Source organism: Nannobrachium achirus (assembly GCF_963921795.1).
Source record: "Nannobrachium achirus genome assembly, chromosome: 20".
NCBI classification, from domain to species: domain Eukaryota; kingdom Metazoa; phylum Chordata; class Actinopteri; order Myctophiformes; family Myctophidae; genus Nannobrachium; species Nannobrachium achirus.
The window spans coordinates 30,181,594-30,324,177 of record NC_137827.1 but is presented as its reverse complement, the minus strand read 5'-3'; the positions used below and the strand labels follow the sequence as shown (position 1 = coordinate 30,324,177).

The window sequence follows — 142,584 nt, the reverse complement described above, 5'->3', positions numbered from 1 at the left end:
ATGAAGGATTCTCACTTTTCTACTTCCTTAGTTCACATGAAGTCACACATTTAAGCACTTCGACAGTATAGAGATGGTCCCTTTTTATGAATAAGCTGTAGTGAAATCAGTTTTGCCTTTCTTGTTTTCTAAGGTCTTTGAATGATGCCCTGTGTGTTGAATAACCCTCTAGTAATCCCAATGGTGCGCTTCGAGAGTTTGAACAGAATCTTGTTCCATTTTAAATTAATAATGATAGTTATCATGTCTGCGTAAACACCACATTTCATTGTACTGGGGATGAATGTCCTGCATTCTTTACGATGGTGTTGCTTGCCAAAAACAACAGCCTTTCAAGAATATCTTTTTTTTTTTTCTTCTTTTTTTGGGAGCGACACCGTCATACGACTAAGCATGAATTAGGCATCATCCCAAAGGCAGACATTGGTTGTGTTCTGTTCAACAGATGAGAAACGTGTTTATCCTCTGGCACTAAATGTTCCAGAATAAAGTATTTAACTGAGATTTAAAATTAAGATTGCTAACAAGAAACGTGCCAAAATGGAGTAGAATGCTGTCAGTCATGTCTGTCTATGGCTGTACCCACCCACAGAGGACTGGATTTGGAACCTCTCTGCTAAGTACGCTACACATATAGGAGGGATACTATAATCTAAAAGTACCTTCTTTTCTTTTTATTACACCATATAGTATTATAATTCTTATCATTACGCACCAGCAATAGGTCACCAAGAAAAATGAATATGCAAAGACTTATTTTCTTTTCTTTTCTTTGTCCTCAGTATGAAGGATCAGTAAATGAAGTATTAGTTTTTGTAACTAATGTAAAAAAATAAATACACAGGTTTTATAGAATTGTACAGTTGTTGTTTTTTTTTGTTTTTTCCTTTTCTTTTTTTTTTTGGCTGCTTTTTTCCGGGTGGAGGCTGGGGGCTGAAGATTGAACTTTTTTCTTTCTTTTTTTTTTCTTTTTTATAGAGGGGGGAAAAGCCATGTCAACATTACGTAGTATGAAAATTTGTGCCTGCCAATGTATATGATCTTATTGAGTTTTTAGATGAAGATATATAAATATATATATGAAGATAACACTAGTCTCAAACTCCAGGTTCATAGGATTTTATGAAGATTTCTGTCCTTACTTACACTACATATAAATAATTTCTCTGAAATATGAATAGTATGCCTTTTCACTGTGCTTTATTTTCTTGTTGTTTCTCTATTTCCAAGTGTATTTCATATTCTGTTTTCTATCCAACTGTGGCACTGAGTTGCTTTCTGGCTCACTCTTTGAACAAACAATGAAACGTAATTGATTTGTTCAATGCCTTTTTAAAAATATGAAGTTGCCTATGTCCAGGTTTTATCATGATGGAGGCATGTCATTGAATAATGGTTGGTATGAAGGAGACCCACATAGCTTAGGCCCTGGAGTTTGAGACAAACCAGCAAAAATGAACTGAAGGAAGAGGAAAAACAAGCTTAGCCTATACAGTATATCGTTTTTCCTCTGAATTTGGTCTTTTTTTGTTTGCCTCCAGTGTCCAGAACAGCAGTGCATGGCCTGCTGTTTTCAGACTGTAAAAATGCATTTATTTTAAACAAATAATAAAAAATAATTTTTATTTAAGCAAGGTTGTCTTCCTGTGTCTCAAGTTGTATTCATTTTGGTTTGCAATTTACAATTTAGAAATGTAATAGGCACTCATATCCAGGTAAATGAACTCTAAGCCCCCTTTCCACTGCAGCTTTAGCACTACACTACACCACAGATCAGCCAACACAGGGATGCTGACAGAACCCTCTCTAAAAACCCCAGGACAAAAAGCCACCCGTCCTAGACAATTTGCCCTCCTGGCCCCCAACTGTGGAATAAACTCCCTGTCGCACTTAGAACTACAGACTCACTCCCTAGCTTCCGCCGTGGACTGGAGACTCACCTCTTTAGACTCCTCCTAAACCCATAGCACTACTGTAACACTCCCCTTCCCTCAATGACCATACATGAAGATAGCATTTTTAGGTTTTAGAAAAGTTTTTTACTGATTAGGTCGGTGGTCTACCTATGTTATTGTTTTTCTAGATTGATATTCCTATGCATTGTTATATTGTTGTTGATGTACTGACATATTATCTTGCTTATTATATTGACTAGAAGCTCTGCCGCCCTTCGAGCGTCTAGTCGGCAACCTGGCCAACTCGGGAACGTTTTGACCATCTGTTTGACTGTGTCCATGTATGCCCATATATGGAGAATATCTGTCTGACTGCGTCCATGTTATGCCCATATATGGAGATCTCTGTATCTGCCTGACAGTCGGGTGAGCGTCTAGTCGAGGTCCGGCCTACTCGGGAACGATGTAAATGGGGAATGAATGCCCCACCCTTTAATGCAAACTCCATTATACCTGTTGTCCATCTGTTTGGAAAACACTAATGTCAGACATTAGCTCCGCATACGGAGATTCCGGACCTTTCGCGCTGGTTCCGGATAACCGCATATCGGGTCAGGTCGAGGCCGGGGGGTGGTGATGTGCGGACTGATTTATCAGGCTAGGGCACTGCACTCCCTGCTGCGGTGGGGAACGCGTGTGCCGAATTCTGTGTAATGCAAACCCCATTATACCTGTTGTCATAGGACCCATTTTGACCATCTGTTTGCCTGAGTCATTTATGCCCATACAGTATATGGAGATATCTGTATCTGTCTGTCTGCATCCATTTTATGCCCATATATGGAGATCTCTGCAGACACAGTGCCGTTTCTCAAAGACCCTGATAGCTCTGCATACGGAGAATCCAAACCTTTTGCGCTGGGTTCCGAAAAATCGGACCAATTCGGATTCGCGTCCATTGGCTTCAATTAGTAGTCAGGACTCCGCGTATGGAGATTCCGAACCTTTCGCGTTGGTTCCAGAAAACCGCGTATCGGGTTGGGTCGAGGCCTAGCTAAGAACGTAGGCAAAGGTCTGAGCTATTTGCGTGTGAAATTTGGAGTCTGTAGAACCAACCATGTGCTGTCAGGGCTCTTTCGTGCAATTCGGCCTCGGCTTCAATTAGTAGTCACAATGTATTACCTGCTTATTGTAAGTCGCTTTGGATTAAAAGCGTCTGCTAAATGCCTAATTGTAAATTACTACCACACCGCACCAAATAAACTTCACAACTTCATATTCCATTACACAAAAGTACCCCTATTGGTAAGAAACAAATTGACCCTTTTAACTGTGATTATAATACAATATAAATTTGTATTACAGCTATCCTAATTAAATACACTATAATGGATTATAACTGATACACTATAAATTATTATAATGTATTACTATGATAATTATAATACACTATAATAGATTATAACAACTATTATAACACAATAGAATCTATTATGTATTACACCTACTATATCCTGGTGATCTAAATGAACAGTTCGTCAGTGATCAGTCATTATGAAGTGTTTGGCCCTGTTTGGCCTAGCTCGGACTACTCTGGAGTGGATACATTTTAGTACCACATTTAGTACCACTTTCACACCACTACCCAGGTCCTTGTAGTGGAAAACCTGCCACAAGTGGGCGGTGTGGAGTTGTGTGGTGTTGGGCCATGTCAGTGGAAAAGGGGCTTTATCAACCAACAACATGGTGGTAAGCAGTCCTGTAAATAGTGCCAAGAAAACAAATGCTACAAAGTACCGGTACGCTTGGTTGTTGTCTTAACTTGAATTATATTGGGATGCTACGCTACACATTATTATATATGATTATGTAAAGTTTCATACACTTTAGTCACTTTGAATTTTTATATGAGCATAGACGGGTTTCTTGTTTACAAACATTGAGACTAAATGCACAGGTGACTGTATCATGTAATCAGTCCGTCCAATCCCCAAACCTGTTGTTTTGGGGAGCGCTGGTTAAGCCTGGTTTCATTGGCTAATTTTGGTACCGAATCAAACGTGACGTGGACCAGAAACCCGTCTATTGAGCTCCAGGTGCAGTTTCACCATCTACACCAGAGGGCAGTGCACAACCATTATATCCATCCCCAGTCCCACGCCAGCTCCACTGCAGTCTCCAACCAGGCAACCTTCCAAACTTCATTGGGTCCCTGTTCCTAAACCTGACACATTTACCTGGCATCCTCGGGGAGAAACAAAGTGCCAGATTGACGAGGTGATAAACTCCGAGAACGCCCGTGGCGTGTTCCCAGGCTCTAGTCTAGTCTAGTCCATTCTCATGTGGTGACGGCGTTAATCCATCCGCTCTGTCCGTCTGTCACCTGCTGATGTGTTAGCATAGAGGAGCATCTCCAACCACCTGGTGCACACGGTGGCACCGTGCAGGGTGACGGCAGGGTTAAAGGAAGAGATGCATGGCATCCTTTGTGTGTTTTGTTGGCTGCAACAAGTTGGTCACTAGAACTGTGTGTTCAATGGGCCATCACAGCTAAAATCCAGAGATGTCATTATTATTCATGTCACATTCCTAGTCACACTTTTCTATAATGACAACTCCTCTGCTCTCCTCTTCACTTTTAAAATATTCTTTTGAATTTGACCGTGAGGTATGTCAAGTACTAGGCTATAATGACACATTTTAACAGCCTGTGCACTGCTCTCTCCCCTCGGCCTGCTCAGTGTTTGAACTATAATGAGGTGAGTGGGTGGCATGCATCGCTGTGGGAATAATGAATTCTGCATGCGTGTGCAGTTTGATGTTTAAAAATATTTGAGCTAAAACCCTTCAATGCACATAACTAATAAAGTCATTATCATACAGTCAGGGCCGGATCTAGCCTTCAGCACTAGGTGGGGCAGGAAAGAAATTGGGGGCCAAACCTCCTAAAACACTCGAAATGCATTGAAAACTAAGCATTTTGGCACACTTATCTATCTATAAATGCGAGAAGTCTCTGCGTGTCTGTAATCCGCGTATCTCGAGAACCGTTCGTCCCACCGGCTTCAGATTCGGCAAGCGCGTTCCCCGCCGCGGCACGGAGTGCAGTGCCGGGTCTCGACCCGACCCGACGCGCGGTTTTCCCGAACCGGCGCGAAACGTTCAGAATCTCCTTATGCGGGGTTGATTGTTGACATCAGGCTGTTCCGGAGGAAATCGGCGAAAGCTCTGACTCATTGTGACATCACTTCATAAAAGGCTCTGACATCACGTACGCCACATGAGTCAACAAAAAATCTCTGTGAGTGTGTATGTATGTATGTAATCCGCGTATCTCGAGAACCGTTCGTCCCACGGGCACGAGCGTTCTCCATATATGGGCATAAAATGAATGCCCCCATATATGGGCATAAAATGGATTGCAGACAGACAGATACAGATATCTCCATATATGGACATAAATGGACAGAGGCAAACAGATGGTCAAAGATCTCCATATATGGGCATAAAATGGACGCAGACAGACAGATGTTCAAAACGGGTCCTATGACAACAGGTATAATGAGGTTTGCATTAAAGGGGGAACCGGCACTGTGTCTGCAACACAGTTGGAGGCACAGACAGATACTCCATATATGGGCATAAAATGGACGCAGATAGACAGATATCTCCATAAATGGGCATAAAATGGACCCAGAACTATAACTGCAGTGATCTCCATATATGGACATAAAATGGACGCCGACAGACAGACAGACAGACAGATACAGATATCTCCATATATGGGCATAAATGGACACAGGCAGACAGATGGTCAAAACGGGTCCTATGAAAACAGGTATAATGGGGTTTGCATTTAAGGGCGGGGCATTCATTCCCTATTTACATTGTTCAGAGTTGGCCAGGTCGCCGACTAGACGCTGGAGGCACAGACAGATACTCCATATATGGGCATAAAATGGACGCAGATAGACAGATATCTCCATATATGGGCATAAAATGGACCCAGAACTATAACTGCAGTGATCTCCATATATGGACATAAAATGGACGCCGACAGACAGACAGACAGATACAGATATCTCCATATATGGGCATAAATGGACACAGGCAGACAGATGGTCAAAACGGGTCCTATGAAAACAGGTATAATGGGGTTTGCATTAAAGGGCGGGGCATTCATTCCCTATTTACATTGTTCCTTCGGGCGGCCCAGCTTCTAGTACCTATAACACACAATTCAAACAACATGTCTAATGCCTCATTCCCATACAGAAAAGCCAAGCTAATGGTCTTTCTCTTCGCAGATGAGTAAGCCTGGCTACAATGGTTGGCTTGGTAATTCAATGTAATCTCTATGCAAACCAGCTTTAAAATTTCCAAGCTGGAAAAAAAGCTTGGACATTTTGTTTGCATAGAGATTACATTGAATTACCAGGCCAGCCATTAGCTTGTCTTCTCTCAGTGTGAATGCAGCATTACACCTGCATCAGGTTACAGCATCAACCCCCATCCTGTTTTCTTCTCTTTTTTGGGGGACCCAATGGCCCACTAGTGTAGTCAATATGCCAGATGCATAGCTATCTATCTCTCTCTCTCTAATATCTTATCAGTTTATCTATTCATCTACCTAGTCGTAGCATAACATTTCAAATAGTTTAATATTTTTGATTTTTGCATGCCATCATGTTTGGTGGGGCAGACAGGGCCTTTAGGGGGTCATACAGGTAGCTGTGTTCTGTGCATGTGTATGTGTAGTGTACATATGAGCTTAATTGTGCATGCATGTTCTTCATCCACTCTGTGGTGTTATCACACAAGCCACCTTCTCCTACACAGTAAAATCATCTTTGCACCGTCTCTGGGTTAGATTAACACTGAGGATTTTACTGCGCATGATGGCTGTAACCCATGATATTCCCATAACCTGCTCCGGTGGGAATAGACCTATTGTGTCCTACAGTACAGTGTGTATGGGAAGTTCCATCCTGGAAAAGAGTGTTTACTCCACCTAGTGACGTGGGATTCCACCGACCTCTTGGGAGGAGGCGGTGGATAATGATGACCTTTATAGGAAAGATGGAGGAAGAGGGGAGACAAGTAGAATGACATCTGCTAGACTTGATGGATTATGAATGTGGCATCCAGGAAAGTCAAGGAAAACGGGTTTAAGTCATCCTCCAACAGACACAATAGACAATGTGACACCTGCTGGCATTTAAGACAAAACATCCTTATGTTTTAAATATGAACCTATACAGGGTTCACTTGCACGGAAATGTCACACAGTTAGCTTCCTCGTGCCGGGACAGTTTCACACTTTTTTTAAAGGTCATGGAGATGACTCTCTAAGGTTTTGTTGATATAATCTGGGGACTCTTGCTGCTTCTAGTGATGCATTTTCTTAAGAGAGGCCTTAACTTTGCAGGCAAGCCGTGACTGCAGATAAAGTTTATTTTTTCCTTCCTTTTTCCTTATTCCTCTTATCTCTCAGAGCGAAGGAGAACTCACTTTGACTAGTTAATTCAGTCAGTTGGTACCATTATTTTTCAATAACTACTGTTAGCAAGTGACATACTTAAGACATTTAGTTTTTGTATGACGCAGTGGTCCATTTAATGGTGATGTCAGAAAGCGATAGGAATCTTGCATATTTCCATAATGTTCTCTGTCATTGCTCTTGTTCATTTTGGACACCTGGGTGAAACAAAGAACAGACCCGCAAAGGTTTATACATTTGTAAAATAACTTTTCCAATAGATGCTGCAGTGATTCCCTAATGGGGGGATTTTTAAGAGCAAACAACATTTGGCAGGCTGATCATGCACAGCTTACAATTTTCCATGCCAGTGGAACATTTGATTTTTACGCTCAATTTTCACTATAACTGTCAACAAGAGTGCACAGTCAAGAACAGCTTGAGCTTGTTTTCCATTTAATATGGGATAGAGTAATAACTCTGTGAATCATCATTCCACCCAAATTGCTTTCCATCCCTTTCCAAATGTTAACAGGAAATCTTCAATAAAGTTTCTTGACCAAAATTGGTTCCTTGGCATGTGTTATTGTGATCATTTTAAATGTATTTACATTACATTACCATGGAAGTATCTCCAAAGAGCCAAGACTCGATTTCATTGATTGATTGAATACTTTATTAACAGTTTGCAAAAAGTGCAGTGGTACAGTTATACAATAATGCTAAAAGGATAACACAAAAGGCTTAGAGAAGCTAGAAGACTTGTCCACGACCAGTTGCAAATTACAAGACAGACAGACAGGTGCTCACTTATGGAGGTCAAGCTTTGACCTCTGATCAGGGATGTAGTGGGGGGGGGGGGGATGCGGGGGTACGGAGTGCCCACACTTCTCTCAAGTCAAGTCAGTTGATATTATATTTTCAGGTCGTTCTGACCCAGCAATTGGTTGAAATAGGCTCGCCAGCCGTGCTGAAATGAGCATGACTAACAGCAGATGGTAATATAAGATTTGAAAATGGATGAATTAATTGGAAATATCAGTTGTGGAGCTATTTTGCATGGGAAGTTTGGCTGATGATCCGGTCATCAAATTATTGGTTGAGAACCACCGAAGCCAGCGAAAACGTTATGTGCACGCGCACGGACGCACGTGCGTGCACGCGCATTGACGCGCGTGCACGTGCGTGCGTGGGGAGTGCCCACACTTCCAAATTTAGCACTACAACACTGCCTCTGATGCCTTGATTATCTGTTGCTGTACTCTATCCTCTACCCCGAGCCCTCCACCCTAGCATAAGGAGCAGGGGTTTGGCGAGTCATAGGTGTGAGGTCTAGTAGTAGTGTGATTCATTTGTTTTGGGGTCTATAGTTTAGATCTTTTGCGCCTTTGAGGTACAGTGGTTCCCAAAAGAGAAACATTCGCCCTGGATCCAAACTAGTGAATATTAGCAGATCTACAACCTCACAAGCTTGTAGATTGTCTATTTTCACTACATATTAATTATTATTTCTTAGATTTGTTTGTTTCTTTGTTTGAAAATGCATACAATTCTCTCTTTTTTTTTCTTTTCTAAAAATACAATTACTTTTTGGGGAGGAGAAATCTTTTTAAATATATTGTATTTTTTGTAGCAAAAGAAAATGGGATTTTTATTTGTGAACCATAAAAATTGGTCCGTGACCCACAAATGGGTCGCGAGTCGTGACCCAGTCTTTTGGAAACAGTGTGCTAGAGTACCACGAGGAGCTCACTGGGAGGGGGAGGACAGGGTTCTGTTCAAATCCACCACATGTTCTCTTCCCTCCAGGTAGGATTTCATCAAAACCAGTTGGTTTACAGTGTCAAATACCTTCTGGAGGTACATCATGACCATGCCGCATTATTTGCCTAAGTCCACCTCACGTTTGATGTAGTCGGTTGATATTGTTGTGGCTAGTGTGGCCTTGTTTGGTTGAAGGGCACTCAGCTTTTTATTTTCATAGGCCTACATTCCATAGGGCCACACATGGACAAATGACATCATCAACTTGTGAGGGGAGTTGTCCTTATTGATTGAAAGATGAATTATTTATAAAATAAATACAATATTATGGTGTTTTTAATTGTAGTTATAGAGGGCAATTATACTGTATTAAGGCATATAGCCTAAGGCTTATTAGCCAGGGATCCTTCTGGCGATCATAGCCATATCCAGCTTTTCAGTAATGAGCCATACAAATTAATGTAGTTCTTTGTAGATCTGGTTTTAGGTTTCTTACTGTAGCCCAACTGTTTAAATACCTTCCAACCCTCTCATGATTTATTTGTCCACTTTCATCTACTGTTCCGATTGGGCTTTAACCCTGGCAGTTTTCATGTGTGCTAAATTATCTACCATAGTTTTATTGGAAAAAGGATTTCAAGAGACAAACATACAAACATTAAAAAGAAAACAAAAAAGACAAGACAATGCAAAAAGGCTGCATTCTACAATTGTTACAGTTATTACTTTTTTAATTATTATTATTATTTAATTCGTTTAAGTCGGTTATAAAGCGGTACCATGCCTCCTCGACCAATGTACAATTGAGTACATTGGACAGGTCCAGCATCTCTGTCTGTATCTATAGGATTCCCTTGCTATTTCATGCCTTGAAATATCTATTTGGCAGATCATTTGAGACAGCGCCTTGGTGCCAAAATATGCTTACAGAAATGTATGCTCAATAAAAATATTAATATCAATCCAAGCATTGTCTGACTGAAATAATAATGTGTATATTAACACCATAATAATTTTCTAATTTTCTACATTTTGGAAGAAACCTATTCAAATATTGTAGTATACCTGTTTAAAACTGCATTAGTCTTCTACATTATTACATATTTACTTTTATTCCTAGTATCTCGCTGTTCTTGACTATCTGTCTGTCTGCTGTCTGTTTATCACCTGAGAATATGAAATATGGAAACAATCTCTCCACTAAGGAGAGAGAACAAATTAGAGATATTGGAGACCTTGTGTCAAACCACTACCTGCTCGTTGCTCAAAAGTTCAGGACAAAAACGTGCAGAAATTATAATCATGTCATTAAACTCTCAGGGCTGGCCCTCCGGGTGTTCTCTCTGCTGATGAGGTCATGTCACATGCTCTTTATAGAGTTGAGATAGGGTTGTTGTGAGCCAAGACACTTGCATCATCAGTACACGTATGCAATGGCACTTGCATACAGGGGCATCACAAGGGGGGAAAAGTGGGACTGGAGTTACTAGGGCCCAAGGTGGTGCTATTGAAAAATAGCAGATATACAAGCTCACAGAGTGCCGCACTGCAAGCTTGTGGATCTATTTTTGAAAAGTCGTGAAAATGTGTGCAAATCTTTGATTATATGTATTTTTTTAAGCGAAAAGTTTGCCCCGGAACTAAATATTTTGAGATGGGGGTCCATGGCCAAATACATATAATTTTGGGGGTCCTTCATGAAAAGGTTTGAGCACCACTGACATAGAACACCGGTTTTTCAAAAAAAGTGCACAAATTTTCAAGATTTTTCAAAAATAGCAGATCTACAAGCTCAGATCTACGAGCTTGTAGATCTGCTATTTTTCAATAGTTAAAGCACATAATTCCCAGTCTAAATGGGTTAAACACCCCCCCCCCCCCCCCCACCCAGAATTTGGTGCGACACCCTTGCTTGCATAGACAGATCATGTGTATTGTCCAGAATGTTGCACACATCTGGTGTTCAAACTGACCCAGGTGAATATGTGCATATGTATGTGTTGTATTGAGCACATGCGTACACACAGTTTACGTATATGCCATGCTGTACAGTATTTTGTGCACACCCCACTCAATGTTCAAGGCCAAGTACCGTATACATGTACTGTATACGGTATACAGTTGTGTATATTGTGCAATAGGCTATTGTCTTCTAGACTCTAAAGCCTAATTTATACTTCCATCATGCAAGCCGACAAAGTTAGGCCGTGATGCAACACGTGAGATTGTAGACTGGTTATTTTTGGCACCTGACTCCGTCGTACGACAGAGAATAAATTATAACAAAGTCTTACAGCTTATACAGTATATAAAATCCTCAAGCTGCTCAAGCTACATTCTGACAAACACTTAGCATCCCGCTAGTTCTGTTTGCTGTGGGATCCTTTTCTTGGGTAATCCACTTTTCCTTGGGCACCTTGCTTTCTACCTCAGGCATTGTTGCACAAAATGGGCTAATATGCCTCACTTCAACCACAAAAGCCGATTTGCTTCAGCTAAATCTTGTTTCCCAGCGAAGCTAACACAATTTAAAAGCCTGCCATTATTGGGTAATACAGAGGTGACATGTCTTGGCTGAACAGGTCTGTCCCTGAGGCATTGTGGGAACATGTCTGTCGCTTATTTGACTCATCTGGCAAACAGGTCACTTTTGGAGGGGTGCTAACCACTCCTACGTCTGGCTTTGTGTGTATGTCCCTATGTATGTTTCCCTTTGTATGCAGTACCAATGTTTCCGAGCATAATGTACATTTTCTACTGTACATAATATACTTTGTGCGTGTTTTCAGTGAGCCCACGTACTTTCTGCAGGAACTGCTTTTCTAGTTTATTGCGACCGTAAGGTCGCAGTTTAGTATGAAAACCTCCACCGTCCGTCCGTCCGTCCGTCCGTCCGTCCGTCCGTCCGTCCGTCCGTCCGTCCGTCCGTCACACACGTCACACCTTTGCCCTGCTCAATGTATACGTGTAACGCCTGATACTGAGGTGATGTGTCACTGTGACATCACAGATACTGAGGTGATGTGTCACTGTGACATCACAGGTGAGATCGCAGTGATGTCAGATACTCAGAGCAGGGATCTCCATATTTAGGCATAAACAGGTGACATCACAGTGATGTCAGATACTCAGAGCAGGTATCTCCATTTATGGGCATAAAATGGATTCTGTTAGGGATCTCCATACTGTATATGGGCATAAAAGGGATTAGTGATGTCAGATACTCAGAGCAGGGATCTCCATATATGGGCATAAAAGGGATTAGTGATGTCAGCTACTCAGAGCAGGGATCTCCATATATGGGCATAAAAGGGATTCAGATGGAGATTCAACTTCAATGAGTAACAATGGCAAACTGTCAACTGCCCGTATGTCTTGATAATTGGTAAAACAAACTTTTGGCCTATTTGTGGCTTATCATCACATCCAACCATCTTAAGATACTCAGCTAGTGGGGAATGCTCTCTTCCCTGGTGAGAATTGCCCCTTTATATAGGGCTTGTTTGTGTATTGTATGACATCACGCCACATCATCAGCTGTGGACTCTGTGATGTCATCGTATCTCCATATATGGCCATCTCCGTATATGGAGATATAAGTCGTCCATGCCCAGGTATGGGCTGGTGAGGTCAGACTTTGTGTGATGGGTAGGTTATCTCCATATATGGAGATTCAACATTCCAGGTGTAACTATGGCTGCCCGTATGACGTGAGAGGTGGAGGCTGTGATATTTGTGGAGATAAGCGACCAACGGTCGCTTATCTCCCGATTAGGGAGCAGTTTACTATGAAAACCTCCACCGGCCGTCCGTCCGTCCGTCCGTCCGTCCGTCACACGTCACACCTTTGTTTGTGTACGGTGTGATGTCATATATCTTCAGTATGACATCACACCACATGTGTACACAAACCTTTGTGTACGTTGCTGTGGCAACAGTCTGTTGTTGCTGGTCTGTTAGTGTACGTTAGCAACCACCTTAGCAACCATGGTTTTACCCTAGCAACCAACTGTTTACCCTAGCAACCAACTGTTTACCATAGCAACCATGTTTTTTTTACCCTAGCAACCAACTGTTTACCATAGCAACCAGATACGCAGAGCAGGGATCTCCATATATGGGCATAAACAGGTAACATCACACTGATGTCAGATACTCAGAGCAGGGAGTTCTCCATAATATATGGGCATAAAAGGGATTCTGTTAGGGATCTCCATATATGGGCATAAAAGGGATTCTGTTAGGGATCTCCATATATGGGCATACAAGGGATTCTGTTAGGGATCTCCATATATGGGCATAAAAGGGATTCTGTTAGGGATCTCCATATATGGGCATAAAAGGGATTCTGTTAGGGATCTCCATATATGGGCATAAAAGGGATTCTGTTAGGGATCTCCATATATGGGCATAAAGGGATTCTGTTAGGGATCTCCATATATGGGCATAAAAGGGATTCTGTTAGCTGTTAGCGATCTCCATATATGGGCATAAAAGGGATGCTGTTAGGGATCTCCATATATGGGCATAAAAGGGATTCTGTTAAGGATCTCCATATATGGGCATGAAAGGGATTCTGTTAGGGATCTCCATATATGGGCATAAAAGGGATTGTATCCCAGATGATGCCCTGTTAGGAGATCCACACTAACAGAATCCATATATGGTCCTACCGACAGCTGCTATAAGCCAACCCTGGTGATAAGGTCTGAGTCGAAGAAATGCTTCTTTCCTGGCAAGAATTGCCCCTTTATACTGTAGGGCTCGTTTGTGTATTGTATGACATCACGCCACATCATCGGCTGAAGACTGTGTGTTGTCATCATATCTCCATATATGGAGACATAAGTTGCTCATGCCCAAATATGGGCTGGTGAGGTCAGACTTAGTGTGATGCGTAGGTTATCTCCATATATGGAGATTCAACTTCAATGAGTAACCATGGCAAACTGTCAACTGCCCGTATGTCTTGATAATTGGTAAAACAAACTTTTGGCCTATTTGTGGAGATAAGCGACCAACGGTCGCTTATCTCCCGATTAGGGAGTCTTACTGGTGTATTATTGCTATTCTGTCTGTCACATTGTATCTATCTCTGACCTCTAAGTTCTTTTCCAGAGAGGGTTGCTTGTGGCGTCTTGCTGTGGCACCCTTTCTTGCTTTTTTATTCTTGATTTATTTGCACTGACTATGGACACTTATGCATTGTTAAGTTGCTTTGACTATTGCTATTTGTGTGTGACGTGACACTTATGAGCGTTGAATGTTTCTTGGACAGTTTATGTATCCACGAGTTTCCAACGCCCCATAGTGCATTGCGCAGACGTCTGCACCGAGCTTCCGGCGCCGATTTACAAGCTCACAACGGGTTGCATCTGCGACGTGAGCTTGTATGTCTGCTGTTAAACCCGTAAGTTTGGTCCCGATAGTCTCCAGGAAACTCCCGCGGAAACTTGTGGATATATTCTTCTTTTTTGTGACAGCTTTTTGACACTTTATGTTTATAATATTCTTCTTTTTATGATTGTACTCAACAGTTTTTTTTTTTTTTTCTTTTTCTTGCTTCTTTTAACTTGTAACCTTAAACTGCTGTGCTGCCTCTGGGCAACTGATTTTCCCCTGTGGGTTAATAATGATATCTATCTATCTATCTATCTATGCAGACCAGCTATGTCATTTGTCGTGTCACCTTTTTCTAACTTCTTTGTAACTTGTAACCTTAAACTGCTGTGCTGCCTCTGGGCAACTGATTTTCCCCCGTGGGATAATAAAGGTATCTATCTATCTATCTATCTATGCAGATCAGCCATGTCATTGCGTTAGTTAAACTGAGATAAATGTGTGCTCATTAATGACTTTTGTCGGGTCAATGGCATTAACCAAAGATCTACTACCACCTCTGGCCCCCTGCATCCTTTCTAAGGGCCTTGTTCACACTGTTTCCTGTTTTATGGTCTGTGTATTGCCTGTTTGACCTTCACAATCACATTGCAGATGTTACTTCCCATACACAAGGCTATAATAAGACATCTGATATTTAATTCCAGCATCCAAGTGACCACCTCCGTACGTACGTACGTACGTATGCATCCTTAAATCATCTGCCTTGTGGTGTTATGGCTGCACAGTAAAATCCTCAGTGGTAATTTATCCATTTGTTTAATGAACAGACAGGATTTTACAGTGAATGAAAATGTCCCCGTGTGTGTCACGGCGGCTCACCCTGCTTGCAATAAAGACCAAATTGGACTTTGGAAAATAGAGTTAGATCTTGGCTCCCTGCGACTCGCCGATGGCTCTGTTCATCGATCGGCTAAATTAGCCGCCTCTGACGGTTATCTGGCAGCAAAGTAATAAAGGGACCGGATGGAAGAGGCTGCTGGCAGACAGGAACATGATGGGACACTAGAGGAGAGGACACTCAGAGACATGGAGACTGATGGTTAGGGACGATGGTGTCCTGAGTTGCCCAGCTTAATCTCTTGAATCTCACCATCCATAGTCTGGGGGGAACAATATCCGATCTACAAGCTCACAACACCCGGATATCTTTGGCAAAGACGTGTAGATGGGAAGCAGTGGTCCAAGTACAGTGCTAACTCTAACTAGTCTACACTATATACACACTCATACAATGAAATCTTAGCTAGATTGATGGTTTGTGGATATTGATCCTCACTTCAGTTTTACTTCTGTTTCATCACTTTGTCTTATGTGATATGACTTTTGTGATATTATATTTTGTTGTCAGCTTGATGTCAGCAAGTTGTGACATCACTTCCTGTACAGGGCGGCTACACGAAATGTGGATAACACTATATATGGAGATAGTCCAGTCCATCATGTCATATGGGACTACCGTCATAGAAAGTAGCCATTGTTAGGCCGGAGTCAATGGCTGTCTGTCTGACTGTCTGTACAGGAAGTGATGTCACATGACATACTTTTTATATATATATGTAAACTAGCCCTTACCCGTTCAAAGATATGAGCTCCGAAATGATGTGCAGTGTGTAGGTTATGGGATGTGCACTGTGCACGAAGTATATGAGGGATGAAAAGTAACTTTAACTGGTGCTTGCATGATGTAGGAGCATCAATGTAAGAAACCTGTTTCGTTTAATGGCTACAGAGATACTGTTCCCCCCCCCCCCCAGCCCGCCCGCCCACCCGCCTGCACACACACCCGCCTGCCTGCACACACACACACACACACACACACACACACACACACACACACGCACACACACACACACACACACACACACACACACACAGAGCTGGTTAAACATTTTGCCTCAAGCTAGATGCAGAATAGATGTGCCGCATGCTAGATGCAGAATAGATAGTAGATACAGCATAAAAATGCTAATATACAGCATACGATTTGTGAAAGTGACAAACGGGCTTCACAGTTATGTCAGGTGTGTTCATATGCTTATGGTGATGCGATTTCAGATCAATAAACCCTTTTGCAAATCCCGCCCCATTCTGCCCTGTTACTATGATGGGACATTAACCCTGGGCAGATTGTTTTTATAGTGGAAGTGGATGGGATTTTTTTCCCCCTTCATAGCCTCATTACAGCTATATAAAGTACCAAAGGAAAAACACCTAGGTGATATTAATAAAAAGGGAAGACAAAGGTACAGTAGTTACATTGCAAAACAGGGGATTTACCCGAAAATATATGTTTTAATTTGTTTAATCCCAGTGGGACAGAATCCTCTTTGCAGATTCTTTTATAGTGGTAGTGGATGCGATTTTTTTCCCTTCATAGCCTCATTACAGCTATATAAAGTACCACAAAAAACACATCTACGTGATATTAATAAAAAGGGAAGAAAAAGGTACAGTAATTACATAGCAAAACAGTAGTTTTCCCCCGAAAAATAAATGTTTTAATTAGTTTAATCCTCTGGATCAGAGATAGAAAGAGAAGCGCATTGCATCTTGGGTACTAGGAAGAGGACAGAGAGAATGTTTCTCCTCACATAATAGGCTGGCTTTTCGTAATTCTGCCCATTTAAATTATATGTACCCAATCGTGACTCTTAGACCATTGATAAGGTACATGTGAACTAGTTTGTTGAAGCTTATTCGTTATGATGAGCGAGATCGCTTGACGCTTGCCGTCGCTATCACCGTACCGGCCGATCTCCGTGTCGCGCAGTGCGGACAGTTTTTGAAAGCCTGAAGCAACATTCTCCACTGCACAAACTCCACCCCCGATAGCAAAAAGTGAATGATTTTTTCTGGTTGGCCAGTCAGGGAGTCTCAGGGACCAATCAGAAGGCTGACAAACGGTCTATTGCGCCAGCCACCGAGGAGAAACGCTGTTTCAGACAGACAGACACTCACTCAGACAGACATTCGCAAAATTATAGTATAGATATGGGGGCGTCTGTGTTAAAAACGTTTCGTTGTCAAGCTCAACGTTGGGCATTTGGACCTATACATGGAGAAATGGAGCGAATCTGTTTGGCCTAAACATGGAGATGTGGAGAACACGTTGACAGTATTAGGCCTGGATCCAACTTTAAGTCGACGCACATGATTCCAGAAGTGTAGTGCTTATTCGCTCTTGTATCAAACCGGTACTCGAAACGTACTTAGAATTTAACATATTTTCTAAAGTAAATATGGGGGCGGCTGTGTTAAGAACGTTTCGTTGTCAAGCTCAACGTTGGGCATTTGGACCTATACATGGAGAAATGGAGCGAATCTGTTTGGCCTAAACATGGAGATGTGGATAACACTATATATGGAGATAGTCTAGTACATCATGTCATATGGGACTACCGTCATAGACAGTAGCCATTGTTAGGTCGGAGTCAATGGCTGTCTGTCTGACTGTCTGTACAGGAAGTGATGTCACATGACATACTTTTTATGCCCATATATGAGTCCTTCTGTACCACATCTCCATGTTTAGGCAAACTCCACACAGAAAGGCCCTATCGCCAACCCAACCTAGGGTGTGAGCGATAGGGCCTTTCTGTGTGGAGTTTGCGTGTTCTCCCCGTGTCTCCTAGGGTTGATACCCTCACAAAAACATGAACAAACTCCCCCCAGAATGACAACAACTAGAATCGTCAGAGAAACGCTGTGGTTGGCCAGATTGTCAAGAATTGGCGCGACCTCGCCCTTTAGGGCGAGGTTGCATGTCACCCTGAGGTCGCATTCCACCCTCGGGTGTCTTACTAGTTTTGTTTGTATTATTTTATATGTATGTTGGCACATTATGTTTGTAGGTATGGGGATCCTGATTCCTAATTAAAAAACACATAATGAACTCAGGGCAAGTTTACTAAGTCTAGACTAGAGGGTTCAAATCGTTAACTAAGCATCTTATCTATCTATAAATGCGAGAAGTCTCTGCGTGTGTGTCTGTCTGTCTGTCTGTCTGTGTGTGTGTCTGTAATCCGCGTATCTCGAGAACCGTTCGTCCCACCGGCTTCAGATTCGGCACGCGCGTTCCCCGCCGCGGCACGGAGTGCAGTGCCGGGTCTCGACCCGACCCGACGCGCGGTTTTCCCGAACCGGCGCGAAACGTTCGGAATCTCCTTATGCGGGGTTGATTGTTGACATCAGGCTCTTCCGGAGGAAATCGGCGAAAGCTCTGACTCATTGTGACATCACTTCATAAAAGGCTCTGACATCACGTACGCAAGGCTCTGACATCACGTACGCCACATGAGTCAACAAAAAATCTCTGTGATTGTGTATGTATGTATGTAATCCGCGTATCTCGAGAACCGTTCGTCCCACGGGCACGCGCGTTCTCCATATATGGGCATAAAATGAATGCCCCCATATATGGGCATAAAATGGATTGCAGACAGACAGATACAGATATCTCCATATATGGACATAAATGGACAGAGGCAAACAGATGGTCAAAGATCTCCATATATGGGCATAAAATGGACGCAGACAGACAGATACAGATATCTCCATATATGGGCATAAATGGACACAGGCAAACAGATGTTCAAAACGGGTCCTATGACAACAGGTATAATGAGGTTTGCATTAAAGGGGGAACCGGCACTGTGTCTGCAACACAGTTGGAGGCACAGACAGATACTCCATATATGGGCATAAAATGGACGCAGATAGACAGATATCTCCATATATGGGCATAAAATGGACCCAGAACTATAACTGCAGTGATCTCCATATATGGACATAAAATGGACGGCGACAGACAGACAGACAGATACAGATATCTCCATATATGGGCATAAATGGACACAGGCAGACAGATGGTCAAAACGGGTCCTATGAAAACAGGTATAATGGGGTTTGCATTAAAGGGCGGGGCATTCATTCCCTATTTACATTGTTCCGAGTTGGCCAGGTCGCCGACTAGACGCTGGGCCGCCCGAAGGGCGGCCCAGCTTCTAGTATATACAATTGAGCAAAAGCCGCATCCCACTTCCAAGCCCATTCACGCCCACTTTGCATCCACTTCAATTCAACTTCAACTCAAGGGTAGGGAGTTGGGACGTAGGGAATACCGCCCATAACTCTATCATTGGCCCCCCGTTGCCATGGTGACCGCCGTCCATTGGCTCGTATTCCCAGCTATGGGACCGGCGGATCCAATTTCAACCGAGGGTTTTTTTTTTCAATAAACTTTTTTTTTTTGAAAAAAATAGTTTTTTAGTAAAGAAGCGGGCGTGGACTCTAGATGTGAGCGGCCCAAAGGGCCGCGAACCTCTAGTATGTACACATTAAAGCCCTCAGCCAGGAGCTCCTTCTCAGACATCCCGGGCAGGACAGCTGCCAGCCAGGAAGGAGAAAAACGACTGCAAACTGCAAACGTCTTCGACAGCTTGACTGTCTACGAAAACAATCAATATTTTAGTCTGGAAATGGAACACCTAGTTGTTCAATCTTTATTATTTTTGAGCGGTCCTGCTAGAAGGAGCTAAGCTCCAACATCTGGCTTTGTCCGGATCGAAGCGTCCTGGATAAAGTCCCCCGAAGCGTCCTACATCTGGCCTATGGAGTGTGTTGTCAAACCTCAATGTCGTCAAAAGATATTGGCCTAAACCTGATTTAGGCAAAGGGAATGCCTATCTTGGCCTAAGTCACACTAGTAGTATAATCTCCATAAAAGGGGTGGGATCCTTTTCAATTGGAGATAGGCGATTTTACCAGAGGTGGCTGCATGCCCAGTGTCATGAGGAGCTGACTTATGCAAAAATATAATTTTCCTCAAATCTGTGTGTGTGTGTGTCCGTCCGGCCGTCTATTACCAGCTAATCTCCGGCGCCGTTGGCCCGGTCACTGCCAAACTGTGCACACACACTCCCTGGATGCCAATTCAGAACCTCTGCCCCACATTTCTCACATGCCTGTTCCATTGCCACCATGAGGCAGATTTTTGTAAAACCCATTTTTTGATTGGCAATGTTTGCAGGATTGGTCGGTTTTGAACAAAATGCCTCAAATCTTGAACGCAGTGTGCGATTTTGATGACATTGCGCACGCACATTCCCCCTAGGCCAGAAACATTGCCATTCAGAAGATTGACTTCCATCTTCTTACTATAAATGCGAGAAATCTCTGTCTGCGTGTGTGTGTGTGTGTGTGTATGTAATCCGCGTATCTCGAGAACCGTTCGTCCCACCGGCTTCAGATTCGGCACGCGCGTTCCCCCGCCGTGGTTTTCCAGAACCGGCGCGAAACGTTCGGAATCTCCTTATGCAGAGCTGATTGTTGACATCAGGCTGTTCCGGAGGAAACCGGTGCAAGCGCTGACTCATTGTGACATCACTTCATAAAAGGCTCTGACATCACGTACACCACATGAGTCAATGGGCATAAATAGACACAGGCAAACAGATGGTCAAAACGGGTCGTATGACAACAGGTATAATGGGGTTTGCATTAAAGGGGGAACCGGCACTGTGTCTGCAACACAGTCGGAGGCACAGACAGATACAGAGATCTCCATAATGGGAATAAAAGGACACAGACAAACAGATACAGAGATCTCCATATATGGGCATAAAATGGATGCAGACAGACAGATACAGATATCTCCATAAATGAGCATAAATGGACACAGGCAAACAGATGGTCAATACGGGTCCTACAGAGATCTCCATATATGGGCATAAAATGGACGCTTAGAGACAGATAACTCCATATTGGGCATAAATGGACACAGGCAAACAGATGGTCAAAACGAGTCCTACAGAGATCTCCATATATGGGCATAAAATGGACGTAGACAGACAGATATCTCCATATATGGGCATAAATGGACACACGTAAACAGATGGTCAAAACGGATCCTATGACAACAGGTATAATGGGGTTTGTATTAAAGGGCGGGGCATTCATTCCCTATTTACATTGTTCCCAAGTTGGCCAGGTCGCCGACTAGACACTCGGCCGCCCTTTGGGCGGCTGAGCTTCTAGTTATTCTATATGGAGGTGTCACCTAAACCTAACCTTAACCCCAACCCTAACCTCAGTGGCGGTATTTCTGAATGGGGATGTTTCTAAGTGGGGGTGTTTCTGAATGGAGTTCTGCCCCCTTTACCGGGGAAGAAATGCCACCCTTTTCACATTGGCCTGTTACACCGCCGGGTCGACTTTTGTAAAACACGTCTCTGGAACAAAATGCCTCAATTCATGCATGCAGCATCCGATTGCCGACCCCTGAAAGGCCCAAGAAGACAAGGCACCCTTTTCACATTGGCCTATTATTATAGTGCCACCATGGGGGCCACATTAATCGGTAGCCAGCTGTAAGTGAGATTTCATCTGGGTGTTGTGGTGGAATTCAGATCAATCAATAATTATGAGAAAATGAGGAGACAAGACAATTATATTAGGTGGTGGTGGTCAAGTTTATGTAACATGATATCATGGACAGAAGTACAGTTTAACACTCTGGGCAGTGGTAAAGTAGTTCTGCCCTAAGCAAAGGAAATCAAACCCTAGTTATACTGGCATTGCAAGGACAAGCTGTAACATAAACAATATCTATCAACCTAGGAAAACATCTTGACTCTTACAGTACATCATGTTATCTGTAATGCATGATGCAGCATAATCTACTCTTACTAACGTCACTCATAATCAATCATGATAATACAAATACACACACACACACACACACACACACACACACACACACACACACACACACACACACACACACACACACACACACACACACACACACACACACACACACACACACATCTGGTAGTCGAACAAGGAGACTGTAATGATTGGAGATGGATTTTAGTTTGAGCTGGCTAATGGTGTGTAGCACCAACACAGTGTCCATCATCCAGGTAGTCTCCTTAAAAGTGTATTTTCAGCATACCCCAGGGTATTAACTTTGATATATAGGGGATTCTTCTCAAAATCCTATTTCTACTGTACTGTCTGCAGGAAAAGACAATGTTTTATTTCCTTCAGTGGCATAACATAATGCACAGCTAGGTGAGAGAAACTATAAGGGATTGAACAGAACTCCATTCCTTGGGGTTTCTCGCCGTTATTAAACTGTGAGATGAACCGTCCATTCCATTTTTGTTGTGCACTATAGAAAAGTAGCTGACCTTGGGTAAACAAATGCCAAGGAGATATTTAATACTGTATTCTGAAGTCAGTCCAGACAGAAGCAAGTGGCCAGCCAAGCAGAAGATGAAGTCATTTCCTCCTGTGAAACTTCCTGCATCTTGACATAACATGTTTCCTCTCCTCTGATATTATATATCAGGACTGCTGAGCTTCACAGATGGCGGCAATTGTCTGTTTAAGTCATCATTCAGATTAGTCATCACCAAGTAAATGAAGGAAAAATAATATTTTGCACAAGGAAATCATATCTTTATTTAGTTGTGATAGGGGAAAAAGTGTGGTTTAGACTAAGAGATTGTACAGTTTAAAGCGGCACTATGTAACCTTTTTTTATTAATAAAATGGAATATTCAATCTGTAATTGTAGTGTATGTTAATACAATATGTCTCCCTGCTCTGGGGCGGCATGGGGTAGAGAAAGCACGAAGGGTTCCCCGTGAGTTAATGTCGAAGGGTCCTTGGGCAAGACTCTGAACCCCACATTGCTCCCGATGAGCAGGTTGGTGCCTTGCATGGTTTCCTCCGCCACCGGTGTATGAATGAATGGGTGAATGTAATGCACAATCTCTGTAAAGCGATTTGGATAAAAGCGCTATATAAATGCACCATTTACCATTTGCTCTTCTATTGAGACATTTAGATTGTGTCAAAGGTCATGTCTAACACAGTAGTTCATGTCTCACCTTAGTAGTTGGATCCGACACAGATTTGAACCTGATGGTCAAAATTAAATTGATCCCATAAGCAAGTAGTCAGGCTCTATTAACTCAATGGTAAACTAGAAGCAGTGCTCTTCCGAGCACATGTGGTCTTCACCAGTTCTGTTATTGTGTCCTCCTGGTGGCACTATAACAGGCCAGTGTGAGAAGGGTGCCATGTCTTCTTCTGCCTTTAACGGCAATGTGACACTGCATGCATGATTTGAGGTGTTTTGTTCCAAAAATTAGTTTCAACCTGCTGGTGGCGCTATAACGGGCCAATGTGAAAAGAGTGGCATTTGTTCCTTGACCTAGTGGGAATGTGCGTGCAGAATTTCTCTGTAATCACAAGCTGCGTTCATGATTTAAGTAATTTTGTTCAAAACGGAGCAATCCTGCAAACTTTGGAAACCAATCTTAGCCAATCAGGGTGTAATATGGAAAATCGGACAGATCCATGTTGATCACATGACTATAGAGATACTGTCTACCGATTTGCGTGATTTTTGGACAGAATCTGTAGGAGTGCAAAAATGGGCCTCCTGTTGGCGCTGGAACAGGCCCATGTGAAAAATGTGGGGCAGAGGTTCTGAATTTGGGAGCGACTGGGCCAACGGCGCTGGAGATTAGCTGGTAACCGACGGACAGACGCACAGACGAACAGGGGCGAAAACATAGTCTTGCCATGCCTTCTGCCTGGTGAAGACAAAAATGAATTACATTACATTACATAGATTTTATTTGATATATTTAAATATATTAGACATATTTCACCCAGTGTCAATGTCTAATGTATTCCTGGGCGCTACACTTCCTCTGCCAACGTGGGGAGAGCAACGCACTGACCTCATGCTTCCTTCAATGCAGGAGGAGTCCAAGCCGCTTCTTTTCACCTGACAGGGTAGAGTTTCCCCGATTGGAAATAGCATGCGGAAGGAACACGTTTTTCCAACCAGGTCCTTTCCCCTCCATCAGATACCCTGGCTGGCCAGGGGGAGGCAGTATAGAGACCAGGATTACTGCATGTTTTTGAGTTTTTTAGCGCTGTTTTGAATCTATTGAAGTCTCTGCAAGCGCTTGCTTGGGATCCTGGTGAATTGCTGGAAAGCGGGTTCAAATCCAGGGTAGGAAAAGAAAGTTACATAGTGCAGCTTTAACTGATGGTAAAGGAAAACTCATGGTACAAGTTTGAGTCCCTTTCTTTCTCCTTCATTTCCTCTTAGAGACCAACTCTTTCTTGAATTAATTATAGTGATATTAATGATTCCATTTAACAAACAAACATTTAATCCGCTTTCTTTGAAGGATGCCCATCTCCAAATTTTATTGAAAGCTAATTCCTTATTGCCTATTTTCAGAGTGCACTCTATGATTGATCTTAATATGAAACCCATTACTCATGCCTGGTGTGACATCTGAAGATTGATGGTTAATGGTATGGTTGAAGAGTGATCAAAACTCTCTAAAGTATAATACTCATAAAAAGTCAAACACTAATGAAGGCCTTGTGTCAATGAAAAGCAGCAGCAATTTTATTGAAAACATGTCCTTTCCTACAGTGACAAAGTTAATGTTGTATTTGATAACCTTTTAGAATGTAATGCTTTATTTCAATAAAGCATTCACGTGACGAATGAGACATAGGGGTCAGATTGAAACTTGGATCCTTGCATCTGACATGGTCTGAGGCACTAACTAATTAACCATTATTTTTAATCCTGTAATTTGACAGGATCTGTTGAGAAACACATACCAGTGTTGGAAAGGTGCTAATAGTGAAGATACAGTACAAGTATTAAGGAAAGCAGTCACACAAGTGTAGCCACAATACAAGACAGTTTTATTTAGTTATGACACAATCTGGGAACCCATCGTCAAAGAAGAAAGTGCGACACCTATCGGGCTGTCTCTCTTCAGTAGCGTAGCGTTCTCTGAGGCTGTCTCGAGAGATTAGTTATGACATGACAAGTATTCTTCAGGAAGGGACTTACAATTTCAGTTAGTTGTTGATAGTGGTTCGCAACCTTTTCAGGCTGTGAGCCACACAATAATCATAATTGAACTGAGGACCCCCTCACCCTCACAAGCACTTGGATTTCTTATATTATTTTACAATTTGGCCCCTGGGGTCCCAACCCACAGATTGAGAACCACTGACTTTTGGATAGGACGCAGGTGTGTTTTATGAATGGGTCGGTAGACAAGCTATAGTCTTTGACCCATAAACAGATGTAATCTGATCCCTGTAATATGTGTTTGAGCAGACATGGGATCCTTAGATGAACTCTTCCTGCAGCATTGTCCTATGATGACGCATGGAATGGAATTCAGGTATGCCTACACAGTGAAATCCTCAGTGTTAATGTAACTCTGAGAGTGTGCACACAAATACAAATGGATAAATGATCACTGAATGCTTCACCTCACAGGTTGGGTTGAGTGTGAAAGATAGAATCAATGGCGGCTGCAGGGTCTAAATAACTCCTCATTTCACACTACTAAAGGATTGTCACACTTGACCTAGTTTTGTGGATGAAACTGTGAAACATGAAGGTGTTGTTGAGTCCTTGGATCTGAAAATGTGGAAGAAACACACACACACACACACACACACACGCGCGCACACACACACACACACACACACACACACACACACACACACACACACACACACACACACACACACACACACACACACACACACACACACACACACACACACACCTCTTTAAAAGAAATACAATACTTGACAAGCTCATTCTAAACAAGTTCAACCTGCCTGGTAATAGACTGATTCAACAAAGTGACGCAAGAGCCCGAAGAAAATAACATCATAGTGTTGTTTGATGTCCTCAGTTTGATGTGGATGCACAGAGACATGCAAGCTGGAATGTATGCACGCACACACGCTCGCTCGATCGCATGAACGCACGCGTGCACACAGCACACGCACACGCACACGCACGCACACACACACACACACACACACACACACACACACACACACACACACACTCACAGACACTCACACTCACACATATACACACTGGGTGTTAACTAGGCAAGAATAACACATGGCTCTCCTTATAGTTCTGAGAGACTACGCTTCTGTGACCAGTGTATGAACTCCTGATTTACACAGAACACCGAACTGTATAAACAACGAACCCCATGGATAAACAGTTTTATTATTGAGAGAGGAGGAGAGTGTGAAAGAGCAAGAAGAAGGCAGAAATGGAGAAAGAGAAAAAGCAGAAGCAAGTTAGAAAGGTATAGAGGGAGTGGGAGAGCGAGAGGCTATTCACAAAGAGAAAGAAGATGCGGAATTAACAAACCTGTGTGTGTGTGTGTGTGTGTGTGTGTGTGTGTGTGTGTGTGTGTGTGTGTGTGTGTGTGTGTGTGTGTGTGTGTGTGTGTGTGTGTGTGTGTGTGTGTGTGTGTGTGTGTGTGTGTGGCAGCCATCTGGCTGTGTGGAGAGATGAGAGGCAGCTGCAGGTTGAACCAGAGGGTCCATGGTACTGTTAAACTCCTCTCTTTCATCTGATCTCCATGTTGGCCCTGCTCTCCACGGGGACTGGGCCGTCTTGTTCTCCCTCCTCAAGTACCTACAGCACAGCGCCATCCGTGATGTCATGGGCAGGAAGGCTGTTTGTGTTTTCTAACTTGGAGAGGGGTCTACTCTGGAAGGCGGGAGAGAAAGATGATGCACGGACGGAGGGCGGAAGAAGAAAGGCGGGGGGATGTAACAAGGGCCGCCTTCTAGATGATGGAGTGAAATGGGAAAGAGTACTAGTAGTCAGGGACCCACCCCTACAGGATGTGAGATGACCTGTGATTTTCTGCCGTACTTTTTATTTCTGTTTTATCTATTAGGTTGGTCATTAAGGTCCACAGAATGACAGGCCTGCTCTGCCGGAAACATCGCGAAAAAAAGTTATGGCCATTTGTATATTCACTGTCCCATTGACCCAGAAAATGGTGAAAAGTGATGAGTCATCAAAAAAAAGTTTAAAAAATCCATTGCAAGCATTTGTTTCGCATGAAAAACATTCCTTGGGCAAAAATTCAGACCCAGAAAACGGTGAAAAGTGTCTGGGGTCGAAATGTAGCCCAAGGAATGTTTTTCATGCAAAACAAATGCTTGCAATAGATTCAGAATCATGAAAACACCCCAGTTTGACCCCTCACATGCTAATTAAAGCAGATTTTTTTCTTTTTTTTTATATTTTTCTTTTTCTGTGTAGTCACAGTGTATTGGAGTCGATGGGACAGTGAATATACAAATGGCCATAACCTTTTTTCGCGATATTTCCGGCAGAGCAGGCCTGTATGACCAAACTAATAGATTAAACAGAAATAAAAAGTATGGCAGAAAATCGCAGGTCCAACCCTATTCCTTGAGCTTTTGGGCTTGTGGGTCCCCGGCTATAGGCAATTGTTACTTTTGCAACCTTGGCATGCATTTATGTCTCATTTGTGTTTTCTTTGTTCGTTTCCACCCTGACTATACGTCTATCAATAATGACAGTTATTCTCTTGTCCTGACATTCGTCCAGTCATTTGATAATTTCCAATTATCCAATCAGTCTTGTCCCGACCCCCAATACCTGGCACTAGTCAATCAGCTGACCCCTTCAACCTCTATATAAAAGGCCCCACAGACGAGACGCGATGTTGGGTCAGATCGGATCTCATGCCCGGGGGTTTATCGGTGTTCATTTCAAACGACAGCGATCCTCTGTCTTGAAATATCTCAGACCATTACAAATGAGACCGACGTCTCGCGATTCTAGCCACCCACGATCTCGGGGGGGTGGTGCCATGAGAGACACGACTAGATGAAAATTCCGCCCCCTCAAGAGGGATAAAATCAAGAGTGTTTTTCTCTCTCTCTCTTCACGTCAGTTTAATTGCCATTTGTTTAATGTTTTGACAATGAGGGTGTTCCAGGTGATCCCCAGCTTAATGATGGAGACCAAATGGTAACCAAATGGGCTATTATTTATACTAAAAATCTTTCTCCAAAATAATCAATTACCGCATGCCAGCAAAGACGCATCTAGGTCTGTAGTCAACCCAATTAGCGCAGAAGTCCTGCAGCTGCGGTGTTCTGACTCGCTGACATGACCACTGAACAGCTCCACTGGGGAAAAAGTTTTATTTTATTTTTCTGGCAGTTGATTGAATAAGAAACAAGGCTCCAGCCTCCACGGAAAGACAAAGTGGCAGCGGTTCTCAAACTATGTGTCCGACAATAATTGTAAAGGATTCCTACCCGATGACCCGAGAATATCAAGCTTTTTTGATATTATCGGGAGCGCTCCCGACGAGTCCCGAGGTCATAAAAAGCTAATTAACATAATCCGATCGTGTCGGGGTACTGTTCAAGCCCAAGACCGATTCCGGGGCCGACCAAACGATTTTCCCGGGGGGTCATCCCGAAATCTGATCGGGGAGCCTCGGCTCCGGGATCGGCTCAATGTGTATGTGCCTTAAATGATCTATGCCAGAGGGCTGGCATAGATCATAGGGCTATGTCCTCACGGTCTTACTTACTTTGGGATTGTTATGTGTTAGCTCCTTTTTTATAAAACTTTCAAGTAAGGTCAGTCTTGCCAAAACAAATATAGCTCATATCCCGGATATCATACAACTAACTCCATTGTCCTAAAACCTGTTAAAACAAGTCCCAGAGCCGTATCATTGTTTTGGTCAGCAATGCATTCATCATTGTGATGAAACAGGGCATTGTCATTTTTACTACTACTACACTTTATGAAGTGATAGGCAAACTCCATCCCTAAGCATAAGCATTGCCGTGTTGTCGAGATTATGAAAACGCTCACCATTGCTTCAGAAAGTTGTTCTATGAAAAGATACGATTCACATGTTCAACCAGGACATGAGCTAGGCTACAGTATGTTCTGGCAAGATGAGCCAGACTTAAATAGGTGAAGTGATGATAAGAAAAAAAAAATGTACACTTAAACTTATCCTTTAAGCAACAACCCACTTGGATTTGAAACACAGGAAACCAAAACACAATCTAGGAATCCCCTGTGGACTACATACTGTATATGCTACAGTACATCCATCCCCCCCTATTGGGAGTTCCTTCTCGAAGGAGTTGATAAGTATTACTACCATGTGTAAGATTGAACCTAAAAAACACAAGGTAAGAATGTGTTATGGTTGAAGAAGTCATGATCTTGTTTCCTGTGATATGTTTCATGACGAATTTTGTATTGCCTTTACTGTTGTGTGAGTGTTGATTGTAAATAATCACTTCACTGCTCACATCTTGATTGCACATGTCAACTATTTATTGCCTTCATTTACAGTTTGTTTTGCACTATGACCTCTTGAGTCTCTAACTTTAATTGTCCAAATCATAAAGGTTACTAAGGCAGACCACATTGTATTCCAGGAGGAGAGTACTTGCCTGAGTACAGTAACGGTCTCTAATATTTCTTAATCTTCAATGTACTTGAGGAATAACCAAATGTTTCAAAAACTATCGTGTTAAATATTATAATTATACAATGACTCACTTTGTCAAAAGAAGACTGCTGTTTTACTTTAACCTATTAGACTAAAACAGTATTAGTGTCTAACCTAACGTGACTGAAGTCGTGTTACTGCTTTTATGTTCATAAAATGAGAAAAAGGAGTGCACATGACTCATGGCATGTTACCCATCTCTTATGCTAAACATAGCTCTTAAATGAAGGAGTATTTTTTGTATATTTTAACCTTGAATCTCATCTGCGTAAGTATAGATATATACTTGTGACGCCGTGGTCATGGCTTTATCAGGATGCCCAATGATACGAAATGCAACTGTTGTTGAAGTACAACTCATCTACATTGTGAACATCATGACATAATATTTTATTGTGTTCTTATTCATACCATACTCTGTTCCTTTCTGTATCTTTTATGACTCATATCTCCTAATGTGACCAGTTCTGTATTCTCTGTGTTTTAATAAACTTCAAAACGTGTTGTGTGATACTGTCTAGTGTCATCTTGTTCTCCAAGCTTGCCTCTCAACTGAATCATGACTCACCCCCTTAATTAGAGTAACCCTCTTAGGACCATATCAGTGTCAGCTAGTGTATACATTCATAACAGAGTCCATAAAAATACTTTAACAGAAGAAGTACAGACTTAAATAAAAGACAAAAGTACTGACATAAGATCAGCCCAAGTACAGTGAGTAGTTAAAAATAGTTTTCCACCTTTTCCATCCACGGGATTCCACAACTCTTACGCATCTTGGAAACATCTATGCCACGCAAAAAAGTCTGTTCTGGAGCGTGTGGCGTCAGTTATGAATCCAAAATATAGTTTTAGTGTTGCATTGAGCAATGACCACTTCAGACTTTTTACAGGAGTGTTGAGCAATCTTTCTATTGACTGTTTTCAAAACCTGGTAGTGCCATAGAAACCTTGACCTGCTTCCACACAGTTCTTTCATCAGAACCAGCCACTAATCTCACTCTAGAGAGACACAGCTGCCTGAATTCCCAGACTCTCTAGCAGGAAACGACTAATGCCCTCCTGTACTAGGCTGGTTGTGTGTGCGCGTCTGTGCGTGCAGGGGGTGTCTCATGACATAACCACATGTGTGCTACTCTCTCTTCCCCCTCGGCTACTCTCTCTCTCCTCAGCTTGGTAAAACTGACTCAACCGGTACTACTTTAGCAATGTTTGGACATGTAAGGAAGCATAAAGACCGTCCTCTATTTCCTCAGTGACTGACTGACTCTACTGCTGTCTCCATAGCACTGTGACTATGGCAGCAAAACACTCCACTGCAGATTCACCATTTACAGTTAGGTAACGGCATCTGTAAATCAAAGTGATAGTCTAGAGGCAAGGATATAAAAATACTCTCAGAAGACTCAGAGCAAAACTTTTCGATCCTAAATCCTTGAAAGGAAATCTTTCCCTGTGACAAACCAGATGTTTCACTGTAGCATGAAAACACAAAAGCAGACAAACTGTGGAAAAATGATCCCAAGGAAGCTTTGAAGGCCAGTGAGGAATTAGGACCATTATTTGATTACTAGACCTCTGCGTGCTAACTGGCAACTAAACCTCTGTACTGTAGCTTCTTAATACTTTCTTGTATAGTGAACCTCTTCCAAGTGGAATAGTAAACCAGCTTTTCACCACATAATCTGCCATGCATAATATCCCACTTTGTAGCAGTAGCACATGAGTATTGTTAAGTGTTCTGTGCTTGCAATGACAACTGATGATGGCTTTGGGGCACGTCATTGTCCATTACTAGAACATGATGCAACAGGGAAAAGGCAAACAGCCAAATACAGGATCTGCTTCTTCAATGGAAGAGTGTACCTGCAGTTCTCTGATTGATTGATTGAAGACTTTATTAGAAGTTTGCATAGGAAAAGGTACAGTTTCATGACGGTACAGTTCACTGGTACAAGGTCTACTAAAAGGAGATCCATGAAAAGACTAAGCTTATTTCCACTGGAAACCATTGAAGTATCTCATATAACATTGAATGACAGACAAATAGAACACAGTACTATGCAGTAGATATGTAAAGAAAAACAAAATAGAAGACAGTAAGTCAAAACAAACAGTATATACAAAGAAGGGGCAGGGGAGGGTAGGGTTGGGCTAGATTCTTTTTTACCAGTTGCGAACGGCTGCTGCCTGTAAGTGGTTTTTCAGGGCAATTTTAAAGGATGCTAGTGATCCACACTCCTTTGTGGCCTTCGGTAAGGCTTTCCACATTTTGGTGGTATAGCAGAAAAAAGAGTTTGACCCTTTGTTGGTTTTGACTCTGGGTTGAAAGTGATCTGTGGCGCTGCCTCTGGTGTTGTAATTATGGACATCCTTAATGTTTATAAAGTATTTTGACAGGTACTTGGGTATCATAGTGGTGTAGTGTATCTAATGATAGCTATAGTCTATCTGCAATGGGACATTGAATCAGATTTCTATCAAATCTTTAGCCAGCCATATAATAAAACAATCAGTTTGACTGTCAACTGATGCAAGGACATTTGTTTTGTGCTTGCAGTGATACATATAGTGATGCTCATTGTGGCTTTCTGCAGTACACAAACTGCTGTAAAAGTCAATTATCCCAAACATGGTAAACCCAGAGAAGTGATGAGTTAAATTGGCAAAATGAAAGCGGCTTGGTGTACCTGTATAGGTTAGTGAATTAATAGGTTAGTAAATCAGTTCACTGGTTAATCTTTTATCATGCATATTCTGCAGTACCGTGTGGCTTAATGTCATCTGACACCGTTACATCTGCTACTGTACTTGCACAGCTGCTGTTTTTATTTGACTTATGATAACTGATTCATTCATCATAGTCCATGTCAATGAACAGCCGGTAAGAGACAATAGAACAGACTGACTAACTTTTCTCAGGCGAGGCACAATCGTCTCTCATCCAGCCAAGCCAATCTTCACACGCACGCATGCACATGTGTACGCACTCACTCACACACTCACACACACACACACACTCACACACACACACACACACACACACACACACACACACACACACACACACACACACGTGTGGATGCATTCCTATGGCACAGCATGCTGTTGACATGGTTATAGAGAACAAAGGATGTGGGTTTACTATTATATAACTCTCAGTTTATTGCAGGCTGTAGCATAGACCATGACACTATGGTGGTCCAACAAATCCAGCACCAAGCTATTTGAAAAAAAAAAAAAAAAAAATATATATATATATATATATATATATATATATATATATATATATATATATATATAAATAATATCGACAAACAAAAAGTAGAATAACCTACACTGTATAATATCTAGAAAATGTTGCTGTAAATTTCTCCTGACCTTAGGTTTCTCAACTTGAGGTCTGGGGCCCCCTAGGGGTTCTTGGGGTGGGGGGCAAAGAGTCAAGAGTGAAATGGATGAAAACAAAAACAAAATGTGTACACTCAGGAGTCAAATTAACACACGATTTCACTGTGTAGATGTGTGTCTGTCCGTGGTAAGATTGATATCACCATAATCATATCAAAAATAAGGATCTGTGATCAACTGGAGCCTGGAGGTCCTTGAAAATACAAAAGATTGCAAATCACTGATTAGACAGACAACATTCATTTTAAAGTTTTCAAATAAATGTAGTGGAGTAAAAGTACAACATTTGGATCTGAGATGTAGTGGAGTTCAGGAATAGAAAGCCTGCTGTTTCTATAAGCTGGTTTGGCAATCGATGATGTCACAAGACGATGGGTTTCTGACCTGCCCACAGCCCTCCTCTGAAAAAAAAGAAAAGCTATTTTTGAGTGAGGACCAATTATATGAACATAGGTTGAAAAGTGGTGGAGTGCCCCTTTAAGTGAACTAGCCCTTACCCGTTCAAAGATATGAGCTCCGAAATGATGTGCAGTGTGTGGGTTATGGGATGTGTGCACTGTGCACACAGTATATGAGGGATGGAAAGTAACTTTAACTGGTGTTTGCATGATGATATGTAGGCGCATCAATGTAAGAAATACCCGTTTCGTTTAATGGCTACAGAGATACTGTGTACCCCCCCCCCACACACACACACACCCCCCGCCCGCCCACCCGCCTGCACACACACCCGCCTGCCTGCACACACACACACACACACACACACACACACACACACACACACACACACACACACACACACACACACACAGAGCTGGTTAAACATGTTGCCTCATGCTAGATGCAGAATAGATTAGCCTCAAGCTAGATGCAGAATAGATAGTAGATACACCATAAAAATGCTAATATACAGCATACGATTTGTGAAAGTGACAAACGGGCTTCACAGTTATGTTAGGTGTGTTCATATGCTAATTGTGATGCGATTTCAGATCAATTGCTCCAGCCACTGAGGAGAAACGCTGTTTCAGACAGACAGACAGACAGACAGACAGACAGACAGACAGACAGACAGACATTCGCAAAATTATAGTATAGATATGTGTCTGATCTTTCTTGCATGCATTGCCCCCACCCCTAAAGCGGGGGGTCTGGGGGTCCTCCCCCATAAAAAAAAATTAACATAGTAGATGTAATTTCCTGTGTTCTGGTGAATTTTGGGAGTTTGATACCAAATCCAGGAGAAATCCAGGAGATTTGCCAATCCAGGAGCATGCCAGGAGATGGGGTCAAAATCCAGGAGACTCCTGGGAAATCCAGGAGAGTTGACAAGCCTGGCCACTGGAGTAGGAGTAAAAGTAGGCTATTGGAAATTGGAAATACTCAAGTAAAGACAAGTACAAATACCTCAAAATTGTACTCAAGTACAGTATAGGTTAAAATGTACATACTGGAAATTGGAAATACTCAAGTAAAGTTCAAATATCTAAAAATTAAGTACAGTACTTAAGTAAATGTACTTAGTTACTTTACATCACTGCAAGTGCTGTGCCTGTGTGTGTGACTGGTGGAGCTGAGTCCGTCCTGCTGGGAACCTGCTACTGATTTTCCACCGAGACTACAGTGAGTGCAGTCAGTTCAGCTGTGGCGCGCTGGAGCCCTGCGCAGAGGCAGCAGAAATAAGGAACACACATACACACACAGACACTGCCCCACGTTGAGATACCAACACAACAACTCTTCGGCAAGTGAAACCAGCGCGATGTTAAGTGCGAAATGCTCTCGTTTGGTTTGAATAGATAGCACAGACAGCTACTACGACGGCGGGGCTGTTTGAAGTTGGTCAAGTTCAACTATAACAGCTGGACACGTTTATTGAAAGGACCAAACACACGTGGAACAACGTCGCCAGCCAAACACAGTGGTGAGTCTATGGCTTGAATTCCTTCCCTGTTTGTTTTCATATGGCTTAATGCAATTTAAGTAAATTAACTAATAATAAGTGACATTGTATAAACATAATGATGGCATATCAAAGATTTTCATAACATACCTTTTTAAGAATATTTCTATGTATTTGACGTAGCGTAGCCTATAATTATTGACAATGTTGCCACGCGCACTTTCCGTGTGCGTCGACGAGTGTGTTTGTTTGCGCTACAGCGCGTGTGTGGTGCGCGCGCGTGTAGTGCGCGCAGCGTCTTGAATTAAAACGTATAACGTTGTTTTTTTTTTTTTTTTGTGATATCGGTGGACTGTCAGTGTTGCACAATGCATTTTCTGATATAAGTAAAACGTAAAATATATAGGCCTACGGTAGGCTCTCAAAATGTAGGCAGTGCAAATATTGTTTTGTTTACATAGGATACACACTGATAATTATTGCAACACGCCTCCTAGTTTTGGAATCCCACCACATGAAATGCTAAAACTAATGCAACCGTTGTTGACTATTACCTCAGAGGTTCTTCTGACACTAGCCTACTGTAAAACAGAGGAGCCTTGTCCCCTTGTCCCCCTTCCACTGGAATTGCAAATATTTCAGTCATCCCCTGGCCACGTCACACAAGTCAATAAGTAGCTGTTTTCCAAGTAGCTATGGCGGGGGAAAAACTACAACATTACCAACATTCATGTGATTATTTTAGACACAATTAGAAATACGCAATCTTTATGGAAAGGATCTGGACATTATTTGTGATCACTAACAACTATTACTTCATCCTCAGTGTTATTCATTTTGTAGACCTTTAGTGTTGAAACAACCAATTGGTGCATTTGGTCACATTTGTATAGGCCAGAGTTAAATTAACCCTCATTAGAGGTGATGATGGGTCCTCAACTACGTTCAAGTAAAAAATCTGAAAATTAAAGTGTAGTCATTCTGATCATAGTTCATGTTTGTCTTTGTGTTCCATCAGCTGCGAAGTGCTACCAGGATTTTCTTTTCATGTGAAACTGCTTGAAGTGTCCTGTCATGTTCAAAGCAGCATTTGGTGGCGGGTGGGAGGGGGCATTTATTTCCCCATGAGACTAGTCAATTGTTGAGGTGAAACAATAGGCTATTATATTTCATAAGACAGGGTTAAATGGAGACTGTGTAAGTGTAATTTTCTGCTCTTATGTCTTGTCTGAATTGACCTTATGTGCACTGTGTTTGCTGGAGTCTGTCCCAGATTCATTCAAAAGGTTTTAAAAAAGGAAAAGTAGCCTAGTACAATTTTTATCTGCACGGAGCAGCTACCTCATGTCTTTTGCCAGAGAGTCTCTTTAGCCCCTTTTCCACTGGCCCAACTCCACACCACTCCACACCACACCGCCCACTTGTGTGAGGTTTTCCACTACAAGGTCCTGGGTAGAGTGGTGTGAAAGTGGTACTAAACGGGGTACTAAAAAGTATCCACTCTAGAGTAGGTCTGAGCTAGGCCACACAGGGCCAAACACATCATAATGACTGATCACTCACTGGCTTTTCATTTAGACCACCAGGATATAGTTGTAATACAATACAATAGATTCTATTGTGTTATAACCACTATTATAATCTATTATAGTATATTATAATTATCATAGTAATACATTAATACTTTATAATGTATTATAATCACAGTTATAATCCATTATAGTGCATTATAATTAGGTTAGTTGTAATACAAATTTATTATGTATTGTAATCACAGTTAAAAGGGTCAATTTGTTTCTTACCGATAGGGGTACTTTTGTGTAATGGAAAATGTAGATATTTTTATGTGGTGCGGTGTGGTGTGGTGTAGTGTGGTGTGGTGTGGTGCTAAAACTGCAGTCGAAAAGGGGCTTTTGACTGCAGGTTGAGGGCAGGCAGGGTGCTCTGCTCGGTGTACTACTTCTTATGCTGTTAACTAAACCATGTATTAAATTATGACTTGTTCGCAGGACTGTTTCAAGGCTTGATTTGCTCTGCTACCTCATAAAAGATAAGCCTATTTTCATGTACAGTAGACTACCTTTGGCATTCAGTTACAGTCAGCCAGGCTGCATAATGTTTAAAAAACTGTTGAGCTTGTTCTTTCCATGCTTGTCAATTGATCTTTTACTAGAAGACAGACGTTCCTCAATGTTGCCGACAGACATAACAACTAAACAACCATATCTCCCTCCTTCCGTGGCCCATATATATAATGAAGGATGGACAAAAACAGATCTACGCCTGCAGGAGTGACATCATTAGACTGTCCGGTAGCTCTGCTTTTCAGACAAACAACTTACCAATATAACTGTTATGTAGAAGTATCAAGGCCAGACTTGGGGACTTTTACTGAAGGTTATTTTCTAATATTACTTAACTGATTTGACTATCTATCTACTGTACATCAACTCACTCCGACCATGCAAGTATAGCTGTTGGCTTAAAACTGTTCATGTTAAACCCTCAAACTATTTGCAAAAATTATATTTTTGCTGTTGTGATAATACCGGTAATCTCACTGGTGAGATGGAAGTCTATTAGTGGGATGTTCTGTTTGTTTTTGTGCTCTTTACACTTGGCCATCGCTGGTGTGCTGTAGGGGTGTCTTCTAAAAATCGACGAATCGACGCGTCGTTTTAAGCCCCGGGAATCGACGCCAATTGTTTGAGTCGAAGCGAAAATATATATTTTTTTATATCACCAGTTAGCCTACTACTGCCAGTACTGCGGTGCACTGCTGGACTGGTGTGGTGTCATGTACTTCCAATGAGAAGTAGCAATTGGCGAACAGTTATTTATTGTCTCGCACCAGCGTCGGGTTGTGAAACGGAACGGCCAGAACGGTTCAGACCGCCGCTTCGTTAAAACATTCAGAGCCGGGACAGTGTTCCGTTAAGAGGAGGAAGCACGCTGTCAAAATCCCATATTAAATAATCTGCCACAGCACAAACGCGCGTCCACGAAGTAGTAAACAATCTTCTAAAGTCAAATTAACATACACAAGTGTAGGCTACAAGTTACATTTTCTAATTAAAGTGCTTCTGAATTGTTCTGTTCCAGTGTTGTAATCCATGATGAATGATTGTGTTTCGCTGTGTTTGCGTCCATGACATGTCCACACTGCTGGCTCAAGCGGGAGCTGTGCCTCCACCTGTTTATGATCCTTTTCTGAAATGAATCCGTTCTCGACACTGACTCATTACTCTGTCAGTGCTCTGTGTCCCGCGACTGCGGACTGGATCCCATCGTTCATTTAAAAGAGCCGTTCAAGAGAGCGGAATCGTTCGCGAATGTCTCATCTATACTGCACGCTGCCGAGAGACGGGGCAGAGTTGAAACAGCGGAGATGTTTTATTTGTTTTAACGGTGTGTTATAACTCTATGGTTGTACACTGCTATGCAGATAACATTTGTGCTCGCGCACCGATATCACCGAAAACACTGTGTATTCAATTCATCTCTTAATGTATTATTCTATTATGTTGACGTGGTTTAAAGCAACACTTTTTTTTTTTTTTTTACACAAAGTAGACTATAAAACGTCGGATTAACCCCCGCGACTCGAGTCGACTTCATAAATCCTGTGTCGAAGACAGCCCTAGTGTGCTGTCACACTTCCCAAAAATGTTGTTTACCAAACTGTAAACATTTTTGCGGGTTAGCTGTTGTTCATTAATTCATGTTTAGCCAAGACCTCCCTGAGTCCCTGGTACCACTTAACCCTCGCCACTTAAACCTCACTGGCAGCTCAGTCATGCTGAAAAATACATTGGTCCTTGCTTGTCCTTCCTCTAAAGACAACAGTTAGAGGTCATCGTCATCATTGGTAGAGATAGTTACTGCTTAAAAGTTAAGAAACCCTGATGAAGATCTATTGGGTCGACACGCGTTGGTCATATTGTTGCTTTGCTCAAATTCTTTTCATCAAAGACAGAGTGCCTGAGATTTATTTTCTTTGCAAGTCTGCAGTCCACACCACTAGGGAGTGGGGAGTCAAGCAGTACTTCTTTGAAAAACCTTTTGGTCATATGTTCGTACCTGTGTCACCAAAGAGCACCTGTCTAATATCGAGCCATTGATCCATGCAGCGCTTGCTTTTTTGCCAGAGTATTACAATTTGTTCTGCAGGACAAAAATAAGACTAGCATTTTGAGTCTGTAGTGCTAATCGTATATGCTCAGTCATTATACTCTGTACAGTATTTTAACTTCATGCTTAATGAACTGTACTAAATACATTAGAAAGTAGACCATGTGCATCGACTTTGGTAATGGTGCAGGACAAACAGAAGATCAGCTAAAATAACAGATGAATAATGCCCTCATACAGTATAAATAAATGTACAGTATATGTATGGGTTTCGTCTTAACTGCCAGTTGGCAGAGATAATGACAGGTCAGGTGCAATCACTTAACCCTCACTCAACTTTGGAGCCAGGGAGAAATGCTGATAGCTTTCTAGGCAGTGTTTACACTGTGTAACCTACTACAGATCATGTCTCATGGTTAGGGTTTGGCACTTGTTCTATTATTTGTAGGGTGATAATTAATTTCTCATATTATGCCCATGACTAATAGTGTGATTAACACCGTCTCATGACATATGCAATCATGATATTCCTAACGTATTGCATGACAGATGAGATACATTTTGAGTGATACTGTATCACTATTCACTATATGTTCAACAAGGGCATTTTGGCCCATGTTGCTGTAAAGTGTGGAGACAGGGTCTGATAGACAGGGGCTATTTCTTCCCCTTTGCCCTTATATACATTTCCTACACTGACTTTCCTACAAGGAACACATCACCATTTTAAGCATTATCTTCATATAATTGGTCCTCACTCACTAATGCTCATTATAAGATACAATTTATTTCTATACTTGCTCTGCAGCTCTTTGGACAGTTCTGAAGTGCTCCTTTAAGAAAGTAAACTCGTAAACACTATACTTTTTGTGTCTTGGGATTCCATCTTATATTTTTGAAAAATGAACTATACTACCCGTGTAATATACTGTACATTCCACATTATATATTACAGACAAATTGAGTGCTTTGTTGTGCATCCTGTAGTACAGTAATTCATTTCTGAACAAATCTTACAGGAGTGTTACAGGAGTGTGTGCGTGCGTGCGTGCGTGCGTGCGTGTTTTACAGCAGAGAGAGCAAGAGGGAGACCTTGTTTGGTCCCAGAGCAAATGAAACACTTTAGACAGCTACTTTTACTGACTTTCCTAACTCAGCTTTTAAAATACCACAGAGAATAGTGCTCAGAGTGAAATGTTGGGACTAGCTGCACAACAAAATAACTTAAAGACACTAGGGACACTAATAGTAATTGACCCTTCCAGTGTCCCAAATGTCCTGCGACTGAAGTCTTTCTGCTTGTGTCAAGGATGAGTATTATTTGGAATGACTGTGCTGCTCCCTCTAAGCCAGTCCTTCTTAACCACCAGCAGCATCCTTATTGTGGGGAAAGCTTTCGCTGAAAATAGCAGATCAACAACCTCATCCATCACACTGCAACATGTTGTGAACTTAACGATCTGCTATTTTCAGCTAAAGCTTTCCCCACAATAACAGAAACCAGAAATGACTCTAGTATTGAGCCCTGAGGGACACTGGTCAACCATATGGGGTTTAAGTGGATAACAATAATTCTACTGTATGTCTTATGCTGGCACTGAGAGCACATGAATAATGTCATCGACCCATTGTTATATGAGAGATGAAATGGGCAAAAGTGCCGTAGTCTATGTTCCTCTGTTATATGACATCACTCTTCCTCCAATAGTCCATATAGTAGTGTCCTCGGGAGGAGAGGCACGGTCAAGAGGCTGCAGATGAGGTGAAGTGTGCTATTTCTTTGGAAGATTGTGGAGCCGAGAGAGCAAGCATGAGTGTTTTTCTTGAATAATGGAGCCCATCCTTCCTTTAGTGTATGTTCTATAGAGAGAGGGAGTGACGGATTGAAGGTGGGAGGATAGGGAGAGGCCAAGGTTAGTCAGCTGTAGGAGGATGAACTTTTGCCAGAATAGGGATCATGTTGTCTTGTTGAGTCAGTTATCCAGACAGATCCCATTATGAAGCCTCATAGCATGGAGTGATGGTGCACTGCTTCATGTCATACCGATGAACCATGCTGGACTGGTTTTTGTTTCTGTCTGCTCCCCCTTCCTGCCCTGATTTATACATATAATATATTATATATATACAGTTCTATACAGTAGGTGGTATGGAAATGAAGTACAACTCCACTTTGGGCCCGAGGTGCAGTCATCTGAGAAACATTTTGATTAGGTTACTTTCCTGCACAGAGAAAAACGAGTCTTGTCATTTTGTCTCACACTTGGGCTTTCAGCACTGTTCTTGTCACACCAGTACAGCCTTGAGTGCCTGTCTTTAAAATATTGCTCCTCCTCCTGTCCCTCGACGCTCTGGGGATAAGTTGAAAACCTTAATTAACAAGGGATTGTTATATCAGGGTATTTTTGACAAGTGCAGGAAAGAGAGAAATGAAAGTAGACGGAGAACATTGATATCATTGCAACAGCATTGATATTAGCTGGCATGCAGTCTGAGTCATCCAGCACATCCTCACATCCTTAATTGACAGCACTCCTAGTGTCGTAGTCCAAAACAGAAGCATTCTGTTTGGCACTACTATATATATTCCTGTCCACGTAATTGCAGTCCTGTGTGGATACCCGCTCTCTCTCGCTCTCACATACACATACACAGACACACATACACGCACAGAGCAGAGCTAAGGAGGAGCTTTAATTCCTGTTGAGTGGTAGGTGTTCTCTCAAGGAATGTGAATGAAAGATAAGGCATAGGAATGTGATTTCCCATGCCTATCATTCTATTTCTTACACACACACACACACACACACACACACACACACACACACACACACACACACACACACACACACACACACACACACACACACACATGCACCGTTTTAATTATTCAACACCTGGGAGACAGACAGGTCCATTGCTTCACTGTCCCATCAGGCTTCAGCAGCCCTTCGCTGTGGCTTAGCTCACTGCTGTTCACTTGTAGATGGCTCTCTGAGGAACTCACAAGCACGCCACTCGCCAAGACTGTACAGGAAGCATGCCAGCAACAGACTTCTAATTCAGAAAGATTAAACCTGTGTGGTTCCTCATCTCAATAGCCAAGTTGGTTCTGGATTTGCAAGTAATGATAAAAGGAGGTGAAGTATATGGAAGTGGCTTGATGATGCTCCATATCCTCCAGCTGGGTGTTTGGAACCGGGCTGTTGCTGGCGCTGCCAGGGGTGTCACACCAAATTCTGGGCCCTGGGTACTAGGATTCACTGCAGGCACCCCATGAATGTTCTTCATAGGGGGATGGGGGTTTAACCCATTTAGACTGGGAATGCAATCAATGCATTATTACATGTTATCTTGTGCTTTAACTATTGAAAAATATCAGATATACAAGCTCACAGCGCGGCACCGAGTGCCGCGCTGCGAGCTTGTAGATGTGCTATTTTTGAAAAATCTTGAAAGTCTTTGAATAGTTTTTTGAAAAACCCATGTTTCTATGTCAGTGGTGCTCAAACGTTTTCATGTCAAGGACCGTCACCCCCAAAATGATAAGTATTTGGCCAGGGACCACCATCTCAAAATATTTAGTTCCAGGGACTCACCCAGAAGCAAAATTTTGAGTTACAAATGTTTGCTTAAAAATACATATACCGGTATTCAAAGATTTGCACACATTTTCACGACTTTTAAAAAATAGCAGATCTACAAGCTTATGAGCTTGTATATCTGGTATTTTTCAATAGTTAAAGCATAAAATAATTAAGGCCCCTCCACCTTGGGCCCTAACTGAGTCCCACTCCCCCCCTGGTTGCTGGCGCTGCTGTGGCAGGTCCCTGTGAGGTCCCCCTCAAAAGAGGCCCCCAGAGAGGCGCCAGTAGCACTGCCTGAACACATTTCACATTAATGCACTGTTTGAGAGGGTGGAATCTGGGGAATGAGAAGGAACACGGCTTTCTCCTTTCACTGCTTGGCAAGGTGTAGCCCCAGTTAATGACGTGTTTTTGGAAACGGGCTTTGCTGGAAAATTGGGTGATAAGCTACAGTAAAATATATGTGTCGTTTACACCAGCACAGCAACTCCCTGGATACCACCGCTATGATAGTGGCACAACCCAGGCTGCATTTTCACTGCCTGAAGTCGTCTGTTCCCTCTTTCTTTTTTATTCACGCTTACTCTTTCCTTCTGAATCTGCACTTATAAACCCCCACCCTCCTTTACGCCATGCTTCAGTTGGCCACCTGAGGGGACGGGAGGAGATGGGGAAGCTCAAGACTCTCCTCTGCTGGTGACAGCTTGCAGGGTGATTGTGGGTGGGGGTGTTACATCAGCTGTAGGTCCATGAAGGAGAGAGGGAGAGATTCTCCTGATTAGAGCTTCCAGGGGTGCTGGGCTGCCATGAAGATGCACAGCATTCTGTTCAATAGGACGGATGACCAAGACCAGCCACCATTCACTAATCCATTTCTATTATCCTGTTTCATAGACGTGATTTAGAGCTCCGTTACAGTATTCACTATGCAGCAAGCCAGTCTCCGGCTGCTACAGTATATGGAGAGGAAGAGCTGTCACCAGTGAACGTGTTAAATAAATGTTTGAGTATTCAAGTCTGAATATTCAAAAGCCTTGATGTTCTTAGATGGTATTTGCTACAATGCTCCAGCAATATCTGTGATTAAACGTGACTGTACAGTACCCATTTTAACTGTACAAAGTAGGTCTTTCTATGCTTTATCAGAGGAGTCTTTGATATTACATAGTACCCATGAACTTACTCACTGCAATTCAAAATGTAACTGTGCACTTTTTTCATATCGTTTGAGCTGATATGGCCTTTTGTGCTTTTGACAGCAGGTCAAGTATGGAACAGGTGTCCCATCTTATCTCAAGAAATAGAGCGGGTCTGTTTCCTTCCTTGGCATACTGTTAGAGATTTATAATGTTGGAGGTTTTCAAGATTCCTTGAGAAGGCAATAAGTACTCTATGCAAAATCTTGGCTCCCATCTATTATTAGTCTTCAAACTAAATACTCCTGTCTACTCATTACATTTACATTCCCTTGAGACAAGGGTCAGACAATAACCCCAGGACAGTCTCTGTTTACCGTACTAATGTTTAAATATGTTTAGTATGTAAATGGGATACATGCCAAATGCGGATAACAATTAATGCCACTCATTTTGAGTCCTGTTTATTCTTCCAGCATCTTTGAAGGGCCCATCTGTCCTAGCCAATTTGTGAGAGAAAGAGGGAGACAGAAAGTAAGAGAGTGCGGGAAAACATAGTCGGATCCGCCAGGGACTCTTCCGCAGGAACAGACAATGCATCATTTTGAAGTGATAATTCAAGTAAAAGTTTGCTACGCCGTGAATTGTGCCACTGCCAAGTTTAAGTTTACACATGCACGCATAACGTTAAAGATGAGTCAACAATATTCTGCCTTTGAGGGATGATTAGCCCATGACATGTTTATACAACCTTGTTTTCATAGCTGCGCTGAATACATCTTGTTGAGATAGTATTATTAGGGGAACATTTTATTTATGTTCATTTTACTAAAAGAGAATAAATAAGTTGTAAAGACCAAAAATGTATATTTATTTCTCTGTGCCCTTATTTACATATCATGTTATTCCTATTTATTTACTAATTTGTTTTTGGTTTTCTTTTAAACGGAGTGTACTGTACTGTTTCCATATCTAATTCTCTAACAGAGCAGTGGTGACCTAGTTTTCATTTTATTTGCTTATATATGATGGTGACTGGCAGTGATATGTGATGTCTTATGTTTGTCTATTGTCTTTTATGTTTTTGTTATTGAAAATGAATAAAATGTAAGTGAAAAAAAAAGACGAGTAAACGTGTGCAGGATAGTGGTAATAAATAGAAACCAACAGTAAGAAGTGCTCCTTGCTTCATTGTTTGCTGTAGAGGTGTGCATTGGCACTACCCTCACGATTCAATTCCATTACAATTCACCAGGTAACGATTGGATTTGATTCGATTCTACGATGCATCGCGATACATCACACTTTTCTGTAATACTGCACAACATGGCAAATTTCAGTCAGTACAAGCAGTCAGATATACTGAACAACATATTTTATTTAGAATTATATTACTTACAATATTATATATACAGCGTTATTATATTACCATTAAGACGCCTAAGGGCGAAAGGGATGGAATTCACACAGGACGGAATACATTATTAATATTGTGGCTGACATTTTGGCTGATTCCATGCTGAAATCGATCAAAGCTTATGCAATATACGTTTCCAGTAGGATTTACCTTAACCTAGCCTAGAAGAGCCCTGTGCATTCCAAGGGATAGAAGGGCGGGGATGCATGGCAGCTCCCTATTTGATCTTTGATCTGTCTGTCTTTGTGTGCCCGCCTTTAGGAGCGGAAGTTATACAAGACTCTTTACTACTCATCTCAACCATGTACTACCGCTGGTTCTGGACTGGTTTGGTGGTAATTGTTAAAGATTTGAAACAATACATACCGGTATGTGTGGCTGCTGGACGATTCTTTGAAGCTGAGTTGAGCTTTCAGAAAACAACGTTTGCGGTCTGTTGTTTATTAGCAATCCAATTTGATGAGGGCATTGTTTTTCAGCCTGGGTTGCTATGCCTCAGAGCAGAGTAATTCATCTACTGTTTGAAACTGACAGTTACACACTTTAGAGTGGTGCATCGGCAGCAAGGCAGTCTGTGTTGTTTGTGTGTGTCTCTCGGGTGTGTGTGTGGCTGAGCAAATGATTAAGCTCCATAGTCCTCTTGAGAGCATTTGGACCTAATTAGCCCACTTTTTATGACCACATTCTGCAGTTAAGCACAGTTGGCCTGACTGAGCTCTGTTTTGCCTGTCACCATCAGCTGACACACTCAGTCCCCAATGGCGTGTGCGATTGTGTGGGTCACCAAGTGAGACAAATTCCCCATCCTAGATGGCTGTAATAATAGAAATAACCACTGCTGGTATGTCTGTTGGCAAGATCATCTTGCTGACGGGGGAAGTGACTATAAGGAGAATATTGGTGAGGCGTTTGGAGAGACAAGTGTGGAGATTGGCGCAAACACAGAAACAGGGAGGCCTGCCTAACATTTGGAGCTGGTTCCCTCCTCTGTCGTTACATTCTTTTATGGTGCCATTTGCAGAGAGCTGTAGAAACTGTGAGTTGAGATTGGATATGAGTGTTTGTGGAAGAGAGTGATCGGCCACAAGAAAACAAGTTATTTGCTTGAAAAGGAATTGATTTCTTTAGCTCATGGTGATATTTGGGCCTCCACTGTCCTGATGTGGAACAACGTTTACAAGGTGGCTTGTCTCATCCCTCTTCCTTAACAGTGTAATCTCACATAGTGCTTCTTGCCCATACCCTCTCTGTCTCCTCCACTTCAGTGAAGAGTGGTTCTCGTCCCCTCCAACTTACCCTTTGTCAGCTGCTCATCGCTGCCCACCCCGAGACATGAGTGCGAAGTCGGCCATCAACAAGGAGGTGTTTACGCCTCATGATGAGAAGATGCTGGCGGCCGTGCAGGTGAAGCGCAGAACCAAGAAGAAGATTCCCTTCCTGGCTACTGGAGGACAGGGAGACTACATGACCTTCATCTGCCTCTCAGGTTGGTGGACTACTGTTCCGTCTTCTCTGGTTATTTTTCCCATTTCTTTACTTTATCCACAAGTTTCCAACGTCCCATCTTGCATTGCGCAGAAGGTGTGCGGCAGTTCCGGTGTCGCAGCCGAGTGTGATCTACAAGCTCACAACGGTTGCATCTGCGACGTGACGTGAGCTTGTATGTCAGCTGTTCTCCGGATGTGTCCCACACATAATTCTACAGTAAATTACAGCGGAAACAGGTGGATAGGTGGAGTTCTCTTTATTTGGAATTTATTTGTCACTTTCCTGTGTCACTCCTGTCTTGTAATTCTCTCCTCTCCTCTACTCCTCTCCTTCCCTTCCCATGTAGCCACACAGACAAGATAGTGTGTGGCATGTACCATTCTTTCATGTGACTGCTGTATCTATGATCAAGGGGCAGTTACTGTGTGTGTGTGTGTGTGTGTGTGTGTGTGTGTGTGTGTGTGTGTGTGTGTGTGTGTGTGTGTGTGTGTGTGTGTGTGTGTGTGTGTGTGTGTGTGTGTGTGTGTGTGTGTGTGTGTGTGTGTGTGTGTGTGTGTGTGTGTGTGTGTGTGTGTGTGTAAATTGCTGGTGTTTCTTCTTATGGAATGGCATCGATGGCGGTGCTTGTGATGTCTTGGTGATTATGCTCACTGTCAGCCTCATCAGCTTGGAACTAGGAGACGCACAGTGGAGACCCGTAGTCACATTTCAACACATCCTCCCTAATTCACCCACTAATTCTCACATTGATGAGCATGTTTACGTCTCTCCTGCCAGTAGAATGACATGACACGCTTAATCAATTTACACCTCCTTGGTTTTGGCGTCAATTCCTTTAAATTAATTAGATTAGGTCTGAAATGTAATAATTGTTTCACTTGAAATTGGGGTTAAGTTGTTTTTGTTTCCCCTCTATTCCCTTCTTGGAATGTGTGGTGAGTCTGGTGACATATCGCTCAGTAATTCAATTAGTCATGTAACTGAGGGACTAGGGAAAATAGCTAAAGTTGATCATATCGTCCGGATTGATGAGAAATCAGTCGCTCTGCAAAATTGGCACCTTTCCAACAGTATGAAGGTTATTGCTAAGAAACATTGTTACAATAGAGAGCTGATCTACCAAACATACATTTCAGAACTTTTTGTGCAATGTTTTATTGCGACCGAAGGTCGCAGTTTACCACGAGAAATGTCACAGCTTGTCTCTCTGTGTACACATTTTTGCAGTCTATGGGTTTGTTCCCTTGACACATCACTGTGACATCACAGGTGAGTAAAAGTCCATATATGGGTATTCCCCAGAATCCCTTTTATGCCCGTATATGAAGATCCCTGATTTCATCGATATATATCACTAGCCAGATGGTCAGTGGTCTTAACATGAGAAATGTCACAGCTTGTCTCCGTGAAGCCGTGTGTATATCACTACATGGCCCATATCTGTGTCGCTGGTTCAGATAGGGATCTCCATGTATGGGCATAAAAAATATATATTGTATGTTGTGTATCATTGGAACCACTCTTAACAGAATCCCTTTTATGCCCATATATGGAGATCCCATCACTGTCACTCTGTGCCACATCACTGTGACTCGTGACATCACAGGTGATATCACAGGTGACATGCCTATTTGGTAATGCCCATACATGGACATGTTTTGACATAACATTGTTGACTGTCATGCAGGGGTCTCCATATACCGGTATGGGTAACTAGTCCGATATACATCACTGGCCAGATGGCTAAGAATTGGCGTTGTCGCCCTGAGGTGTCTTAGTATATAATGTATATATTATTATGTACAGTATGTACAGTATATGTATACTGTATTGGGTACCATTTTTCTATTGTCTTTGGTATGACTCAGCCTGGAATTGAAAGTCTTAGGGCGGACACTCTAAAAAAAAGCCACTGATCAGACATAGTACTGCATACTGTACTATGTAACATGTCAGTTAATTTAACTGACAAGTGAAAGATGTGGTTTATTAAATTGTTTTGATCAGACGCCAGCATCACTCCCCACCATCTGTACATTAGCATACAAGGCAAGCACTAAGTTTGCATTATAAGACTATATCTAAAGGTGACTCCACAGTCCACACCAAAGAGACTACAAGAAACTCTTTCCAACTCCTGGCAGTCTGTTTGCATCGATCTCCACCTGCCAGTCTGTTGCCAGGTCTGGTCATTATAAGTGACTTTAAAGTCGATTGTAAATATTCATAGTTGCGGGTTGCTTTTGTTAATATTTATTTTCCTTAGTGTAGTTGCTTTTGTGGGTCTTGCTTTCAAGATTATTAAAATAAAAGGCTGATGTAATTGGGCCAAAGTGGTAAAGAATGGTCGCTTCTTTTGGACTTGTTTTCATAAACCGGTTTGCCTGTTTCACTCACGGAACGTGTCAAATGTGTGGTGCAGGTGATTTCTCTCTCCATAGCACTATTACTAGCTTTGCTTTGGAGTTGATTAGTACAGGAAATTGAGAGTTGAGATTGTGAATATGCTATTTAGTTAAAATGTGCGACGGGAAAATGTCTCTGGCTTATTTAGTTTTGGTTTTGCAGCAGTATCAAACTAAAAGCTCCACTCTACAACCCCCTCAATTCTGCGTTTCCTAGAAAAAGACAGCTTTATAGCGTCTCTTGCCGAAAAGCTGCCGATGGCTCCCTGTAGGCAACAAACGCTTTCCGCTGCCGACGTCGTCCAAAAATCTCCTTGGTTAAGAGTTACTTTTAGTAAAAAACGACAACCATGCTTGTATAACAAAGACAGTGGACATTAAGTGAAAAATCAAACCTCGGTTCGAAGTGGAGCTGTGAATTTGAGCAGTTCCAGATCTATGTTTTTGATTCTATGTGTTTTAGATCTATGAATTCTATCTGTTCTAGATCTATAAATTATGTGTTCTAGTTCTATATTTTTTAGATTGATTCTATGTGTTCTAGATCTATATTTTTACATTCTATGTCTTCTAGATCTGTGTGTGTGATGGGAGTAGACAAATACTTGCTTTATGCAAATGTAGCATATTTACTATTATTTGAAATAATAACAAATACTGTCCATAATAGGCCTAACAAACATATAACTTGAGAAAATATCTGCTTCTATAGGACAGATTAATAGTGAAAGGACCACCACTCATCGAGGTGCTGCATGCCTGAAGAAGGTCTATGACCAAAAGCTTGCACTTTATTTAACTGAAAATGAAGAACATGATTTTGCACACTTTTGAGTGTACGGAGGCTCCCTTAAATCTTTCATTAGGACAGATTTAAAATAAACATTTATACTTGGCATTCAATCAATAAACCCCAGCATCCCTATTCTAAGGGGATATTCACCAAAAGTAGCAGATTTACAAGCTCACTACAAGATATTGATACATTCTAAATAGTATTCTGAGGCACCCTGGACTGGTGTTATTGGGCGCCCTAGTTCACTATGAGAAAGTGATTGAGAAACCCAGCTGTTATTATGATGTAGAGACACTGTGATGACTAGTTGGAGATGTGTGGCACACAAGCCATAGTCAGCCAGACCTGCCGGATTTCAGCCGGATTCGGGCCAAACCTGTTTGCTATGTGGGTTCTCTGGCCGTTGTTGCATGCATTCGGTGGTCACTGTTGTGTTGGTGCGGGGGTCTGGAGAGCACTGTATAAAGGACGTAGGCTACTATGTGCTCGAGCGCTCCTGTTCTTGGGAGTGTGTTTGTCTGGGGCTCGCGCTGTACAGATGTGCCGTTTCAACGCTTCGGTATTTGCTGCGCGCGACGCCGTCAGCGCTAATATTGTAGTTGTGATCGTGGTCGTCTGCTGGCCGTTTGGAGGCAGCCCGACTGTCGGGAGGGTAATTAAATGCCCCGATTATCGTGTAGTGTACGGCCGCCTTTACTAGTCAATTTCGGCCGGGATGCGATTCATTGTGAGCTTGTAGATTTGCTAATTGCTACGTTTTCTGTGTGTTGGTCGTTCGAGCTGTGTGTGTGTGTGTGTGTGTGTGTGTGTGTGTGTGTGTGTGTGTGTGTGTGTGTGTGTGTGTGTGTGTGTGTGTGTGTGTGTGTGTGTGTGTGTGTGTGTGTGTGTGTGTGTGTGTGTGTGTGTGTGTGTGTGTGTGTGTGTGTGTGGTGCGTGCGTGCGTGCGGTCGCGCATGCGCATATCCTGTTCAAACTCAACGAGACCGTTCTCACTTGACGGTGAGGACACGGTGAGGACACACATTGCTGCCTATGGGGAGCTCTGTTCCACACAGCTCCAAAAAACCTCTCAACCCCTGTTTCAACATAGACAGGTTCACTAGCTCAAGTTTCCGGTTTCCTTTCTTTCCTTTCTTCTATTGACAAGGCTGGCTTTGGTTTTATAGACCGTAATCCAACGTGGTTTGATTGCAGGAGTTCAGTCTGTTCCTATTCGCTCGTTTACCAAAGTAAACAATTATGCTGTTTACTTTTCACAGTGCAATTGTGAAAGTAAAAATACACCTGCCCTCGCACATTTTAACCACATCAGGTGATCTAGACCAGGTAATGTTATGTCCTGGTCCTGGACACAACAGGAATGAGAAACTCCGCTTTGAACGAATAACTGAATCTCTAGATATCAAGCTGTTTTAAGGTTTAGCTTCAGTTTTTGCTCAAGTTGCCTCATTGATTTGTAAGGATGTTTAATAAAAAGGGTTAATATCTAACCCTGAAAGGAATAGATGAACAAGTGCTTTTATGAAGTCCTTCCATTGTTTTAATCCAACCATGTAATTCCAAGATTCAAGCTCACTTATTGTGGACTGGGAGGAGGGCAATAGATGAATTATACAGTAAACACCTGTAAATACACAATTTTGATTCCGATAATCATGTAGCTTAACGCTGTGTGCTAATGTGTTTCAATTCCTACACATAAAAGCATGACATTGAGCCATAAATGCCAGTCACCGCTTAACTACAGTTTATTTTCCCAGCAGGGGTTTACAGTCAAGTCATACTTATTTTCATGTGTGAAATAAATGTCTCATCACGTCCCTAGCGGCAGCCTTCACCCCTGTGTCCTATCGCAGCTGTCACTCTGAAATGTATTAAAATTCTCATCTCATTCTGCCTGCCATAATTGAAATCCATAAATCATCTGCACCTTAAGCTTCAGAGAAATCTTTTAATCAAGACAATATGCAGTGTCAATGCTTATATGGCCCGACAGGGAGTTTGAAGGTTAGAATCAGGGGTGACAAGACATGAATGTGACTAGATGGATACTGGTTACAGTCCCTAAAATAGCTGGTAAAACTCTGGACAAAAGTGCTTATTCTCTCCTAAAAAACAGGACCAGGGCCAATTATATAAAGTATTGTAAACAGTCGGTTTTTTGTGTGCAGGTGACGTGAGGGTAAAAATTTGATATTGGCATCCAGCTGAAAATGGGTGATGTTGTCAAAATCAAATCAGATTTTCACTGACACGCCCATCAGAAATTAAATAAAATGGTCACACTGCTGCTTGCAACCAGCTGCAATCTGGAACTTATTTTAAATTAATATTTGTTCATTTTAAGTTTTTAACCAATCTGTGTGGTATAGTTAATACAGTACATCTGCAGTGGTTGCAGGTGGTGTCCCTACTGAAAGATTTATCTAATATATTGAGAAATGTAGACCTTGGTGTTGGTTAGGGTTAGGACACCTACTTGTTGATAACTAGGACCCGCTTGAAACTCATAGCGTATATTTGCCCTGGCCAAGTGGGGTTGACTTATTGGAAGAGCTGTAGAAAGTTAGTCTCTTGTTGGAGAGACCCAGATTTGAATCAGTAGGACATCATCATTAAAGTTGCAGCTTAAACCACCAACTGCTTGAGTGGGGCCAGTCAGTTACTCACAGGACAAGACAGTATGTGGTTGTACTGGGCAACTGTGGATGTGAGTCTGTGTGTGTATTACTCTGCCTCCTCCTGCAACCACTATCCCCAGGCCGATGTACAAAGAATCTGCTTTTAATCAACGTCATTTCTTGCAAATGATTTTTCCCTTTTCTTCAAATTCGGTCATTCTGCCAAGTCGCACTCCCCCTGGTATTGTAGTCCTTTGTTGATGCTGACCCCCTACCAGTCCATTACGAGCATGTGTCCCATGATCGATCTGATAAACTTGGAGTCGCTAGTCGCTTCTTTTCGTATGACAATGAGGAGTTTCACCAGGAGGACATAACACATATGTTATACCCAGTTCTGCCCCCCACAATACAGGCACCCCGAACCAATCTGGAGGATAGGAGTTGCTAATAGCAGCTACAGAGAGATCACCCTCAGCACTTGGCTTCCCAGTTGCTAACACGACCAATTGTTTATGTTGGAGCGTCTGGCAAAGCCAGAGGCGCCATGGAGGAATCAACCCCCTAGTTTCCACAGTGGTGGGCAGGAACTTTATCCCTCTGCCAACCCGAGTGCCAGCAAAACTTGAACACAGTAAAATCCCTACTTCCTAGTGTTAATTTGACTCTGAGAGTAAGAAGGTTCAATTTGTACACTGGCAGAGTTCAAATTTTATAAATGAACACTGAGGATTTTACTGTGATGTGCTCTATCTGGGAGTATTGGCATGCTCTTTGTGTGTTAGGGTGTGTAATACAGGTTTGGGATGAGATCTACCTGGTTACTGTTCGTGCTTCCCATAAATCCCTACAGGTGGCCTATTTAAAATGGTTTAAAGTCGTCATTAGCTGATAATTTATACTATGGCTTAAGTCTATCATCTGTGAGGAACAAGATAAGCCAGGTTGAGAGTTTTCACCCCTGTTCCACTCTGAGGGTGTCCTGATATTGTACTGTGTGACATTATGACAGAACCTGGGCTGTTGCCTTCTGACTTAAGAGTGGCTTTTCTTTTTTCCTTTTTTTCTTAACCACACGCTATGTTAGCCAAACACCCGGTTCCACTTTGTTTGTATTCCAATTCTTCCAAGCATACTGGGCTCCACGTGGCACCATTTGTTCATAAAAAAATCGAACCTCTGTTCGAAGTGGAGCTGTGTGTGTGTGTGTGTGTGTGTGTGTGTGTGTGTGTGTAGCACCTCTCTGGTCACCCAGGATCATGTGTACCGATTTTTGTGACATTTGAAGAAAATATGTAGGAAAAGGTGCAAAAAGTGTGTTTTGGAGAAAATTCAAGATGGCGTAAAATCTATCCTGGCGCAAATGGGCGTGGCCTATATGGGGAGATGCGTCTTGACCCAAGGAATCCAGGGAAAAAAGAATTTTAATTTTCCGATCTACGGTTCAAGAGTTACGGGGCAAAACGCAAAGTGGGCCGTTATAGCGCCACCATGAGGCCGAGTGATGTAATTTTTTTGGGATTCATTCTTAAAATCATTATGAATCTCCTCTCCGAGGTTTGAAACTGTAGCTCCTATGGTTTACGAGAGAAAAATACTTGAATGTGAGTTTTTGCAATTCCCATTATAAGTCAATGGGGAAAATTAATTCACTAATAAATTAATATCAATTAAACTATAGAACCTTTCTCTTAGCAAGTTACTAGCAGACGATTCCCGAGTAAGCCGGTCGATTTGACATATGGCGCGAGTGTGTGGTGCAAAAACTGTGGGAGGAGTAGCGTGCCAAACTTTGAGGCTACATACAGACAGACAGACAGACAGACAGACACGGACGGACACACACACGGCCACGTATAGGGAGCTTGTGTTCCACACAGCTCCAAAAATGGAAACTTCCCCATAGGGGTGCTGCACACCTGCAGCACCCCTAGTTCCAATGCTGTTCCCACGCTCCTGCACAGTGGCCACCGTGCCAAAACATCACATTCACTTTCTCTTTCAGCGTGTGGAGATGCGCGGAAGCAAAGAAAGTCACCACAGTTTGATTTGATCATTGCTTTAGTCAATTATGAAGGGATTTTAAAAATTAAAACGTCTCCATATTGCTTGGGAAGTCTACGTCGCAGAGAAACCATTGCCATTGTGATTCGCTAATTGCGTAATTTCACATCGCGATTTCGACTCATGCGACTCATTGTGAACTTGTAGATTTGCTAATTGCTACGTTCTCTTCTCTGTGTGTTCGGTCGTTCGAGCCGTGCGTGTGTGCGCACGGGTGTGTGGTAAAGTCAGTGAGCTTTTCCTCTCCATGTGTTCGTTTGGTCGTTCGAGCCGTGTGTGTGTGTGTGTGTGTGTGTGTGTGTGTGTGTGTGTGTGGTAAAGCCGCGCATGCGCAGATCCTGTTCATTCTTGACGACAGACTCTGGTGAGACTCTGGTGAGGACACACATTTCTGCCTATGGGGAGCTTGTGTTTCCACACAGCTCCAAAAATGATTCCACTCATGTGTTTGTGAGTTTGTGACTGATGCAGAGTTAGCAACAGTAGACCTAATTTACTCCCTTGTATAAACCTTCAAATGTGGCTTCCTTTCCAGCATAAATTACATTATACCTTGCTTAAAAGAAAGTGTGAGGTAGAAACCTAAACTACTAAACACTTGTTTTGTTTTGTTTTGATGATTTGAACCAGTGACCTTTGTAGGTTGTTTCTGGATAAAACCGCGACAGTGCTGGCAGTTCGTTTTTGACTATTACTGTACTGTATGTAAATACAGTTAGATTAACCATGTAAATACAGTACTGTATGTAAATACTTAATAACTTTCACTGTTCATTCAGAATCTATACTTTTTGCGTTCAGACATGCATGCATTGTCCTACGACAATGTTATGTTAATCATTGGGTTTCCAACTGCTAACAAGTGGCAACCTGTGGCAAAGAAATCTGAAATTACTGTTCGTCATCTTACATACAGTGTATTTTCTAAAGGGTCTATGTAGGATTGAAGGTTTATGTGCAAATTAATTCAACATGGCACAGATACATGAGTTGTATGTAGGCGTTGTGTAGTATAATGTACTCAAGTATTCAGAATGCACAACATGGAATCATAGCAAAACACCATGGTCTGTACTGTACTCTGTTCTGTGGGTGAGACCACCACCACCACTACTACAACCAACAACGACAACAGCTAATTTTTCACTAGGTTCACCCATTATGGGCCTTGTGTGTTTTTTCTTCCTGGTAACAGACCCTCTGCTGTGTTATATTGCGTGTGGGAATACAGTGGTGAAGGCATGCCCTGTAGTACAGTTAGTCATGTGCAGTCTGTAAATCCAGCCAACCATTGTTCTATTTGTCACTGTGTGTGTGTGTGTGTGTGTGTGTGTGTGTGTGTGTGTGTGTGTGTGTGTGTGTGTGTGTGTGTGTGTGCGTGTGCGTGTGCGCGCGTGCGTGCGTATATGGGAGGGTGGTGCATCAGCAGGCACTGCCCTACTTATTTAAAATGCATGGCTGGTAAACATAACTACTGTATATGTAGTATGGAGGAGGAGTGGGAGAGGGAGTGCAAAATAGCTTTGTAGCAGAAAGCAGAGGCCCTGGGCAATGTTATGTAATCTACTGGGTACAATAGTGAAATATACAGAGACTGTCATGGTCACTTCAAATTCAAGCTGAGCAGAGCACCAACGCGGACGACCAGATATTCCGTAACGTATACATAACATATCTGTAGCATAAAGAAAACTAGAATAGGACTTACAGACAACTCCGCACTAAATAATATAGTATATGTGCTCATTTTCCTACTTATATTGATCCCAAATGACTGTCCATTGGGTCTATTAGGCACCAATTTCCCCTGCAGACTGCAGCAGCCCTCATAGCTTAAGGGGAGCACACACCGGCTGCGGACGGCGTGCAGACAATTCACTGTGCGGCAACGCCTGGAAAATAGAATTGTGGAGTGGCGCGTGCCTGTGCGCATCTGACGGCGCCAGTGTGGGTTAGGGCTGTCTTCGACTCAGGATTTTTGAAGTCGAATCGAGTCGAGGGGTTCATTCCGACGCGTCAACGAATCGTTTTATACTTTGTGTAAATAAATAAATAAAAGAATGTTGCTTTAAACCACATCAACATAATACTATAATACATTAAGATGAATTGAATATACTGTGTTTTCGGTGTTATCGGTGCGTGAGCACAACACTGAGTATGTTATATTCACAGCAGTGCACACCGATAACACTGTTAAAAAAAAAAAGAAAACTTCTCCGCTGTTCAGCTCTGCCCCGTCGGCAAGCAGCAGCAGTAGAGATGAGACATTTGCGAACGATTCAGCCCTCTTGAACGGCTCTTTTAAATGAACAATGGGATCCAGTCCGCAGTCGCGGGACACAGAGCACTGACTGAGTAATGAGTCAGTGTCGAGAACAGATTCAGAATCAACGGATCATGCACAGGGGGAGGCACAGCCCATGCACGTTCCAGCTAGAGATGGCAGTGTGTACATGGACGTAAACACAGAGAATCACAAACAGCATGGATTACAAAAACACTGGAACAATTCAGAAGCACTTAATTAAATGTTGCCTACACTTGTTTATGTTAATCTGACTTTAGTAGATTGTTTACTTCTTGGATGTGCGTTTGTGCTGTGGCAGGTTATTTAATATGGGATTTTGACAGCTTGCCTTTCCTCCTCTTAATGGAACGCCGTTCCGCCTCCGAATGTTTTAACGGAACGGCGGTTCCGGCGGTTGCAGCTCACTTTCACCCCTGCGCTGGACTGGTGTGAGACAATAAATAACTGTTCGTCAATTGCTACTTCTTTCAATTGAAAGTACATGACACCAGTCCAGCGCACCACAGTACTAACTGGTGATATAAAAATTATATATTTTCGACTCCTCGACTCAAACAATTGGCGCCGATTCCCGGGGCTTAAAACGACTCGTCGATTTTTAGAAGACAGCCCTAGTGTGGGTATGTTCATTGAAAATAATGGGGGCGGCTGTTTTGACACGTGCTATCCGCAGCCGGTGTGGGTCCCCCTTCCTATCACTTTTACGCGATTTGCTGCGGTCAAAATTGATAATTATTGTCATGAACGTGTTATTAGTAGTAATTACAAACACCTCCATGCCTTGGTTGACCCACATGAACCTCTTGTAAATCATAATGTTTTGGGGTGAGCATTCGGCACAACTGCCAATTTAAGTGACTACTGGCTAATCACAGCGCGTCTATTCCGGGACTTGCCAAAACACATAACGGCCTAACATCTGTTTAGTAGACTGTGGCAGCTCATGTGGGACAACAAAGGCATTGATGCGTGTGTAATGACGACTAACAACTGATTGATGAGAAAAATGTTGACCGCAACAAATAGTGTAAAAGCGATAGGCTTATGGGCTCCACTCTAAGCTATGAGGGCTGCTGGGGAGACTGGACAACAGGGGCATTTCTGCCTAATAGACCCCATGGAGAGTCATTTGGAATCAATACAAGTAGGAAAATGAGCCGAGATGTTATTTAGTGTGGAGTTGTCCTATAAATTATGCCTGTTTAGATCAAATTATATTACTTTAGTCTCTGCAAATTTCTCATTGGGGCCTTCGTTTTTGTACCTCAGCTACTTCTTATCTCAGCGGAACAAAGCACTCTTCATAGCAGTGATATGGAGTTTATGCAACTGGCCTTGTAACAGTAGTGGAAAGGAGCACCATTTACACAGGATCTTTTCAAAGGCGGAGACTCTGAGAGCCTCTATGAATTGGTTCTTTTGTTGCATTCATAGCATTGTTTGCCCAAGGCAGAAAGCTATAGCTATTACCTGTCTGCGTTGAAAAAACCCTGAGTGTTCATTTTGCTTTGAGAGTGTACAAATGGAACCAAATGGACCCATTCTGGCCCATTTGGATCCATGTCGTTCCATTTATACACTCACACTTAAATTATCACAGAGGATTTTGCAGTGTAAAGCTACATCTGCCAATCAGTGGAACAAGAACCTTTTATACTGTAGCTGCAGCTAGTTTCAGTTTGGAGTCCTGCTACAGGAAAACAAGACTCACTGTTTCTACTCACTTTAAGTAACTTAGTAAATCTTGTCTCAGCCTCAGGATGAAATCTTGCAGATGAGTCAGGCAACAGAACAGTGTAATAGTAATACATGCAAATCCCCTTCATCCTTTAACATTACAGAAAGCATATTTCTTGCTCCAGGCTTACAGTAAATCAATAGCCTTGTGTTTGAGTCTACTTAGAAGGCGCCAGCTGTTTTGAATGTGTGATTAAAACATTTTAATGGATTGCAGATCAGTTAAATTACAAAGGAAACTAAAAAGGAGGAAGAAAGCAAGAAATGCATGGATTTGAAAATGCTTGATTCAAAAACATACAAACGCCTACGCGTGAACACAGACTACACACACGAGCAAAATTGTGCACGCACATTCCCACTAGGCCGAGGAAGAAATGCCACGTCAACATTTTAATCAGCCTCATGGTGGCGCTATAACAGGCCGATTCGTGTTTTTAAATATAACTCCAACGATCATTGTAAAACTTTGTATTCACACTCCCTAGAGGAAAAGGAAAAACCTTTGCCCTGAATTTTTAACATCTGCCTTTTATAGCGGCACCAGGAGGCCGACTTATATTATGTAAAACATAATAATAATAATTATTACTCCTTCCAATTTCATCTAAAAATCACACAAATCAGTACACAGTATATCTATAGTCATGTGATCAAGAAATGCCTGAAATCATTAACACAGTGTGCGATGTTTGTGAAATTTCATGCGCACATTCCCACTCAGTCGAGGAACAAATGCCACCCTTTTCAGATTGGCCTGTTATAGCGCCACCAACAGGTCAACTTTCGCAAACACTCTTTTGGAACAAAATGCTTCAAATCATGAATGCAGTGTATGATTGCTGTGAAAGGCAGATGAAGACATGCAACCCTTTTCACATTAGCCTATTATAGCACCACCAGGAGGCCACAATAAAACCTACCTGACCTGGTGGTGACCTGTGCTCTGAAGAGCACTGCTTCTAGTTTGCTCTTTTCTCCTTTGAGTCGTTCCCCCTGCCCCTTTCATGTTTTTTCTAAATTTCTTTGGAAACTGTGATCCCACTTGCCCACGTGTGTGTGCACATGAACTGTGTATGACCCTTAGAAAGGGAGCGTTAGGGAGGGTTTAGTGCCGGAAATAAGGAGCAGGCCGTCTGGCTGTCCTGGAACCGTCCTAGTGGATACCAGTATCTAATGTTCCAACGAGCCACAGAAACAAAAGCCAACATTCTGCACCACATGGAAAGGAAAAGGGGAAAGCTAGTATTTTCTCATCCCCAGGGGAGGGGAAATTACACAAATTACACAGATACACAGATACACAAATGCACAACATACACTTTAAAATCCACTGTGTCACTTTTACAGTTACAAATGTAACCAAATGGACCCTTATGGTTCCATTTGTACACTCTTGGAGGGACACATGGAGGATTTTACTGTGTAGCCTACATGCTTTTGTGTGCGTCAGAGAGAGAGAGAGAGAAAGACACACGCGCGCGCGTGCGCACACACACACACACACACACACACACACACACACACACACACACACACACACACACACACACACACACTGAAAGACAATAGGTAGGTACTGTTCATATTCTATACGTTAAAATATGTGTGTATAACAGCTGTGCTCCTATGTGTGAACTGTATGTGGGTGTATTCATGCACTGTGTGTAGGGGTATTCATGTTCATGTGGGTTGTTTATATGTGTAAGTAATTGTAGTTCATGCATTGTGTTATTATGCTGATAACTTTGTGTGTGTACAATTCTATGGACTCCACTCTTCCCCTTTCTTAAACACATCTCTGTTCCTCTGCCTAATGAACATATTAAGTAACAGAGAGAGGTATTTACTAGTAAGACGCCTCAGGACGACAAGTGACAGGCGAGGTCGCGCCACATTGATGTGGACATCAGGGATCTCCATATATGGGCATAAAAGTGATTTGTTCCCCTGGCATCACATGATCTCCATACCGTATCTCCATATCTGGGCATACAAGGGATTTGTTCCCCCTGTCATCACAGGGATCTCTCAAACGGCATCATTAATATTGATGACATCAGGGAACTCCATATATGGGCATAAAAGGGATTCTGTTAGTGTGACATCACAGTGAAGCCAGAGCGTGATGTCAGAGAGGCAAACCCATTCTGGTAGAGTTGTTCCTCTGACATCACAGAGACATCAGAGCATGATGTCAAAGCGGTAAACCCATAGACCGTAAAAATGTGTACACGTCTACACGGACGGACGCGGACAAGCTGTGATGTCCTTTATAAAAGACTCCTCAGGAAAATCAGTCCAAGCCAACAGACATTGCAACTGAATGAGATTGAGAGTACAGTATAATAATAATAATAATAACTAGAACTGTACTGTGTCAAGGTGCCAACTTGTGTCTTGTGCCAGTGACATCACCACTGACATCATCAGGAATGCTGGTCCTTCATTGGCTGTTAATGATGACGTTGCCAGAAATGCTGGTCCCTGATTGGGCTACGGGCTTAAACACACACGGCTACCTACATTTACATACCTACCTACGTACCTACAGATGTGCCATTTCAAAACTTCACATGTCCTGCCACTGGCAAGACAGTAGATTTTCAGGGGATTTGTAGAACATTAAGCTTGTAGATCTATCTATTTTTGCTATTTTATGAAATTCTCTGACTTCTAAGTTTAAATGTACCTATGAAGGTGGATTCTGCTTTTCAATGTGAATGGAGTGGTTTTACATTTGCGAGTTTCTGCAAAAATACACACAAGAAACCTGTGGAGAAAATGCATTTGCAGGAAATGTTCTGGAAAAGAGCAGTGAATAAATAGGCTACCGAAGAGTTGAAATGGCACATCTGTACATACGCAGCCGAACGCAGTACTTGCACACTCTGCTGGCGCAAGTAACTAGAACTGCACTCTGTCGAGGTGCCAACTTGCGTCTTGTGTGCCAGCAGAGTGCGCCTTGTTATTCAGGTTGCACCAGTGGTGTGTTCTAGAATTATTTCGAGGGCATACTATTAAATCTACGATCCGCAGCCATTCATGTGGCCAGCGCATAGGCTACGCCAGTGCATAATGCCTATCAGATATGCTACTTTGAAAGGTTCATGAGGGCATACGTTAAAAAAAGAAAAACTAAATCACAGTATACAGCGTAGATCCCCCGTATCAGGTAGAACACACCACTGGTCGCACTTGTTGTTGGTGACGTCACCAAGAATGCTGAGATAGATAATACTCAGTAAAATCCTTAATTTAGTGTACAAATTTCGACACAGAGTGAATTTGACACACATTTTACTTGTGTTAGTCACATTGTAGTTAAGCTAATCCAGATGGATTTGATGTCAAGTCACTAATGAAGACAATGGCTATGTGGCAATGCCTAAGAGGTATACGCCCGGACCAGTAGGCCAGCGGGCACCCAGAGTTAACACAGTTTTGTTGGTCATTTTCAGTGTGTATTTTATCTTCAACAGATATGGCTTTTTAATGTCTCGGGGAGCTGGGACAAAATGCTTGTTAACAGAGGTCAAACCAGGCGTGGGTGGTCCGTCTGTTCTGTTATGAGGAATGCTGCCTTCTGTGGGTTTGTCTCGGGGCTCATGTTAGCGGCAGACAGATTAGATTGATGCTGGCCTGTACTTACCGAGCAGAGAGAAATACAGCCCTCTCACATTGGATCAGACACATCAACATGACAATAACACTACAGCGACTTGTGTCTATCCATTTGTTCACCCTCCATACTGATAACTGATTCTTTCTTTGTATTAGTATGCCGTGGGCATCCATCCTCGGGCCTGAGGGTAATGACAGAGCTCTTCTCCCCTGTAGCCGTCTGCCCTCCAAACTTGAAACGACCCACTCACCCATCATCTACAAACTTTGTCTCATTCCCTGAACCCAAATCTCTACTCGGCCAGGATGAGGGTCCTTTAAGTCTCAGGGATAAAAGCCCTCCGCACTCAAGTGATCTGAGCTTTGCAGAGGAGAGGAGTTGAATGACAAGCACCAGAGAGAGAGACAATGAAACTGTTGGAAAGGTAATCTTTGTAAAGGTACTAACTAAGGCTGTAGGAGGAAGGAGAGGAAAGGCTCAGTGTTTATTTGCACATGCACATACTAGACGCAATGCAACACGATGAGACCTCATGCCTGTAAATACGCACACAGGCAGGTGAATGCACAAAACCTCAAGCTCCCATGCTTTCTGGTCTTGCGTGTGTGCATACAGTACGCACACAGCAGGCGAAGATGGAAAGATGAAAGGATCAGGTGTTCTGCAGATGGCCTGAGGTATGTGTGCTGGTGTGCATACAAAAGGCCCTTTCTCAAGAGGCTGCTAACTTGGTTCTTCCGTGTGTGTGTGTGTGTGTGTGTGTGTGTGTGTGTGTGTGTGTGTGTGTGTGTGTGTGTGTGTGTGTGTGTGTGTGTGTGTGTGTGTGTGTGTGTGTGTGTGTGTGTGTGTGTGTGTGTGTGTGTGTGTGTGTGTGTGTGTGTGTGTGTGTGTGTGCACGTTGAGATATCAAAACACCCCTCAGTGGTTCTGACAGCTCCTTCACCGAGGCCAAGCTGTCCGTCATCCTCTGACATCAAGTCCCTCTTCTACATCTCGCATTCAAGTCACTCAACTTCCCTCTTGATCCTTTAACCTCCTGATGATTCCACAGAGCAATGTTTGCTATGCACTTGTTGTGTGTTGGGTTGTTTTTTGTTTTCCAGAAGAGTTTTCCAATGGAAACTGCAGGGGGGTGCGGTTCCATTTATTCCAACTGGAATCCAATGGTTGGATTGGAGGAGGCACTGTGTGGTTGTTGGTTTGGAAGAATACCCGGTGCATCCCCCACCTCCTTCTTCTCCCTCCTTGCTCCTTGGCTGCTGTTGCTGCTGTTCGGCTCCTGATTTAGTGCACTGCTCAGCGCAGGAGCGCTCCCCTGCTCCCACTGGAGATGAGGACGGGAGCAGAGGAGTGAATGTAAATGAAAGAGAAGAGATGAAGGGTGGGCTTATTGTTTATTTGCATCCCCAGTGTTTACATCAGGCGGATAGGCATTTAAGATTGGTTCTCCCAAGTCTTGCATCAGCCGGCCGTCGGAGGTTTTCTCTTGGCTGCAGTCAATGTTCTTAACAGAGCTGCTGCATTGGGTTGGTTGGTATTGTTTTTTCTTGCTGGCTTTTTGTTGTTGTTTACAGAGTGTTGAGATATGGGAGCTCACAAGGGAAAATGTTCTTTATGTGAATGTGTATACCGCAAACATGGATCTCATCAGTCCTCGCTCACACCCAATTTTGAAAGATTTCTAACCGCTTTGGAACGAGCCCAGGAGGAGTGTGTACAGCACAGAGATTTATCTACGAGTCAAGTAAACAAAACCCTTCATATGGTCTCCCCCTCTCGCTGCAGAGACTGTCTTGTCTGCCTTTGAAGAAAGCAGAACCATAAAGACTTAATCCCCACCTGGTGGTCTACTAGCAGACACAGCTGGTCATTATGACAACAGAACTAGGTGTGGCCCCTCTTAACCCTGAGACGGATGACTTCTCTGTCCTGTTTTGACAGAGGTGTTTAGAGGGAAATGGGGATTGGCTCCTGGCATCCCTGCTGGGGTGTACTGTACCGTGCTTGATTTGAAGTTTGATAATGTGGCTCACACATGTGGAAGTGTTGATGTCAAGGGACAGCAGAAAAGGGGCCAGAGACAGAGGGGCAGTGACACTTAACGACTATCATGGAGATAATTATTGCCAAATCTGGTCCTTGCAACATGTGTTTTTGATACTGTGTACTCTGACCATAGGTCTTGGCTTAATGTTATGGCAGCAGCAGAATTCCCCAGTTACCTGACAGGAGTCCTCTTCATGGTATTTTCAGCTGTTGTTTCATGGAAACAGAGCAGTGTTAGCACACCGCACCTCCTGCCTTTCATCTGCACAGTGCACAATGGGGGAAAAGCAAGCAGGCAAGGAGAAGGGAGGATGAAAGAAGAAAAAAAGAACCATATTAAAAGAATCCAGAGTGCCGACCTTGTAAAAGGCAGCCATCCATATAATTAGGCGACACACAATTCATGTTGATTTTGAGTGCCTTCTTGACTTAACACTTAATAATCAACTTTATTTACCCATTCAAATTGACTTTTAGATTTAGCTTTATAACAAAATGTATTGCATGAAGAATGGATTATAAGAACTGTGTCCCTGTTTATTTCAGCTAAGTTCATATTTCACAGTGTATTGATTGAATAATTTCATTGCTACGAACTGTACTGCCAATGGCTAATAAGACCGCACACGCTGTGGTGCTCCATTTCTTATTTAATAATTTATCTCTCTATCTACTACAACATTTGGAATTTCTCTATTCTGGGGAGAATAATCAGCAAAAATGGATGTACAAGCTCTCACGTGTTGCAGCTTGACACGCGAAGCTTGAAGAGTAGAAAAAAGGAGGAGCCTAGTACAAACTGCTGGCGGACTCCGGTCAACTAAGCCCTGCATGCCAAATGACGCCATGATGACGTTATGATAACGTCCTCCGGTGACTCCGGTGACGTTCAGGACTAGGCCAGATCACAGCCCATATGGGGATGATGTTGACGTCATTACCAGGACGTTATATGGACATATGGATTATTGTTATTGTTTGTAATGGTAGTAGAAATATGAGCACATAAGGTTATATTCTGGGACATATCTGACTAGTTATGATATTTATCTGGCCTCGATCGGACCCTCTCTGATTAATCCAGGACGTCCGTTTTCGTGGGCAGAATTTATGTTGGTTGTCTATGGTTGAAATCAGGTGGATCTGACTAGTCATGGTTTTACTTGATCTGGCCCCAATCGAGACGTCACTGATTAGTCCAGGTCTTGACCATGCTTGCTTGGGAGTACAATACATAGGGTTTAAGTGGTAAATAATGATGAATGATGAATGTGACCGTTGAATAATAATGAAATGGAAGAAGACGACCCTCTTGGCTATGTGCCAACCATTGCTTGATTCCAGGAATGGGGACAGTTGTTTTTCTCCTGCATGGTGACACATTTATTGTGCAGCTACCTCATGTTAATTTACAGACTTGGGTGTTCAATCAGTGTCCAGCTGTGAATCTACAGTAGTTTCCATGGAGTACCTTAGAGACTGGGAACTATAGACCTAAAAGGAAAAGAGAACTACCCGCAAATACAGGCTTGACCACATGGTGAGCACGCAGAGGTGAAATTACGAAACACATAATTGCTTCATCTGGAATGATTACATTTGAGCAATGAGTACGTATCTATCTTATGTAATGATAAATGATATTTTTGACTGCTGGGTAAACATATGAAACCATTTCTAGATGTTTATTTGGGTTCGGATAACTTTTGAATGTTGTGATAAGTATTTACTATTATTTCGTACTTTATTACCTTATTTTACACTCTTAGGGTCGTTACATACTCCACTTTTAGAGACTAATTTATTTTGGTTCGGCTCTGTCTAAACTATGATATGGTCATTCAGAGGATTGGGGGTCGGGTAACGTCATTAATTCGGCTCCGAATGACGCCATATCATAGTTTAGACAGAGCCGAACCGAAATAAACTCGGCTCCTTATTAAAGTATGAATCGACCCTTAGAAGTATGTTCTGAACAAGTAATTGCAATCAGAGGAGTATCCAGCACTCCACAGTTGGGGGGGACATATTTTGACCAGCCCACATTGGCCGTGCGCGAAGCGCACGGCCCGGCGATTCGGCCTCGCGCGAAGCGCACGGCCGAAAAAAAATCGGTTATTTTATGTTCAAAAACGGTTATAAATCGGTTATTTTTTGCCTTTGGATATTTTGGGTTGATTTACTGCTGGTTCTTCAACTTAGAGGTAATCTATTAGATCAATAGATATCAGATCACCATCAGACACACACTACTAGCATGAACTTACTTGGCTTCATCATCAAACTCTTCAGTCTTGGAGCCTAGAGTAATCCCATTTCCTGATTCCCAGCACCAAACATATCCTTAATGTTTTTACATTTTGCAAGCAACTTCTATTCTTTTTTGCTTTTTTCTCTCTCTCTCCTTCTCAGCACCCCCCTTTCTTTTTACCCCCCGCATTTTCCTCCTCAAAACCCTCAGAATTCTCTCTGCATTCAACAGTTGGTTTGTTTGAGTGAAGGAGTGATGATGAACCACCTGTGTTCAATGCTGCTGATAGCTGATTTATTAACACACGGGACACAGGTATGGGGGAGGGGAGAGGAGGCCTCTTCCTTGTCAGTACTGAGTGAGTGAGCTGGAGCAACTGATGGCCCAATGAATGTGATTGGCTGCTGCCAGTCAGCAACGGCCCTCTCTCCACTGCACCGGCCCACTTCCCCCCCCAGCCTGGGCAGCCCACCCTGGGCTGCAGCCCACCCTGGGCTGCCCACCCTGGGCTGCAGCCCACCCTGGGCTGCCCACCCTGGGCTGCAGCCCTCCCTGGTCTGCCCACCCTGGGCTGCAGCCCTCCCTGGGCCGCGGGCCCGCAGCCCACCTTGGGCCGCAGCCCACCTTGGGCTGCAGGCTGCAGCCCACCCTAGCGCAGCCCACTCTGGGCTGCAGCCCACCCTAGCGCAGCCCACCCTGGGCTGCAGCCCACCCTAGCGCAGCCCACCCTAGCGCAGCCCACCCTGGGCTGCAGCCCACCCTAGCGCAGCCCACCTTGGGCTGCAGCCCACCCTAGCGCAGCCCACCCTAGCGCAGCCCACCCTAGCGCAGCCCACCTTGGGCTGCAGCCCACCCTAGCGCAGCCCACCCTAGCGCAGCCCACTCTGGGCTGCAGCCCACCCTAGCGCAGCCCACCCTGGGCTGCAGCCCACCCTAGCGCAGCCCACTCTGGGCTGCAGCCCACCCTAGCGCAGCCCCCCCTGGGCTGCAGCCCAGCACCCTGGGTTGCAGCCCACCCTAGCCCTGTTATAAATCAGCCACTGACTAGCATGAACTAGCATTTGAGACACACACACTTTACAGTGCTCTAACTGAAACTCTGGACTCACTGGTCTCATTTCTATCCATAAACCCTTGGATATATAATAACCCCCAGGGGTCCACGGACCCCCGCGGACCCCCGCGGACCCCCGCGGACCCTTTTGCCCCCCCCCCCCCCCCCCCCAAAAAAAAAAAAAAAAAAATTTTTTTTGGGGGGGGGGGGGGGGCGGCGGCCCGGGGGGGACTTGTCCCCCCCATTAGATACCCCCCTGATTGCAATAAATAAATAGATGGGTAGTGTGGTGGAATTCAGATCAATCAATAATCATGAGAAAATGAGGAGACAAGACAAGTATATTGGTGCTGGTGTAGTCAGGTTTATATAACATGATATCATAGACAGAAGTACAGTTTAACACTCTGGGCAGTGGTAAAGTAGTTCTGCACTAAGCAAAGGAAATCAAACCCTAGTTATACTGGCATTGCAAGGACAAGCTGTAACATAAACAATATCTATCAACCTAGGAAAACATCTTGACTCTTACAGTACATCATTTTATCTGTAATGCATGATGCAGCATAATCTACTCTTACTAACGTCACTCATAATCAATCATGATAATATAATATCTACTACTGTTATTAACGTCACGTAATCAATCTCTACGACAGGTAGGTAGAGGTGGAGAGAGACAGAAGAATGGGGAGGCGGCATATTTCAAGGGTCGTCTGGTGGTTCTTATACTGGAAAGAAGGCGCGTTGGAGATCAAGTTGGGAGTCTATTATGGTCATTAATGTCCCAGAGAAGTATATTTACAAATGATGTTATGTCGGATCCAATCCAATGAGTACTATATCTGCATTCCTCCATCCGTATGGACTCCAATGTTTATAATTTAACAGTGAAACAGTCAACCTTGAGTCCATATACAGTACACCAAAGTTATACAGTACAGCTGTTTTTAGTTGTGAAAGCAAGTACCTTATTGTAAAGTAGTCTGGCATGTCTACCAAAATAATGCAGTTTTAACATAATTCAACACTATTATGTGTTTTAAGTTTCAATTCAATTGTGCAATGTGTGGCCCTTGACCCACTTAATCGAAGTCAGTACAGCCCCCTGGAAATAAATCTTGCCCACCCCTGCCTGATATAAAGAGTTCCCAATGCAGCTTCGCCCAAATATGGAGTGTGTTGTCTAACCTCAAAGTGTTGTCATGGCATCAGGCGCAAACAAATGTCACAAAAAAGGGCATACCAATATATGGGCATATGCTGACTATCTATATGGACAAAAGGACAGACAGATACAGAGATCTCCATGTATTGGCATGGCATACAGTATCAGTCAGTTAAAGCTGATAAATTGGTGGAAAACCATTGCAAGTTGTTGCTATATAGCTTTTTGGTAGTTGATAACTCACAGCTGGAAAGTGACATTGTCACTGTAATTTCCTTTTAGTATGAAACAGTGTGATGTGATTTACTGATTTTACTTGCATGCTAATTTCTAAAACAGGACCATAGGTCGCAGTTAACTATGAAAACCGGCACATCTTGTCCGCGTATCCGCGTATCTCTGTAGGTCACGCCTGAACTGTGGTTCCCCTGACACATCACGCTCTGGCTTCACTGTGATGTTACACTAACAGAATCCCTTTTATGCCCATATTTGGAGTTCCCTGATGTCATCAATATTAAGCCCATATCTAACAGGACTTCATATGGGAATGCCCATATATGGAGGCCACATCGGCCACATACCACACTAACAGAATCCATATATGGCCAAGACAGATGGCCAAGACAGCCCATATCTGTGTGTCTAGTTCTATAGACAGGAATCTCCATGTATGGGCATAAAAGTGTATGATGTCAGATGTCATAGACATCATAGGACTTTCACTTAAAGAGGTGGTGCCATAGTTTTGTACTTTTTCTGTTTTTCATGTGTCTAGGAGGTTGAAAGTACTTCATTAGACCCCCTGATGTGTTTTTTTTTGAGAAATGATGTATTCTCTTAGTATTTGTTTGTTTTCTCTTGGAGGCTGCCACCTTGTGGTGAAAAGTGTCAGTTAAAAAACACAGATACTAAGTGTGTCACAGTATCAACTCCTCCCCAATTGCCATTCACCCAACACTGTGGGGTGTGGCTATATCAGCTGGGTCACCACCCACCATGCCATCCATGCATACTTAATGAACTGGGGGTGTGGCCACAGGCCACATAAAAACCCAATTTTAACTCTTTCTGTATACTTTTTTTGGAAAAAATCTTCCTCCTAGTATAATCATAATACCTGATAATCATGTTTTAGAGGGGTGGAAATCATGGCACCACCTCTTTAAATAGCGCCGATCGACTCCTAGATCGACATTGTTATTATGGACGTCCCTGCCGATCGACTCTCATATCGACTTTTATATAAAAGCAATTTTTTTGCATTTTTTTTCGATGTATTAGCGGCGCAAGCGGTTTCCCCTACCTTGTACTGGCTGTGACGATAGACCGTGGAAAAAAAAGGATAGGCTGATGACGTCACTGGTATTCAGTCCTTGTTTGTGTAAGATGGCAGCTCCCAGCCGTTTGCCTGCTAACATACTAACAACATCCATAACGCCACTTCAGTAGGTCGGATTTTCATTCCGATTTTTTTGTGTGGCGTCTGCATCCGACCATTTCCCCGGACGATAGGTCAATGTGAACGATCTGCCACGAATCGTTTAGATCCGCGCGTTGTGTACTCCGGTGCGCCGCAATTTTAAAACCCATAGAGGAGGGGCTCTTTACACAGCTTCATACAGAGACCTGTTATGTTTACAGTGTTACGATGGCGCACTCTAGTGGTGTTTTTGGGGGTAGTTTATCATCTCTCTGTTCAAACTCATACAATTGATCACATTAAAATATTAATATTTCCTGGCGTTATTAGCGCACATCCATATTTTAAGTTAGCAGGGAATGGGTTAACGAATAACTGAGTAAGCATGTTTGGGCATATCTCCATTTACAGTACATGGATCTCCATATATGGATACCAGGGGTCTCCATATATGGGTAACTGCCTGGTGCGATATACATCACTGGCCAGATGGCAAAGAATTGGCACGCATGTCGCCCTGAGGTGTCTTACTAGTATACTGTATATTTGTGTTTCGTGCTTTTGGCAGAAATGTCTCTATCATTGTCAATTGCCCACCATTTTATATCGGTAATCCCTATCTGTAGGCCTAAGTCCAGTGTAAACAAGTACATGATGTTAAGATTTAAGAATAACACTCCAGTCTGTCGTGTAACGGCCCCATTAAAGTGTCTAAGCAGACGTCTTTCCCAGCATTGCTATTGTATTGAGTCTGACACATCCTAACCTCTCACACAGATCAGCGTTGATGCATGTTGTGTCCCGATTTATGACCCTTTAGATGGCTTGAAATGTGTCGTACGACCCCCGGCACTGCATAAATAATTTGAGCTTTCGGCCCAGGCTCATGGAGCTGATCAATTCAAGCACGTCCGCCCTCTGTCTGTCCTTTCATAGTCTTGCCGTGTGCATGCAAGCACTAACACACATTGTGTGTTTCTAAAGTTTTCACTCCTCAACAGTTTTTCCTGTCAGCTCCATAGATGGTTTATGGATTCTGATAAACGCTCCCAGTCAAAGCATACATATCTGAGCCAACACCACAGATGAACTGTCATGCTGAGGAAATCTGTCAGATGCTGCAAAGCTGCTCTGACCTGGGGAGTATGTTTGCCTGGTTCAGATGAAAGCAACATGCTTTTATGTTTTGCTTCAGTATTCTCCCTGCATTCTATTCAGTTTAATTTTGACACACAGATTCAAATTAACACGCAGGAGTTTACTGTGTTTACTGTGTAGCTGTCTTATTATCTTGGCAGCTGAATGGCTTACTAGATACGGAATCACAATGGGAGGATATTTTCCAAAGCCTTTAACGGTGTACATACAGAGATATTGGTTGAGTCCATGATTTGTGGAAGATATGTCATGGATACATTCAGGATTCAGATATCATCCAAATTGATATTCTCTCATGCTGAATTTATACATTTAACTGAGGATTATTTGAATCTCTCTCTGTTACACTGCACATCCCCTGCCTTTGGCCATGCTGTCGGAATCATTTTAACAGCTTGAACCCTTGTGTCCCTGTTTTGGGGAAAATCATAATAGGTGAACATTCGGAGAAAATATGTGAACACAATGGAAAAATAGCTTATGTGCAAGCTCATGACACAGTGTGAGCTTGTAGATCGTCTATTTTCTGTGAAGAGGTAAAAGGTACGGACCACTGGGGAACCCTGGTCAATGAAGAGTATACTGTAGGGTTTAAACCCTATACTGTATACTTAAGGCGGCTTGCACCAACACGGTTTAAGCCTTAAACTGGTTTAAATCAAGGTTTATCTTTTAATCACCTTGCACCAAACCTTAAACCTAGTTTTCATTAATCAGGTTTAGTTTTAAACCATCCTTTTAATCTTGGTTTGAATTTTCACTGTAAACCTGGATTACTGTTAATCCTGTTGCACCACTACTTTAAACTTTGATTTAAACATCAGTAAGGGATTAATTTTAAACCTGCTGTAGAGGTGGTTTAAATGCAAACATGCCATTGACATGAATGGGGGTCCCCCTCCTGTGAGGGAAGTGAGGGAAGCCCCACAGCAGGCTTGCAACTGCAAGCTGCAGACAGCGTTTCAGCTGAAAACAAACATCTCATCATATTGTTGTCTTCACTACATCCTTGTAGTACTGTACATCGGCTATTTTGAGACATTTCCCACTTCCCAAGCAACATGGAGACGTTTTAATTTTCGAAATCGCTTCATAATTGACTCAAATGTGAATATGATCAAAACTGTGGTCTTTTCTTGCTTCCTAGATAGCCGCGCATCGCCACGCAGCACCGCACCGCACTGTGTAGCGTCCGAGCATCACCGTCGTATGACGGAGTGTTATATTGTTTTGTTTTGGCTGAAGGCGTTCTTCTTAACACAGGCCTGCCCACATTCTCCTAGGAAGTGAATAAAAGAGTAACGCTAATGATATTAGGGTCAAGAGAATAGCATATTCCAGTTTGTTTACATTTGAAATCCAAGATGGAGGACATTTAATCCATGAATGATGAATTAATCACAGATTATGGTTTTAATCACAGGTTAAGGGTTTAATCACAGATTTGTTAAGCAATGCTTAAATTTAAGTGTTGCAACGCACCTCGATTTAAAATAAAACCTAGATCAACAAACCCTTGATTAACCCTAAACTAAGATTTATTTAATCCCTCTTGGTGCAAGCCGCCCTTAGAATATGATCAGCATCCCCCAGGGTTCTATAATGCATTCTGTGGCGATTCCCCCTATAGAAAATCCCTTTGTAGAAAACAACCAATCAACATGCTCACAACGAGACATTGTGAGCTTGTAGATCGACTGTTTTTGCACAATGTTCAGTTGTTCACCAAAAAATAGGGACGCTAGGGTTCAAAGAACTAACCACTACAAATAAAATACCTTTATGAGCCTGCAGTCCCTCACAGGGGCACTGCGAAACAGTCTATTCTTCAGGCGGAGATATTATCTCGTTAGCTGCCTGTAACTTATTGAGGCAAAGTCTGTGAATTATCGATCTTCTGCAGCACGGCACCTGCAACTTTCAGGGCAAATATTTGTTTTCTCTGCTGCACAGATGTCGAGGAATAACAAATACAGCATTCAACCATGGCAAACATTTAACATTCCCTGTCATCCACCCAAATCCCCCTGCCCCCGCAACGCTACCCATAAATAAAGAGACCAAGTGGAAGTGCTGATCCCTCCATTCCTTACTGTGCGATTCATGACCTGTATCTGCCAGTGCAGAGGTGTAGCTGTGCATCTGATTTGCTTCTCTCTCATGTCATGAATCACATTGTAAAGTGATGCCTGGGCAGTTTGGGAGGATCATCCGATTGGTGGCATGTCTCATTGCTCATAGCTTCAAACAAGCATACAGATCATCCTTCTTGTCGGTCCCCTGCTGGCTGTTAAATACATTTGCAATTCCCACAACTGCATGTTTGCCTTCAGATATGCTTTTTGAACGCTGATGTGCAGGGACACACCACTCTCACTTCAATGAGATGAATTGCACCCATAATGAAGCAACCCTACAATGTGGGTGTTTAAGCCCTTTGCACACAGGCGCGTTTATCCGCACGGATAAAACGGACAATTTCATTTTTTTAAAAGAAAACAATGATTCTCTACGACCTCATGCACACCGGATTCGAATTAGCCGTGCGACGAGTGGCTGCGGCCGTGCGTTTTTTTCTCGATCGAACCCAGTTCGATTCGTGCGTCTTGCATGCGGTAAAAAACTCATCACTCCTTTTATGACTCCTTTTGGGATCCGCAACGCCGATTCCGCACAGCATTGCACACCAAATCCAATGCGTTTTATTCATGCAGCAAATGAAAAAAAAACAACTGTCCTGTGTGCAAAGGGCTTAACTCTGGTCTGTTGTACAACACAGTGGCATACACACAAACATTGATCTAGATACACACAAAAATCCCTGTGCTATGTGTGCAATCCCACAAAACGATTTGCTGTCTGAATGCTAACGTGCCAGAACTGCACACATGAATGCATACAGTACATGTGCATGTGCCCTAAACCTGATGGAGGTGGAGTTGCTTAAACTTATAATCCATCATTGTCCTACCACATGCCTGGGCTGCGTGTCTTCATCCATCTCTGTACACGGAAAACATGTTATGTATTCATCTCTCAGCCTCCTGGCATCTTCCTTTTGTTGAGGCAAGTATTTCTGAATGCCTGCTTATTGCATTCATTTGTTATCGTTCATGGGGGAGGGACACCATGAATAATCACAGAAACGCAGCCCAAGGCCTTCTGCCAAAGATGAGCATCACACATGCTAGAGACAGACCAACTCAATCATTAAACATAGCTTTTTCCAATGTCAATGTCCAATGTCATCTTATCCAAGGTCAAGGATTTTTTGTGTGATTTTGAAAGGGATATACATGTTTTTATATTGATCTGTCTTGACTACTGTAATGTCCTGATGTATTGTAATGTTGGTGTTAGCCAGGCCTCCCTCTCATTCTTGCAGCTGGTCCACAATGCCATTGCCTGTCTTTTTTTGGGGGGGGGCTTGTCTACCATTATTTATATTATATATTGGTGAAGGTGGACAGGAAACGGGGAGAGAGAGATGGGGAGATCATCGGGAACGGGTCTCAAACTTGTGATGCACTGTTTTTTTTTGGGCTTTTACTGCCTTTATTGATACTATACAGTATACAGCCAGGAAATGGGGAGGGAGAGAGAGAGAGACGGGGAGTGACACACAGCAAAGGTCGTCGGGATCAGGACACACGACACGCTGCCAGGCTGCAATGGAGCCTCGGTGCCAGCGGTTATTGTTTTTAAATGCTTTATAATTACATTTGGATTTGACTGGATTGGATAATGACATTAGATTACTTGCTTTTATAACATTTTATTTTGTCCAATCCGTATGGTAGAGAGTATATAATACAATATAACTTAACCTATTGTATTTGTTCTCCCTGCTCTTCTATTGAGACATTTAGAACCTGTGTCTAGGTTAGAACCAACCTTTACGCGATCCTGTTCCCGGTTTGACACAAATTCTGACCTGAGGATCACAATACAATTTCTCCCCTGAGCAAGAAGGCAGGTACTATGGGCTCAGTGGTAAAAATTTCAGCACTTGCGCAGGAGACCTGGGTTCAAATTCAGGGTACAGTAGAACAGGAATGTTGCACAGTGCAGCTTTAAATTTCAACACTGTCTTTGGCATTCGCAGAATTACACTTGGTCTCAGTCCTAGATTTGTTTCGACACACTTGGCAAGTTACTCCATTACTGTAAGTTGTTGGGCCCTGGTTGATATACTGCTTGGTTCCCCAATAGGTGGCCCGTGGGCCATTCGCGATCCTAGACATATTTCGGCCCTTGGGGAAAACTAATTGGGGAACCCTGATGTACTGTATCACAAGACATTTCCATTTAACCCTCCTACCCTTCCCAGAACTGTCCACTGTTTATTTTCGAACGTGTTTGAGCCTTTTACTGTAGTTGTCCCTCTGCCTTCTTCAGCGGAAATGCTGCCAGTTCTGACTGTCAGTGGGGGCAAGAAAGAAGGAAGGGCTGAGATTTAGGAGCGGATGGTCTGCAACTTAAGGAAAGCTTGTCAGGGAGTTCTAATAAGGCATAAAAGGATAGATACCATCAGATGTAATGAATTCGGGCCCATATCTGATTCCACTGAGATACTATGCCAGCCGAGCTTCATGATTCTTAGATCATTTTCAAGCAGCCCCAATATTGATTTTGAAGTGAAGCACACGAATTTGCTGAGCCTGTGCATCTGGAGTTAACTCGCTATCAGTCTAGGGGCATCCAGGTGGTGCAGGAGTAAAGTACCTGCCCACCACCATGGAGACTGGGTATTGATTCATCCACAGTGCTCCAAAAAACAATAGGCTGTGTTTTTGGGTTTCAGCCCCCCTTCAGTAGGGGCTGAAAATTACAGGGCTGGGGCCTGGGGGTCATTACTAAATTGGGGAGACGTATGAAAAAGTATAGAAATTTGACATAGTTACAGTATATGCCTCTGTCAATTAGTTGCAGTATACAGTACATTGATGTCTGTCTTCTAGACTCATACTGTATGTAGTGAAGACTTTTAAGGAATGTAATGAAAGTTATTGTCTCCACCAGCCGAAAGGCATGGGGAGAGTATGTTTTCCCCTTCGCCCGTCCGTCCGTCCGTCCGTCCGTCCGTCCGTCCGTCCGCCCGCCCGCCCGTCCGTCCGTCCATCCGTCCGTCCGTCATGGCCCGGTTCTAGCGCCACCATGAGGCCGATGTTTACAAAACACATTTCTGTACACTAATCCTAGAGATTTTGTCCACAAATCAAATCGGTAGACAGTATCTACAGTCATGTGATCAACATGAATCTGTCCGATTTTCCATATTCCATCCTGATTGGCTACAATTGGCTCCCAAAGTTTGCAAGATTGCTCAGTTTTAAACAAAATGACTCAAATCATGAACACATTTTGGTTTAATCGGGCACGCACATTCCCACTAGGCAGAGGAAGGAATGTCACTTCAAATTTCTCAAATCAGCCTCATGGTGGCGCTATACCAGGCCAATTTGTGTTTTTACCTTTTAACTCCACCGATAAGTGGAAAACTTTGTATGCGCACTCCCTAGAGGCTAAGGATAAACCTTTGCCCTGAATTTTTCACATTTGCATTTTATAGCGCCACCAGGAGGACAACGTATGTAAAACACATTCTTTGCTATTACTCCATCAGATTTTCTCCAACAATCACGCAAATCAGTACACAGTATCTCTATAGTCATGTGATCAAGAGCGATCCGTCTGATATTTCATATTCCATCCTAATTGGCTAATATTGGCTTCTAAAGTTTGCAGGATTGCTAAATTTTTGAACAAAATGTGTCAACCCTAACCCTAACCCCAACACAGTTTTGATTACCGTGAAATTTGCCTCATATATTCCCACTAGGTCAAGGAACAAATGCTACCCTTTTCACATTGGACTGTTATTGCGCCACCAGCAGGTAGACTTAAGCAAAACACATTTTTGGAACACAATGCCTCAAATCATACATGCAGCGTCCAATTGCCATGAAAGGTCTAAGATTGGCGAAGAACACATGCCACCCTTTTTACATTGGCCTACTATAACGCCACCAGGACGCCTGGAATAGATTCTTATTTACAATTGTGGCCTGAAAAAGAAGAAATGGTTCTTCATTGGCCTCCCAGGAGTGTGCGTGCAAAATTTTGTCGATCTGTCCTAATGTACAGTATGTACTGTACAGACAGGAGTGAAAACATGGTGTCCACAGTCCAGCCTTTGGTTGTCCGGCCTGGCAGAGACAGAGCAAATTTCAGTTGTAGGGATTCTTTGACAAGAAAAGAGACTGGTTGAGTCTGAAGTGCTGAACATTGACAAATGTCTTTTCTGTATTTTTCTTTTGCTTATTCTTTAGGTATGCGCTACGTGTCTGTGTGCATGTACGGTTGGTATTTGTTTGTGCGTGCGTTGTGTGTGTGTGTTTGGCTCAAGCCCTGAGCTGTGGATCACTTTTGATGCAAACAGACATTGCTGGCTGTAATTAGACCTTGTGGGGAATCTTAAACCCCTTTTGGGAAACAAACACACACACAAAATGGCATCCCATCAAATTACTTATTGTTATGGTTATCATCAGATTAAAGTCAGCTTGCTCTGAGACCACAGACAAAGATTAATGGCCTTTTTGGATCAGGTTTGCCCTAGATTTGTGAGGCTTCCGATAAGAAATCACAGGCTGCTTCCAAGTAGAATCAGATTCAAATCATGGCTCTTAATCAGACTCGGAGAGAGAGACAGAAAGCGACAGCAGGGCTCGACTTCAGCCAGACACAATGTTCTTTATTGTCACAGGTGTTTGAGATGCCACATATGCACAAAGGCTAGCAGTGGAATGTATTATCTTTGTGAAATATTTGACAGAAACACAATTCTTAAATAGATGCTCTTCAATATGATTGGTGCGCCTTTATTCCTTTTTCTTGCCTCTGCATCGTTAAGTGTGCTGCCATGCCAATGGCAAAACATTAATTGTAATTGTTGATTGTTATTGAAATTTATAGTTAAAATGTGATTGTTATTGAAATTTATAGTTAGTAAGCTGCTATCCTGTTGTTCACTATTACACCACATTAATATTTAAGAGTTATGCACCTGCTCAGCAAATCCTCGTCAAAATGATCAACATGAGCTAGCCTAATTTGGAACAGAATTGATTATTACTCTCAATCAACATCAAAGGTTGCATGCATAAAAGTGTAATTACAGAATGAGCACTTTAGTCAGAGCAGGGCCAACTGCTATTATAACCCTTTTTCCCCTTTGCATTTCACTGTTAATGATTCAATGAATCAGCGTTTGTGTCTGTGTGCAGAGGGCCAGAGTGAGAGGGGAGAGTAAGAAAGTAAATTAAGTCTGAAGGCCTGTCCATACTGTCTCCAACCACCGAACTTGTCGTCAGAGTGTTCCGACTTTCCAACATGCAGATTTCCGAACTCAAATTCGTGGCTTTTCAGAAGTTGAGTGACATCATTTTGTAGTTGAACCGGACTTTTCAGACGAAAAGTTTGGTGGTTGGAGATAGTATGGACAGCCCTTAAAGGCTATGTATTTTCACTAGCTCATCTTTTTATTGCCATAACATTAAGAAATTACACCATGCTGGTTATGTATCTTTCAAGGATGAGTGTATGTGGACAACATAAATACAGATGGTTGGATTAAGCCATCACCTGAGACCGTGATCTATACTGACATGAGTGACACCCCTCTCTAAGCTCTACTAGACTAGAGAATGTGGTTAGTAGCTGACAGCAATCAGTGACAGTTTACTTCCAAGAATATACAGTCACTCTCTCCATCACCCCTCCCAATGGCCCATAGCAGCTTCCAGACCCAGCTGTTTAAACCCAGGTCTCAAGTCAGATTGGGTGTCTGCTCATTACTTGCACAAGCAGAGTGCGCAAGTACTGGGCGCAAGTACTGCGATCGGCTGGGTTTATATGTTTGTAGTACAGTATGTATGTATGTATTTATGTATGTCAGTGTTTCTAGTTCTGTCTGCAGTCTGCAGTGCACCCCCAAAAAAGTCCCCAATTCCTGTAGTAAAGGTCTGAGTTTAAGTCATCGCCTTCTACCATGCTCATTATCTTTCTTTTGGAAGTAATTTAAAGATAGGGAAACATTTCACATACTCCTCACTCAGTCTAATTGGTGGGCATTGCCTTGGCTGTAGCACAAGCTGAGATAATGTGTTCTCTTTTTATTTATTTATTTCCCCCCATTTTTAACTGTACATTCTCTCTTTTTATCAGTACATTTTCTCATCCACCCGTTTCATAGCAGAGAGAGTGAACCACAAGAGAAAAAGAAGAAATGGTCATGAAGACTGAGTTATACTTTGTCGTTTTATGAGGCTAAAATGATTAGGACCATGAAGTGAAGAGGCCATATTTTAACAAGTCTGTTCCATTATTACCACTGAAAAAGCTGACAGAACGACTATTTAGGATCAGAAGCCAACACTAATGACTAGAGTGGATACGCTACTGCAGACATCCATGTTACTGCTCAAGTAACTTAATGCAAATTATATTCATCCTCTTTTTGGGACCTCAAATGGGCTCATTCACTGGAAACCCGATTATGATTCAATTCAAGGAATGGGGACGTGGACAAATACTCCAGTGCACACTCAAACCAGTTTGCCGAGGTGGGCCTGGAGGTCGACCCTGGGCCCTCACTGCCGATCCTGCTGCTGCTGACTCCATATGTCCTGCTCTGTGAACCTTAAAGTTCAAGACGAGTCAAGATGGAGTCCTTTTCCCAAACCAAACACGTCCTCCTCCGATTTTACGTTCTCAGAAGAACATTTTTCCCATTTATTTATTTCTCTGACCATACCTGTGATCGCTGCTTCTTTGTTTGCTCTTTCTGGATACTTAAATAATTTATAATAAATAAACTTTACAAAATAATTATTTCCTTTTCCATTCAGTAACTTAATCATTTGAGCTGTTAGATTGAATGTCTTGTCAGTCACCCGTTGTTTAAAAATCACACCCGTGTGAAGTGAGCGGTGGTGGGTGGGTGCAGCGGGGGTTGCAGTGCTTAAGGGTAAAAATACGCGACCGCAGGTTTCCCGGGGAGATGCGTCTTGACCCAAGGAATCCAGGGAAAACATATTTTTAATTTTCTGACCTACGGGTCCAGAGTTGCGAGGCAAGTGGTCCGTTATAGCGCCACCATGTGGCCAAGTGGAAATGCTTTTGGGGATTCGTTGAGTATGCCACCCCCCACCTGTGGTTGAAATTCAGTGTTGACTCGACGTTTTGTTTGTGATTTATGGCTATTGTTTGCAAAACAGGCCCCTCCCGCTAACTTTGGAAGCCTGTTACGAACGAACGGAATGGACTATCGCAATATCCCTTGAGTATGTTCATTGCATGGGTTCATAGATCATGTGTACCGTTTTTTGTGCAATTTGAAGAAAATATGTAGGAAAAGGAACAAAAAGTGTGTTTTGGAGAAAATTCAAGATGGCGGAAAATCTATCCTGGCGCAAATGGGCGTGGCCTATATGGGGAGATGCGTCTTGACCCAAGGAATCCAGGGAAAAAAGAATTGTAATTTTCCGACCTACGGTTCAAGAGTTATGGGGCAAAACGTAAAGTGGGCCGTTATAGCGCCACCATGTGGCCAAGTGATGTAATTATTTTTCGATTAATTCTTAAAATCATTATGAATCTCCTCTCCGAGGTTTGAAACTGTAGCCCCTATGGTTTGCGAGAAAAAAAGAAAATGAATGTGAGTTTTTGCCATTCCCATTATAAGTCAATGGGGAAAATTAATTCACTAATAAATTAATATCAATTAAACTATTGAACCTTTCTCTTAGCAAGTTACTAGCCGACTATTCCCCAGTAAGCCGGTCGATTTGACATATGGCGCAAGTGTGTGGTGGCAAAACTGTGGGACTAGTAGCGTGCCGAAGTTTAGGAAGTTCAGGCTACATACAGACACACACACACACACACACACACACACACACAGACCCACACGGCCACGTATAGGAGCGGTCACCACCGCTCAAAAACAGGCTTTCATTAAATGGCTACACACCTAAGACTTTAAAGTGCTCTTCTTGAGAGAAAGCCTAGCCTCGCGTCAGAAAACAACGCCACTGCACTCTTCTTTCAGCTCTACTACCAAGTGAACATCAGTAAGACTGTGAGGTCAGGTCAAATAGCCAAAGTTGTGTACTCGTGAGCTGACCTTGGGTTGTGATTTGAATAATATGGTCTGGCAAGAGATCCATTGTAAGTCTCCAGTATTGTGAGCATGCCATGCATTTGGCATGTTATTGGACAATATCGTAATAACTGGCTTAGACTTATCTAGCTTAACCACTGTTTAAATGGATTAGAGTCAAGACATTTGTGGAATGTTATTTTCTGGGCTTTGGATATATTGTGTGGTAAGATGGTGAGGCAGATGGAGTCAGAGACACTTGAGTATTTCTACTGTAAATAAGACAATTGTTGCATGATATCACTGGAGAAGTACATACAGTATGACACACAAGTCCGTGGTCATGTAGTTCTCTCAGAGAAAACGGGCTGTCATATATTATTGTGGTTCGATAAGATGCTCATAAAGAGGGACCTAAGCCATGCATAAGGTCACCAAACGTTAGAACGAGTTGCAATATAATAATAATAGTTACCTACTCCTCCCACAAGGGAAATTCAGATATCGCAGCCCAACCCAGCTGCTTTTTTCAGCTTAACCCAGCTGAACCCAGTGCTGCCCACAAGGAGCGCGTACCTGCGACCTCTGGGGCCTCCGGAGTCCTAGGTATGGACACTAACCACTCAGCCATCACTGCTCAATATATAGGCAGGCTAAGGTGCCGCCCAGACGGAGATGTTTTTAGGTGAATCCGCAAAAGGTTTTAATCATCATTAAACCATCTCAACCTGTGGTACATGTACCACTGGTGGTACTTGAGCCCCCCTCTGGTGGTACTCAGAAGAGTCTCCCAAAAAAGATTAAGTAAGAAAGCATACTGTAAGTGGAGTGAAATATTTATATTATACTACAGGTAGTTATTCTGACCAAGCAATAGGTTGAAATTGGCAATCCAGTTGTGCTGAAATGAGCATACTCACACAGTTTGCACGGGATGTTCACAGACGTAGTAGGCCCTAAATCTGGCTGGCACACGGTGCTGGCATTTTGGATACTGAAGCGGAATGTGTTATGACTCTTCTTTCTTTCTTTCTCTTTCTCTCTCTTTCTCTCTCTCTCGATCTATCGATCTATCTATCGATCGATCGATCGATCGATCCGTCGTTTCCATATACAAGGACCTGGGTCAAAGTGGGCTCAGCGGGACTCACTACAGTGTTCTGGGCAGGCCAAACATGGCCAAACGAGTGATTTGATGTAGTGCTGCTTGCTACTGACTGGCCGTGGTCATGATGTTTCACTAGACTAAAGTGAGGCCTGTATTTGCTCTCCCCCAGGACTTCAGAACAGAGATGGGGGCATGGCCAAAGTGGAACTCTTTGGCGATTGGTTCATAGATTGATTGATAGATAGATAGATAGATAGATAGATAGATCACACTTTTTTCTATGACCATCTATTTACTGATACTAGAGTTTCTGGCCGCTATGCAGTCCTCACATCTAGAGTTCAGGCGGCTATGCTGCCCTCACTCCTATGTCACACCGCCGCTGCCCATATATGGAGATCTCTGTATCTGTCAGTCTTTGTCCCTCATGCGCCAAACTGAACCAAGTTACAAATCAAAACATGAGCAAAAGTACAGATCAGGCTGACCTGACCTGTACTTTTCTGTCTCCGCTACACATGGACCTGTTAAGGCATGTTAATTGCTGGGTCTGTGTAGTGAAGCAATAGCCTACAGAAGTGGGAGGCAATTGCTTTGTCCACCTTTCTTGCCCTCTGCTCTCTCTGATTTATCAACCTCAGAGTTACTAATATCTGAATGCCTGAATAATGTACTCATTAGTTGTTGCAATGCATCGTGTGATCGTTTTCCCTTATTGGGATTTTCCATTGTGAGGTTTCCTTGCAGTATGATGGATGCACTTGTATCCGTCTGGGGGCACATTTCACATAGGAAGTGGTCAAACCCCTAGTTAATTAGTTAATTTAAGTTAGGATTAGTGTTCATGTCAAGGTTAAATGTTCTTTGAAACTTTTTAGATACTGTACATCAGGCATTCTCAAAACCTTTTTATGCCACAACACCATATTACAGAGAATAGCTTGAGAACCGCTGCTGTAAATAATAGATTTAAATTCTCCCATCCACCGTGCTTTTCTATTGGTCTGTAAATCGAATTGGTTATTCAGAATTCCCTGCACATTCCGGCCTCCCGTGATTTTGTCCATCTCCACTTGGCATGTGCTTATAGTACAGCATCCTTCCCCAGCCATGGGTGCCTCTGAGTGGCATGCATGTTAATTGTAGTAATGAAGGTCACCTGGAGGAGCAGCTGGAGTTCCTGTACTGTATCTACAACTTTTCCTTTAAGGAAGCTGAGGCCTGGCGCGAAACTCACCACGAGCCCAAAAAGCACCATATGCTCACCAGCCACTACCTCACACCTCTCCCTGACCTCCCACTGAGAAAATATTAAATCACAAGTCAGATCTCCAGGGGCCTTGGAGAGTCCCTGTGACTGTGAGCTTTGTGCACAGAGAATTAGCCCTCTCGTCTCGTCCAGAGTGGCCATAGCTGATTGGGTAGAGAGGCCATCTGACAATCAGAAGGTCACGACCCGTCAATGTCTACATGATGTCGAGTGCCACTGAGCAAGACACTTGACCCCAAACAGCTCCCTCCCGAGTACTGATCATGACCATCTGAGCACACATCAGCTGGGTGAAGCAGACATTTAATTTATCTTCCCGTTTACAACTGGGATCAACTTGTTGGGTCTAAGAACTCTGCTTACAAGATAAATACAACTGCCACACTTGAACATTCTGTTATGTCCAGTTAATATAGCTATACAAGCCCAGCACTCCACGTCTGTCCTCAAATTGTGCTGACCTGAATACTTCTCATATTTCATCTATTCTAGTTAATAGTCAAAATATTAATGGTCAATCTGGCACTCACTACTACTCACAGCTACTGTTACTGTTTTTCAGATTTTTCAAGCACAAATCAGTTGGCACTTTGCCTGATGTACTGTTTTTTTTTTGTGGAAATGTTAAACCCCTCAATTAAAAATGAAAAGGTGATGAGGCCTCCAACTAGGGGGCCACCCTTAAATTGGAATAACCCGCTGGGAGAGCTTAGGCTAGCAAAATAAATATCACCTTATCATGCAACTCCTATAACTATATATATATAACTATAACTGTGTGTGTGTGTGTGTGTGTGTGTGTGTGTGTGTGTGTGTGTGTGTGTGTGTGTGTGTGTGTGTGTATTAGTGTGTATTTTTTTAATCCATCCAATTCTGTACCGTTCTTACACATTGCTTTTATTAACAAAGTGACAAACTTAACAAAAGAAAACAGGAACAAGGAAAAAGAAAGTCCTCAACAGATGATGATGATGATGATGATGACTGTTATAGTATATTTCTACACATCCCTGTTTGTTAACTGTGTTTTGTAGATTGAGCCAGTTGACGTCTTAGGGGGGTAGGACCGTAGGAGTTAGACAGGATTAAAGGTTAAACTGGATGTGGACTGGCATATTGGCATCTCTCTCTCTCCAGGCAGCTATTTGACTGAATGGGCTTTGTGACAGCAGATTGCAGGAGACCTGGGGCTCAACTGCAGGGACTTCCTCTGCCAAGCCCTGGGTGGGTTGTTCTCTGATATTTCACACTTAAGGGCATGGCTCAGAGCCCCTGCATGCTGCCTGACCGCACTCGCATCCACAAACACACCCCCTACTCTTATTATAATGCCATACACGTGCGCACACGCACACACATACAGTACACGCAAGCACAGAGGAAGAAGCATAAGTGGAAGATGAGATCACAAGCATTTATATAATTGCATGAGTTCAATGTCAAATTTGTTTAGGTTGATAGTTGGATATGAAGTTTATGACCTGAAGTTTCAAGATGAATTGAAGAGAAAGGGATTGATCTTTTTGGTGGCTGGCTGTTATTTACAGTAATCCCAGAGAAAGAGAAGAATGGTTTCAAATCATTCCTCTAACCCCCTGCTGTGCTGTTAGCTCCATGGAACATCATTTACTGCAAGGCCAGATGGAAACTCATCTATAGAGGGAAGAGAGTAAACTTTTCCTACATCTTTGTGATTCATCCTGTCAGACTAGCAATCTTTGTTCAAGGGCACTGTGTGTGTGTGTGTGTGTGTGTGTGTGTGTGTGTGTGTGTGTGTGTGTGTGTGTGTGTGTGTGTGTGTGTGTGTGTGTGTGCGTGTGCGTGTGTGTGTGTGTGTGTGTGCGCATGTGTGTGTGTATGGGGGGGGCGCTGGGGGGTCCACCAGGGACATATTAGCTGTATCTCTTTCCCAGTCTGTGCTCTGAAGCACTCCCTAATCATTACACTGTAACTCCATCTGCGCTGAGGCACAAGGCATGGCATTTAAAAATATATATTAAATAATATATAATAAAGCACCAGTTTACCCAACAGTCTCTACAGAACAGACTGTTCTTGAGGGAAGCAACCAACAATTATTTTCATGGCCATTTAATATCGATCCTCCTTTTGTCTGTGCTATCGATGGAAACCAATCCCATTGCTTATATTCCTTCACACGAGGGGGTTGCCCTTATAGTTAGGGAAAGTTATCAGAGTCTTTGACCAATCTGGGAACTAAATGCTTACCAATAGCTTTCTTCACAAATGTGTTCATAAAGGTGTCTACTATCACCTCTGAACTTTTTCAAACCCAACTCCCTTGGGAAACTTGAGATTTCCTTTTTGTTTTATTTTCCTTTGTTTTATTTTCCTGTATAGTTAAGTCAATGAGACCCCAACTTTGATTGGCTCCCAGAAGGTTTCCCAAGGGATTTGGGTTTGAAAAAGTTCAGAGGTGATAGTAGACACCTTTATGCTGCTTAGAAAATACCAAGGATGTGTCAGTGATGTCACTGTGATGCGATGATTTCACGTGTGTCTTTAGTCCAAGGGATCTCAAACCTTTTTAGGCCGTGACCCCCAAAATAAACATTTAATGTGACTCTGTTCCACAGATAAATATTGTGAAAACAGCAGATCTACATGAGGCATTGTGAGCATGTAGATCTGCTGTTTTCACAATGTTCGCCTCTTGCTTACTTAATATTTGACAGTTTGGCCAGTTTGGTTTCTTGAAAATCCTTAAATTGACACTTTATAAATGTGCAGATACCCTGTATACACATATGTTGGTTTGTTTACCGTTGAGTGAGACATTTTTTTTACATTAAGCTAATCCTCTGGGGACCCCACAAAATAATTTTGGGACCCCACCTGGGGTCCCGACCCCAAGTTTGAGAACCACTTGTACCACTACCAGGCACACTACCTCCATCTAACCTCAGAAGCCATAAAAGGCGATATCTTGTGTTCTTAGATTATTATATCAATCTACTGTATGTGATTGGCTTGCCCAGGTAAAGTAAGCAAAAAACTAACAAAATGTTTTTGCGATTCACTTTTATTTTCTTGTCTGCAGTGGTTTATTTCAGTTTTATATGGAACAAAGAAAACATTTTGGTAGTTTTAAATTGGCATATTATTAGAAATGTTTACATGATTCATCATTATTGATTAATTAATGACAAAAATAGTATTTGATAAAGTTTCTGTCCATCGATGAATTCCTTATTTGATTAACTCTTTTAGTGCTAAAACCGAACAATTTCGGTTCTTTTTTTCAATCCAATCCAATATTTTATTTGCTATTTTACTTACCCTGAGCTGCTTGTAGAGACGTGAGTGGTTCTGGCTCGTCCATCGCTTTCCAACGAGCCATTCTACGTGTTCCGACGATTTATTCCATTGAAAAGGGTTTAGAATAAAGTTTAGAGCCCCCCAAAAAAAAACTCTATTTTTGCACGACGTATCCGAGGTACCGAAACCGAACAATTCCGGTTTCTTTAATAAAATGAATTAAATAATCGGAGGCCTCGACGAAGCCCCCGTCTAAATTTTGATCCAGGCCGAAAACCACAAGCTCTTTACACCGGCCCGTAATCGGGTAACGCCGCCGCATCGCGCCGCCTAATCCAATACATTCTCACATCTTTAGAGACCTTTTCTCTGAACTGTGTTCCTATGGCAGCGAAAAAGTTTTTTTTTTGCGGCTAAATAGCCTCAAATCGGGCTTAAAAAAAAAAAAAAAAAAAGATAGCTAACTGATAGCTCTCTTCATCCGGTTCACGTTCATAACACTGTTCACAGTGAAATCCCAATGCACTTCTGCCTGGGTACCCGGATGTTATAGCGAAGGCCTTTGGGGAAATGTCTGGCACTTTAGCGGCCTCTTGTGGCCCCTGGCAGTCATCGTGTTAAGTGTTTCACCACTACTGAATATTTTGTATTATTTTTTTATACTTTGTATACAGTAACTGGTTGACTATTTGTCTTCATCTGTTCATATCTTTTGGTGCATTTTCATACTCATCTTCTCAAGCTTGGTGTTGGTGGGAGTGAGCCAACACCCCCAGTAAGTAGATGTCAAGAGCTTTGCAAAAAGTGTACAATGCATTATGATGGAAAGGTACGAAGATCCACCACACAGACCTTCTTGGCCAGGAAAGCGTCGGAGAAGGAGGATAAATACCCAGTGAGAGAGCCAGAAGGCCTAATTGGATACTTGAAACGAGTATCGATCTGGTTTTGGGGTTTGTCAGCTTTTGCATGAGTGAGGCTTTTCCAATATTTCACTGCCTCTGGGCCGTTACTGTCAGTAACTCTACCCTCCTACCCCTTGTTGATCTTGCAACCACTACCCACCCTTGACTATAAAATGTCTGTTTTTCACTCGAAGTTCTATTAACTCAAAACCTCAAGACACTGCATTAAATATTGGGCCGCCAGTTGCATATTAACAGCATACAACATTAATGAAGTCCAATGAAGCATAGAATTACATTGATTTATAGTTTTTGTCGTAGCTTAGTGCCTGGGCCTTGTGCTTTCATTTGTAGGTGACTTCCACTGTGGCATGGATCATAAACTCCACAAGACGGGTCCAGGATCTGATGGAGAGCCTTACACCCCTTTTTAATATATCACTTGGCAAACATGTGTTCAATATAAAGCACCTTGTTTTATGAGGCGACATCACCGTCTCTCTCTGTCTGAGTCATTCATCCCCCCGACCCCTGGGTAATGAGAACTGAATTATTCATCCTGCAATCCCTCTCCTGTCTCCACTCTCAGCCAGATGTTCCTGAAGAGGACAGGGTGGATGGATGAAAGAGGAGATGGACGCCTGTTTGCCTTTTCGATGTCTAGACCGCTTCTCAAGTTTCTGGACTTTCGCCTCATGCTGTTGCAACTTTGACTTGAATGCTATTCAGTGCCACACTTTGGGACTGAGCTCACAGTTAATCAGGCAATTAACAACTTCCAGTGGTAAAGTAGGGCTTTATCCTAAAAGATAATCATGTAGATAATTGCTTAATAAACATGGACTGATGCTGGAGCCAATATTATGATCATCATGTTTACCTTTGTTACACTATGTAGTCTAGTGTAGACTTTGTAACGAAGCCTTCCTTTCAGCTGAAAGGCTGGTGGACACCTCATCTGTCTTAGTCGCTTATCAACACAGCCTTCATCATGTCATGTTGTAGCCTTTACTTTTGGCAGTATTTAATGGGACTACTTGACAGACAGAGGAACCAGATTCAATCTTTATTGTCACATCACATTACAAGTTTTGGTCAGTGTGCTGCTCATTTTCTCAAGGCAAGGCTGTAACATTTTAATTAATATGAGGCGTAACAGCCAGTTTAACATGCTGTCTTTTGTTGAGTGATGCTGACCACTTTCCTGCAGTTGACCACTTCAGTGGTCTGATTTCAGTGAGCCAGACACACTTTGTTATGAGTCACGCACGCACGCACGCACGCACGCACGCACGCACGCACGCACGCACACACAGAGTGAAAACTGAAGCTAGGGCAAGTGCTAATAGAGCAATCATATTGTCGATAATTTGTTCTTCTGGCACAGTCCTGAGATGTTTTTCCTGAATTTACCAATGATGAAGTGATTATTGGCAGTAAATGTGTTTGTATAATCTGAAAGAGCAAGTGTCTTCCTTGCATGAAGTATGTCAAGAGTTGTGCATATTAGACAGACAATCCTCTGCTTAATGTTTTTAGCCTGTTAAACTATCTAAAAGAGAACAGATGGGCCTGGAAATGAGATCAGGAAATGAGACTGGAATTTGACACCATTGCTTTGATGCTGAATTGACTTGTAATGTTTAAAAGTTCAAGGAGGTTAACAACTTTTCTAAAACCACCTGCCCCAAGAAGAACTGCTTATTTTCCCCCTGGTATGCATACCAACAGTATTGGCAAATAACTCAAACTAATTTGTTTTAACCTGTCTGGAGTATAACACTGATGATAACCAGAAACTAAACAATTTTCAAGTTGGCATAGTATTTACATTCACATTTTGCTATTTGGAAAATTAAGGTGATGGTTTCATCCAGTGTAAATTGAAGTACAGAAGCAATGCCAAAATATTTTATAAATATTACATTAAGCAGTGTAACGGTCAAAGATGTAGCTACCAGTCAACAGACGTGAGAAGGATCTCTTTGTTCTGACTACAGCCAGGAATGATGTGTTATGACCAGATTGAGGATTAGGTGGAAGTGGGTGAAGTGATTGCATATTGACATTAGAACAGATAAAATGTTTACATGAATTATGCTGGTGCAGTAAACCCTGACCTTTCAAGTGGTGCAAGTCAGTTAAAACAAACATACAATAGCATTTCCAAATACCATTTGATCCCGTTTCTGACAGAAAGTTGTTTTTGGTTAAAGGATTTCTGTTCCATACACATCAGTTTAACATTAGGTCCTCCAGTACAAGAACTAAGCGTTGTGGAATGTGTCTTGTTTGACTTTTTGAAATGCCTTCGTGTGGGATTGCATGATGCTATCCAGATTGGATTGTTATGAGGTCTGTAGTATCTTGACCTTCTCTAGGGCTTGGGCTCTTAGACTAGATTGTTTGATCTTATCCGCATAGCAGAATTGTCAAACTAACTTTATATTGTATTTTAGCAACATACTGTACACATCATCTTATGTTATCTCATCTTAAGCCGTCTCATGTATCCATATCTTACCCAGTGCAGTGACTACGTGTTTCTTTTCTAATCTCCCAGTGGAATCATTTCAGTTGTTCTATCCAGCTCCACAACCACAATCAACATGGTAGGGGGTTGGGTATTAGTTCAGCCCACTGCATCTCAGTGGGAGAGGAGACTCAGGTCAGCACCGCAGCATCATTAAATGTTTCCTCACTTCTGTGGGCTCGGGAGGAATTTGTAGTATGTGGACTGCAGAATACAGGCCGAATGGCTGCGTTCTTAAGTGGTCCGTGGAGCACTTTGTGTGTGGCCCCACACTGTGGAACTAGGGCCCCACAAGAGGCCTGGTGTCCCGTCCCGTCCCCCCAGTTCTGTAGCGGGCCAGGAGGAAGGATGAGGAATTGATCAAAAGGGAATAACCTGCCCCTATGGAGACTGAGATTAGTTTCTCTGCCTCTGAATTTGATGATCAATTTGTCCCTTGCTTACTCTTTATGTGACTACAAGGCTGGCTTAACCATGATCATGATTAAATGCAATCTATTTGTGACATTGGTTTCAGATGTCACAGTTTAAAAGTAGTAATACAAGAAAGTTTGTGTGTGTGTGTGTGTGTGTGTGTGTGTGTGTGTGTGTGTGTGTGTGTGTGTGTGTGTGTGTGTGTGTGTGTGTGTGTGTGTGTGTGTGTGTGTGTGTGTGTGTGTGTGTGTGTGTGTGTGTGTGTGTGTGTGTGTGTGTGTGTGTTGATGTTTGTTCTTGTGTTTACATACTTATTATCCTGATGATTCTTTTGCCTTCATATGTCATTTCTCACTTTATGTTGTTCCAAACACATTGTGGAATTAGAGCTCTATATAACTCCATACATGAGAATCTCACACTTGTACCATCTCTCAAATCTGTTCTCACTTGAGAAAGTATTTTATTATCCTTTCACCATTTCTCTGTCTTTTTATTTTATATACAGTGTATATAGTCTGTGTGTATAGACTTTATACTGTTGCTGGGGCTTCTCTGCAGTCCAGTCTGTCTTTCTTTTGTGTGATGCGGATTTCACTGGTGGTGATGGTGAAGAGCGAAAACTAACTAGCCGTACATTTATCAGTGTGCTCTTCTCCTGCACAACGATGTGTCGGAGCGAGTACGGAAGCAGCCTTCTCTCGATGGCGCCTCCATATCTCCGCTCTTGTCACATGGAGGTCTGATGGTGTGTGTATCTCTTGTGTAAGTAATTAACTTGACCCCCTGTAGTACTGAACCAGGCTACGCTCAATTCTATAGCTATTATGTACCATGCACATATACAGTTCTTTCCCCTCGGCCAGTGGTGCCCTGCCACTGCATGGGCCTGCATCACCTCGTGGAGCGTGGACACAGCAGGCCTTGTGTGATTGTGCCCATGAATAGACTGTGGGGGCAATTGTTCTGGGGTGTTGTTGATAGTCTAGCTCTAGCCAGTGCTCTCGTTGATTCCAGTGACAGGCCTTTCTCTGAAGATAACAATGTGTTTCAGCTCCAAGCCAGCAGAGTGGGCGCATCTTTAAAATAGACCTGTAATCATAGACCCAGGCTGAAAACACATCTCAGATGTTAGCTCTAATAGCATGCCCACAGTGACAGAACCCAACGTGCAAGGTAGACTTCTTGACTTTTTGTCTCATGACATCGTTTCCTTAGCACCAAAATAACAATTGGAGTGCTAAAACATATTTTAAAGCTCAACCGCAGCAGCTTATTAAGTTGTTGATGTCATCTTGACATATAATTGTCTATTTAGAAAGAATCGTTTAACATTGCCTTTCAAGTATACAAGTTGTGTTGCATATATTATATTGCAGGTGTGAAAGCTAACATTCTGCATCATTACCCAAAGCAAAAGTTTAATCTAGTCTCGATATTCCCTAAATTATTTAAAACTAATCATCTTCAATCTCTTTTCACTGGGTCTCGTCTTGTCACAGTGTTTAATTTTAAGAAACAAAGTTAACAGGTGCCAGGGGAATATGTTAAAACTTTGTAATTTGCCATTTAGTGTGAATTGTAAATACAATTTCAACCAGCTCTTACTTGGGTATTTACACATTTACATTTCTCTTCTTGTCTACCTCCCTAGAGTTATAAGAGGTTGTCGTCGGCTGACCTTTACTTACTGAAATGTGGCACTGCCTGCTTTAGTATGTGCATACATCCTTTTAGACCCTCAACCCAGCAAAGCAAGCTGTAGAACAATTCTTCCTCCCTGCCATGGCAGGAGTTTCCTATAGGGATATACAGGATGTACATACTGTACAGTACAGTAGGCTATAGAACAGTAACTTTGAACTCATAGTTGTAATCCTATGTGGCAATTCAAGAACAGCTCCTGTTTGCTGTCCCTGAGTGAACCTGGCAAAATGCCAAACAGACACTAAACGGGTGCCTTTTGTGCTATGCAAATGGAATTGCCATAGTAACTAACTGTCTGTTCTTAAAGGAGTAGTTCACCCCCAAAATGACTTGTTTCTATTGATTAGTCACACCATGGAGAGTAGAGTTCAATAATATTTTTTGGTTTTAGTCACATTCCTAAGACAAAAATTTTATTCGAGTAAATTTACCCCCATTGATTCCGGATGGTGACCCGTTTCGAAACGGGTCACCATCCGGAATGAATGGGGGTAAATTTATTGTTATCACATTTTTGTCTTAGGAATGCGACAAAAACCAAAAAATAATATTGAACTTTACTCTCCATGGCGTGACTAATCAATAGAAAAAAAGTCATTTTGGGGGTGAACTACTCCTTTAATGCCGGAGAACGGATTGACTGACTGAAGTGTCTGATTTCTCAAGAGAACCTTAGCCCACCTGGTCGAGATGGGAGCTTTGAAATGTTCCGAGAAGTGGCAGTGAAGACACAAAAACACTTTAATCTTTCAAGCTTGACTAATGCTTTATTTTCCCCCCTTCAAACTTGCCCTTAAAGGAAATAAAGTGGGGGGCTGCTGATGCAGACAGTAAGATAATAAATCCAGAGTTGCAATGACAACAGTTGGCATTTGGACCAGCAGTCACTCTGATGGGCAGTGATATGTAATCATCACAGTGCCTACAGTATGTCTTTTAACTTTCAGGTTCTCCATTCTATTTTTTGATTGGATTACTACTCCACCAATTATGTTCTCTTTTGTAACATACACATACTGTTGATGATTAGAAGAGTGTAGAAGAAGTGTTATACTCACATATATTCAGAGTTTTGATTTGCAAGAATGTTGACACAAAGACTGAGTATGTATTATATAAGAGAGAGGAAATCTTCATGTTATGACTATGTGGGTGGTCCGTCTCTATATTCTGTGAGATTTCGTTATCTCATTGGCTGAAGCAAATATTTCTCTGCATTCCATAACCAAACGGCTTGCTTTGGCATAGGATAAACTAGATCACATTTTGTTTTCATTGCACTGCAATCAATATTTCCATTAAGTGGATGGACCCATTCATAAACTGACAACCTGCACACTTCTCACATGATCAGCTATAAGCATCAGCACTTTCACAATGATCCTTATGTTACTCGTGTTGCTATGCAAACAACCACAACTATGATAATATAACGGTGAGGGTAAGCTGATCTTGGGAACATTTCCCCTTCTGGTGTCCTCAGTTTGTTTATGAGTTTCCTCTTGGGCTTCAGCACTCGCTCAAAGCCAAGCACAACAAGGATTCTGATCCACCAGAGGAAATGAGAGCATGTCACCATCGTTGAGAGGACAGGAACTCCAGTCAAGGGTGTCGCACCAAATTCTGGGCCCTGGGTACAAGGATTCACTGCGGGCCCCCCATGAATGTTCTTCATAGGAGGGGGGGGGGGGGGGGGTTTAAGCCATTTAGACTGGGAACGCATTATTTTGTGCTTTAACTCTTGAAAAATCTTGAAAGTTTGTTCAAGTCTTTGAATATTTCAAATCCTTCTAAGGTTTTTGAAAAACCTAGGTTTCTATGTCAGTGGTGCTCAAACCTTTTCATGTGAAGGACCCCCAAAATGATATGTATTTGGCCATGGACCCCCATTTCAAAATATTTGGTTCCAGGGACCCCCCAGAAGCAACATTTGAGTTACAAATGTTTGCTTAAAAAATACAAATTATTCAAAGATTTGCACACATTTTCACAACGTTTCAAAAATAGCAGATCTACAAGCTCGCAGTGCGGCACTCTGTGCCGCGCTGTAAGCTTGTAGATCTGCTATTTTTCAATAGCTAAAGTATAAAATAATTAACCCCCCCCCCCCCCCCCCCCCCCCCCCCCTTGTGACGCCCCTGACTCCAGTAGCTGTGTTCTTCTGACAGCCAGTCCACAAGGAAACGTGCCTCTGGCAGGCTCTCAACAGTTGTTGACTTATGCGTGTATTTTGATAGGTTAATTAGAGGTGATGGGAAATATTATTTATTATGCTTTCATACCGTGGGAGATGTTGTGACTAGGGATGTCACCGAATAATCGATTTTCGAATATTCGTTAGATTAATCAATATTCGATTTTAATATTTCATAATCGATTTTTTTTTTTTTTTTTTTTTTTCGTTTTTTTTTTTTTTTATACTATTTTTTGGCTTAGTTAGTTAGTTTCAACCAAAATATAGAATATAGGCTAACAATAGTATTAATGATAATAGTAAATGGCCATTGATTTATTATTCACACCAGCACCAACTGTAAACTGTGTAGAGTGAAGGAGCACAGCAGAGAGTGGCTGCCTGCTACACACTCCCCTCCCCCCCCTGTCTCAGACACAGGTGTGATTGATTCAGGCTTGATTGTTTGGTACTTGGTGGCCATCATCAAAGAAAAGGGAAAACAGCGTCCTCTGTATTGTAAAGCATCACAGAATCTGTTCTTGAGAGATTAGGTGAACAGTACACTGGCACACTAAAAAGAAAGATGAAGAGTAGTAGTTAGGCTACCAATTACCTGAAGAGCCATGTTGTACATATGTAAATGTGCATCGAAATCCAGTAAAAAAAAAAAAAAAACGAAAAACAGAAGAAGAAAAAAAAACGTTTTTTTTTTTTTTTATAAAAAAATAATAATAATAATTAATTATTGATTTTCGAATAATATTCGAATATTGCTATAGAATAATCGATTTTGATAAAGGTCCATTTTTGACATCCCTAGTTGTGACTGATATTAGTAGGGATTTGATCTGTAAATGTGAAGGGAATTGTGGCCAATATTAGTTGAAATTGATGCTGGTTAAATAAAGATCTGTCGATCACAATAAATTATTGCCAACATTTTCTTTTTTATTTGTTGTGACCCCATGCTTGCCTCTGGAATCACTCGGGTGTTATGGAAATGTAATTAAAGAGTGAATCTCATTATATGAATTGTAGAGTATTCAAAATGAATTATCATGAGGACAACTTGAGCCTTCTTTTGGGGATATGTGTCCATATATAATTGGAATAAAGTTCACTGTGTTTACTTTTACCATACAGCCAGCCTCTGTTGACATTCAATAAATGCTTTATAAAGAATGTAGCAACTCTGATAGGTTGGTGTCAACTGCTGAATTTGACAATTATTTTAAAGCCTCCAAAGTGTCTGGCTGTTAAACCTCATTGCAAAGTTTGTTGACAATTCAGCGATCTGGCCCAGAGATGACAGTCTTGCACAATGATTCCCATGATGTCTACCATAATTCTTCCTGGAGAAAATAGTTAACAGGCTTCCATCAAATATGCATTGGAATTTCCATTAAACATCACACTTGCAAGCCTGTTTTGTGAATTTCCCCTAAGTATTATGCAACTTATACTGTCATTCCAATTGTTTTGAAAGCAGCCTTAGGTTTGCCATAGAATATGCAAATGATGACTTAAAGCTGGTTTATGTTCTCGAAGGGTGGGAGTCAGGGGTCTATACTGACACATGACTTTGTTTGCATCTTAAAGTTATTTTTTTTTGTAGGTTCCTCAAATAGATTCTCTCCATGTGTTTCACATCATGTGATTCTTTCCATGTGATCTCTCTATGTGATAACATCCCCTTCTTTCTGCCACATGTTTTTTAGACTCCTCATCCTCGATTGACAAGCTGGTCACGCTTTTCATTTAATACCTTGCAATTATCACATGATCCGCCGCGGCCCTCTCGCCATTGTGATGGAATCAATCTCTCCTTCATCCCTCCTCTCTCTAACAATAGTTACCCCATTTATCAACTGGTGCAGTACAACAACTTTTCTGGTTAATCGATCGGCTCTGAAGTCTATACAGTGTGGTGTGCCATTTACAGTATGTCAGGTTTGGGGGGAGGAGGGGGGGGGGGGGTTAATTCCTGCTGGGAATTGGTTGACCTTTGTCTCCAGACGTCTACCCTTTAACTCTGCTTCATTACATCCCGCTTTCTTCCCTTTATTAAATGTTCTGGAGTCTGGACTGTAGAAGTATCATTACTCCCCCGTGTGACCTGAGATATATCTGATCACTGGCCTCATCAGTTTTTCATAGCTCTGGCTGTCTGGTCAAATAACAGTAATTTCACAAGAACAGAAAAAAGGAGAACAGAACAACATGTCTGTCTGTTTACTTGTCCATCTGTTTGCTGTACTACTACACTGGGACCACAGGTCTGTACCTCAGTTATAAGTTATAAGCTGTCCTAAAGGATACACAAAACAATCTAGACATGCGTTCCTCTACACAGACTCTGCTATCAGAATATATCTTCTGATTGCAACATCCAGGCTGAGATCTGGCCCTACTCATGAAAAAAAAGGAAAAAAAGAAAAGATGGCCGGGGAAAGGTGTGGTCCTCCTGGTCCCTCGAAATTAACAGATGATAACAAACCTCCAGATGGCTGTATTTGTGGAGGGATGAGAGGCATGGTTAGACAGCCACACTGACCCAAGCAGGTTCCATCCATCCGAGATGACACAACAGCAGATGTGGGAAGCTAGGGCCAAATGTCAGGGCCTGTGAAAACAACACGGAAGGTGCAGCACAATGCCCTTCCAAAGGACACCGAGATACTATCCAGCCACGTGCACATAGGCTACAGTGGCTTGGACAAATGTCTCCTGGGCCTACGGTGAACTATAATCAAGCTACGTTGACATCTGCATGGGAAAAGTCAGCTAATAAATTCTTCCACGGGAAAGGAATGGAACGTTTACAGTATGTAGCAATCTGAGGCCAGCTCAGGACATAGTGATGATGTCATGGTTTAGGAAGTGCATAGTGGTGTTTGTTTGGCTGTGGGCCATTACCGGGTTAGACGGAATATTCCATTTGGACCTTCTACTTGCTGGAGCTGAGCATACTCGTTACACTAGTTTTATCAAGTTTTTATTTATTTTTTATTTATTTTTGGTTTGTTTTTCATTGGTGTCTGGCACAATGTGGGAAAAATAAACTAAAGAAACGGCAATCTATACTTTGACAAGAACAATAAAGCTATATTTTCATTTTCTGCTAAGCAACACAGATCAGCACACCACTGCACAGTATGTTGTAACTCGAAAACAGAAAATGTATTCATATCAGTTTACACATTCTGACAGGAAAGATACAAGACATCCAAAGCCCTGGTCACTGGCCAGTCTGCTTATGATTAAACTGCTAGGTTGTCTCTCTCTTAGGAAATCTTACTCTAAGCTTCTGTTGTTATTGGCGGCTACAGTCAAACATCCATTTTTAATGCGTTCTTTTGTTTCTGTCATCTGCAGATGTTTGAAAGGAAGCATGTCAATCTTGCCATTCTTGTTGACTCTAAAGGTTACACAACTTCTTCTACCCTGAAATACACTGAAAGGATTATCCTTTTCAAAATGTTTTCAGAAACACATGACTTCCAAGATCCATAGAACCTGTTTCCACTGAAATTGGTTGTTGGTTTGAAAAGGCTGCGAAGTGCACAACGTTATTATTTTTACATTGTTTGCTATTCTTTTTTTTGTCTTTTCAGTGACGAATAAGAAGCCGCCTTGTGTATCCATCACCAAGGTGAAGCAATTTCCAGGCTCTTCAGCTTTCGTCAAGAGGTCACAGTGGACCATTGACCAGCTACGGCAGGTCAACGGCATTGACTCCAACAGAGTAAGTCTGTGACTTCTAACCCTCTTAACCATGTATTCAGGCTAAATAGAAGAGGGCATTTTGAACTCAAGTCACAATACAATTGATTTGGTCTCTGACTTGGATATTTTATATTTTCACTTAATGATATTTCACTTTCTCATCTATTTCTATCTCTCTCTCTCTCTCCCGATTGCACACACTTGCTCCCTCCCCAACCCAAGGACTGTCCAGAGTTTGACCTGATGTTTGATAATGGCCAGGACCAGTGGAATGCCAGTTCAGCGGGAGAGAAGTGCACCTTTATTCAGATCCTCCATCACACCTGCCACCGCTATAGCTCAGACGGGAAACCAGAGTTTGTCAACTGTCAGGCGAAACTGCTGGGAGGTAAAAAAATAAATAAAACATACTCACTACACTTACTATCCCACATTGCACAGTAAAATCCTCTGTGTTCATTTAACCCAGAGAGTGTAGAAATTGATAAATAAGAATTTACTGTGTACTAATATCACTTTCCAAACCTCACACTAGCTTTGCAATGCTAAACTTACTGCTGCCATCCGGATATTGTAAAGGGAGATCATAAAAGTTCTTAAGAGGATCTCACATCCATGGCTAAATTGGCATTGTTTCCCATATTTTCTGACTATATCTATGATATTTATAATATGCACATGGTTGAATAGCAAATACTGTCAGGTGTGGGTAATGTCAGACTTGACCAGCAATATTACTAGTCTCTGCCATGTCTATAACATTGTTTACTATCTATGTCATAATGTATCTGTTGTGTTCCTTTGAGATGTATTATTAATATTTGCCAGATTGGACCCCAAGGCACAAATGGACTATTTTTGCAGCATTCCCAGTTCACTAGTACCAATACCTACATGCAGTATCAATATTATAAATTAAAGATATGTTTCAACTACACTGTATTTGGACCAGACTTCCTTCAAAGCAACAAGAATTCTCAATTTTGTATTCCAAATATTAATACTGTAAGGCTATGAAAATCAGTCCATTGTGGATAACCCATTATCCCTGAAAGAAGCATCAATGTATGACTCCTCTAATCTGTAAACACAAACTAATTAAAGAAGATTCACAATCAATTCTCAAACGGATTATACTCACATGTGAGTGCATAAGTGGTCATTTCCTGTGCATGTGTGCGATACCCCAGAGGTGTAGGGCTTAATCAGCTATCGATCTGTTTACCCCCCGGGCTCATCTTTGCGCAACACTGAGGCTTCTGTATTATTTATGGATTTATTTTTGGAAACTCGACCCCACCCCTCTGTACACAGAGTCTACATCCTTCTCATATACAGGGGGGACCAGATGGGGTGTTAGAGGCATGAAGTCACAGAAATGCAGAGAACCGGGAAAAACTATTAACTGGAAAATACACGCTAGCATCGTACACACCCATCCACTCTTTCCAGATTCAAACCCCAATTCACCTCATCGGTGAATCCACACAGATTCACACGGGAGTGTATAAACCCGTAAGGCGTCGTCCATTTGTATACTCTGGTTTTTCTAAGATTTTACTGTGCAGTTTCTCAGTGGCGTCAGTTCAGAAAAAGCTAAGGTATGGCAACATGACTGGTGTCTTGCACGCGCGCGAAGACACCAGTCATGTTGCCATACCTTAGCAACAGGCATGATACATTTATTTTAAGAAGTGCATTTAATTTTTCCCCCGTTTCTACGGTTTCTTGGGCTGGATATGCCAGCACGGAACAGTTGTTCGAGTGCAGCTAAACTTGGCATGTTAGTAAACGTGCCACAATTAACAATAATGCATTGCACCTGTGCAGCTGACCTGCGGAACCTGGGAATATACTATTCTGTCAAGATGGGGCGAATACAAGTGTGGAGAATATAATTATAAATAATACCTTGTTAACTCATTGCATGCCAGGCCCGATAGTCCCGAGATTATTTCAATGTCTTTCCCTGCCAGGCCCGATAGTCCCGAGAATTTCCGCCATTTTGATTTTATTTTATTTTTTTATCAAAAAAAATTTTTTTTTCAAATTTTTTTTTGACCCCAAAAAATGTAGTAGGCATGATAGAAATCGCGAAATTGCATGTTTAACCCCCATAGCAACCCCATCTATCAAACATGGCAGCCATCTTTGTTTACATTTTAGGAAAACATAATGGCTTCTATCTCATGAACAGTGTTGGGCAATATTACTTAGGAGAGTAATCGTTACATGTTACTTATTACTCCTTGGAAAAAGTAATAATATTATATTACTTATTACTTGGAATCAAGAGTAATATATAATATATTAAGTTATATTACTTTTTTTTTTACCCCGCAAAAGAAAAGAGATGTAGGGTACAATGACACAATCTGTTTAGCCAGCTCCTTTTAGAACAGAATCCAATTTATTGGAAAAATAAGTCTCCAATCAGCCAAACAAGCTTTATTTGACAGCTGTGATCAGTGCATTTACCAGACATTTAAAACTGTCAGTAATTTTGACCCTAGGCTCGCTCTGTATGGTCTTTAACTCAGAATAAAGGATATAGGCCTAATCAGAAAGCAACCTACTTTATTAGGAGTATCTGTAAATTGAAAAACAATCCAGCACCACGGAGATGAAGAGAAACTACTTCTCCCTGTGTGTCGTCGTGTGTAAATGAGAAGAGGAGGGGCTCACTGACCGTCTCTCTCAATTCAATTCTCTCTCTCTCTTCTGTGTGTGTGTGTGTGTGTGTGTGTGTGTGTGTGTGTGTGTGTGTGTGTGTGTGTGTGTGTGTGTGTGTGTGTGTGTGTGTGTGTGTGTGTGTGTGTGTGTGTGTGTGTGTGTGTGTGTGTGTGTGTGCGCGTGCGTGCCTGTGTTGCGATGCAATCTACGACTCGCTGCGCAACTCTGTGTCAAGTTGACCTAGGCTCTCAGAGAACATCAAAAGAAGTTAACGACCGCCAATTAAGCAGCTGCATGCGCTGCTCTGAGTGCTCTCCTCTCCGGCCAGCGAGGCACGAGTAACGGGTAACGAGGTGTTTTTTTGGGCGGAGTAAAGCGTTATATATTACCGTTTTTGACAGAGTAATACCTTACACTACTCGTTACTGGATAAAGTAATAATATTACAGTAATATATTATTAGTAATTCGTTACTGCCCAACACTGCTCATGAATGCCTGAACGTATTTCCATTCGGATTTTTTTGTTTGAAAGCTGTGAGCAATGTGGACACACGTGGTGCATTATCTAGGCATGGGTGTGCATGATCCGTGCACTATGAATTACATGGAAGTCTATGGAGACTGGAGGCATGGTAGAGTACGAAGGTATTGTTAAATGGCGGGGAATGTGTTAAAGTGACCATTTTGTTAAATTTAGCATTTATAGTTATTTTACTGTAATTTAACAACATAATAACCAGCACAGATAGACAAAGAGACATTCATGGATTTATATTTAAAAGTAACTTTTATTTTCCCCCCTGGACCCAGGGTATGACAGCTGCATACCACTGCCATACCCAATTGACGCCCCTGCAGTTTCTTTTTATCTCTTTGTTGGTCTGTCATGATGTTAGACCCTCATGCATTTGGTTGCCCCAGCTGTCAACAGACTGTAAAACAGTGAGAATTAACTCATTTAGTGCCACCCCTTTCACCACTAGAGGGCGCCCAGTGGCCATAGAAAATCCCATAGAGATATGCTGGTATATGCAGAAGCCCTGCAGCCATGACTTGCCTGAACACATATCTCCTTTGTGCATGTACAGGAAGAGGATGAAGTTAGCTTGAAGTTAGCTATTGGCTACCAAGCATTTTAGAAGCCTTATTTTCGTCAACTTAGCCATGATTAAACCTTGCACACCTCATGCATGGGAAAAAAACAGAGAAGAATGAGCTCTAAAAAATCCAATGCAATCCTGGATTGCATTGGAGTGGATTTGTGCAGTTTGTTCACAGCTTTCAAACAAAAAAATCCGATTGGAAATCCGTTCAGGCATTCTTGAGATAATCGCCATTATGTTTTACATGTTATGTAAACAAACATGGCTGCCCTGTATGTTAGATGGGGTTGTATGGGGGTGGAACATGCAAAATCGCGATTGAAATCATGTTCACCAGATTTGATGGGGTCCAAAAAAAAAAAAAAAAAATCAAAAAAAAAAAAAATTCAATTTTTTTTTTTTTTTTTTTTAAAGCCGAACTTGTTCGGGATCGGCACTCTGCGATACGATAATAAAGCCGAACTAGTTCGGGATTGGCACTCAATGAGTTAATAAGACACTCTGTTGCAGGGGTCGGCAAGTGAGCCTTGCCTCAGGACAAGACTTTTCTAAGCCATTAGACGGCTGGGCCAGAACATAATCAATGGCTAATTTAAAAACTGGAACTTGTGACAGACTGCCTTTGATACAATAATAACATTACTATAGTATTGCTATAAAGGTTAATAAATAAAGATTTGGTATAATGCATTGCATACCAATAAAACTGTTTGTGTGATTACACAATAATTTGTGTAATCATTTTGCACTGGCCACACCTGACTGTCACTTAGAGGAGTTTTAGAAAAACTATCATTGTTCAAGGTTTCTTCTTATAAACAGCATAATGCTTAAAGTAAAAACAAATCTCTGATCAATAAAACTACAGTACGTGCTAATATTTTTTCCCCCACCCCCAAAATGTTCCTAAATTAACATTATGGGATCTCAATCTGTACCTCAATTCCAGGATTCATTAATATACCAATATATGACAGTCCACCAGGGCACTATACTTGACCCCCTCCTTTTTTTACCTCGGCATTACAATGTATTGTGAGCTTGTAGATCCACATTTTGTTCTGAATTCTCACATCAACATAGGGACACTATAGTTCATCTGGATAAGACATGTACTGTAAAGGCAGAGCTGAAATAAAAATAAAAACTAGGCGTTACACGTTACTAGTAAGTCAGGGGTCTTCAACGTTTTCAGGCCGGGGACCCCCAAACTGATGGGGAGATGGAGCAGGGACCCCCTACCACCTCGTAGGGTGGGGGGGTCGGGGCTACGACATATTTTTTATTTTAAACATGTACAAGTTACAGCGAGCAGGGTGGGCCGTACCACTACCATTTCTAAACATACTACTTGAGAACCAATGTCAATAATATCAACAATCTGTCAATTGCATAGTAATCATGTATTCAAAATGGATAGAATCATGATTTTTTTTTTACATAAATGTGAAAAATGGCAAAAAAACAAACAAAAAAAAATAAAAAATCCTTTTCTTTTTTAAAGCAATAATTTCACGGACCCCCTGCAGTACCTCCGCGGACCCCCTAGGGGTCGCGGACCCCCTGTTGAAGACCCCTGTAGTAAGTAGTATCTTGTAGATATTCTATTTTTGATATATTTTACTGACCTTGTTCAATATTGCCTGTTCAATATTGCCTATAATAACCTTGGTACACACTGTCAAAATGTCCCCCACTTTTGTTGGAAGCAAACTAAAGCCAAATGGATCAGATAGTGTAGGATTCAATCATTTTTGTTTTGAGTCAGTGTAGAAAGAATTACATTCATTATCTGTCTATCTCACATCCAGTGAAATGCTGTTGGGAGGATCAATAACTTATTTTTCAAGAAGCCCCCCCCCCTACCCCTGGGGCTGTTTGATAAATCCAGATATGCTGTTCAAAATATTGTGCTTTCTATAAGGACACTGTTGAAGCTCACCCTGACATCACCCTGACCTCCCTCCCACTCTGCAAACCATATTTACCTCATTCACACTGACCCTAATGAATTCCAAGTACTGTGTGTGTGTGTGTGTGTGTGTGTGTGTGTGTGTGTGTGTGTGTGTGTGTGTGTGTGTGTGTGTGTGTGTGTGTGTGTGTGTGTGTGTGTGTGTGTGTGTGTGTGTGTGTGTGTGTGTGTGTGTGTGTGTTTAGATAGTGTGTGTGGGGGTAGTGATGTCAATGAAGTCTGCAGGGTATGATTCAAATGCAGATGTTCCACCTCAGCCACACGCCTCCTTACAATCTCCCTATTGTAGACTCGGAGGATTTAAACGTAATGGATTACAGGTCTCAGGTTCTTCTGCCATCGTTCTGTATGGCTGCAGGCAATTTAAGAAGGTAATGGGGCGCTATGATGCGTCTTGCGTAAGATGCGAGGAGGAAGATTTTATATAGATGAGGTTTCCCGCTTTGTTTCCTGAGTTGAGGCATATGTACAGTATTTAGTCCAACTTGAGCACGTAGTACCCAAAGCTATCGTATGCATTTGATGTAAAGACTTGTGGTTATGGACAAAGATGCAAGCCATTGTGGGTTAGGGTTAGTGCCTGGCCCACGTGTTGGCTGATCTGTGTATGGAAATAGACTCTCTGCTTTGTGTGTGAGAGGCAGGGCTTTCACTGGAAACATTGCTAATGATTCCGATTAGCTAAAATGATTGCGATCAGACAAAGGTAATAATTATAACAGACCTAGTGAGAGGGAGCTGAGTGTGTTAAGACTCTGTTGGAGACAGACAGAACAACCACACTGAGACGGGAGGAGCAGAAACACAGCCAGATTGCGGACAACTCTGTCCACTCCAGTTTAAGTCTCACACCAGTGCAAAACAAATATTATGACGCTGCTCAGGTGTGGGACCATAACTGTGGGGGTCACCTTCTACAGATGACGCAATTAGTGGAACTACAGAAATACACTAACTGATTACAGCTGATTTATACTTTATACTCTATACTCTATTTATACAGCCGTGTTCCATATCGAAAGCCAATCTGCAAGCTCACTCCATACGTTGTAAGCTATTGACTATATTGTCAGCATGGGACACCACTGTAGGACGGAGTATGATTTAAGCATTACGGTTAATAAATAGGAGATTTTAATTATTTTTCATCTAAAGGGAACCTGTCCATCATGGCTCCATTAATTGAATGGAATCAATAGGCAGGACTGTTTTAAAATAGCTTTGTGGCTAAGTGCTTTGCTTATTAGATTAATTTCACTGCCAAAGACTATTCAGTCTCGTTCTTATAAATACACACAGTAGTGTGAGTAGAGGCCGTATTGATGTAAATATACTGTATACTAAGTTATGGTTGACATTCTTCCTTATTAGGTTTTGCCAGAGAGGTGGAACTTGAACTTCTCCACTACCTCTCCACTGGATCATCTTGACAGGCAATTATCTATTCCACTGAAGATTGCTGGTCAATACTACCTCCCTATCGTTGGCCATGTAAACACAGAGAAATTGCTTGTCACTTTGCCAGTGTTTGCAACAGTATGGGATGACTTAAAGAGCTAATGAGCTTGTGCTAGAGATAACGGCTTGGCATGATAAAGTTGTCAGCTTTCTTTAAGCTTAGCTCATATGTAACCTTGCTCTTTTTCCTTTGTTTCCCAAGCACATGAAGTCCTGACAAAAAACCAAGCCCCCTTGGATCTTTTTTCTATGTTCAAAAATCCCAGACCTTTTAACTCATTGAATGCCCTTTTCAAGATGGCCGCCAAGTACCAGGATGCCACGTTCCTAAATTTCTAGTGCACGGATCAATTTTTAGTGCACGGATCGTGCACGCCCATGCACCATATATGCACCATATGTGTAGTACTTTTTAACAGCTTTCAAACAAAAGAATCCGCTTGGAAATCCGTTCAGGCATTCATGAGATAGAAGCCTTCAAAGTCAGACAAAACAAACACTGCCACCTTCCTAAATTTCTAGTGCACGGATCAATTTTTAGTGCACGGATCGTGCACGCCCATGCCTAGATCATGCACCATATGTGTAGTACTTTTTAACAGCTTTCAAACAAAAAAATCCGCTTGGAAATCCGTTCAGGCATTCATGAGATACAAGCCTTCAAAGTCAGACAAAACAGCCATTTTTGACATTTTGAAAGATGTGTTTGTTATGGGGCTAAACATGCAATTTCGCAACTGCGATCATGCCTAATACATTTGAGGCATTTTTAGAAATTTTTTTATAAAAAAAAAATTTGATTTTTTTTTTTTTTTTTTTTTTTTTTTTCAAAATGGCTTCCAACTCGGGAAACTCGGGCTGTGGCAGCCTGGGAGTACTGTAATAACTCGTGAAACTCGTGCCTTGGCAGTCAATGAGTTAAAATCACTTCATAATTATTAACTGTGCTCTAAAGAATAATGATTCCGGGCATTTTACTCATATGATGCGATGAAGCATCAACTGATGGTAAAAACTTAAACCCAACGACTCACGACTGCCATTACACATGTGGCTGGTGCACATAAAGTAAGCCACACCATGTTGTGTTGCATTGGATTGCATTTTTCTTTTCTGTAGGAGAGTAGGGTAGTCAGTGCTCAGTTGTTTCATCAAACAAACTAAAAGAAACACACTGATAACACATAATGACATCTAAGGAATCTCAGGAATATTTTATATTTTTCTATTACGTGCTTCAATGCAGACAGTGATTTCTTCCTCGGCAGTATAGTTTTCTAACGCTACTTCCGGATACCGCTACACAATTACAATTTCTCTAAACACAGACTTAATCAAATCAAATCTTATTATACAATTGACAAACTGGCCATGCCCATGTAGAGTGATAGGTAGTCGGGACTCGGGACACAGAGTGGTAGGTAGTCGGTATCGGTAGGACTCACATCAGCAAAAGTGTGTTAGGAATCACCGTTGATTGGCTAGGACTGATCACATGCTCATGACTCACACGCTCACTTCAGCTCCAGCGTGTTCAAGGCAGTTAGCTAACAAATCCTGTACTTAAGTATTTGCAGTCAATCGCGGTAATGTCCACATTCCATTACTTAAGGACCGAGTCGCTTTCATATTTCCACAATTTTGTACAATGTACAATATATCCAAACAAAAATATTATTAGCCACGTTATAGTTGTGAAATGACTTCCATTTGTCTTATTAGCTTGCTACTGTAGCACAAACATATGTTATAGTTTTAAAATGTTATTAACTATAACCTCTGGAAGTAGGGAACTATTATTAGAAAGTTGCATGGGAAAAGGTACAGTTTCATAAGACAGACGGATAGAATACAGTACTATGCATAGGATATCATCAATAACAAAAAAGAAAAACATGAAGTAGTTGTAAAGAAGAAAAACGAGAAAAAATTATAATATTTACAGTGGAAAAGGGGAGGTAAGAATGGGCTTACTAGTCTATTACAGGTTTCGAGTAGCAGCCACCTGTAGGTGACTTTTCAGACCGATTTTGAAGGAAGTTAGGGATTTACACTCCTTTAAGGCTTGCGAATCACTGCTGCACCAACATAGTTCTGCCCCAACGTCTTGCAGAACATGCAAATGAACAAGAGTCCTTTCTCTCCACTAGAGGTCACCCTCTGAAAACGTGCGTGAAAACATGCACCCTCTGAAAAGTGCATGGCAGTGAATATATGACAGAGACAGACAGAGAGAGAGAGACACCAACACGTTAGATAGATAGATAGGCCTACAAATCTCCATATATGACCATATCGGTTGAATCACTGCTGCAACGTAGATGTGAGCGGCCTGCAGGCCCGCAGGCCGCAAACTTGTAGGGTCGATGGTTGACAGTGGGTGGATGGGCATCACGAACGTAACATGCAGAACTGCGAGGCACACCCGCCCCCTTCTGCTCTTCTATTGGCTGGGCTTCAAACGGCCATTCAAAAAATCTAGTATCATAAAAGATACAGAGGCACCTCCCCGGCATAACGCCCAGAGACATTCTTCTTATTAAGTGATTTAATAAGTGTGAATGGGATTTTTGAATGGGAAAAGATCTTCATGATCCATCCGTTTATGAGGTCAGACTTAGATATCCTTCTGATTATACAGCATGAAGGCTAATTAATCCAAGGATCTGTAGTTCCAATGTTGGATCCAATGCATTGGAAAGGGAGATGGCAGCAAATTCCAGAATTGTCCTTTACATAAAGTAAACAATCCCCATTCATTTTGGATGGGAGATTACAGCTGCCATGCTTTGTTCCTGATGTTTTTTTGTCCTTATTATATTGACTTACATTCTCAGCTCACAGTAAAGTCCTAACAATGTAACTGACATTGGGGATTTTACTCTGCTGCATTCTACATTACTTTAAATTTCAGCAAACCCATAAGGCCAAGTGGGGAGATTAGCTTGGGGTAGATACCCGCACATGTTTTGTGATCCTTGATGGGGCGTGTAATTGGCCTAGAAATAAAAGCAGTATTGCTGGACTAATTGTGTAATTGCCTTGTTATCAGTGCAGACGCGGGCCGCTGGCCGCACTGCTTCACCCTCATTCCCAGCAGCTCTCCTGAGCCTTTCTGCCTCGCTGACAATTGTACGTGAGTGGAATCGTGAAAGAAATCTAAAGAGTTGGCGAGCTCAGTCGATCATTTTTGATCCTCCTGCATTATCAGGGGAGGGGAACAAAGTAGAGAAGGGAAAATGTTGTGTTATCAGTGCTATCAAGAGCACTGTAGTCTCTCTCGGGGAAGGTGCAAGAACCAGGCCGGACTGTTAGTCCAGTGAAAACAAACAGCTTGATTGAGTTAAGTTGGAAGAAAGTATCAGATCTGGCTCATTTCACTAACATTTGATTCCAATAACATCATTAACCATGTACATTTACTGAACTTAAAATATTCGTTGTTTTCTCAAATTATGATTTCACAACGTAAAACACAATAATCAACCAATGTTATTGACAACTGAATCAACACTGGTTAACTAAACTGAACTAATTGAAGTTAACTTGCTGTTTAAAACTATAAAGTGACATTAAAATAGTGTAACTATTTTGGCTTTGTGTCCAAAGTTGAGACTGAGATTGTTGATCTGCTGATGTGTTCTCACCACAGAAGATCCAGACGTAGACTCGGTTGTTTTCCGTTGTAAAGTCTTTATGAACAGAATGAGGAAAGGGCTGGTTGCCGGCCAAAGTCGTCTACGCAGACAAGGTAAGACAGAAGAATTTAACAAAGCTCCTTGAACTCCACTGACAATAATGTCTCCCTAACTAACAGGTAGTATGTCGATAAGTGAGATGATGTGAGTGAATGAAATCACTATGTTGTCAGTTGTCACTATGAGGGATTCTCAAAAATGGAGTATTGTAGTACTGTGCACTCCCAGTGTGCACATGGTCGAGATGTCCTTGGGATGCACTGTCACTGAGGGAAGAGTATGTGTTAAATGGAGATTCAGTTTACATCCAAACTAAGGTTATGTGATTCATAGTGTATATCCTCTTCAGACTGTCACACGAGGACAGTGCAGTGACAAAGTCCATGTTTCTTCACATTCTTCATTGTCATATATTACTTCTTGAACATTTCACTTTTTCTCTTCAGGCTATATCCCATGCAGTAAATGTCATCATGATAAGGATTAGGGGTTGTTTAATTTATTAGTTAATGCTGGCATTTATCCGCTGATTAAATTCCCCCTGTAAGTGTTGGGCACATTAATATACCTACCGTACAGTAGTAATTATTTAGCTGTCTGTGGTGGAGTTGCTCTGCGGTACATTTGGGACAGATGTTCCATGCTTATCTCTATTAGCACCAATAGATCCCTTATTAATGCAGTGGTGTTTTTATTATCTCAGGGGTAAGGTTGGGGGCGGAGATAATGTTTTGTGAGTGTGTGAGACCGTGTGAGAGTCCGGAGCTAATCACGGATGCTGCTGAACCTTTAGGCGCCAAACATTTTGTGCATGATGCCAGTAGACCAAGGAAAACACGTTTGTCTCTTCTTTGTTAACGAACAATTTGAAGTACTCACTTAAAATGTGATTTTCCTGTGGAACTATTTACCACTGAGATAATAAAGCCTGCCTGCTTGCTTGACCTTCAGTTTAAAATGTATGTCATACCAGAACTAGACACAGGATCTAAATACCTCAATACAACAGCAGGGAGAACATATACAACCACCCCAGTTGCATAAGTTAGATTGTATTAACTTACTCTAGTTAACTAAACAGCCAGGGGTTCTGGATGGAGGTGGTAGCCTGTTTTTTCACCTGCAGTTGAAACTCACAAAAGAGGTTGGGAGCCCTCCTCGATCAATGATTGGTCGATCACTGTGCAGTTAAGTAGGAGAATTTGATTGAATGATTGAGTAGAACATGACTCTTTTTTTATGGTTTCACTGCCCATCCTTATGACAGACAATTGGGTCTACCGGTATTTTGGCTTTAGGCTAATCTCCACTTAATTTCCAAACGAATGGTGATGTCTTGACACTACGAAAGTGCATGAAAAAAAACAATTGAGTGATGGGATGCCTAGTTAATGTAAATGACTGAACCAATGCTAAAAAGTATTGTGTTGTTTTTATATATGTATTTATTTACCCCAGCCATTCATTCATAAGGCATATCTTCTCATTATAATTAGGCCAGCTTACCCTTTAGATCAGTTACCCTTTAGATGTGTATGCCAACCTACAATATACACATGAAACGTCTCATACCGTATGTGGAAAACGTTTGAGATAATACTTGATGATTGTGATCCTTGCGTCAGGTCTTAAAATGAGCATAACACAATCAAGCCCTATGGCCATATCTGGTTAAAACTGACAAATCTGATGGAACGTGCTAAAATGCAGATAAGTAGGTGGCGCAGATATTTAATATGAAGTGTGTATAGCTCTCTTTCCCTTCAAACACCCACGCAGAGGTTGCCTGGAGCACTATTCTGGCACTGAATGTAATATGGTAATTCACTTTGCCAGAATGGAAATCTGTATGGCACTCGCATCAATCATATACTGTACTTCTTTTCTTATGCGTTTGCACACTTCTCTTGTCTTTATATAAATGTGTGTATAGCTGAATGCATGCTCTTGTAATACTTGTGTGTGCGTGTGTGTACTGTGTATTGTATGTTTGTGTCATAATCATACAATCTAACATAATTATAGTCCAATGTACCATAAGAGTGAATATGATAACAAGTGGACAAAGAGAGGGTGGGATTTAAATGACCTTTTTTCCTTCATGATCCTGTATGTGATTAGTCATATTTCCTTCTTTCAGAATTGTTTAATGGACTCTCCCTGATTATATTGATATCATGGGGGTGTTTAAACAAAATTCCTACAGCATTGTTGAAACAGGCGGGACTTACTGTACAAAGCCTCTATCAAATCCATCAGTGTAGTCTACTGTAAATATGACATTTTAGGAAATACAGTATCAACTCTTGAATGCTAGATACAGTAAACATATTTTGGTTATTTTGCTAACAATGCGCAAAGGAACATCCACTTAAACAAGAACATGGACTAGAACAGATCTGGGCATTGTGCGGCCCGGGGGCCGCATGCGGCCCTTTAGTTCACTCTGATAGGCCCTTGTAGGGTTATGGCAAATTACAAACTAAACAAAATGTCTCATTTTACCTCATGCATGGACTAAAGCTGGACTAATTTATTTTAATTTGACGTTTTTATTAACATACTTATGGACGCAATGCGTACATCTGCACATGTGCGTGATCATTGGATGTTGTCTCAATAACAAGCAGGTGGTCAGACTGGTCACACGTCAAGACGACCCTCTTACCTTACCCATCAAAAATGGCTAAAGTGGCTATAAAAAGAAAAGTCGATGCCGAATACCGGGTTTTACTACTAGTCAGAGGTAACGCCGTATGTTTAGTTTGCGGGGAGCACATCTTGCGGGGAGCACTGCCTTTTGGCCCGGCCCATTTTCTTTTGTTCATGTGGCCCCATGGAAAAAATAATTGCCCACCCCTGGACTAGAAGCACTCTTTTGCTCACACCTGACAATCAGTTTATTTTATTCTCGTCACAAAGTGTTGTGAACAAACATCAACTCTTTCAAAACATAGTTTTAAATACTGGAAATATCACCATCTTGTTCTAATCTACTCCTACGCATGGCTTCATTCATCTCCTGATAGGCTCACCAGATCAGATCAGTAATTATTATTCACAAACAGTGGAGCCCACACTTCAGCTCAAACCACTGATTTGAAAAGTGCTTGGAGAGAAGGAACAGTGGAGATGAATAAAGAGGAGCTGTTTTTTGGAGTGGAGAGGGGTAGAGGTGGTGGTGTGTGGATGGAGGATGATGGGAGTATTATTCTCTGAGCTCCCTTGGAGGAGGAGAGGATTAAGAGGGATCTGTCTGAAGGTGAAAAGGTCTATATTTCTCCTGGAGGGGGCCTAGAGGAGCGTTTACATTCAAGATTATTCAAGATTTTTACCCCTTTTAGTTCACATGCCCAGTCATATTGTGCATAGAAAAGAGATGCCAGCACTCACTTTAGAATGAAATCTTTCTTTTTTTATTACAAGATGCCCCAGCAGCAGCAACAATCGAACGTTTCGACCCGGGTGGGTCTTCCTCAGCGTGTATCTGAGGTTAACTAGTGTCAGTGTCACTTATAAAGGGGACCTGGGTGCATCACACAAAACGGTCCGAGCGACATACAACATCCGTTTAGATCACTTCTTTTTTTACATTTTTCACATTCCAAGAACAGAATAAAAATAAAAAACAATAATAAAACCAGTATCAAATACATTTTTCAACAGTTTAGAAAAGTTACTGTTAAAGAGAATCATAGTCTGTGCAGGTCCCAGACCCCAATATAAAAGACTTTTCTAAACTGTTGAAAAATGTATTTGATACTGGTTTTATTATTGTTTTTTATTTTTATTCTGTTCTTGGAATGTGAAAAATGTAAAAAAAGAAGTGATCTAAACGGATGTTGTATGTCGCTCGGACCGTTTTGTGTGATGCACCCAGGTCCCCTTTATAAGTGACACTGACACTAGTTAACCTCAGATACACGCTGAGGAAGACCCACCCGGGTCGAAACGTTCGATTGTTGCTGCTGCTGGGGCATCTTGTAATAAAAAAAGAAAGATTTCATTCTAAAGTGAGTGCTGGCATCTCTTTTCTAAGTTCATTCGTTCCACGAGCCGTGCACCCAAGACAACTATTTGATGGAACTGTGTTTGACGAGTGCTCCTCTCTCTCTCTTCTAAACAGTCATATTGTGCACCCACTTAATAATGTATACCAAAAAACGAAATCAATTTATATATCAAAATCCAATCGTGTTTTCTTCTGTGAAACGTATGTCAACTCATTCCTCAAAAGCCTGGAAAAGAACTACTGCTGTGCTGAAAGTATAAGCGGAAGTAGAGGAAGTACAGGGCTACATGTTGTCCAGCCTACTGGAACTTCCTGTAACTCTGTACTTCCTGAACCTCTGATTAGGCACTCTCTGCAATAGTTTTTGTCTATCCTAAAAATGCTTTTACATAGATACAGTAGGTTTGAACATATAAGTATTCATCATTCAATGTTCAACTTCAAACTATATCTCCATGTTTGGAGAAAGAAGATGGCAGGGGCGCTACTGGTATCCCTCAACCACGGGTGCTTGTGAAAGGGAATACAATGAGCAATAAAGGAAAAATGTGCCACAGAGGTACTAAAATCCAGGTCCAGGCACTCAGGTGGATTCAGAAATAAAAAGCCTTTATTTGGGCCACGGGCTAGAACATAAAAAAAAACACCAACGCGTTTCGGCAAACGCCTTCTTCAGGGTGTTACTGATGGACACCCTGACCCGTTGGTGTTTGTTATGACATCACCACTTTACATTCACATCACATTCCTCTCAACATTATGTCCCACTTGCCTTTGCTGTTTCAGTCAGATAGACATGCCTTGTAAATTCAAATGGATTTTGATTGCAAGCAGTGTGTGTGCATTGTGATAGACACATCTATCTGTATGATGAACCCTGTGCTGGGATTTAGACAAGATTCTGATGGTCAAAAGCTTTCTGCAATTGCTTTTTGCTACCTTTAGATAGCTATGCGCTAGCATTGCGCCTGACAGGCACAAGTACATTTTCTTATTACACAACATAGGTGCTGGGCATAGAAATGACAACTGTGTCGATCGTAAACTAGTAATGACACTTGCGTTGCACTTTGTGCTGTTTTGCGCTGGCCCTTCATGACTTCATGCAGTATTTACAGACAGTACAATCTATACTGTATATAATTTATATCAACATTCAAAATCTGCCATCAATATATGTTTTGTTGTTGTTGCAAATAATATTGACCAAGTTATGTCAAAGTAGTTTTAATTTTTCTCGAATGGAAACACTGCAGGTATACGTATGAGAGATCCTACAGTACCATTAAAAATCGAACCTCTGTTCGAAGTGGAGCTGTGTGTGTGTGTGTGTGTGTGTGTGTGTGTGTGTGTGTGTGTGTGTGTGTGTGTGTGTGTGTGTGTGTGTGTGTGTGTGTGTGTGTGTGTGTGTGTGTGTGTGTGTGTGTGTGTATTGCAGTTGATGCTCAGGGCAGGCTAGACTCAACAGCACATCTCTGGTCACCCAGGGTTACTACATACAGGCTACATACAGACCCACCCACCCACATACCCACATACCTACACACACGGCCACGTATAGGGGAGCTTGTGTTCCACACAGCTCCAAAAACTGTTTAGACTTGAGCACCAAATGTGTTTGCATGTTGATGTGGTCCTGTGCTGCCAATAAGTTAGATACAGAAGGCAAGATTTCCCTTTATGGACAGCAATCGACACTGTCTGTAGGGGACAGGCTGCCTGCTAATTGTGGTCGATTTAGTCTCTCTGGGAAATTTGCTGTAGAAAGCCTTTGTAGTTTGGTGTGTGTGTTGGATTCTTTCCAGACCCTCACTCCCCACTAGTGTGTGAGTGCAATGCCTCATCTGTGTGTAAGCTGTGTATGCGTGTGTGTCTCTTCACAGATTGCTTTGACTTTTACCAAGTTAACTTCTTTAGAGGGAACACCAGCTGTCCTTCCCGTCTGCTTTTGGGCTGTCATATAGCCCACTGCAACGGAGCTGTCCCAATTATCTGTTAGTCAACTCACCCACCTTGATTCCACAGGACATGCACTCTCGATACTGGAGGTCTCCTGTGGGAGGAAGCAGCACAGGGCCAGCCATGTCTTAATACAGTCTGTGCTTTCTAGCCTGTGCTCTGTCTACCCCTTCTGCTCATACTCATTTATCTCCAAGATATACTGTGGGTCTACAAGAAATACAATTTTAAATCTGTTTTAACTTCCCAGCGGGTATCTGTGCAAGTTTTTCAATTTCACTTTCTAACAAGGATCAGTTTTGATTTGTGGAAGTTTGTCACCAATTGTGACTGCTTGGTAATAAATGAACTGTATGTTCTATGTGTTATGATAACATATGTGTTATGATTGCATAATCATACTAATTAATAGCACACATTAACACACATTAATACTTTCATTCGAAAGAGGCATTATATTGTTCACCCAGTTCTCTGTTTTGGTTTTGTCCTTTTGTCACTGTTTGAGCTCTGTGGTACCAGTCCGTTGTTCCAGTGAAGAATGGTTCGTTCAGAAACTTGGCACAGCAAACAGAAAGTCCCCATTGTCTTTCTGGGCTACCAAAAGCCAGTAATTCACAACGACAATACAGTAGAACACAACTTCAAAAACAATGCAGATATTTTCCCCAAGTGGCACACCGCCCTTAGATATCTACATAAAATGATGAATTATACCACACTGGGGGAAACAGCCAGGGTAACTGCAACAAAGAAAAAACTTCCGGGGAAAAAATGCAGCTTCTGGTTCAATTGTTAGCGTGGTGCGTAATGGCAGCCTTCCCCAAAGCACTATAGATGAATGGTGTGTCAGGAAACACCCGCAGGGTTGCCAGGGCTAACCAAAGAAGATGTAGTTCTCACCCTCATAGCTGGGTCATCTGTGGCACCATCCCAGCCATAGGTCTCATGCCCTCCCCTTGTATAATTACCATCTCTTGGAACATGGAGAGAAATCACAGAGCCGGTACGATGGGTTTAAAGCATTGTTGAATATATGCCATGAGGAAGGATGGGACTTTCATAAAGATCAACATTTGAAAACGTATTGGCAAGAGAACAAACACCATACTGTAGGTTGAGATAGTGGGTGTGGCAGGTGTGGAGGTTGCATATACACTATGGTATGATGGAAGTTCCTTTCATTTGATCTTCCCTCACAGGGAACTAGCTTGGGAGGAAAAACAAATTAACCACCTTCCCATTTCATCCCTGGAGGAAAAACGAATTAACCACCTTCCCATGTCAACCCTGATAGAAGTGACTAGATAGAAGCTAGAGGATATTAAAGTGTTGGCACCTGCTAATGAGACGTGTCGTGTCGTGTCGTGTCGTGTCGTGTTGTGAAGTTTCAAAAACTCTTCTCTTGTTGCAGAGGTACAGACTTTTCACTAGTGGAATCCTAATCAGCAATTCCTTGCTTTTCTACTTTTATCTCTGTTCTTTTCTCCTATATCCCTCCCTCATCACCCTTCTTGCTTCTTATCACCTCCTCTCTCTACCTGCCTCCCACCATCTATGTCTCTTCTCTAGGTAACAGCATATTGCACTCAGCAGCAGACAGTGTGACGACTGCCGTACAGAAGGCCAGTCAGGCTCTGAACGAGCGAGGGGAGCGTTTAGGTCGGGCTGAGGAGAGGACAGCGGACATGATGAACAGTGCTGAGCAGTTTTCTGTCACTGCGCACAAGGTGAGGTTATCCATTACCATGATGCATTGCATGACCATATGTATTTTATCTATACCAGTTAGACGCCTAAGGGCGAAAAGCGACGCGCAGGATGGAATTCGCGCAGGACGGAATTCATTTTTAAGTGTGATTCGAGTTGCGGTTGGTTGTTTAAGTTGGACAAAATGTGGAGAAAATATTTGGGCCATGTCTTTGCCATCTGGCCAGTGATATACTGTATATCGATGACATCAGAGATCTTCATATATGGGCATAAAAGGGATTCTGGGGAATACCCATATATGGACTTTTACATAGGTGATGTCACCTTTGATGTCACAGTGATGTGTCAGGGGAACCACAGTGTCAGACGTGACCTTCAGAGATACACGGATACGTGGACAAGATGTGCCGGACATCACAGTGACATCAGAGCATGATGTCAGAGCGGCAAACCCATAGACCGTAAAAATGTGTACATGTCTACACGGACGTGGACAAGCTGTGACGTTTCTCATAGTAAACTGCGACCTTCGGTCGCAAAATATCAATTACAGATCAAACGGTTTGTTTAAAACAGGGGTATCTAAAGGACTTGCTGTGCTTTGAGTTAGGAGCCTCCCAGCAGTGGTATGGGCCACTCTGGGTAGATGATTCTTTTCTGTTCCCTTCATTTGTTCTCTCCTTCCAAGCACTTCTCCATGGGGTTTTCACATTTTCTCCATCCATCCCTATCTTTGACACACCAGGAGGGTTAACATGCTGCTTAACGAGACCATTAGCATGATTTAGATTTTGAGTGGAAAAGATAATAAGCTGCTCTTGGATTCTAACAGGCATATACCTGATAGTGATCTTCCTTCCTTTGTATCATCATAATAACATAACATCTCACATACTGTACAGTACATACCCCTATCCTTGCTTAGCTGAAATCCATTTGAAGAGCCTGACATATACCCCTCAATGGCCCTCATTGTTACCAACTGTGCAAAATAAAATAAAATAAAAACTCTGAGTGCATGCCTCGTGTTGTGTTTTCTAGAAACCAGCAGAGAATGACAGCAAAACCCCCAGAGAATAGTGATTCATTGTCAGGCACGTCTCTATTCAACTCCTGCTGGTATTATCTACGGATGATGCGCTCATTAACAAGTTGATTTGCCCTTGTTTTTGTTAAGACTTTCATACTGTAGCATTTCTGAAGTCTTGTGTGACAATCAGGCACCCTAAGTAGCTCATTAATTCTGCTGACAGACATCTTACTGTTTACCCGTGACTTTTCTGTTTAGCAGTGACATGGAGGAAGGCTTCACATGGAGCATAGATGGTGCAAGGGAGTACCACAGTGATCTGAATGTATTATAGAGGGACTTAAGAAAACACTAGATTTAAATTAATCACAGCAAAAGGGCAAATAATAATCATATGGAGCAATGTTGTTTGGGTCACCTTGCCTCCCTCTGCCACGCCATCGCTGCAGTCAGTCCCACCTGCTGTGCTTCACATTGTGTTGCTGTTCTCTAGTCTAGTCATAGACCTTTCGGTCGTCGGTGCTGCTCTGCTGCCCCCGCCTGTTAAAGCCGGGTATTTCATCTACTTTCTTCACACCACTGCAGCAGCATAATCATGCCTATAATTACAATTAGTTTTATTATTACATGTACTGTATGTACAACAGGTTGGCAGAGGGAGCGCAGCGCATAGGATTACAGCTTGGGCAATTGGCACTGGGTGAAAAATGGGTTACAAAATTGTGGGATGAATATGTAAGAAGTACTGTTTGTACAACTTATATATGATATAGCCACAAAGGAAAAGGATCGCAGGGAGTCGGAGACACATTTTTATGGGTGCCTTAATTTTTGGTTTCCTACATTTTGTTTTTAATTATTATTCCAAAACACATTCTCCAAAAAGGCTAAGATTTTCATGAAATAAAAATAAATTAAATTATTATTATTATTTATTTCTGTAATTTCGTGAAGAAATCTAAGAAATTCCATGAATTAGAACAAATGTCTTATGTCTAAGAAGTAGTATAGCCTATCTACATGTGAGCGTGTAGATCTGCTGTTTTCACTAGCTTGGGTACCGGGCAAACATCTATTTCTCTTTTGCGTCTTGAGCTAAAAAGATTGGGAACCACTGGCAGTACATCTATTATAGGAAACCGCTCAATTGATGTCTGCTGTGTCTGATAAGTATGTAATGTCAACTGTATTGTGTGTAACAATGTTCTGCCTTATAGGCATTTTGTGACTGGCTGTTTTCCTATTGTCTGACTGCACTGGCAGTGTTGTCCTTTTTACAGGTATTTTTGTACTTTTGTTTTTGTGGACATAATGTAAATCATTGTGTGTGTGTGTGTGTGTGTGTGTGTGTGTGTGTGTGTGTGTGTGTGTGTGTGTGTGTGTGTGTGTGTGTGTGTGTGTGTGTGTGTGTGTGTGTGTGTGTGTGTGTGTGTGTGTGTGTGTGTGTGTGTGTGTGTGTGTGTGTGTGGTGGGGGAGAATACTGTAAACATCCTGTACGTGGTGTGCCCAGAGGTCTGTACGTGCAGACTTTCATATGCTCTCTGTCCACTGACTGTGCCTTTGAAATAGATTGGGGACACTGGCCATCTCTCGAATTAGCCACCCGCTCATTTAAGCCCATTACAACCCCCGTTAATGGAATAGATGAAGTCACTGAATGCCTAGTCATTGCCTGAATAAAAAGCAATGGGACCTATGGCTGCCCACCAGTGCCTGAGGAATAAGCGTATCCTATTAGCCATTTCTCCTCTCTGGCAGTAGAATGAGTCCAATCTATACTCCACACTCTCTTAGTCACTCTGCCAACTACCACTGTATTTTATAGTTTTCCCGAGGTGGCGTTATCAATCGAGTCTAATTTGTTGGTTCTGGTTGGCTAACATTGTGCTGATGAGGTTATTTAAAGTTGTGCCACTGTCTGCTATATTGGGAAGTTTTCTCACTGTATTGTACAACTTTACCCCACTCACCTCGTGACCTTTCCCCTTATCTCTCCCTTTCTCTCTCCTTTCTCCTCCCCTCTCTGCAGCTCGCCATGAAGCACAAGTGTTAGACCAGGTGCCAATCACCATTCGCCATACAGGAGATGGATTGCAGATTTTATTCTTTTTTAAACCTTTAATATTATTGCTATTTGTTAAGATTGTTAAGGTTTTAATCATTTGGGGTTATTGTTTTCTGGTGCATCACATTCCTAACAATCATGATGATGATGACGTGATGTGGCGAGCAGAGAGGAAGAAGAGAAACTCTGTAGGCCCATCAGAGTGTTTCATTTCATGGCTAACTTCTCTATTCTGTTGGCTGTAAAGAAACACGTTCATAGGCAAGCCACAGTGAAGAAAATATTATCCACATTCACTCCATCTCACGTTTTCATGCTCCCATGCACACCTACTGTAGTGTAGGCCCATACACATACTGTACGCATCACCGATACAAGCTAATAATGAGTTACTCAAGGGTCAAGTGATGCACCGCAGGCATATTTGTGAGTGGCACCAAAACCCAACCACTGGTATAATGCTAACGGAAGGCTGAAACAGTACTGTCTCCAGCAAGATCTCTCTCTCTCTCTCTCTCTCTCTCTCTCTCTCTCTCTCTCTCTCTCTCTCTCTCTCACACTCACACTCACACACACACACACACACACACACACACACACACACACACACACACACACACACACACACACACACACACACACACACACTCTTTTGACTAATGCTTTAATCTAGAGAAATTTCTCCAATAACTCTTTTGGGAGATGACAGAGAACACACACCACCCAAAGTGAATGAAATATTTACTAAATGAGAGTAAATAACATCTTCTTGTGTCCTTGGACTGTTTGGCATCGTTTTAGTGTCTGTTCATTTCAAGTGCAATCGATACAGTGTTAGCCAAACTTGTGAAAGACATGATGTTTCATAATCCGCTCATTGGACTGACCGGGAAGGAGAGGACATGTTTAGAGTGACACACTGTGGTAGAATAGTGAAGTGCATTGCTCCTTTGCAGGACTTGTTGACAACCATACAAAGGAATCCTTAACCATACTATTTGGGAAAACACATTTAAATAATGTACTTGAAGAGTCATAAGATAAGCTTTTTAGCTATACAAAGGTGGGCGGGAATGGACAGTTCAATGGCATTGTAAATCAGCTTCAGCATTGTAAAAAGCATACTTTAAGCATACCGTAATTCTTCTACTAGTAGTATTATCAATGTCAGTAGAGCTGATTTGTCCCATAAACTACTCATGGCTGTATTTCAATTCCAATCGTTCTATAGTAATATCTAGTATTTCCTTTTTTATAACTTGGATTGGTCATAATTGTATTTCTGATGTACTCTGTCTCTGACAGATGATGCCCCCATCCCCTCCACCCTCCCCAATAGCAGCAGCAATGTGTAGTCGTCTTTCCTTGTTGTCGGTGGTCGCACACCTGACTGTGTAGCTGTGGCTTCCTCACTGGCAAGATTACCACCCTCACAAATTAAGGAGATGTATTGGATTGTTACTTTTATATGTTGGATTTTATATTTCATGCTGTTACGATGAACTGTTAACTTCACCTCACAGAGCATTGTTTGAGTTCATAATGAAACGTTCCAGTTGCCTAACTTCTAGTTGCTTTTAGTCTTCTCTTAACACTTTGGATGTTCATTGTTTTAATAAAAAATGATATTGAAACTAAAATTTGTATTTGTATTATGCCAATGTCCTGTTTATAACTAACTTTAACACCACATTTCAAACTCCAATAGAAGCAAGAGGAAGTGGTCGTTATCAATTGATTTAGTTAGGTAGCTGTTCTGTTACAGTAATGTCTGTGTTTGTCTATTTTCACTAATGCCGAGTCGTCGAACTCAACACCAGCTATGTCATGGGCCCCAATAGCTGTATACATGTCAGTTACCCTCACTTTATGCTTAAAAAATACTCTTTATACAGTGGACTCTACTCTCCCATACACTGTACACACTTAATCTGTCGACACACATCTCATCCACTGTCTTAATGCAATTGTTCTTTATTAGTGCCTTTTAAACTGCATCTCACCTCCGCTGCCATATTGACGGTTAACTATGTCTTGCTTTATATCGCAACCCAGGGTAACACTGCCTCAATTCATCAAACACCAAAAGACGTCAGGTTGTAGAAGAGTTAATGAAGTTCTTTTGATTGTGTGGAGTTTATACTGGGACTATTTGAGAAAGAAAGGATAAAAGAAGACCCAGCTAGCATGAATAGATGAGATACATTCTTAGAAGTCAAATACTGTATCTGTTATCCAAGGTAAATATTCCAGGTTGCACATTTAAAAATGTCTGAATGTTAACCACAAACTCACTTTTATTGTCCGTCTTGTCTTGACAACTTTTAATTTATTTTTGTTCCATGTATTACATAGATTTAAGTGTTTTTCACATAATTTATTGTAGATATACAAACATTTTGACAGGCAACATTTGTATTTGAGTTTTATCAACTTATCATACAGAACTGTGTATCTCTTCAAAATAAAAACCTTCCCTCAAAATGTGTTCTTTTTTTATACTACATCTGAAACAAACGGATACTGATATGCATATTGCAGACCTGAATATACTATACATCAGCAGAGCAGTCAAGACATTCACAAGATGCAATTCTATTCTACAGTACCTACACTAAGAAAGTATTAAGTATTGTTGAATTATTACCATTACGGTGTGGGTGTCAATTATTAGGTTAAATCGGATGCTATCAAGTATAATGCATAAAGGGTTGGATTATGAAGCAAGGAGTATTTGAAATGTCACAAACGTAACCTCCGGACTTACGAGGGGTCTGACATGACAACGGTCACACTAGGGGCTATGAGGGGCCTAATCTCTCAAGAACAGAAAAGGAACAAAACAGAGGGTGCTGTTTTTCCACTTTTCTTTGACGATGGCTAGCCAGACTGTGAGGGGCCTGATGTGGCCCTGGGGGTCACAGGTACACCGCTGCTCCAATCCACAGTTCCACACCAAACGTGCCACAAACACAATTCAGAAGTCTGCCATGAGAATAGAATGCCAGACAACTAAATTAAACACACATGGGGCGCTACAGCAGTGTTTAACACTTCAAGTGGCCGTAACTCAGTCAGTATACCATTGCTCTGATCAGCGCAATATAGGGCTGGATTTAAAGGCAGCATAGAGGTCTGAAAATCGATACATTTAAAAGTGCCTTACTGTAAATCCAGGCTAGGTTAAACCCATTCTCTCGAGACGGAGTCATGATAGCTTACGCAAAGAGGGACAACCCGAGTGAGCGTTCCCTTTTCTCTGACGATGGCTAGCCAGATTGAGTTAACTTAAACCAAAACCCCAGTATTTGGCTGGTGATCTAGCAATCTATTTTTGATCTATTATCGATTTATATCTATCTGGGCTGTCAAACCATTACAATTTGTATTCAGATGAATCACAGATTCATAATTAATCATGATTAATTACGACTCATAATGCCCAAAATGTGCACATTCTCAATCAATGTTTGTGGTAACGGAAAGATGACTCTCTCTTGCTCTCTGTATCTTTCGCTCACGCCATTGTGATTTGAGACACTGCCTGCTGTACATAAATTGTGTAGCCTTTTCTGGCAAGAATATCTATCTTTTTACCTCATGGCATAAACACATAAAAAGCTAGTCCTTTGCCATAATCTTTGACTTTTTGGATGCAAAGTATACATGTCCTTCTGTATCATGTCTGTGTTTATCCAGTTCAATGGCAAAGTATTGCCAGGTTATTGAACCTCTCCCTGATTCACTGTGCAGCACAAATAGTTCTGTAATAGTTTGCTGTGTTACCAGGGGTCATCACAATGCTGGCTGTAATGGACATTTTCATCCAAATTCCAAACATTTCCACATACAAAGTGAGCAGGCATAAACGCATAAAAAGCTAGTCCTAAATGTATACTTTACTAGTGCAGTGGTTCCCAAAGTGGGTCGAGGGACCTTCAGGGTTCTTTGACGGGGGTCCAAATGGACCCTTACAGGTCTGTAACTCTGAGAGTGTCAGGGTCCATTTCCTTTTGTACACTCTCATAGTGTCGATTCCAATTAACACATTTTTAAAAGTATTTCTGTATTAGTGAAATCAGTGTTCATTAATGTTCTGAAGAATACCTGGAGACATGGCATTCAGTGATTGGGTTTTATAATGAACAAATTAAGAACATTATAATGTTATGTAAAAACAAAATCTAAAAATGAAATCACGGACATGGACGAGTATTGCCATATTTTGTCTGTGTACGGACATATTGATGACCCCTGGGTGTTGCACGTTTCTTTGGTGACGTGGGATTCTGTAAAAAGTGTTTTATTAAGTCTCTTGCCATCTCCCTCTGTTTCTTCCCTTTTCTCTTCTGGCGACTCAGGTACAGGTAGGTGACAACATTTCAGCCAATCAGGAGAGAATACACAACTTCATTTTTATAGTGTTCCAGTTCCCATTTTGTCTGCTGTATCATCACTTCCAATTTCACTTGTTTATCCTGATTGGATAAAATTGATATCTCATTCCCGACCTGAAAAAGCATTTTCTGTTTACTAAAGAGCTGGAGAGACATGGAGATTCCTGGAACTGAACAAACTCTATGGCAAAAAACCGAGGCGTCCAGGCACTCGAGGTTAAAAAGATGAACAAGCCTTTATTAAATTAAAAAAGCAACTGCAGACATGTTTCGACCACACTGGTCATCATCAGGGCCAGGAATGACACCCTACAGCAATGGATACTATCAGAATATAGAGCTATTGGATACTGATACTGACTTTCACTCCACTATACATTTTGTACTTTTTATTCCACTACATTTCTAGGAAGGGAAAAATACTCAAGTAAAGTACATGGGTACTCAAAACATGTACTACAATACTCAATTTATTTCAAGTATAGTAGACAATGTTACTGTCCATCATGGCTCGCCATGCCGTAGCTCTATCCTCCTTTCTGCCTACCTGGCATACCAGGTACCGCATACCAGGTAGGCCTACCCACACACTATAGTACCTGGTACACTTAATAAACCCCAGCATTCTTATTGTGGGGAAAGCTTTTGCAGAAAATAGCAGATCAACGTGGGTCTTTTCCAGGAAACAGTGATATATTAGATATATTAGATGAATGTTTCTGTTATGAGCACGTAGTGGCGAGGGCTGACTGGTTAGATGATTTCCAGAAAACATGCCCACAGCGCCAAAGCCCACACTGACTGCACTGTGTCCTTCAAATAATCCTGTTCTACAGACTAGTCTGTGTCTGTGTTGAACAAATTGTATAATCTGCTCCTTGGATTGACCAGAAAGAAGAGGACATGTTTAGAGTGACACCCTGTGGTAGAAAAGTGAATTGCATTGCTGCTTGTGTTTTAAGGATAAGCTTTTGTAAAATTCATTTTAACTGTGTGTGTGTGTGTGTGTGTGTGTGTGTGTGTGTGTGTGTGTGTGTGTGTGTGTGTGTGTGTGTGTTTGTGTGTGTGTGTGTGTGTGTGTGTGTGTGTGTGTGTGTGTGTGTGTGTGTGTGTGTGTGTGTGTGCGTGCGCGCGCGCGCGCGACCGTTTTTATTACCATTGGTATTTTGATTGATTGAAGACCGTATTAGTAGTTTGCATAGGAAAAGGTATACTGTTCACTGGTACAAGGTCAACTAAAAGGATAAACACCCCAAGAAAGCCTCCTGGCTTGTTTCAATTGGTGTTGATGATGATAGTTAAATAAAATTGGTTAGGACTAAATGCGATGCACATGCATGTGACTTTGTTATGGTCCGACTGCAAGTACATTAGGTAGGTCAGGCGAGTCGGCCCTTGGGTGTCTTTCTAATGTGGCCCTCTTTGAAAAAAGTGTGGACACCCCTGACTTAAACCTTTTGATTATCTTGTGTCCTTGTTGTTATGTTTACTGTGAAGTTCTGTAGGCTACATATTTGATAATTGTCTGTACTTATGTAATGAAAATTGAAAGAAAAGAATCATTATGTACTGTACATTTATATACTGTACATTACAACATGCAATAGTGTTGTAGTGTCTTGCGCCATGTCTTGGCCGTCTGGCCAGTGGTGTATATCGGACCAGTTACCCATGTATGGAGATCCATGAGCTGTATATGGAGATATGCTGTGAGACCCCAAACATGCTTATTCAGTTATTCGTTATGTGAAAATCCTATGACGTCTATCACATCTGACATCATACATACAATCCCTTTTATGCCCATACATGGAGATCCCTGTATGAACCAGCCACACAGATATGGGCTGTCTTCCTCCATATGGGCATTCCTATGAAGTCCTGATTGATTGGATATGGGCTTAATATTGATGATATCAGGGGTATCCATACATGGGCATAGAGTGGTTCCCATGACATCACAACATACAATCCCTTTTATGCCCATACATGGAGATCCCTGTCTGAACCACTGTGATGTCACCCTGCTCTGAGTATCTGACATCACTGTGATGTCACCTGTGATGTCACAGTGATGTGTCAGGGGAACCACAGTGTCAGGCGTTATCCCTGCTCTGAGTATCTGACATCGCTGTGATGTCACCTGTGACATCACAGTGATGTGTCAGGGGAACCACAGTGTCAGGCGTTACCCGTCCAGATGGATACGGTCAAGATGTGACGGTTCCAATGATGCAATAGTGTTGACCTTCGAACCACAGGACAAAGCAGAGACATGTCACCAGCTCAAAAATACAAATATAGATTTATTAAGGTTACATCAATATCATATCAACATCATGTTTACACAGTATCAGCACTGATCATGTGTCCAACACAGTGCTACACTTTGATCCCCAATCAATGTTCCATTAACCGTAGTCTATAGCAAGGTTTCCTTTTCCTGTTCTGTCTGGCTGAGGCTGATGACATCCGCTACGAGTTCCAACAGCTGAAGAGCCAACTGGAAGGACAAAATGCAGGTCAGGATGCCTAACAGATATTTACCTCTCAAACATGAGTGGGGTCATTTTAACGTCCACTCTGGCTTTTGTGTTTCTATTGTGACACAACTTTTTAAGTTGCTTGATACAATATTTAGATATTTGATATTTTGGGGGGAGGGTGGGGGGATGGGGGGATTAAAAATACTAAACATAATACAATAAATTAAAAAAGCGTTAAAAGGACAATGTCAGTCACCAGATCCAGGGACGTGTGTTTTCAATGAGTGTTCTTTTTTTTTTTTTTACCTCACTGGAGTATTTAAAAATGTCAGTACTTTTACTACATGTCAGAAGCAAATATTGTACTTTTTACTCCACTTTATTGGTTACAGTTACTTTGTAGATTTCGGCCAATTGAAAATAGTCGATCTACAGTATAGACTCAGACTCATTGTGAGCTTGCATGGTACTGTATGCTATTTTCAAAAGATTTGGATACATTTTATACAGTTGAAAACTTGTGAAAGGACATTGTGCATAATGAGTACCTTCTATACTTTTATAACTTTAAAGGATACTTTGTTTTTTATAACAAGGGTTCATATTTTAGATTGTAATTAGAGCAAAGAAAAGATGAGTGTTAAAATGTTTTCATTTACTGCTTTCTACCGTTTTAGCGAGTTTAATAATTTTGATTTTTTGGAAGAGGCTTGGTTTGGGTTGTGCAGTTACCTTGCCATGGTGTAACTCCAAAGTTAGACAATAAATCAAAAATAATTCCTGCATTGATTAGTCTTTGATCATTCAAAATATGCTCCTTACATTTAAACAGCTCTCAAAGTCACCCTTTTAACCTGTAAACAAAGACAAATGAAACCGATTCAAACAATCCATTACAGTATAGAACATCACATTCCTTTTTTTTTTCTTGTAAAAAATGTCAACTTCCTAATATTGCTATTTTAATTAGAGCTATTTTAATTAGAAAGAAAACCCAGATCCAGATCTGGATTTTCAAATAGTAAAATTAACAGGAAGTGAAGTTTTGTATTATAAAAACAAACAGTATTGGGTTTGGTGATGTTCTATATTGTCTGACTCGGTTTTGTGTGCTAAACCCCTGGACTTATAAAAGAGTGGCATTGAGACCTGCTATTTCCAAATGTTATGTATACATTTTATACATTATCTATACATTCCTGTATACATTTTGGCCATTTGAAAATAGACACAAGCAATGCACATTGTGATGTTGTAGATCTTTCAAAAGATTTTTATACATTTGAAACATTCTGCATAATAGTATTTTCTACTTTTGGTACTTTCTGAATACCGGTTCTTTTACATGTACAGCATGTGAAGCCAAGATGGGAGAGTTCCAGCGCCACCAAAAGATTGTCAAAATGGCCCGCAATACTGTTCTGTTGGTATTGCTTGGTGCATTGAATGATTGCACTCTCCCACAGTACTGTAATAAGGAAAAGAAAAACACATAATTGGCATATTTTTTACACTCTGTTCATTTTAAACTCTGTGCCAGGGAAGCCCAAAACGAGAGTGAATGCCAATGTAACAATGTGTTAATAATGTATATTTGCCATGATGGGGTCAATTGTATGAAATATCCAAACAGAAAATATATGCTTTGCCAACACAAAATATAGATGTGAGTGTTTTCTTCATTATAGAAAGAAGGCCCGTTGTATTCACTGCAGCTGCGGGAGGATCAGGAGTCATTGGACCCTTCACTTCTGAAACGACTTTGATCTACAGAAATGTCCTAACAAACATTGGCAATGCTTACAGTTCGCATACAGGTAAAAGGTTACCATAGGGCTGCATTTAAGACTTATTTTCACTAACAAATACTCTGTAAATGGTGCATTTATATGGATTTCGAATAGATTTATTTTTCCATGAAATTGCTTAATATGTTTACCCAGAAATCAAAAACAAAGATATCAAATAAAGTCAAGTGTTTACATTTGAAAATGGCACACATTTGAATATTCTACATTGTCACTAAATAAAAAAAGCTAAATGTAAATTTAAATTACACTTTGGGTAGTTTGGGTTGTGTATTTCCCTTGCCACAATGTAACTCCAAATATTAGAAAGATATCTTAATAGTTACTCTGTAGATTGATGATTCACAGGGGTCATTGCTTGGCTTGTGCGGTGGTACTTTCAGTCAAAATATTTATTTTGCCACAGACATACAAAATGAGCAGACAATATTACCAGAGTTACAGGGATCCTTGCAAAGAAAACGTTTGAGAATCACTAGTGGACTCAAGTGTCATAGTAAATCAGTGTCATACATAAGACACATTTGTCCGTGTACAGACATATTGATGACCCCTATTCAAAATGTACTGCTATAAACTGCTGTAAATAAACAAAGCTCTGTTGAATCGACAGGTATCTTCACAGCGCCTGCAGCAGGCGTGTACTTCTTTACGTTTTTCTATCATGCTGGCGGGGAGCGAAAAGCTGGCCTCCTCCTTCACAAGAACGGCCATCGTATGGCTACCAGTTCTGACCACCCATCCGCAGACGCGGCTGATAACGGTGGCAATGGAGTGACCATGCAGCTGCAACAGGGAGACCAGGTGTATGTGCGCATGCTGCCTCATACGCACATTTGGGGAGACTCCTATGACCATACTACCTTCAGTGGCTTTCTGTTATATTAAACATAGACCAAAACTATCCAAGCCAGCCCCATGGCCTCCCCTAAGTAACAAGACATCTTGTGAAATAAAATGTTGTCAACCAATCATCACGATGATACACGAAAGAAGAAGAAGAAGATTTCAAATGGTTTGCCAGAATCCTCGAGTAAATCAATAAACTCTGCATACTTAAGTTGTCCTTTTGTATTATTATTATTATTATTCACATGTTAAACCAACAATTTGAGCTATTCTTCTCATAATATGAGAAGAAATTACAAATATGATTCATAAATTACAAATTATTATGGAGAACATTACAAGTCAATTATGTTGTACAATTACAATAAGGAATTCAACTTGAACTGTGTGACAAAATGTACTTGCAATATGAATATCCTTGTTTACAGAAATCATAACCGGGACCGGAATACTCGGGAATGAATGAATGCCTCGCCCTTTAATGCAAATTCCATTATACCTGTTGTCATAGGACCGGTTTTGACCATCTGTTTGCCTTTGTCCATTTATGCCCATATATGGAGATATCTGTATCTGTCAGTCTGCATCCATTTTAGTGTATCGGGTCGGGTCGAGGCCGGGCGCTGCACTCCCCGCTGCGGCGGAGAACGTGTGTGTCAGAGCCTTTTGTGCCGGTTCCGGAACACCCTGATGTCAGAACCATCGTGCTGGTTCCAGAAAACCGCGTATCGGGTCGGGTCGAGGCTGGGCAATGCACTCCACCCCGCGGTGGGGAAGGCATGTACCGAATCTGAAGCCGGTGGGACGAACCGTTCTCGAGATACGCGGATTACATACATACATACACACTCACAGAGATTTCTCGCATTTATTGTAACTAGAAGCTCGACCTGGCCAACTCGGAACAATGTAAATAGGGAATGAATGCCCCGCCCTTTAATGCAAACCCCATTATACCTGTTTTTTACCTGGTCATAGGACCCGTTTTGACCATCTGTCTGCCTGTGTCCATTTATGCCCATATATGGAGATATTTGTATCTGTCTGTCTGTCTGTCGGCGTCCATTTTATGTCCATATATGGAGATCACTGCAGTTATAGTTCTGGGTCCATTTTATGCCCATGCATATATGGAGATATCTGTCTATCTGCGTCCATTTTATGCCCATATATGGAGTATCTGTCTGTGCCTCCAACTGTGTTGCAGACACAGTGCCGGTTCCCCCTTTAATGCAAACCTCATTATACCTGTTGTCATAGGACCCGTTTTGAACATCTGTTTGCCTGTGTCCATTTATGCCCATATATGGAGATATCTGTATCTGTCTGTCTGTCTGTCTGTCTGTCTGTCTGTCGGCGTCCATTTTATGTCCATATATGGAGATCACTGCAGTTATAGTTCTGGGTCCATTTTATGCCCATATATGGAGATATCTGTCTATCTGCGTCCATTTTATGCCCATATATGGAGTATCTGTCTGTGCCTCCAACTGTGTTGCAGACACAGTGCCGGTTCCCCCTTTAATGCAAACCTCATTATACCTGTTGTCATAGGACCCGTTTTGAACATCTGTTTGCCTGTGTCCATTTATGCCCATATATGGAGATATCTGTATCTGTCTGTCTGTCTGTCTGTCGGCGTCCATTTTATGTCCATATATGGAGATCACTGCAGTTATAGTTCTGGGTCCATTTTATGCCCATATATGGAGATATCTGTCTATCTGCGTCCATTTTATGCCCATATATGGAGTATCTGTCTGTGCCTCCAATCTGTCTGTCTGTCTGTCTGTCTGTCGGCGTCCATTTTATGTCCATATATGGAGATCACTGTGTGAGGGGGTGGAAAGCAGCGTTATTCTTTTTATTTTTATTTCCTTTAATAATTGTTGTTTTTACAATTATTTCCTTCTGTTGAACATGTTTTGTATAATTTGTATAATATGTTTTGTTTGGTTATAATGTTGTATTGCTGTCCCCCTTTAAAACCTCCTCTCTTTCCATGTGTGAGTCTGAATGCGAACTGATAGGATAACTAGACGCCGGTGCTGGCCAATGTATGGGGGACTAACGTCATGACCAGCCAATGGGCGGCTGGCAGAGTGGGAGGCGGCCCTTTAAGAGGAACGCCAGGCTCAGTCTAGGGAGACGAGCAAGGGGTGCAGACGTGTGTGTGTGGAGCGGGCTGAGGGAAGTGACTCAGGTGGCCGGCTGTGATGAACAGAGAGACAGGCACAGGCCGAGCCAGGCAGTAACTGAACTGAACCTTATTGAACCTTACTGAACTAAAGTGCTAGGACCGAGTAGCACTTTACCTTACAAACCCAGCGGATTCCAGACGGTGATCCGGGTGCCAGCGTTACCAGGCAGTGTCCGGGCCATCCAGAGACGAGCGAGAGGGTCCCGACGAGCCGAACCGGCTACCCGGCTAACGAGAGGGGTCGTTGTGACTACTGTGGTGTCGTGCGAACTATTCGCAGCGGCAGCCCACAAGGCTGCCTGCGTGTGAGTATCCAATCCTGTACACCACTGTCGCTAAAGTCACTGGCCTAGAATTGAGCTGTATAGTCGTCGCGACAAGGATACTGGCGTATTCTTTGTATTCACAGATGAGTGGACTAAAGAAGTAGACGACCAGAGATGAGCTGTGTGTCGCTGTGTGTGCCATTCCACCTGCTGTAGAAGTCACTATTCCCACCTGCTTGAACGATACGCTGCTTATTATTTGATATCTGCTTAGTTTATAGTAATAATTATTAGTCACTAATTTGCGCTCCTTGTATAATATCCATTTATCGTAATACTATATTATTACGATTTGAGGGCCGTAACGGGCCTGGAACTACACGCTAAGTGCACTTTAACTGTCCCAAGAAACGATACGATAAGAAGGGGGGGGTGAAGTATTGTTTTATTGTTGGAAGTGTTCTTATTGTTTTAGGTTTTAGCTTAGTGGCGCCATAGGATTATAGGATTCCCTTTTATTTTATTATTGTGTTTTTGGCATTATAGAGGCCGCTGTCACTAGCAATAAAGATTTGTTATACTTTTTCTAAACTGTTGTCCTGGTCAGTCTCTCCTCATGGTTCATATTGCTCTGATATCCCGTAAACGAACTTGTGTGTCCTTAAAGGTAGTGCCTTTTGTGCACTTACTTTCCTCTTTAAACGAGGTGGCGTTGTCGGAAACTTATAATTATATAATCTGCTAATGGTAATACTTAATGATATACATCAAACCAAAAAGGTGTATTTACAATTATTTATTGGCAAATTCAGTAACAAGGTGATGACAAAAGGGTACCAGTTTAAACACTGGCAGTTAATGTGAGTTGGGCCACCCTTACAACTGCAGTTATAGTTCTGGGTCCATTTTATGCCCATATATGGAGATATCTGTCTATCTGCGTCCATTTTATGCCCATATATGGAGTATCTGTCTGTGCCTCCAACTGTGTTGCAGACACAGTGCCGGTTCCCCCTTTAATGCAAACCTCATTATACCTGTTGTCATAGGACCCGTTTTGAACATCTGTTTGCCTGTGTCCATTTATGCCCATATATGGAGATATCTGTATCTGTCTGTCTGTCTGTCTGTCTGTCGGCGTCCATTTTATGTCCATATATGGAGATCACTGCAGTTATAGTTCTGGGTCCATTTTATGCCCATATATGGAGATATCTGTCTATCTGCGTCCATTTTATGCCCATATATGGAGTATCTGTCTGTGCCTCCAACTGTGTTGCAGACACAGTGCCGGTTCCCCCTTTAATGCAAACCTCATTATACCTGTTGTCATAGGACCCGTTTTGAACATCTGTTTGCCTGTGTCCATTTATGCCCATATATGGAGATATCTGTATCTGTCTGTCTGCGTCCATTTTATGCCCATATATGGAGATCTTTGACCATCTGTTTGCCTCTGTCCATTTATGTCCATATATGGAGATATCTGGCTATCTGCGTCCATTTTATGCCCATATATGGATATATGGAGATCACTGCAGTTATAGTTCTGGGTCCATTTTATGCCCATATATGGAGATATCTGTCTATGGAGAACGCGCGTGCCCGTGGGACGAACGGTTCTCGAGATACGCGGATTACCTACATACATACACACTCACAGATATTTTTTGTTGACTCATATGGCGTACGTGATGTCAGAGCCTTTTATGAAGTGATGTCACAATGAGTCAGAGCTTTCGCCGATTTCCTCAGAAACAGCCTGATGTCAACAATCAACCCCGCTCCAAGATGCACTCAAATATTTCATGGTCAGATGTGACTTATGGGTGCTAGAAGTGTTACTGTAAATTATAATAAAGAAATCAGCGGCTATTACACCTATTATGCAATTACACTTTTACACTATTACAATACTACACTTATTTTTTTCAATCCTTTATTTGATATCGACAAGGAGAGAGACAGGAAATGCCAGGAGAGAGAGATGGGGACAGAGCCTTAATGGTATGCGCTTTACCAGGTGAGCCACCGCCCCATTCAAGCCAACTCTATCTCCACTGATTAGAATGTGTGGTGCTGCAGGAAACAAATGAGACAAATTGGATCTTGTCAAAACAATCAATAGTAGCTCCCCCTTCTCCGCTGCCCAACAATTAGTTCTTTTATCCTCCAATTGAAGATGCGGGTACCTACGACAAACAGAGAGGGTGGGTTGTGTGTGTGTGTTGGGGGGGGGGGGGGTAATAACGAGGTAGAAATAGACAACATGATCAATCTTTACTGTCGGAGGAGGGGGACCTAAGTACCTCATAAAGAAACGCTGCTGCACACGACTCTGTAGCCATAACTCAGCACTAAGCACATCCTGCGAATCACCCCTTCTCTGTCCTAAAACCTCCTTCTAATGCCTCAACTCAACTCCATCTTGGCCTCACTACGCTAGATGCTAGCTAGCCTACCCTGAAGGCTCATCTCCGGTTCTCATAAGCTACATACTGTACCTGACCGCTATTTGGGCGTATCACTATCACGTGATCGTACACAGCCTACAGAGACACTATTGACTAGATGTTATTGTTTTGTGTGACTTGGTACTGTACAATGTTGTCAAAGAATCATACAGTATGAGTATATCACCTTTTAGTTTTGTATAATGTCTTGAAAATCACTCTACACCACTGGGCAGTGCACTAGAGTTTTGGAAAGACCCATCTGTTGTGTACCTAATGGATTTATTGCTCAGTGCTTCATTACATGTATTGATTGCTGATCAATAAAGAGGTGATTATCAGTGTTCAGTTTCAGTGTAATGGATACATTGATTGTGGCACAGAAGTGTGAATTAAAGCCCAGCACAAGCTGCTCAATTCACTACAAGGAATGACATTCTGTAATTTGGATACACCCTAGCTGCTCAAGCATGAAGCTTCTTCCTAAATTGAGGTTGTCAATAAGCTTTTACGGTGCTTGTTGCTCTAAAATGCTACGCTGGAAGTTCATAATTAAATGTCTAAAATATATAGCGTTATCTATCTAAATTATGCTAGTATTCTAGTTGCAGGCTTAATTTCTATACCATTACAGTATTTAATTGAATATTACCCCATCATGCAAACGGTTGTCACTGTTTCCAAATTAGCTCATTTGCAATGGAACTCTAGACTAACTTTGATACATTTTCATGCATTGAAGCAGCACTGTAATGGTGAAACACATCAGGAGTCCCTTTCATGAATTAGTTTTAGCACACAGCGTGATAATCTGTCTAGGTGTGTAGGTGTCACCTTGAGAACGGCATTGAGATTCCAGTCAGCCAGGCTCATTCCCTCAGAGAGATTTGGTGCCTTGTTTACAGATTGTCTGTCTGTCTGTCTGTCTGTCTGTCTGTCTGTCTGTCTGTCTGTCTGTCTGTCTGTCTGCAGATTGTCAGTCCCCGGGAAACATCTATTTAATCCGCCAAATTCCCAAAAGCAGTTCCAGAGTGATTACAAGTTACACCCACAGGTGACCAGACAGATTGGGGCTGCACTCCTCCATTTCTCATTATCGCTCACGGCTGCTCTCTGTAATGTTTTCTGAGTAGTAGTATTAGTCCAGAATGGAATGCACACAAAGTCAAAGTTTAATAACTGCGGCAGGATATTGCGTGTGTCCCCTGAGGTGTCTTTGGATGTGTGTGCTTCGCTGGGGTTTTAGTTTATACATGGGCTATACGTTTTGAATTACATTTTGGAAAGTGAAAATGCTATTAAAAGTCCCTGATGTAGGATAGAATCAATGTAATCTACAGTACTGTGAAAATGTCTTTGGGCACAGTGACAAATCCAATTTAAAACAATTTCTCTGAGCATTAACTGTTTGTTTGAAACCTTTTTATATATAACAATGAACATAGGCTTAAAGAAATATTAATGCAATAACAAAACAGAAGAGCCTTCTGTTTTTAATTAAGTTGGTTTTGTTTTACTGCCTGCAATACAACAACATCACCACTTATTCATAATTATTTCTTTCATAATTTCAACATAATTCGTTGAGCTGTGAAGTGATTGGAAAGCTGTTGTAATGAGGCTCTTTTGGTGTATACAGATAAGTCCCTGTCTGCAGTGACTCAATACACTCATCATCATAAAATCACAAAACATGGCCATGTGTCTTCATTAGATCTCTAACTTAGTATGTGACATACCGGTATGCAATTTATTTGGGGTGGTCAAAGGCCAAGGTTGGAGACACAAGTCGCCATATGTCACTAGTAAGCACAGCTCTAGGTTGCATATTGTTAGACCAACAATGTCAAGTCTGATGGCAGAGTCAGCCATGCAAGGCACCAGCTTGCTCGTCTGGAACTGTTAGGCCCACTGTCCCTATCGTGCACATCGACAGCTCTAGTGTACCTCCTGACTCCTAAGCCACATTTTCAGAGAAGCCAAAGACTTTATACAATACTGTATATTATGTTAAAATAATATGGTACTAGTCCTATGCACACCCACAGTATATGAGGGATTGAATGTAGGTGTCTCAGAAGTTATGTTGTAGAACCCAGACCGTTGCCCGTTGGGCAGAACAGTCAGCATTGACGCCCAGTTGTGCAATACCCGTTGTATCAGTCTGTGATGTCAGTATTATGACGTCATACTCTGACGTCAGCATGCAGACAGACAGCCATGGTGGCGACACTGTTTATTATCAGTGATGTCAGCATAATCAACTCCAAATTTGGGCATTGTTTCAGCAAGCCTCTGCTACCATGGAGGATGTCAGCATGCTGATCTCCAAATTTGGGCATTGTTTCAGCATGTGGCTGTTACCATGGTGGCGACACTGTTTAGTATAAGTGATATCAGTATGCAGATAGACGGTCAGACGGACTGCAGACGGACAGACATTCGTTAAATTAATAGTTGGAAAATAATGTCCACAGTACAGTATGATGGCACACTTTCCCTTTAACTAACTAGGCAATACTGCTGCTGGTAGTACTGTATTTTGGGGAGTGTGTGGGTTTGACAATGTGCATTCACAGCAATCGTGTGTGTGTGTGTATGTGTGTATGTGTGTGTGTGTGTGTGTGTGTGTGTGTGTGTGTGTGTGTGTGTGTGTGTGCGTGCGTGCGTGCGTGCGTGCGTGCGTGCGTACGTGCATGCGTGCGTGCGTGTGTGTGCGCGCACGTGCGTGTGAATATACAAGGTTTCCTCCTGACAGCAACAATATGGATCATTTGTGGGGAGAGAATGGGGAAAATGTGGAAGTCACCTTGGCGCCCTGCCCACAGTGACTTGGCAGATGTGTGGAGAGGCGAGGTACAGAACAGCTGCTTGCTCTAAATCGGGCAGCTCATCCTCCCCTCTGCCTTTGAGTTCCTGTGGAGTGCAATGTCAGCCGTGCCGGGGCCATCATTCACTATCCTAATCTTCAACCACCTCACACACACCCGCACGGGCACACATGCACACGCACGCACGCACGCACGCACGCACGCACGCACGCACGCACGCACGCACGCGCGCACACACACACACACACACACACACACACACACACACACACACACACACACACACACACACACACACACACACACACTCATGCACGTGGACACACATGTACACAATATATTTCACCCTCGACCCTCCCCGTCTTCTGCTCTCTGCATCTTTTGCCATTTTCTTGTTTGCAATTACCCAGTTCATCTGTTCATCATTCATCAATAAAACCTTGTTCATGTAAAAGTGTGTGTGTGTGTGTGTGTGTGTGTGTGTGTGTGTGTGTGTGTGTGTGTGTGTGTGTGTGTGTGTGTGTGTGTGTGTGTGTGTGTGTGTGTGTGTGTGTGTGTGTGTGTGGTTTAAGGTTTACTGTATGTGGGAGAGTGTGGCACGTGTGTCGTGCAGCCATGCCAACTATATGTAAATGAGTATTTGTGCACAAGCTACAAAGATGATGCAGTATGATTCATCTTGCAGCCCTTTGCTCCAATGGATTCAACCACCACCATTATTGACTTGACTGCGGAAACAGATTGCCTTCAAACAAGCAGTGACATACAATCACTCGCCCACCTGGGAGCTCTCAAAGACCCAGCCCAGGCACACAGGGAGGTTGATTATGTGAGCCACTGAGCCTCTCCCATGGCATATATCAAATAGGGTGTTCCTCCGCTTCGCTCTAGTTGAATCTAGCCCCCTTCACGCCATTGTGCTGACCTTAGCTGAACTATGCCTCGCAGGTCCACATAATTTCCTTCCATGTCTGCCTTCCTGTGGCTTCGGTAGAGGTGTCAGGGGTAGCCCATTATGGCTCAGAATGACTTGGCTTGGCTTGGCTTAGAGGTGTTGAAAAAGGGGTCATTGTGTGTACTGGTGTTGATTGAGTTGTGTCCTTGACACAACAGTCTTTGATGGCTTAAAGTCAATGAAATGCAACCCTGACCCAGCTTTGTTTGGCTGCTGTGATGTAATGCCTGATTTATACTTTGTTGCAATAGCAGATCTACAAACTCAGAACAAATTAACAGCAGCTTGTCGATCGGATTTTTTCAGTTCACGACACCCATGTATGCGCAACAAAGTACAGTATAAACTGAAATACTGTCTGCCCCAGGCTCAATTACAAGACTGTACATACAGTACAAGTATGTTACTGTACTGTACATTTGTATTAATGCACAGTATCTCACTGAAATGCAACGAAAGGAGTGATTAGATTCACACACACACATGCTCACACATGCTCACACGTACACACCTCAATATCATGTCACAGGGTTTGACGGATAGCAGGCCATTAGTCGTCCTTACATAGATCAGCCTGCTCCAGTCAGCTTCGGTTTACATTGATCTGTGGACAGAGGTGGTAGACTGATTAAATCCTGCAAGTGTGTGTGTGTGTGTGTGTGTGTGTGTGAGTGAGTAACATTTGATTATGGGTGAGGGCTGTTTGGATGTGTGTGGTGTGTGTGTGTGTGTGTGGGGGGGGGGGGGGGCCTCAACACAGTTCAAATACGGTCAACATCGTAACTCTTTGCACAAGCAGATTTTATGAGCTCTTAATTGCCTTGCCAGTAAGTGACTGTACACATTTTTTGCCTTTGATAGCTTCGCTATCTTTTTTGAGAAGATGTTTATTTTGTGTCTTCTTGAGTATTACCTGTCCTTGATTTATACTTGTTGCAGTGTGGTTGATTTAGAAGCAATAAATAATATTTAATTATACTAGTCTTTGCCCTCCGAATTATGTTCAGTTTTAAAGTAACTTTGCTGTTACAGTAGTAGCAAGTGGTGCTTGCATGTAAAAATGTAGGAGTCTCAGAAGTAATGTTGGAGAACCCAGCAAAATGTAAGGAGCAACAACTGTAATGTAATAAAAAACAATATAACATGAATAACTGGTGAAAGTAGCCTTTCTGTGTTGTCAGGTTGTGTTTGGGAAATTGGATTTGTTTAACCCATGGTTTTAGAATGAGTAGATGTCGTCCTGTAAGATTAAAGACGTATCAGTGATGTTAGTCATCTCCAAATTTGGGTCATTCCAAATTTGGGCACTGTTTCAGCATGCAGCTGTTACCATGGTGGCGGACCGTATCGCGTATCAGTGATGTCAGTCATCTCCAAATTTGGGCACCGTTTCAGCATGCATATCAGACAGACATCAGACAGACGGAGAGACTTTCGGTCAATTATTATGTAGGATGACATGACAACCATGCCAATTCTCTACTTTACTCTACTTGGTTTGCTTTGCTTTTCCACTGTACTCTGTCTGTGTAATAGTTCCCCTGTGAAAACTGTCCTCCATGCTCTGTCTAAACAGCAGATAGCACTGCCTTCCGGCGAATCCACCCTGCCATTACATGATTCAGCATGCGAGGTGGTGACAGTTCAGTCTGTGAAACATCTGGAGGGTGGGTCCGCAAGGAACTGTTTCCATGAATGGCTCAGCATTAATCAATAGGTCCAGCAAGCAGTTGTTCAGTATGTACATGTCACCTCCACACAATGTTCTCAGTGGACCTGACTGTGAGACACAGGGCCTGTCTATACTATTTAGGAACCCATTTTGGCTCATTGTTAAGTTACCTGCCAATACATGATCACCTGGGGGGAAATCCTTCACTTTGGTCTTTTCCTGTATGATCTGTATCTCTGAATCTGGGCATGTTGTATTAGCAGAACAATGTCTTCATCAGATTGAAGCTGGTATACAGTTCTGTAAGACAGCAGGACATTGCTCAGCCTTTTGTGGCTAATCCATGATATAGAGCTAGTGTGTTGCACTCCATTCACCTAAAGGAACCTCTTGAATTATTGTGAATTGAGGTCCCCAACAGTTGTTCTGGGAAGCCAAATCGACTGTAGTAGCCTTCTTTACAACATATGAGACATCCTGTCTGCACAGGGAGCTAACTCCATCTTTTGATGCAAGGTATTAGCTCCAGAACATCCCCACATCCTCCAGTGATCACTACATCAACAGCTTTGACATCACTGGGGCAGTCTGAACGTGTTGTCCCATTGAGCAGAAGTGATAGGAGCTTCCTCCTCTTGCCTGAAAATAGAAAGTGTCTGCCTGCGGCATGCCATGCCTGATCCACAGGTAGCGGTATTCTAGAGAGGCCGTCTGCATTTGCATGCAACTCAGACTTCCAGAACTTAATGTTATACTGTATTGTAGGTGTGAGCAGGCAACATTTCTGCATCCAACTATCTGCCAGGGGTGAAATTACTGTATGGGGGCCAAAGATTGTTGCAACTGGCTCATGGCCTGTCAAAAGAATGAACTTCCTTCCAAAGAGATGTGGTGTTTTGAACAACAAAAACATTTTCCAGCACTTTGCGTTCAATTTGTGCGTTTGCTTTGCTGAGTGTGCATGAAGTGAATGCATCCCATAGGGAGGGGTATCATTATGCAAATTGAAAGAGCAGTTTTGGGTCAAAAAATATCTGGATGCCAGACACCAACAATAATGTTTTAATGGACCCCATCATGGTTCAACAGCTGATGAAATGGTTAAGCAGAGAAGACAGGCTCTGAATGATCCTTCCATAAACGTTTCTAAAATAAGAAACACTGCATCTTATTCACATTTTGAGGCTCTGGTGCTTGATCACAGTGACCTTGGATGGAGCCTTGTCAGATCCAACGCCATGAGGGGCAAAAGAGGGCATATATGGGCATAAAACGTATGTTAATTAGTAAAGCCAAGCAGGGCCGGGCCTTGGCGAGTTAGGGCCTGGGTTTGATGCCTTGGGTTCTCCATATTTGGGCATAAGCGTGTACCCTAACAGCGTATCATCTGTATATGGACATTTTATTTATTGTGTTCTTTATTAATGTGGAGTGCTGCCAACAGGATGTAGCCAGACGCCCAGATGCCCGCTGAGCTCTAGGGCCTCAGCTTCTTGGAGGAAATGCTCATTGTATGTGTCTCGCCTGCGTGGCGGGGGCCAGTACGGATACCGAAACCACGTCATAGCCTTCGAGCAGGACTTGCATAGCTTTGTTGATACACTACCTCGGACTCCACGTGATGCCCACATAATCATCATACGTAAGCAGGGCCACAACAACACACACAAGGATTTCCGTGTTTGTCGTGAACGCATCGAGTCTGCCTTAAAATGGTTGCAAGCCAACAATCCCTTGTATAAACACATTAAGATCCTTCGGGATGTCATCTAACATCTACCCCAAGATGGTGCCCACCGCGGGGAAGGTAGGGTGTAAATCAGAGTAAAGCAGGCTCTTGGGGCAGTTAGGGCCTGGGATTGATGACATCAGAAATCTACATATATGGGCATAAAAGGGATTTTGTTTCTGGGAATGACCTAGCTCTGGTCCATAGCGTTAGTGGAGTTCTCCCTAACGCTATGTTCCTCTACATCCGTATTCCTTGGCAAAACCGGAAAACCCCGCCGTCT

At 42.1% G+C, this 142,584-nt stretch overlaps 1 protein-coding gene across 1 annotated transcript; it reads left to right on the top strand.

Annotated features, from left to right (window-relative positions):
* The first annotated feature begins 34,990 nt into the window (after positions 1-34,990).
* stxbp6 (syntaxin binding protein 6 (amisyn)) lies at positions 34,991-123,127 on the top strand. Its single transcript, XM_080751365.1, has 6 exons — positions 34,991-35,289; positions 46,805-47,025; positions 98,858-98,988; positions 99,192-99,357; positions 117,419-117,576; positions 120,620-123,127. Exons 2-6 carry the CDS (start codon positions 46,872-46,874, stop codon positions 120,641-120,643), a joined length of 633 nt encoding a protein of 210 aa, XP_080607491.1. The 5' UTR covers positions 34,991-35,289; positions 46,805-46,871; the 3' UTR covers positions 120,644-123,127.
* Positions 123,128-142,584: the final 19,457 nt, after the last annotated feature.

What these genes read in the sequence shown, in the direction of transcription:
- stxbp6 (XM_080751365.1), top strand. Translation starts at nt 46,872, where the DNA reads ATGAGTGCGAAGTCGGCCATCAACAAGGAGGTGTTTACGCCTCATGAT. An exon ending in GACCTTCATCTGCCTCTCAG is followed by an intron (nt 47,026 to 98,857) that starts GTTGGTGGACTA and finishes TTGTCTTTTCAG; the next exon opens with TGACGAATAAGAAGCCGCCT. An exon ending in TCAGGCGAAACTGCTGGGAG is followed by an intron (nt 99,358 to 117,418) that starts GTAAAAAAATAA and finishes TCTCTTCTCTAG; the next exon opens with GTAACAGCATATTGCACTCA.